The 138,333-nt window shown below is 38.5% G+C and overlaps 15 protein-coding genes across 44 annotated transcripts in view; 6 read left to right on the top strand and 9 right to left on the bottom strand.

Moving 5' to 3' along the window:
• rpap1 (RNA polymerase II associated protein 1) overlaps positions 1 to 2,004 on the bottom strand; it is a 15,332-nt gene extending 13,328 nt beyond the window's left edge. For 4 of the 5 annotated variants that reach the window (XM_081721955.1, XM_027008865.3, XM_081721957.1 and 1 more), the window contains exons 1-6: positions 1,889 to 2,004; positions 1,407 to 1,639; positions 890 to 1,038; positions 701 to 793; positions 384 to 522; positions 6 to 161 (exon numbers count right to left, since the gene is read on the bottom strand). In XM_081721955.1, the coding sequence (XP_081578081.1) occupies positions 6 to 161; positions 384 to 522; positions 701 to 793; positions 890 to 1,038; positions 1,407 to 1,593 (724 nt within the window). In that variant the 5' untranslated portion in view covers positions 1,594 to 1,639; positions 1,889 to 2,004. The remainder of the gene's footprint in view (positions 1 to 5; positions 162 to 383; positions 523 to 700; positions 794 to 889; positions 1,039 to 1,406; positions 1,640 to 1,888) is intronic. The other variant, XM_081721956.1, reaches the window with a different exon arrangement.
• A 1,244-nt stretch (positions 2,005 to 3,248) lies between these two features.
• On the top strand, positions 3,249 to 7,388 carry LOC113576662 (transmembrane protein 151B). The gene is made up of 3 exons (XM_081721029.1): positions 3,249 to 3,367; positions 3,452 to 3,557; positions 5,838 to 7,388. The coding sequence occupies exons 1-3, from the start codon at positions 3,249 to 3,251 to the stop codon at positions 7,386 to 7,388; spliced, it is 1,776 nt and encodes a 591-aa protein (XP_081577155.1).
• Position 7,389: 1 nt separating this feature from the next.
• heatr4 (HEAT repeat containing 4) lies at positions 7,390 to 19,533 on the top strand. Of its 8 annotated transcripts, XM_081722110.1 has the most exons (17): positions 7,390 to 9,716; positions 11,907 to 11,966; positions 12,107 to 12,877; positions 13,103 to 13,290; positions 13,823 to 14,029; positions 14,213 to 14,356; positions 14,595 to 14,771; positions 14,957 to 15,126; positions 15,954 to 16,058; positions 16,176 to 16,294; positions 16,520 to 16,700; positions 16,850 to 16,919; positions 17,022 to 17,211; positions 17,434 to 17,512; positions 17,636 to 17,789; positions 17,870 to 17,926; positions 19,425 to 19,533. In XM_081722110.1, the coding sequence occupies exons 3-16, from the start codon at positions 12,141 to 12,143 to the stop codon at positions 17,920 to 17,922; spliced, it is 2,574 nt and encodes an 857-aa protein (XP_081578236.1). In that variant the 5' UTR covers positions 7,390 to 9,716; positions 11,907 to 11,966; positions 12,107 to 12,140; the 3' UTR covers positions 17,923 to 17,926; positions 19,425 to 19,533. The 8 variants fall into 8 exon arrangements, 7 of the variants coding, with proteins under 7 accessions (XP_081578236.1, XP_081578233.1, XP_081578235.1 ...); XR_014125656.1 differs by having other exon boundaries at positions 17,636 to 17,926; positions 19,425 to 19,515; XM_081722107.1 differs by lacking the exon at positions 19,425 to 19,533 and having other exon boundaries at positions 7,390 to 9,712; positions 17,636 to 18,065.
• Positions 19,532 to 21,695, bottom strand: haus2 (HAUS augmin like complex subunit 2). 2 transcript variants are annotated; one of them, XM_027008843.3, is made up of 6 exons: positions 21,178 to 21,695; positions 21,006 to 21,098; positions 20,816 to 20,885; positions 20,589 to 20,721; positions 20,235 to 20,343; positions 19,532 to 19,689 (listed from the first exon to the last, which is right to left on the bottom strand). In XM_027008843.3, the coding sequence occupies exons 1-6, from the start codon at positions 21,262 to 21,264 to the stop codon at positions 19,576 to 19,578; spliced, it is 606 nt and encodes a 201-aa protein (XP_026864644.2). In that variant the 5' UTR covers positions 21,265 to 21,695; the 3' UTR covers positions 19,532 to 19,575. The 2 variants fall into 2 exon arrangements, with proteins under 2 accessions (XP_026864644.2, XP_026864645.1); XM_027008844.3 differs by having other exon boundaries at positions 21,006 to 21,094.
• A 303-nt stretch (positions 21,696 to 21,998) lies between these two features.
• adprs (ADP-ribosylserine hydrolase) lies at positions 21,999 to 25,565 on the top strand. Of its 2 annotated transcripts, XM_027008856.3 has the most exons (7): positions 21,999 to 22,315; positions 22,407 to 22,445; positions 22,539 to 22,635; positions 22,737 to 22,944; positions 23,332 to 23,519; positions 24,704 to 24,804; positions 24,999 to 25,565. In XM_027008856.3, the coding sequence occupies exons 1-7, from the start codon at positions 22,129 to 22,131 to the stop codon at positions 25,367 to 25,369; spliced, it is 1,191 nt and encodes a 396-aa protein (XP_026864657.2). In that variant the 5' UTR covers positions 21,999 to 22,128; the 3' UTR covers positions 25,370 to 25,565. The 2 variants fall into 2 exon arrangements, with proteins under 2 accessions (XP_026864657.2, XP_026864658.2); XM_027008857.3 differs by lacking the exon at positions 22,407 to 22,445.
• Positions 25,566 to 25,742: 177 nt separating this feature from the next.
• On the top strand, positions 25,743 to 28,362 carry cinp (cyclin dependent kinase 2 interacting protein). Of its 2 annotated transcripts, none has more exons than XM_027008859.3 (5): positions 25,743 to 26,235; positions 26,626 to 26,797; positions 26,908 to 27,034; positions 27,146 to 27,275; positions 27,416 to 28,362. In XM_027008859.3, exons 1-5 carry the CDS (start codon positions 26,229 to 26,231, stop codon positions 27,616 to 27,618), a joined length of 639 nt encoding a protein of 212 aa, XP_026864660.1. In that variant the 5' UTR covers positions 25,743 to 26,228; the 3' UTR covers positions 27,619 to 28,362. The 2 variants fall into 2 exon arrangements, with proteins under 2 accessions (XP_026864660.1, XP_035388591.1); XM_035532698.2 differs by having other exon boundaries at positions 26,869 to 27,034.
• Position 28,363: 1 nt separating this feature from the next.
• znf839 (zinc finger protein 839) lies at positions 28,364 to 34,166 on the bottom strand. 2 transcript variants are annotated; one of them, XM_027008855.3, is made up of 7 exons: positions 33,017 to 34,166; positions 31,789 to 32,706; positions 31,386 to 31,583; positions 30,881 to 30,973; positions 30,393 to 30,539; positions 30,081 to 30,200; positions 28,364 to 29,844 (listed from the first exon to the last, which is right to left on the bottom strand). In XM_027008855.3, the coding sequence occupies exons 1-7, from the start codon at positions 33,905 to 33,907 to the stop codon at positions 29,128 to 29,130; spliced, it is 3,084 nt and encodes a 1,027-aa protein (XP_026864656.2). In that variant the 5' UTR covers positions 33,908 to 34,166; the 3' UTR covers positions 28,364 to 29,127. The 2 variants fall into 2 exon arrangements, with proteins under 2 accessions (XP_026864656.2, XP_081577987.1); XM_081721861.1 differs by having other exon boundaries at positions 30,081 to 30,137.
• Positions 34,167 to 40,994: 6,828 nt separating this feature from the next.
• Positions 40,995 to 48,113, bottom strand: vsx2 (visual system homeobox 2). Of its 2 annotated transcripts, none has more exons than XM_081721833.1 (5): positions 47,654 to 48,113; positions 46,980 to 47,064; positions 45,409 to 45,532; positions 42,514 to 42,694; positions 40,995 to 42,019 (listed from the first exon to the last, which is right to left on the bottom strand). In XM_081721833.1, the coding sequence occupies exons 1-5, from the start codon at positions 48,066 to 48,068 to the stop codon at positions 41,688 to 41,690; spliced, it is 1,137 nt and encodes a 378-aa protein (XP_081577959.1). In that variant the 5' UTR covers positions 48,069 to 48,113; the 3' UTR covers positions 40,995 to 41,687. The 2 variants fall into 2 exon arrangements, with proteins under 2 accessions (XP_081577959.1, XP_035388922.1); XM_035533029.2 differs by having other exon boundaries at positions 40,995 to 41,998.
• Positions 48,114 to 53,556: 5,443 nt separating this feature from the next.
• lin52 (lin-52 DREAM MuvB core complex component) lies at positions 53,557 to 66,124 on the bottom strand. Its single transcript, XM_027008878.3, has 6 exons — positions 66,088 to 66,124; positions 64,460 to 64,534; positions 64,075 to 64,112; positions 63,909 to 63,975; positions 63,724 to 63,807; positions 53,557 to 54,029 (listed from the first exon to the last, which is right to left on the bottom strand). The coding sequence occupies exons 1-6, from the start codon at positions 66,104 to 66,106 to the stop codon at positions 53,974 to 53,976; spliced, it is 339 nt and encodes a 112-aa protein (XP_026864679.1). The 5' UTR covers positions 66,107 to 66,124; the 3' UTR covers positions 53,557 to 53,973.
• Positions 66,125 to 66,426: 302 nt separating this feature from the next.
• pomt2 (protein-O-mannosyltransferase 2) lies at positions 66,427 to 76,861 on the bottom strand. 4 transcript variants are annotated; one of them, XM_027008913.3, is made up of 21 exons: positions 76,159 to 76,861; positions 75,983 to 76,067; positions 75,291 to 75,395; positions 74,881 to 74,989; positions 74,660 to 74,768; positions 74,179 to 74,338; positions 73,981 to 74,087; positions 73,795 to 73,877; positions 72,714 to 72,823; positions 72,327 to 72,390; positions 72,135 to 72,195; positions 71,895 to 71,973; positions 71,474 to 71,625; positions 70,917 to 71,008; positions 70,724 to 70,800; positions 70,570 to 70,641; positions 70,406 to 70,465; positions 69,813 to 69,918; positions 69,278 to 69,418; positions 67,789 to 67,900; positions 66,427 to 67,160 (listed from the first exon to the last, which is right to left on the bottom strand). In XM_027008913.3, the coding sequence occupies exons 1-21, from the start codon at positions 76,473 to 76,475 to the stop codon at positions 67,055 to 67,057; spliced, it is 2,307 nt and encodes a 768-aa protein (XP_026864714.2). In that variant the 5' UTR covers positions 76,476 to 76,861; the 3' UTR covers positions 66,427 to 67,054. The 4 variants fall into 4 exon arrangements, with proteins under 4 accessions (XP_026864714.2, XP_081578361.1, XP_081578360.1 ...); XM_081722235.1 differs by lacking the exon at positions 67,789 to 67,900; XM_081722234.1 differs by lacking the exon at positions 75,291 to 75,395.
• A 156-nt stretch (positions 76,862 to 77,017) lies between these two features.
• On the bottom strand, positions 77,018 to 83,422 carry LOC113576635 (D-aminoacyl-tRNA deacylase 2). Of its 7 annotated transcripts, XM_081721892.1 has the most exons (13): positions 82,867 to 83,422; positions 82,433 to 82,551; positions 82,035 to 82,335; positions 81,765 to 81,954; positions 81,348 to 81,636; positions 80,822 to 81,125; positions 80,219 to 80,405; positions 79,930 to 80,134; positions 78,879 to 79,191; positions 78,455 to 78,649; positions 78,162 to 78,333; positions 77,931 to 78,000; positions 77,018 to 77,508 (listed from the first exon to the last, which is right to left on the bottom strand). In XM_081721892.1, the coding sequence occupies exons 2-13, from the start codon at positions 82,548 to 82,550 to the stop codon at positions 77,183 to 77,185; spliced, it is 2,670 nt and encodes an 889-aa protein (XP_081578018.1). In that variant the 5' UTR covers position 82,551; positions 82,867 to 83,422; the 3' UTR covers positions 77,018 to 77,182. The 7 variants fall into 7 exon arrangements, 6 of the variants coding, with proteins under 6 accessions (XP_081578018.1, XP_081578017.1, XP_035388996.1 ...); XM_081721891.1 differs by having other exon boundaries at positions 82,433 to 83,422; XM_035533103.2 differs by having other exon boundaries at positions 78,162 to 78,303; positions 82,433 to 83,422.
• An 85-nt stretch (positions 83,423 to 83,507) lies between these two features.
• On the bottom strand, positions 83,508 to 84,354 carry LOC113576677 (D-aminoacyl-tRNA deacylase 2-like). The gene is made up of 3 exons (XM_027008905.3): positions 84,219 to 84,354; positions 84,000 to 84,069; positions 83,508 to 83,906 (listed from the first exon to the last, which is right to left on the bottom strand). Exons 1-3 carry the CDS (start codon positions 84,324 to 84,326, stop codon positions 83,581 to 83,583), a joined length of 504 nt encoding a protein of 167 aa, XP_026864706.1. The 5' UTR covers positions 84,327 to 84,354; the 3' UTR covers positions 83,508 to 83,580.
• Positions 84,355 to 84,424: 70 nt separating this feature from the next.
• Positions 84,425 to 91,526, top strand: nubpl (nucleotide binding protein-like). 3 transcript variants are annotated; one of them, XM_027008904.3, is made up of 11 exons: positions 84,425 to 84,860; positions 85,187 to 85,334; positions 86,081 to 86,115; positions 86,205 to 86,295; positions 86,431 to 86,470; positions 86,561 to 86,651; positions 86,779 to 86,872; positions 89,069 to 89,154; positions 89,605 to 89,689; positions 90,053 to 90,135; positions 90,517 to 91,526. In XM_027008904.3, the coding sequence occupies exons 1-11, from the start codon at positions 84,732 to 84,734 to the stop codon at positions 90,577 to 90,579; spliced, it is 945 nt and encodes a 314-aa protein (XP_026864705.1). In that variant the 5' UTR covers positions 84,425 to 84,731; the 3' UTR covers positions 90,580 to 91,526. The 3 variants fall into 3 exon arrangements, with proteins under 3 accessions (XP_026864705.1, XP_026864704.1, XP_081578019.1); XM_027008903.3 differs by having other exon boundaries at positions 89,569 to 89,689; XM_081721893.1 differs by lacking the exons at positions 84,425 to 84,860; positions 85,187 to 85,334; positions 86,081 to 86,115; positions 86,205 to 86,295; positions 86,431 to 86,470 and having other exon boundaries at positions 86,560 to 86,651; positions 86,783 to 86,872; positions 89,569 to 89,689.
• A 4,687-nt stretch (positions 91,527 to 96,213) lies between these two features.
• On the top strand, positions 96,214 to 119,608 carry arhgap5 (Rho GTPase activating protein 5). The gene is given in 8 exon segments (XM_027008860.3): positions 96,214 to 96,469; positions 98,887 to 102,778; positions 102,886 to 103,036; positions 113,735 to 113,812; positions 114,790 to 114,921; positions 116,701 to 116,806; positions 117,580 to 117,847; positions 117,849 to 119,608. Coding segments are annotated over 7 exon segments (4,584 nt in total). The 5' UTR covers positions 96,214 to 96,469; positions 98,887 to 99,055; the 3' UTR covers positions 117,975 to 119,608.
• Positions 119,609 to 123,028: 3,420 nt separating this feature from the next.
• On the bottom strand, positions 123,029 to 132,027 carry abraxas2 (abraxas 2, BRISC complex subunit). Of its 3 annotated transcripts, XR_014125509.1 has the most exons (10): positions 131,921 to 132,027; positions 129,381 to 129,471; positions 129,048 to 129,084; positions 128,368 to 128,434; positions 127,692 to 127,885; positions 126,584 to 126,706; positions 126,312 to 126,396; positions 125,733 to 125,850; positions 124,898 to 125,573; positions 123,029 to 124,783 (listed from the first exon to the last, which is right to left on the bottom strand). XR_014125509.1 is itself a non-coding variant. In XM_027008894.3 (9 exons), exons 1-9 carry the CDS (start codon positions 131,990 to 131,992, stop codon positions 125,110 to 125,112), a joined length of 1,251 nt encoding a protein of 416 aa, XP_026864695.1. In that variant the 5' UTR covers positions 131,993 to 132,027; the 3' UTR covers positions 123,029 to 125,109. The 3 variants fall into 3 exon arrangements, 2 of the variants coding, with proteins under 2 accessions (XP_026864695.1, XP_026864696.1); XM_027008894.3 differs by having other exon boundaries at positions 123,029 to 125,573; XM_027008895.3 differs by having other exon boundaries at positions 123,029 to 125,573; positions 127,692 to 127,882.
• Between the last annotated feature and the right edge of the window lie 6,306 nt (positions 132,028 to 138,333).

Genomic DNA, 138,333 nt, shown 5'->3' with positions numbered 1-138,333 from the left:
GTCACCTAATTGGGCCAACAGCAACTTCTGTTCCTCCAGGATCTCAGAGTGAGACATTCCCTGCAGCCTGGTCTGGTTCTCCTGGTGGATCTTTAGAGTTTCCTCAGCCTTATCTGGAGCTAGACCCTCACCTGAGAGCAGCAATGGACCATCAACAGTACCTATGACAGAAGAGAAAAATTTAAATAGACACACACGTACACAACTATAGATAATGTAAATTAGTAATAGTTAGGAATACTTGGTTTGATGACCCTTTTAGAATGTACAGCAAAATGCCAGTTCCAACACATTTTCTCTTTCATTCAGAATTGCAATATGCTTCACTGCTTAAATCTGTCAATACAGTAATCACATTAAGAGAGGAAGACTTAAACACCTACCCAGGACAATATGGCTGGATCCAGAGGCCTGAGGTGTGCTGACCAGTGGATCCTTCTGTGATTCTGCACCTCTTACTTTAGCATTCTGCGCAGCAATTTGACTAGCAAAAATACTTTTTTTGCCTCTGGGTGCCATTACCTTTCCATGGACACAAAGACAATTCATACACATTCCTGGAACATAGACTCAAAATGCTCCAATATGCTAAAATACTTCTAGACACTTTTTCATAGGAACTGTAAAGAGAGATGCACCTGACCCCATCTAAATTTCCAGTACATTTATAAAGGCTATTCTCTGTGTGCCAAAATCTCACCTGTGTCTGGATTGTAGATCGATGCAGGACTTTGGGAAAAGCTGTGCCTGTGAAGGCTGGGAATGATACTGGTACAGCACTAGTGTCTCTTTCCTACAGAGAGACAGTAGTGTTTAATGGAGCCAAACAATGCTGGAAAGATTTAGAAACAACAAATAGCCAGACTATCTAATAATTCATATAGCTCACAATAATTCTGGAGAGGACAGCACTGATATGGGTGTCATGTCTGTCCAGTAGCTCCTCTGGATCCTCATCCTCAAAACACACTCGCTCCTTCTTGAAACGTGACTTTTTGGGAGGGGCAGGTGTCAGTGTGGGAAGCTGATCAGGGAAATCTATACAGCAGTGAAATTTCTATCAGCCAACCAATGAACTGGCCAATGGACAATTCTGGCACAAAATTAGGTTGACCATACATCCTATTTTTCTTGGACATCGGACATTTCTGGGCACTTAGAATGTGAATTTTTTTTAAACAAAATTGGGACTTTTTACATAGCCGAAAATGTTCAGAATGTAGTTTTAATTGCAAGTTGATATTTGCTTTCTTTGCACAGCGCCACCCTCATGTCCACTGTCCTTTTTCTTTTTTCTGAAACAACATATGGCCACCCTAACAAAATAAAGGTTTGGATTATATATCTGTAGAAACATAATTCCGGACCATAAACAGGTTTTGACAAGTGTAACACCCGGGACGTACCTGGTATTGTCACTACATCTCTTTGATTTCCCAGAGACTTCTCACTGTCATCAGAAGCGATGTCCCCTCGGCGCTTATCTGGTCGCCTCACTATGTTTACAGCCGACTGAGTCCCTGAGGATAAAAACTGCTCCTGTTCTCGGAGCAGGTCCGATTCGGAATCTGTGGGTTTTGGACGTCGTAACATCCTCAAATCTGCCAGAGGTCAAACAATTCGAGAATCGATTTAGGAACTGTAACATAAGACATATAAGGAATGGATGAGATACGTTTATGGCAACTCATAATGGACTCAATTTATACGGTAGCTCAATTAAAGTCAAGCAAACATGAGCTAGCTAGCTAGCAATCTAGCTACATTGTCAACTTTAGCTGGCTAGCAAAACTAGCTTGTTACTAACTACAGTTGCATAGATAGCTAACAAGTAATAAAATAAGGGCGCTATGGTACAAAGCAGAATAATAATCATTTAAACACATACCTATCCTCTTAGCGAAAAAAACCTTTATTTCCTACTATTTTATGTAGCTTACAAAATAAATATGCAGAATTAAGTCTGTGTAAACTGTACACACATAACGATTCACAGGTGAGCAACTTCCGGTTTGTGTATGCTCTTAAATTTCAAAACAAAAGTCATTGCTGCTGATACAAACGTTAATCGTAGTTACTATGCGTGACAGCTATCATACACTGCATGGGCAGAATCCATTTGACTTCTTGTCTTGTTTTCCTTCTCTCTGGCCTCAGGAGAGCTTATGTAAGACCAATTTTCTTTCTGTTATTCATACCATAAAGTACATTTTTGGAGTCATATGTGTTATCCTATGAGTGGAAAATTAAAATGCATTGAAATCACCTTTTTCACTAACAACAGTGGGAATAGTAGTGTAGTATGGTATTTTGTGCTTGGTTTGGACTATTTTTCTTAATGTGTTGACCTTTAATATGAATGCCTTTATAGGGATGGTTGTCACATATCACTTCGCCATGTAATGTTAATGTGTCTTTGTGTTCCTTGAATTTATGGTGCAAATATGAATCTAACAATTTGACAGAACTACACTGTAAATATTCTACTGTTTGTTTAAGAGTTAGATTAAGTGATTGAACTGACTAATTATATTCATTTTTGGATTTAGTTCTATTAATGATTTTCCACTGAAATGTTGTTAATTTTTTTTTCATTCATTGCTCGTTAGTAAATTTGGGTCAAAGCTGTTATTCTATTTTGTAAAAATAATTGATTTTGTTAAAATCATTGTGACAACATCCCCAACATGGAATTACATAACTACATAAGGTTCCACTCCTTTTGTGCAGGTCACTCAGGTTTTCAGACAATTATTTGGTTTAGGACTTAAAAGAGCCAAAATAAAACTTTAAAAAGAAAAAAGAAAAAGAAATGTGACAACCAACTCTGGTCTCCTCGACCTTCACGTTTCAAGAAAGGCTGGGCAGTCTGAACAATGCAGATACCCAGAAATCAAACTGAACTGTAGAGGAGTCTCATTATAATGATGAAGAAGAAGAAGAAGATGATGATGATGATGATGCATTTAGTATAGGCTATTTATAATCATAATCAACTGTACATTAGCAAATCGCCTATGCAGAAAATAAATGCTGACTTTAGCCACTTCGCAAATCATAGGCTACTTTATCAGCACAACATAGCCTAATTGTCGTTTTGTTAATTTATTCGTTATTCGTTCCCTCTCGCTTACATTTATGCTAGTCCTGCATAGTTCAATTTATCTCTCCAGCCCAAATATTTCCAAATTGCAAACGTGTCTATATTAGTTAAGTATTTCGTGGTTTTCTCTTTTTACCGTCCCACAATGTATCAGGAAGCCTCCGCAGTCTCCCGCGGTGCCCGCCCCCACTACAATGGGAACACCCATAGCGGGATCCCCGACATCCTTGGCTGCTATCCTACTAGTGGACCCGGACAGAAGACGTCTCGAACCCATTTTGATTGAGAAACTTGGGGTCCCAGGGATCAAGCAGGCGAGTTGACTGATATATGTCAATCCTGCCGCAGGATGTTGTCTCCAGGTGTGGAAACTGATACGACTGCGGAGGAGACAGCGCTGAGCACCCCAAACGAAGGTGCGGATATACCGGCCAGCCTCGACATACTAGAGGAGGTAAGACATCGCCAGCACATTTTGTTCATAGAGAGGAGATGAAGTGGTGGTGTGGTTTTCTGTTGTGGATGTTGATTGCCGTTTTTCCTAAGCAGTTTTGAACAGCATTCAGTTTAGCACATGTAGTTTAAAATGTAAGCTATTTTTGTAAATTCTGCGATATTTTTGTGACATGTCCCTAACATTAGCTCCAGCTCCAAGCTTCTCCGTTCATGGTGATGATAAACTTTAAAGCAAGTTATTGATCGTCATCGATGCTGAAGGCTATTTTAGTCCTTTGCAGCATTCCGTCACACAAGATTAGCCTGCAGACTTTAAACAATATACCATTAAAATAATAATATAAATAAATTAAGGCCCTGGATTTACATTAGCACTAATTATGGGCCATTGTTAGAACCATCCCAAGTTACCTGTAAGAAGCACATTGCTTTCCCTGGGGAGACACAGACTACTAAGAAACATAATGCTTTAGAGTTGCAAAATCTTAAAATCAGCATTATGTGAACTTAACATTACATAAAATATTTAAAACATGAAATACCTGACAGCTTATGCAGACGACTTGGTCTCAGTGATTGAAAAAAAAAACAACCATTGCATGCTTCCATTCATTACTAAAGAGTGCCCTTCTCACATTACATGCACCATATTACTCTCATTCAATTCTAGTTTGCATTCATTAATGAGTCCATGAGTTAGCTGGACAGTTGTGTGCCTGCTCAAATCCATGTTTTCTGACTTTCACACTGAAAAATAGTTAACTGAATGTCAGTACTGATGTTGAGCAATTGTTATATCTTGTATGAGGCTTTCAATACGGTCATGCACTTTAGTGTTGACCTTCATCTCCATCACCAACTGACACATGGAACTCTTTGTGGTTCCAGTTAGTCATGACTTCCTTCTCTGTGACCATTTTTAGATATCACTCTGCTTTATGATAACATGTCATCAAGTCTCAAAAGGGTTCCATATGTATTATTTGTCTCACCCATTTTAATTAAATAAAGTTTTTATTTAAAAGAACAACAAGGCAACCAATCATATTCTCTGGTGAGTTTGGAAACTTCTTTTAGTCTCTTGATCTTGGATAAATAATTGGAGCTTTCATACATTTAGCTATATCACAAGCCAAGTCAAAGGAGCGTTTGAAGTGATTCTGTTTTGGAGCACGGGCAGATAAATATTCTTACTTGTATTTAAACTTTAAAACATTGGATTTAGATGGATAGCTCAAAGTCTTGGCAGTAATCTTTTGATTTACAACCAGATTTACAACATTTTAAATCCACACAATGTACACTCAGCTCAGGGTGACAGAAGAGAGCTGATATGGCGCTGCAATGAACATGTGACTTATTTTGCCACACGTTAAAGCATTCTGTTTCATGTGGCATCTTCATTATTGATGGCACACAGCCTTTTCTATTCCCTTAAAAGCCCATTTACCCTTATAAATATCAAAAGCCAACTAAAAGCCAGCCGATATTAGATGGCTGATCTCACAGTGTACAGCACTGTGCCCTACTGCAGAAACATTTTGTAAATATTCATTTTATTTATTTTGAACAGATTTCTGAATATCTGTTGCACATCTAAAGATGAATTTTTATCTCCTTATCTTTATGCCAAACCTAAATTTGTCTCCAGTATATTTTTATGGTCAGATTATATTATATTCAGGAAGGCCTATATCTTGTCAGTCTTTTTTGAACATAGCGTATCTACTTTCAGCATCTTCTTTCCAATGACTTTGAAAACTAGACAATGACCATTACCAGTACTGTTTGCTTTGAGTTAATTAGACATACTATAATATAGAAAGCTTGAGCTAGAATTTAAGTAATTAAGCCTGATATTAGATATATGGCAGCAATACAAATCCTCTGCCTTGGCAAGTCCTCCTTGTTCATTAAGCCATTTTCCATGAGGCAAGTGGAGGTTTTGTAATCAGTGCACTTTACTACATTTAGAATTGAACTGCATCTCTCATGCTCACACATCAAAATACTGATGATTAACTGGTTAAGAATATAAAAGAATCTTTAAGACGAGCACAAAAGGTTGTCTCATTTGTACTGCTCCTTAAAGATCAATGGACTCTGATCCCTGATGGGTTTCTGTGATAATCTATGGTTGCCCTGCACTGTGAGTTTATCTAAGAGATTGATTCTGTCCTTTTATTGTGGTTGTTTCAGTTTACAACACTTGAGTCTGAATAAGTACTTTAAGCATCTTCTCTTTAAGCATCGTCTCTCTTTCTTTTGGTCTCTGCAGCAGAGGCCGGTGAAGCAGTCCCTGGGTGCATCCATGTGCCGTGAGATGCACTGGCGCTGCCTTCTTCTCTCTCTGCTCATGTACAGCTGCATGGGTACTGTGGCTTGGTGTCAGCTGGCTCGTGTCACCAAGCTGAGCTTTGACTCCTCTGGCTCCTCCCTGACTGCCTCCATTAGCTCAAGGCATGGCGTGGGAGGGCGCTCCATGATCTACCATGACAGTCCTTGCTCAGACGGGTACATCTACATCCCCGTGGCCTTCCTGCTCATGCTGTACATGGTCTACCTGATGGAATGCTGGCAGTGCCGTGCCCGCAGCGAGCTCCAGTACAAGGCCAACGTGGACAACGTCTACGAGAGGGTGCTACGCATGCGGCAAGCCCGGCCGTGCGTCTGGTGGAAGGCCGTCAGCTACCACTTTGTACGGAGGACAAGGCAGGTGACGCATTACCGCAACGGAGATGCCCACACCACCACACAGGTCTATCACGAGCGTGTCAACACTCACGTGGCAGAAGGAGAGTTTGACTACAGCCGCTGCGGAATGAAGGACGTCTCACGGGACCTTCGGGGGCTGGAGGGCCATCCAGCAACAAGGTTTCGCTTTAGCAAGTGCTTTAGCTTTGCAGGGGCAGGGCCAGAGAATGCCTACCTCAACCAACGGGCCAGGTTCTTCTCGGAACTCGAGGGCCTGGATGACTATATGGAAGCCAGAGAAGGCATGCAGCTGAAGAACGTTGACTTCAAAGAGCACCTCATAGCCTATGTGGATCCTGACCAGTTACCCTGGTATACCTCTCAGGTTGCTTTCTGGCTGGCTGCTTTCCTTATGCTGTCCTGGCCCCTGCGGGTTTTGATAGAGTATCGCACAGCTTATGTACACTACCAGGTTGAGAAGCTCTTTGGATTGGAGTACAGCCCATCTCCAGAAGAGATTGCTCCTGCTCCTCCCAGGAACAGCTGGTGCAGCAACCCCGGAGGAGAAACTGTGGACAGCACTGAGCTAGAATGGCACATTCGCTCCAACCGTCAGCTTATCCCCAGCTACTCAGAGGCCATGCTGATGAACTTGGGGAACTCAAGGTGTGCCCAGGGTGACAGCAGGTCCTCCAATGACTTCCTGCTGGATGACCCCCAAGCCCAGGGCTATGGTGCCTTGGCGCGAGACTGTGAGCACTGCCATCAGCTTGGAGGAGGGCGGCGGGCCACTGTTAGCTCCAGCTGCTCCTCCATCTTCTCTCGCCACACATTGCACTCGCATGTGTCTCTGGATACCTCCCACTTCTCGCTGTGCCGCATGTATGGTTCTGGGCGCACTGTGGAGCTGTGGCGGAGTCGTAGCAGCACACTGACTGAGCGTTGCTGCCCAGATGAGAGGTGTAGCCGCTCATCCTCCAGCCAACTGGCCCTCAATGACAGCCCGCCCAACTACCAGGATGCCCGCTTCTTCCCTGTGCTCATTGTGCACAGGCCAGAGGGCTGTGGGGACCTGTCAGAAGCAAGGAGGTACTACGTCCGCAGGGGCTCATGCTGCTTGGAGACTTCCCTTTGAAATGGCACATGTAATAACTTTAATAGAAGAGAGACGTATATGAAAGTGAGCAGTATGACTTCATCTCATTGATATATACCAAAGCTGAACTACGAGGAAACTGGGCCAATGCTATGTGAGGATTCAGAAATCGATGAAGGCTGAAATTGAGGCAATGCACTTTGGTAAACTTTGTGTTGCTTTAATGCCCAATACAGGAGAAAACTGAATGTGGGAACAATAACAGCCTTTAAGATCTGTAAAAGCCTCTATGAGCTTTAACTTCTTTGTAAAGTCTTGTCCTGTGCATTCAAGTAACATTTGCCCTTTCAAGTCTTGAATACAAACCCAAGGGCTTAATTTAAATGAACAGATATGAAACACATGAAGATCTTAAAATTCCTTTAAATTATGTGTGTGTACCAAGAAAATTGTATATTTGTACCACAAAATATCTGAGGTTTTCTTCAAAGGGTATATAGTAAAGAAATATGTTTATGCCTTATATTGGCCCACCTGGTAAAAGTATTGTGTTGGGGAACCTAATTCAAATCACAAGCATGGACAAGCTTTAAAAACATGAAAGATAACATGGCTGAAAAAAGGTTTGTCTTAAGCAATGTAGGGAACTGCCATTTACCTTCTTTAAAAAAAGACTTATGATATATGATTTAACCTTTTTGACAACTAGAATAATATTTAACTTTGTAGAATTCACAGTTTTTATGATAGGGATCACTTTTAAATAAAAGACATAGGTCAACATCATTCATTTATCCACTTGTGTAGTCAGTGTTGCTGTGTAGAACAATTATGGCCATGGGTTATATTTATTTTGTGAAAATAAAAAAAAAAAAAGTAAAAAAAAAAAAAAAAAAGTAGCACTATTATGCAGCATGTGGAGCAGTAAAATGTGATACATTTTAGTTTCAACACTACAAAAATGATATGTGAGTAGACCCTAAATAGCTATAAAGGATGAATGTTGCATGGCAGTTAATTATGTTTGTTCATAGACTTACACATTCACAGGATATGCCTGTCATCACTATTGTTGTTATGAGTTTTTAGACTGCTAGATTATCTACATACCTAGAGGTTGTTTAAATATCAGTTTTAAAGCCACAAACACGCATTTGTATTGCTGTTTATATTCATTTAATATGACCCATTTTCAAGTAATGTAACCAACTAAGATGGTTGCGTCCTGTTTCTGAGACCAAAACCAACATTACATTGCCTTATGATGAATCCAAGAATTTTTAGCTGCCCAACAATGTTATGAGTGTGAAAGGTTAAAAAAGAAAAGATGACGCAGTGACTGGCTTTGCATTACAGGGGAAGCCTGTGTTATCTCAATCACCCTCCCAATGTGATATGGTGTAGAAACAGAGGTCTGCATTGAAAATTAAGTTTTAAAGAAAATTTGAAAACATGAATATTCAACATATATATTCCATAGTTAAGACATTGTGGAACTTTCTGTAAGACTGTGGACATTAATCTGGACAGCTGAACAATTCTTATGTGAAGAAATCATTGAATATTGTCCCAGTGCTTCATAGCATTGTGTAGACTCACTGCACTCACTGCTGCAGGTTCAAGTGTCTGATCTTGGCATCTTAATTTTAAAGGAGATGTAGTCTACAAGATGCAATAAAAAATAAATAACTATTTACGCACAGGCCCTCACTTTTATGTTGTATCATGTTTGTCTTTTGTAATATTGCCTGTCATCATCTAGGCCATGTATGATTAGGTAAAAAAAACATCACTAAGAGAAATGGCATACGTTTTCATTTGGTATTATTTTTTTAATTATATTTTGAAGCAGATTGCTTGGCTACAACACAATTTCTCAACACAGTTTCTCGGCTATGGTTATGAGCAAATAAAGGTAAATTAAGACCTGTCAAATGGTGCAGCTAAAATGGCCGTGACTGTTAAAAAGAATGCCCAAAATAAATTTGTAAAGACAAACAAATGTTCCACGACTTCTTTATTTCTGGCCAAATCTAATATTCTACTACAAACAAACGCACACTTTTTGACACGTTTCCCTCACTCTGTTGCGTTACTCACTCAGGTGTATTTTGTCTCCATAGTAACGTGTCATCAAGCGCACAAACTCTATCAACTAACTGGCATTAACAAGTGAAAAATATTTATTATAGAATAAAGGTTGTGATATTAAACTTAATCTATGAAAACAGTCGGTGGAAAAGATTTCCTTTGTCTCATTCAGTTCGTCAGCATGAAGGTTGTGCAAACATTTCAAGCACTAACCATCTGAAATTCATGAATACGGCTTTGAGATGAAGCTAACGCCAGTCTACTTATAAGCAGTAGGTGAGTTGTTTATGTTGTAGTCGAAAACACAGAGTAACATACTTGGTTATGGTGTGCTTACAGGCCGTGTACAGCAAAAATAACAAACATTAATGAGGGTACAAACTAGCAACAGAAACAATTTACTTTTGGTCACAAAGGAAAAGAGGAAAAAAGATTCCAAGTACAATTCAGTGCGCAATCGTCTTAAGTAAAATGGTCCACGAATTTGGGGCTTATTTGTTTAAATGTCATTGCTTTGCATTCCTGCATCTATCGACACATTTCAGTTTTGCCTTTCTTTGTCTTTAAAAATGTTCCTAGTTGGGTTTTCGTGGTTGTTGTTACCCGTATCTTGAATATTTAAAATGGCTAAACTAAAAGCACACAGTGAAATAAGCTCTCGAGACCCGCAGCTGCCTATTTCTACTCCATCAGAAGCTCTCACCAGACGTCCGGAATATGAGATGAATGCAAATTTTGGTACTTAATTTATTCCATTTCATTTTGTTTCTGTAAAACACTATATAAACCGTAGTTTAAATGCTATAGGCCTACAAACAAAGCAATCATTTGTTTGTTATATTAACTGTCAAATTCGGCAAATTCTTGAACAACGTCGCATCTGTACTGGAAGATATTCGTGCACAGATCAAATAAAACAATCGTGAACACTACCATGGTGTTCAACGTAGCCGAAATAGACTCTAAAATGCCTATTCAGGCTCTTAAAAAATGTTGACGCCATCTTCAAGGAAAATAAAGCACTCACAGAGAAGGCGCGTGACCTTCAAAGAGCTAAACGCCGCTGGAAATATTTGCCGAGTAGACTTAAACACCTAGAGGGCGATAACACTCGAGAAATAGCCTACTTGTACAAATTCTGAGCAAGATCGTACCATAATGGGCAACGAGTAGGCTATGAAAGTTTTGACGGTATGAATGGACGGGGTTGGGGAGAGAGAAGGAAAACGACCAGTCATTATGCAAGTTACAATAAGACTTTACCTTGATGCAGCCTGGAAGCTTTTTTTTTAAAGTTTGTAAAGAAGATAATCAGCTTTCTGAGGATCTCTGCCAGGTTGATGAAGTAATTGAAGGCACAGATCAAAGCATCTTGAGAAAAAGGACACCGAACATCGGCTGCTCCATAGTCCATGTCTAATTAGTAACAGGAAGAAGATAACCTTGTTGTTGACATTTACCATCACTGTCACCTATTCTCTTTGTCTTTGGGACCATATTCAACATCTGGCTGGTATCCATATAAGGGATGTATGTTTCTCTCACAGAATGGTCTTTGTAAACATCATTAGGGGATTTGGTCTGCTCATACTTGGTTAAACCCTTTTCTTTCTTGTATAAACACACATTTTAGCTAAACTGTCATGTTTGTTATGTTTTAGTTAAAGCTGTATTCCTCTTAATCTTATGGGTCTGATGCTGGAAAGAGAAAGGCTGATTTTTATTTGATAATGTAATGGTAAGCTACAATGTATTATGTTACAATACAGTCTAACCAATGAGGAGAGAACATTTTATTCAGACATGGTAGTGATGGGGCCATTGACTATGAAAGGAAATATCTGTAGCTATCCAAATCAAATTTTTAACTCTAGATATACGGTATTGAGGATTTTGAAAATCTAAAAATTTTGTGTGATCATTCCGGGAGAAGATTCTAGCTAATATTGTTAGTGATTAATGTAGCCATAACTACAACTCAGTACTCATAAATGTTTGTGGAAACCTTGAATTAAGATACCCCTGATGGTACTTACACATTGCCACTAAGGAACAGTCATAGTTAAATTGTATTATTCTTAAAAGTTTAGTACTGACTTCTGACTAATCTTAGATTCTTTGTAAGGTATAGTTTCTGATGGTTTTATACTGAATGCCCCTTTTACAGATTATTGTGTAATTGGCCTAAATATGTCACCCTTAAATTACTGTTTCTAAACATTGAAATTTTACTTCCAAACAAGGAGGCTTATCAAGGCATTGAAAATCTTTAATCTGATGTTCTACAAGATATTTTAAGGATAAAGACTGCAAGTCAAGTACTCGTTAGAAGGATGCCAAGTAAAGCCAGCTAAATTATTGAAGAAACACAGTTAATAAAGGAAATGCAAATTGACATTGCATTTCAGAAGGTAAGGTAATGTACAGATATGTTTACAAACATAATACTTATATGTCTGTCCTCAGGTGTGACCTTATGTTTTCGAACACTGCTCCACATAGTCTCACGTGCTACCATCAAATGTGGTGAGTTTGGATGTTGCTGGCTAGATTAGGTGTAGCTATGCAACAGATGGTGCTAACTATTTCCATGAGAAGCAATTTTTCTGATTGAGTTGATATATTTGTTTCAAGTTACTAATTCTCAGTTTGTGTCTGGTGTATAGACAGATCACTCTCAGTGAGCCTAGACTAAGCCCAATGGATTTAAAGCAGCAGCCAAAAGGAAGCATGGAATATTATCATATTGTCAGTAATCTCTCTGAAAGTCTGTCTTTCTCTCAAGATGTCATGTACGAGATGGGAGCAAATGGCGTTCCATATAGCAAAGCTGACTTCAGCCATCTTTACCGTACATCAGGCCTTTTGGCACGAGTTAGTAGATCTAAAAACATTAAAAAAGCAGAAACAAAAGTATCGCCATGCCACACTCGTCACAAAGCTCAGGAGAATGTGAGAGACTTGATAGCTCCTTTTCCAGTAAACCTGCCACCACTGCATACCACATATTCCAGATCATCAGCTGCCAAGGAGTGTGTGACAGTTCCTGGTCACCAAGGCAAAGTGTTGGACTCATGTAAAATAACAGGGTTGGGAGGCCACTCAAATGCGTATAGTTGCCTCAAACTGGTAACTGCTAGTGACCAGGATGGACAGAGCAGGAATGACAAGTGGCAGGATTGTGTATTGAAGAAGCTCACCAAGACCACTGCCCAGTGGATTGTCAGCCAGCAGGTTCCTAGACAAAGCCAGTACAAGGCAGGTCTACAGTCACTGCTAAAGGGTCAGTATGGTTCGGCCAGTGCCACAGACTTGGTAACTGATGAGCACATGTTTGAGGAGGACTTCTGTGGGCTCTACGAAGTACCCAAATGCAGTCCAGATCCCAGAGTGCTGCAGAGCAGTAAGGTTGAGACACCACTACCAGTTTATTACAGGTCAGTCAAATATAGGATTTATTCAGTCTTTTCGTTACACGTTCAGTCTTTCCATGTTTATGCCCTCTAGAAGCAATTACTGGTTCATTGTGTACTTTATTCTCCTAATTAATAATTGAGAATTAATAAGAATTAATCTAATGTTATAAGATCTTAACATTTCAATATGCACAGTGATTCTATATGTGAATTATTAAAGTGTCTGCAGTTACATTTTCCTCACAGGGTGCAAGGTTACCTTGTCTCACCTGCCTGCACAGATGAGAAAGGTGGGTTCAGTCAGACAGCAAATGATGTGACCGTCACACATATGGAGACCCCAAGGCCCCCATGCCTACAGGAGAGTCTGAAACCACGCATGGGAAAATATGTTTTTCACACTGAAAACAACTTTGAACAGGAGCTCTACTCAGGTAAACTAAATGTAGTTCAAACTGTAAATGTAAATGGATTGTAAATACAGTTTTGAGAATTTCAGGACTAGACCTGGAGGACGAAGATGTATAAAAATGCTGGTACTTTTCACACAACTTTAAATCTGCAATTTTGCTAAAGTCAAGGTACCATAAGTACATCCAGGATTTGTTTCCATGTGGTCCAGAGAAGTGGACGGGTTCCCTAGCAGTTGGTATAACTGGTATGACTGGTTTGTGTTTCTGGCACCTTCTCAAAGTTAAAGTGCTGTATAAATGTGTGTAAAGTTCTTCTGAACATTCCAGTTGAGAATGCATTTTTGTGTAACCATTAGTCAAAAAACATGGAAATCTGCACAGACACATTTTTGGCAGCCACATCATTTGTTGATATGAGCATGTTTTTAGCAAGCATTTGTTTATCTCTTCTATTTCAATATGATTAATTTCTTTTAGATTACAATATTTGTTTGTTGTTGTTTTTCTTCTTCTTCATCACATTATTATTATTATTATTATTATTATTATTCAGAAGAAATGGACAGGATGGGAAAAGGTGCACAACAATGGGTAGATCTGCCCACCAAAGCTGACTATGCCACAGAGCTGGGGCCTAGGCTTCCTGACTACAGTGGACAAGACACGGAGGTGCCCAAGCAGCAGGCCCACTACAGACCCATGCTGAAACATTCCTTGCTCCGCTATGCGGTGGAGAAGTGGAGGGATGCCTGGAAGATTAGTGAGTTCCTGTACTTGCTGATTTTTGTCTCCCCAGTAAATCTACACTTTTCAATCAGACCTGACTAGAAGCTCAGCTTGAAGTTCACCATTGATTAATACGTGTAGTATTAAGTAACTGAAATGCTGACATATGTGTTGGTTATGCTTTTAGAGATAAATTAACATGGTACCCATCTTCTAGAAACAAAGTGGCAGAGTATGACTGTTGAGGGCTTGAAGAAGGCTCTCACTCACCTGCACTACCACGTTCGGCTGGTGGCCATTGCTACTTGTGCATCAGCTGCAGTTAACAGACCACAAGAGGAGCTGGATCTCACTAAAGCAGGTTAGTCTGTGGATGTGTATTTGAGTCCATAACCTGCTAAATTTGACAGAGAATATTGAATTATCTCAGTTCTGTGCCTGTTGTGCCTATTTTGCACTTATGATTATAGGACAAGTAACAATAGACAAGATCTATTTTTTTTAAATCCACCTTCAAATGTGGAAATATTAGAGCTTTAGTTTGTTTTTAGGTCAAGTGGTAAGAAAAACCCAAAAGTGTCATCACACTATTTGTTTAGCTCAGCGTAGTCAGGACTGGGAGGTAGAGGCAGTACCTCCGGAACTGCAGCCTCTACTTCTCGCTGCTCTTCATGATCCAGAGAGGACAATTCAGATGGCAGCTGCTCTGTGCCAGTATGCCATCGGTAGACCCAGTGCCCATGCACGAGACATACTCCGAGACATCCTTTGGCAAGGTGAGTGTAGAGACTGCTGAGCAGACTAAAAACAGGACAGCGTGAAAACTACAGTAGACGGCCAATGCCATGTCCCCTACATGAGCCCCTGTAATATAGTAGGAAATATTATGCCTGAATGTCTGTTTTTCTGTAGACATCAATCACCCTGATAAATGATTACATTTGTTTGTGTGGTACCACAGATTATTCAAGAATAGGAGCAAACAGCTGGGCTGCAGCACAGTGTCTGGCAATAGAGGGTGAAGCCAGTCAAGCTGTCATAGAAAGGCTTCTTTCTCAGCACTTTGCCAGCAGTACCATGTTAGACAAACAGCAGGCTGCCAATCTGCTAGTCAGCATTAGTAGGAAGACAGTAAGTACCTTACCAAATATTTTTGAATAACATCCACCCTCTTTCAAGGAATATAGATGTACTTTAGCTTCCAACTTCATTAAGTATAGCTTTTGAATTACTGAGCCTTGCAGAAATGTAACTTTATTTTTTGTAAAAATCACTTAAACCTGGTAGGATATTTTTTGATGTCCTCAATTTAAAATAAATCGGTCACTAAAGCATTTCTTCCTTTTATTAAGTGATAATTAATAATTTATTTTTAAAATGTAATAAAAATGTATGCTTTACACAGAAAAAAAAGTTTGTCTTCACTGCCATGTATTTATTTTGGTACTGAAGACTAAATGAATTCTACAAAATAAAAACAACAATTTAAAACATTTATTGTAACAATTTTGAAATGCCTACATGAATAAGTTAAGTATAAATAAAGCATATTATAGCATTTTAATGTAAAAGGTTGTACAAAAAAGAAACTAAATTAATATTTCAATGGAAGGACCCAACACTCCTTAAAATACATATTCATCAGTTCTAAGGTTCAAGTTAATCTCTGGGTAAGTATTAAATAATAAATATAGTTTTCTACATTAAAGCAGAGACACTGGAATTATAGCAGACAGGGTGCTCCCACTGTCGATGTGGAGAGGGGAGCAGTGCAGGGGGTGTGACTTTACAATGCTGGCTCATCAGCCATCCACATTGGACAATGGCATCAATTTCACCCTACTGTTTATAACTATTAAGCAACTTCTTGTTCATTTATTGAGGATGTATTTTGCTTTCATTCTCTCTCAGTTCTCTGATATGATCTTACTCACAATTGAGATTAACTGCCTTCTTAGACCCTAGTGCGCTCTCTACTGGCAGAAGAGTTGAACAGTGCAAATAGTTCAACCCGAGTCCTGGCTTGTAACATCATTTCACAACTCAAATGCCCAGTCAACAAGGTACTTTCAACCTACACTAACAATTGTTCTACTGATTAATAAGCAAAAAATATTGTGCATTAAGCTTATTTTCTTCAAAATTAGAGCTCTAAAAAAACCTAGATACTCCCTATCTAGGATATCACCAGCAAGCTGATCTACTTGATGTGGAATGACTGGAGTGGTGCGGTGCGTCAGGCAGCAATACAAGCTCTGGGCAAACTGGCCATGGGAAGTGTTATACATGATGAGTTACGGTATCTGAATTCATAGGTCCAAATAAAAGCATTTCTGGCTGTAGACTACAGAAAATACTAGTTTTTCTTTCCATACCATATGTTGCGACCATTATGTGCTATAAAACTGAGTTATTTTAAGAATAGGTATGCTAACAGGGATTTTTATTTTCACTTTACATAGAATAAAAGAAGTGCTTGACCTAGATGTAGTTTGTTTTAATATTGTATCTATTCTTTTGTCAGAGTCAGACTGGATAAAGGTCCTTTCTCCTGGCGTGTGGAGGCACTAGTCCTTATGGGACAACTAAAGATAATGACAGCCAAACTGTTGCCCACTTTCTTGCGCTGCCTGAAAGACGACTTTGTAGTCGTACGCAAGCAAGCCTGCTTGACTGCAGCTTCTCTCCAGATAAAAGATGAGACCGTGAGAACTTAACTGAACTTAACTTTGAACTAAAAAAAGCAAACTATAGGAAGCTGAAGAAGTAATTAAATTCATATTACCATATGGTGTGAACAAGGGTATACATGTAATTGAATTTGATAGTTGTAACTGAAAGTTTATTCTTTTAGATCCTGAATCAACTCATTGAGTTAACGCAGAATGATCCATCATGTGAGGTGAAGGAAGTAGCAATCAACAGTGAGCTTGACCTGTCTCAATATATAAATTAAAATTAAATCAAATCATGCATATATTGTTCTTTGTGTGAGCTTGTCCTTTAAGTACTAGTTTTTGTGTCAGCTTTGAGGAGAATTGGCTGCCTGACACCTTCACTCCAGGAGAACTTGTTGTGGGTACTACACCATGAGGAGGAGCCCAGAGTGCGTATTGCTGTCTGTCAGGCCTTGAAGAGCTTAGATGTAAAAGGCCCTGAGCTACAAAATGTCCTGCAGGAGTGCTATGTCTTGGAAACCAACCCACAGGTTCATAGGTCTGAGCCAAATTTTGATGGGATTCTAAAAATCTGAATTGACAGTTTATACCAAATACACTAAAAAAGGATGAAAATAAACATACTATACCTCCCTACACTATGCTATATCCTGATATACTTTGGAGGACAAGCTTCTGAATTTACAGATGATCTGTATAAAACTGATGTACATTTATAAGTTTTTGGACAAAGGCTTACATTTCTTTTCCTACTACCAAGGCACATTGAGGAACTGATGAAAAGCAATGGATACAGTCTGGAAGGGGACAAGAGCATGGTCCACAGGATAACAGACCAGGTTAGGGTGCTGTACCTCAGTATGTTAGATGTGATGGTTGATGCCAATTTTACTGTACGGGCAGCCTCTCATACACAAAGTTTTGAGGTTAATCTGGGTGCCTTTGGCCCTACTAATCTGTAGATCCAGAAACTCTGCGGGAAGAGCATAATCACAGAATGTATACTGCTGTTAGAAGAGCTGGAACTTCAGCAACAGTATCATAAGTCGTCGCTAGGACAAGAGGGGCAGCCAACAACCTCAGCCATGGCCACACTACAGCAGGAAAGATGCAAAGGTTTAGAAACCCAAGCAAGTCTTCTGTTTCCCTATACCCATTTAATTACATTACATTAATTGTATATTTTCATATTACAGATAAAAAAAAAATCAGCAAGGAGTTTATCAGCATCAACAGACAGCACTCATAGTCAGGTATTACTTACTATTCAATAGCATTGCACTACTTTGCTATATGCAAGATGGATGTGGTAAATTTATGGTTGTAAGTTCACCTATTTAGCCTGCATATTCATAATTTATTAAATTATTCATAATACAGTGCCTGGCCAAAATAGTCACCACCTGGATTTAACTAAGCAAATAGTTGAAGAGCCTCCCATTGGATAATTACTGCATGGGTGATTGTTTCAGCTGCCAACAAGTTATTTAATCCTAACTGATGCAGTGAGTAGCTTCTCATTTGTTAAACAACCATGTCGAAAGACGCATCCTGTGGTTGTGGAAAAGATGTTAATCTGTTTCAGAAGGGTCAAATTATTGGCATGCATCAAGCAGAGAAAACATCTAAGGAGATTGCTGAAACTACTAAAATAGGGTTAAGAACTGTCAAACACATTATTAAAAAGTGGAAGGACAGTGGAGAAACATCATCTTCGAGGAAGGAATGTGGTTGGAAAAAAATCTTGAATGATTAGGATTGGCGATCACTTAAACGTCTGGTGAAATCAAATCGTAGAAAGACAACAGTAGAACTCAGGGATATGTTTAATAGTGAAAGTAAGACCATTTCCACACACACAACGCAAAGGGAACTCAAGGGGTTGGGACTAAACAGCTGTGTAGCCTTAAGAAAACGACTTGTCAGTGAGGCTAACCGGCAAAAATGGCTTCGATTTGCTAGGGAGCATAAAGATTGGACTCTGGAGCAATGGAAGAAGGTCATGTGGTCTGATGAGTCCAGATTTACTGTTCTAGAGAGATGGTAAGAAGAGGCGTCTGAAGTGATGCACCCATCATACCTAGTGCCTGATGGGTGCCACAAGCCTGTGGGGGAAGTGCTATGATCTAGGGTTGCTGCAGTTGGGCAGGTCTAGGTTCAGCAAGGTTATCTGCCCAAAGAATGAGGCAAGCTGATTACCGAAATATACTGAATGACCAGGTTATTCCACCAATGGATTTTTTTCTTCCATGATGGTGCAGGCATATTCCAAGATGACAATGCCAGGATTCATCAGGCTCAAATTACGAGAGAGTGGTTCAGGGAGCATGAGACGACATTTTCACATAGGGATTGGCCACCACAGAGTCCAGACCTGAACCCCATTGAGAATCTTTGGGATGGGCTGGAGAAGACTTTGCGCAGTGGTCCAAATCTCCCATCAATACAAGATCCTTGGGGGAGGGGAGGGAATTAATGCAACTCGACAGAAATAAATGTTGACATTGTAGAAGCTTGTGGAAACGATGCCACAGCAAATGCATTCCGTAATCAAAGCTAAAGGCAGTCCAATAAAAGTGTGTGACCTTTTTTTTGGCCAGGCAGTGTAGTAACAAATGTACAAAATGTATGCATTAAGCCAGCAGAGTCTACACAGATATATAAACTTGAACCTAGATATTTAGACTATATAAAATGCAGTGGTTTGATTTTTTTTTTTTTTTTTTTATTCCTCCCAATTCATCTCTTTAGATTTCTTAAGTATCAAAGCTGCCACCCCGATGCTCAACAGAAATCAGATGCTACAAATTCACTTCAAAAGTGTAAAACGTGGTGAATAAAGTAATGGTTACAAAACGAATGTTCAGTGGTTGTGTTTATTTACTCTGAAGTTCACGTTCTCTTAACTAGACATGTCTTTGACATTGTCCTTTGCCTGGCCCCGTCGCTGAAGGACTTGCCTGGACAGACTCTCCACCTCAGTGATTAGAGCCAGTAGCTGATTGATGGCATTGTTCTGATAGGAGAAGAAAAGATATTTGTTTGCATGAAAAAAAAGAAGATAATCTTAACAAGCAGTTAAAAGTTAAAAGCAGAAGTCTGCTGAAGATTACACCCACACCCACCCACCCCCAACCAAATGTGAGGCACCTGCTCCTTGTGGAAAAACAAGGGTTCAGGGCCTATTTGTTTAGATAAAAGATGCATTTCTAACAAACATGTTAAATTGCATTAAAAAGCAAATTAGACAATTATAAAATGCATTATAAAATAAGCAATATGATCTGCTGTGAAATTTGAGGCACAACAAATTGTGATATTGATGCTGACATCTTAAGTACTGGCTAATACCAGTGCCAATCATTTTCTCTCCTATAAAATCTAAGATTAAAGTCTATTTATTTGAAACACTTAATTTATGATGTTTATCTAAGAACACCATGCACAAATGATCAAACATTACAACAAATACATAGCCAATTAAACTCACACACAATAACAATTATACATAAATAACTCCAGTTTAGTTGCGCTACATATTCAATCAATAGCAGTCCTTACCAGATTATTTAAAAATTCATCAGTGGCTGGAATCAAACATATCATCTTAATTTTCATTTCCAAATTTTCAATGAACTCCACAATCATTCCTATGAGTTCAACCACATATCTACAATAAAACAAATTATGGAAATTAATCAAGCATTAAAAGATCAGTTATGGATTTTTTTTTTCCAAGAGTCTTATAAGCCAGGTACATAACATGTGACTTTGCCCAGTCTTTGCTTTCTCATAGGCCCAGGACTTAAAAACTATCCTTTGAAACTGTTGTTACACAGGTAAGCAGAGAAGAACAATTAGTGTGGATCACTTTATAACACTACTGAAATGGCATGTTGAGCCAAGCTCTCTGACCTATGAAGATCAGCTGGTATAGGCATGTTCTGCTGACAAAGAGGTTTCATAAGCCTTTGTCGTAAACTTGGCTGTTCTCTTAGCACCTCCTGAAGATGGGAGGTGAACTGTTGTAAGGAGACAAACCGTGGAGCTGAAATAAATAGAAAATACAAGGGTCCTGAATGTTTCAACACACATTTTCTAGAGTTTTAGGGTACCAAAAGGAACAATGAGCAATCACTTACTGAGGTAATAATTGTGAGCAACATCTGCAAAGCTCTTCTCAAGTCTTAAGAACTCCATATCCAAATTCACCTTTAAAAAAAAACAAAACAGTACCCTGTAAACTTTGCACAGGAAATCTCAACAGTATGACACTGTAATGAATACCCAAGTGAGACACAGCAGTAGTAGATACTGCCTATATTTTCCAACCTGGTCAAGATCACGCTTGATTCTACTCAGCTGCTCAACTTCAAGAAGACGAGAGGAAAACACCTCCTGCCTGGGAACAGTGTCAAGATCTTTCTGAAAGCAGAAAATAAAATGTTAACCTATATCCTTAACTTGCAAAAAACTGGAGATGGGCGCTGTGCCATTAACTCACCTGGGACATTGTACCCGTGGTAACACATCTCGACAAAACCTTTGTTGCTGGCGTCACCGTGTAAGGATTAAGGTCCCAGGTATTCATGATAGCTAGAAACTTTTAAACCTGATGATTAAGATAGCTATCTAACGTGTTGGAGTTTGGTATAAATAATGTAATTACGTTGTAAAGTTACTTAAAATAGTCTTCATAGAAGGATTATGACTGAATTCGTGTGAACTAACCTAGGTGTCACTGTTCATAAACTAGGTTAACAAAAAACTGCTAAGCAAACCAGCTAGCTAGATAGCTAACACAAACAAAACTAATCGTACTTGCTGGCAAGTAACACGATATATTACGTTCATTTAAAACATTACTCCACATCTTCCAAACATATAAGCATTTGCAGAATCTGTAGCTAACCTAACAAGAGCTAGTCACAGTGAAAAACCGTCAAATATGTTAGCTAGCTAAATTCCTATGACGAATTTTGAATGAGCCCGCCTCGTAGACTTACGTTCACAACATTCATTTGTACGCAGCACGTTGAAGACGCTGACGTCCTTCGCTTGTAGCCTTCTTGATTTATTCGTTACGGTACCATAAACCACATTGTAAATGCGCAAAACAAGCTGTTATAGCTACACTACGAAAGTTACATTCCAAAACGGGAGATTATTAATTAGCTGTAGTTATATTTTCATTGATCTATGAACAATTTCTTACATAAAATATTCTGTAGTATGAATTATTATGAACAAGATCGGAATTTTATCATATGGTGCTTATATTTGGTGTTTTCCAGTAAATAAATAGGTCAAACAATGACACACAGGAAGGGGATCACAGATGTCACGGCGCACTTCACAGCGGTTCATTTGCAAATGTAGGCTGCAGCATATATCTGTTAAAAATTACTACGTAAGCCTCGAAGAGCAGTGTTTCGCTTAATTGATTAGCGGGAGAATGACGAGTGCAGTAAAACTAGCTGCTTTAGGGGGACAGGTATCAACGCTGTCTCGATTTCGTGGTGCTCTAGTTGGTGCCGTTCTGGGAGATTGTATAGGCGGCGAATTTGAAGGAGCTGAAGATGTCCCTTTTGATCGGGTTCTTCAGCATCTTAGTGGACTTGAGGATGACACACGAGGTGATGGTAAGCACTCCCAAACTGTTTTCTATTAGACGCATACTTGTGAATATGCGACAGCTTGCTTCAATTGTCTGATTAAGCTGTCGTCATACAGGTCATCTAAATTTTGTTTATACCATTGGAGTGTCCGAATGTGAGTTCTTACTTTTTTGCTGTTAAGAAATTGGTCTCAATGCATTATTGCAAACAGTTACCTCATATGTGAACTCTACATTATACTCCTCAGGTATACTGCAGTATAGTGATGACACAGCCATGATGCGCTGTGTTTCCCATTCACTTCTGACCAGGACAGGATTTGACGAGCAAGACATGGCTCGCAGGTAGTTTTAGAAATTGTGTTAGTATCGTTGAAACTTAGGTTTGTACACAGCTCGCTGTTTCTTCATGAATTTACATATTCTTTGTTCTAATTTAATTGTAGATTTGCAAAGGAGTATAGCCTTGCTCCAGGTCGTGGCTATGGATCAGGAGTCGTCCAGGTTCTGCGGAAACTTGCCTCGCCTCAACTTAGTGATGTGTTTCAGCCAGCACAAGCTCAGTTTGGTGGGCGCGGGTCATTCGGGAATGGTGGGGCAATGAGAGCTGCACCCTTTGCCCTTGCCTTTAAAAATGCTGCTGACGTACGGAGGGTGTGTATCTAAATGTTGGAGTGAGAATGGAAATGACATTCTAGAATTTCTGGTTACTTTAACAGCTTTAACATGGTGAAAGTTGTGGTTTGTAAACCATAACTGACCGATGATCTCTGTCTCCCTATATTAAAGTGTGCCTTTGTCCAGGGGCTTAGAGAGAATGCCCTGTAGGAAGATAACTTTCCAACTGTAAAATTAAAAATAAATAAACTGTCATTGTAAGTTGTAATTATTCTTTCCTTCAACACCTGTAGAATGCAGAACATCCAGTGATGAGCTTAAAGGATTCACTGTCCCCTCCCACCCCCCCTTCAATATAAAATTTTGCAGCTGATTCTGTTTTCAATCCATACTTTGTTCTCTTTCTCACTTGGTCTCCTGCAGTACTCAAGGCTAGGTGCTATGCTCACCCACTCTTGCTCTCTGGGCTACAACGGTGCTGTGCTGCAGGCCCTTGCTGTCCACCTGTCTCTGCAGGGCACTCTGGCCTTACCACAGGAATTCATCAACAAACTCATCTCCGAGATGGAGGCAGTAGAAAAAGATGAGACAGCCCAGCGTGACTCTAAAGCGTGAGTGATTAGCTCATCTTTGTGGCCTTTTCTCATATCTTTAATAACATTACAAATTTCACAGAGTGACTAATGCCTAATTTAGACCAAAATGATTTCTGAGTGACAGTTCAGAGGGGTTTGTCACTAAGCTGGACTCCAGGGTTAATGCACTAACTTTGGATTTAGCCAAAGTTATCATAACATGTTTAATATGTAACCACTTAAATTTCAATCATAGGTTATTTCCCACAGCTGATTGGCTGTGGCAGGTTGTTATAGAAGAGTCTGATCTAAGTGTTAGTCAATTCGAGCAGAAAATGTGAGGTGATTTTGCTCAAGTATATATGAAACTATTTATCTGATATTTTTCTTTTTGCAGTACAATATGGTCACCTTCTGTTGGTTCTGATTAATTAACATTATCCTGTTTGAATTTTTTATGAGTAGCAATTACAGTTGGAACAATTCAGACAAGTCATGGAAGCATGTGTTTCTATGCAAGGAGTCAGACTAAAATGAATTAAAATGTAGCCTATTTAAAGTATGTGGCTTTTACCCTTTCTGCAGCCTTATGTAGCCAACATTTTTATTTAAATGTACTCGATATTTTATTTGCATTTTCTTTTTTTTTTCTCTACATTTTCAACAAATTAATAAAACAGCAAATATAAACACAGCATGACAGCATGTGAAGACACTGTATGATCTTGGGGAAGCTATAGAGTGCACTGCATTGCTCATCTTTATTGCTACACAGTAAGACCAAGGAATGAAGGAGTAAGACCAAGGAATGCAGTAAGCCCATTTTATACGCCACTGAAAGAGGAGAGCTATGATCTAAATCTTCAGTGGACTCAGCTGATGAGGATCTGGCTTATCGATTAAGCCCAACTATGAAAATATGGTTTAAAGACACTAACTTTAATGAGGAACAAATTATGTTGAGCTTATATTTATGCTATATCTCTCAGGACTGAGAGGGCAGTGGTAGCTCAGTGGTTAGGGTCCTTGACTTGTAATCGGATGGTTGCTAGTTCTAGCTCCACCGCTGACCAGTTGCCACTGTTGGGCCCCTGAGCAAGGCCCTTAATTGCTCAAGTTGTACTCAGTCATAATTGTAAGTCGTTTTGGATAAAAGCATCAGCTAAATACCATAAATGTAAATGACTGGGCATAAAATACTAAATAACTGCTTTTCACAGGCTTAATTTAGCAGAGTTTCCATATTGTGCTCGCTTACACAAAGTCAAGGAGCTTATGGAGCGGAACGGTGCAAGCATTGAGGAGGTCATATCAGAACTGGGTTAGTACTTTGCTTTTTGTTTATCTAGTTTAGCGCCTTGTTATTTGCATGGTGCCCCATGAAATAAGTAATACAAGTAATAACTGATACCAGTTTACAAGCTGTGCTCATGAATGAGATGAAACTTAGCTATAACCAAGAGGCCTCAGCTTGTAATTCTGCTGCATATTAACATTTTTTTTGTGTGTTTATAGGGAATGGCATTGCTGCCCTGGAGTCTGTCCCCACAGCCATCTTCTGCGTGTTGCATTGCTTGGAGGCACGGGAAGGCCTGCCAGAGCACTATGGTGGCCTGGAGAGGACAATAGCCTACAGCTTGGCCCTGGGAGGGGACACAGACACCATTGCATGTATGGCAGGTGCCATTGCAGGGGCCCACTATGGCATTCTTGCCATTCCCCAAAGCTGGCAGAGGAGCTGTGAGGGAGCAGAGGAAGCCGACCAGCTGGCTGAGCGCCTGTACAAACTGTACCACCTCGAACGGCCAGAGGATGGCATGACCATGAGCGACAGCAATCAGCCACACTCACATGGCAGTAGTCAGCATCCACCAAATTCTGACTGACCCACCATATTAGTACACATACACAAAGAAACGCACCCTTTCATGCTCAAGCACACTGCAGTAGTTTGGCGCCTAGTGTCATACACACACAGCTGACATAGAGCAGACCTTTCTCAAAAGGCTAAAACATTGTGTCATATGTCTTATATTGTGGAAAACTGTTTACAATAAAATAACAAAAGCACTTCCATCTTAACATGTTAACAAAACAGGTGAAATGATTTGTGATGGTAGCCTTCTTTCAAACACACAGCAGACAAAATTACACTCTTTAAAATTGCAACTGGAAAGAAATTAGTAAATGAAAATATTCCTCTGCTCTAACAATTTTTTATTTCTTAATAGTCAAAGTCAGCTGTTCATGTATAAGGTTAACTTGCATCTAAAATGAGACTTCAGAACTATGTTTACTGACAAATCTTAATTGAACTGTCATTTGCATTTGTATCCAAATTGGCTCATAATTTTTTGGCACTGGAAGAAAGTGGTATACAAGCAAGAACCCAATGTTATGACAGTGGGCTAGTTATAACATTGTCTGCATCAACATTTTAAGCATGGTGGCATGATTTCGTGATAGACACGATTAAACATATATTCGTTTAAAAATCGTGTTGCAAGAGCTAATTTTCCTAATCTGATCGGATGACAAAAGAAGAAACGGTGCAGAGTATTCATATGTATTGCGTGTACAAACATGATTCTTCCTGTAGATGGCAGTAATAAGAGTTTCATGGTTCGATCCGCCAGCGACTAAATGCAATGAAAAAATATTGATTGCAAGTCGCGGAATCAAAGTCAATAGATCTTACATTTTTATGTGTTTTTGGTTTTCGTATATTAAAAAGCCACATGTGAAATGAACGGTAAGCATTTTGGGAGAAATGCATTTAATTGTGTGCCATTTAAAATTAGAAGTACAGTTATGTGTGGTCATTTTCCCCTATTTCGCGCACAGTGGCATGGTTGCACATGTATGTTATGCTAGCTAGCTTTATATTTCCTTTACCTGATAAGATCAGCTTTGTTCTGCAAGCAATCTCTAATCTTCACAGTAATTAAGGACTCTGGTTTCAGATATAAAAATATTGATAATAAGAGAAAACATATTTGCAAAATGAAAACGAAAAACGATGTTTATCTAACTGATCAAAAACCTTTGTGATGACCTAAAAATGTTTTTTGAAATATTTCGCACATTCCTCTTGTCCTAAAATTACACCCTAGATTCATGAATTTGTATAATGTGTAATCAGATAAATATTCTGAGACCACAACCCCAGCAAGAAAAGGTAACTTGACCGGAAGCGCCAGAAAATTGAAGGACAATGCCGCAGACTGGCATAACCTTATCCTGAAGTGGGACCGCCTGAATGAGGAGGGATCTTCTGTCGCAGCCAAAATTGTTAACTCCAAAATAAGCAAAGAGTAAGATTTCCTTCTCATATTGATGATTCTGCCTTTGTGTATTATCTTTCTGATAACCATGTTTTTTTCAGCTTTCTCAGTTTCATCCTCTCGTATGGTATTTGGAACAGGTCTTTAAAGGAGCATGATGTGTTGATGGAGGGGGATCATTTATCTGTAGCTCCTTCATTAGTGCATCAGAACAGCCAAGAGCTACAGGCTGAATGCACCAATCTACAGAATATTGTCAACAAAATGGTATGATTTGATTGTAAAAATCTAAGTTGCAACAGTAATGCCATTTCAACATAAATGTATATAACATGTTAATTTTACTTAAATGTAATTGTTTGGTTTCTTTCACCCAAGGCCCACATTCTGTCAAAAATGGAAAAAATGGTCTCTGCTGGAAGGGGGATGTGTGAACTGGAGAAATTTCAGTATGGAGCAAAAGGCAGACCAGCACCACTCTTTCAAACGTGGTCTATGCAACAGTTTGGTCAGAAATATTCATTAGGAATAAAAACATAGTTCAGATTAATCATGTTAATTAAACCTTTTGCAGTATTGCACAACACACAGTACAATTGCATTATAAAAACCTGCATTAACCTCTGATTCCCACTTTGTCCAATGCAGCTGAAGTGTCTTCCAGACTATATGATGTTTACAAGCAGGAGTTGGCCCTCAAGCAAACCATACTACAGGAACTGGCTCACACAACTAACATGGATCTCTCTATGGTCTACCTCTCTTCTTGGCTGTATCAGCCTTATATTGAGGACTCCTCTAAACTGCTGTTGGAGAGCTTACTGATAGAGACAGGCCACAGAGCACTGTGACTGTCATTTTGCAGAAGTGTTTCATGTCTGGGTTTTTTTCTTTTTTGTAATAAACAGGTAGAAAGTGAGAATGGGTTTAATATGGAATTGGGATAGGTTAGAAGTTTTCCAGAATGCTAAAAGTGCTTAAAGTCCCAATGGAACATACTTAAATGGTATTTTGGGCACTAGCACATGCTTCTGTTGTTGCAGTAGTTTAACAAAATCCTAACCCAGTTCCAAGAATTTCAGATTATGGTAAAGCATTTACTAAATGTGTTATAAATTAATATATTAATGTAAGATGTGATATTAATTTAATGTGGGTCTGTAAATGGAATAAAAGAACATGGTCAGTTTGTATCTAAAAGGGCTTGAGTAGCATGTAAGTATTTTTTCAACTAATTTTGAATAGCATTTCCTACTACAGATATTGCTGTGAATTATTTAGTGTCCATTAAGAATCACATTTCCATTCAGTTATTGAATTTTAGACTTAGTAATATGTCCATCTACAACTAACCTAGATTATTCTTTTCAGCCTGTTAGGCATATAATGTCAATGACAATGTAAGCACTAATTACACATTTTTACAATTGCAAAATATTGGGAATTTATTTAAAAATACTTGCTTATGAAAGATTTATGTTTAACTTCACTAACTGGTATGAGCCTTAAAAAACATTTTGTCAATTTCTATCAATTTGTCTAACCCTATATATATAATGACATCTTGTAGGAAGTAAAGCTTCAATTACAAAAGGGCACTCGCAAAGATTGTTTTAATGTTATCTGTTCATGTATTCCCTTGGTATTACAAATGTTGAGATGCCTGAAAAAAACAGTATGCCCAAAGATTATATAAAAAGTAATAAAATAGTGCTTTTTAAACGACCATTCAACTGGACAAACTACTATTGAACATGTAACAAACAGACAATTATATAGAGGTAACCTGGGATTTTAGACACTTATGACATGCTTATTCATTTGCCTTCAAATTTCTGGTCTGATTCTGTGTAGTTTCATCCAACTTAGTTTAATGTCAGCCTGCTTATTCTTCCTCCTGAGGAACAGTATAAATTGTAAATGAAGTTTATCAAATTACTTTCCATAAATCATTCTTTTGCAATTGCTGACTGCTTAATTAATTTTTCTGTTCAAATTCGTCATGCTACACTGGAATTTTGTTTCTCCCTGTGGAAATATACATAGTTCCGGATTACATCATGGACAGTAGGTACATGTACCAAGACAACATCATAGCTAGGGCAGGAAAAAGAAGGTAAGAGTTTTGGCAGCTAAAAGAACGAAATGTAAAGGTAACAGGTCTATGTGTCAAATCTCCTAAATCTTACATACTTTAACAAAGACTAAACCAAAACAATGCACTAAGCTATAATAATGATGATAATACTTTGTTTTTACAAATTTACAAAGAATTACAATAAAAAGTCCATTGAAAAAAAACAATGCGGATTGTTTGGAGTGGCCAACAAATTATAGAAGGGTCTCATGTTGGCAGTCCCTCAAGTATTTCTCTCAGTTTCAATGCCAAGTAGAGCATGGACAGTCTCCAAAGGCACCCCTTCTGGTGCCTCAATATGCATGGTGGTGCCATCTGGCTCGTTCACAATGACAATTCCCTTGGAGGCCAGTTCCTCAGCACTCTGCCTGACAAGGCCCTCTGCTGTCTGGATGAGCACTGGAGCGTCTTCCTCAGCCTGGGCAGGCGGTGTTGACTGATTGGCTGCAGGTTTTTCCGTTGTTCCTGCCTCACCCACACAGCAAGCCTGCAGAGGATCACAGCTGACGTCCTGTGCCACAATTTCCTGAGGGGCACTTTTATATTCTGTGTCTGAGCTCAGCACCTGTTCTAGATGTTTCACCTGATCCGCGATGTCTACAGTCCCATCACTGGCGAGAACGTCAGAAAACTCTCTTTCAGGGTCTTCTTGAGGTTTGGAAACCACAGTATTGAGATGAGCATCTCCTGTGTCCATGGGTTCTTCTTCTAGCTGTCCTTCATGGGCTGTGTCAGGGCTTGGTGAGGCTTCACCATCAACTAACGTTCCAGAGGCCAAGTTCTCCAGACGGGTCAAGACCACCTGGGGTTCCCGAAGCAATGTGGAGCCCTCGCTAGCTTCATCCTTCTGAATACCATTCTGATTAACTGGAGAACCATTTTTCTCTCCACCACAGTTCTCCATTTTGAATCTCTTTGCTGGGGGCAGCATTTTGGTATTCTAAAAGTTATAACCAAAAAGTCTCTGTGAGATTTTACAAAAGGACTATCAAGTAATAATTTCATAAGCATGACAAAATGACAAGCTGAACTCACACACAAACAAGATGAGATATTTGTTAGAAGCAGTTCCAGTGCTAAACCTCTGGTGCCCTGAAAAGGCTCTTATTACACTGTAGTTGCATCTTCAATGTCAATGTCATATGTATGTATGAGGAATACACAGTATAGGTTCACCTCGATATTCCGTAGGTTCTTTGTGGCTTGATTTGGCCTCATCAGACCCTGTTGTCCCTGAGGGGAGGTCAGGAGTGTCAGTGCACTAGATGGATCAGTAATACCCAGCGATTTGAAGGCCTTTAATAGACATGGGTGTATATGGATTAGCATCAAAGAAATATGAAAGCAGCTCCATTACCCAAGTTACATTACTGTAACTGTATACAGTATTTTTCTTATATTTTGTGTTATATTTTAACTCTATTAATATAAACTATAGTGACAAGCAGGGATTTGATTTTTCTATTGTTTTAACAGCTGGGTTCTTACTTCCATGTTGTTGACCTCTATAGCTGTTCGGGAAGCTGGTGCAATACTAAAGTGCTCTTGTGCCATCTTCTTCACCTGGCTGTATAGTTGCTCAAATTCTCGATATACACTAGGAAACTGCTGCTTTGATGGGTGGCCCTTTTCCACCTACAAGGAAGGAAAACAAATATACATATTTGCATTGCTCATATTTCATTTTTTTTCCCCTTTTTGTATTAACTTTAATTTACCATATGAAAATCTTCAGATTGAGCATTGGAGTTTGAATTAAAAACATTTATCCTAAGGATATAAGGATTTAAAAAGCAACTCTAAAATAACCAGTGACTACATAAATTAAGAAAATTATACATGCAGGAACAGTTGGGTTAGGTACAACATACACAAGAGAAACAATTTCTTGAAAGTAGAGTAGGTAGCTTGAAATGTGTACAATGTACTCAAACTGATGACGTATCCTTGGCCTACAATAAATATGTTTGTGTTACCTTCATCAGGACAAATTCCCATACAGTCATGACCTTAGCCAGGCGAGGAAGAACAATCTCAATCAGGTCCTCATCATCATACTGTTGTATAAACTGAAGAGAGAAGGGAAATTCTTAATGTGACTCTTCAGTATACCAATATCTTATTTTGCCTGTTTTTCAGATTTCTGCCAAATACTAATTTTACAGGTAAAAACAGACAAAGAACACACACACACACACACACACACACACACACACACACACACCTTGCCTTAATTGTTTTTATTAAGTACAACAGCAGCTGTGAGCTCAGTCTTTAATGACTGCCTTCCTTTCAACTCAAGACAACCTGATTACAGCTGCAAAGTTTGTTTTATATAATGTACATCATGTAAGCATGCCACTTAATTGAACAGAATAATATTAGTGGGATGCACAGAGATCCTGAAAAGTGGGGTAGGACCACACCTGGATTTAAAAAAAAAAAAATCTACTAAAGTGCATTGAAATGGCTGAGCCTTACTTGTGTGAGTCGGGCTCTCTGTCTCTGTGCCTGCTGTTCCACGGTAACTTCTAACGCTGCTGCGTGGTGTTTAGGGGGCCGGCCACGACGCCCTCGTTTGGGTTTCCTTCCGAGCCTTTTGGGAAGACTGGGTCTGCCAGACCCCCTGGGCCGTCCAGGTCTGCGTGGTTCTATCTGTCTAGTAGAATCTGCTTGCACCTGTAGAGATAAGCGTCATCCCATTTAGTTATTTACCACTTACATCGCAATGATGTACTGAGCAGTGCTAAACATCATTTGGGGAATGTTCACTGCACTATAAGAATAGCCTTGCATGACAAAGAGCTAAACAGCTATTTAGGTCTGATGAAACAAAAATGTAATTTTCCTAAGTGTATGTGATGTAAAGAAGAAATATCTTAACTTTTTGAGTGGTGGATGTTTTCACAAGGCTTGTTTTGGTGGCATCGGTCACAGCCACTGGCTGTTCGTCTGTAGGCTTGGAGTCATTTTCTGCTGGAGATGACTGGTTTCTGTCATGAGTGGGATTTAATCTGTAGTGTCTGTTCAAACCAGCTAGGCCTATGTAGGATTTCTCACAGGCATCACATTTAAAGGCTTTACTGCGGAGGTTTAAACGGTCATCTGCCTTCTTCTTGCTTTCATCACCCTCCTCATCCTCCACACTAATCTCAGAGTAGTCATCAGAATCTGACTGGTGGCTCTCAGCCAGGTCTTCATTCTTGATAAACTTGTAGTCTTTCACCTTGTGCTTAGGGGGCCGGGACACACGGCCAGAGCGGGTCTGAATTTTCTGAGGTTTCTTCTGACGATTCTTGACCCTAGGCTTTTCCTTTTCAATAGCTGGAGTTGACACCTTGGTGACAACTGTAGTGACCTTGGCAGGCGGAGCCAATACCTTTGTGGTTGGTGACGAAACACTGGTAGGGGGAGTCGGAGCCAAGATCAGTGTGGAAGGCGTGGCGACTGCAGCTGGCTTGATTGCAGGGCTCTTGGTAGTACTGGGGATAGGCGCAGTGGCAGGTGCTTGAACTTTACGCACAATCGGGACAGAAATGCTGCTCATGACTGGAGCTGGCTTCTGAAGGAGAAGCTGAATGGGAGGCTCTCCTGGATTCTGTAGGAAATACTGCTGCTGTCCAGGCACTGGGGTGATGTGGATAATTTGAGGAGTACTAACTGTGCCCACAGTTGAGACTTTCACCACAGACTGGCTAACTGGCAGGCTTTGTGGCTGTAAGATTGTAATGGGAGCAGCCTGACGTTGCTTGATTTCCTGTTTTGGAGGTGCCTGTACTTGAATGTGGATAGGTTCTGCAGGCTGGAAATTTAAATGATATTTTGAATATTAAAACACTAAGCTAAGAATATGAACAGTTCAGCTTCGTTTCAAAAATAAAACAGGCCTAAATGACTGAACAATTAACAGCAATTAGCACTTATTTTATAGTCACAGAATACCAAACCAAAGTTCTATCAGCATGTTTGTCTCGATTTCCATGATTTAATGTAAAACTAAAAATGAATTGGGCAAACAAAGGTAACGGGTATATGATTGATGACCGTGATGACTACATATTCAATCGTAGCAAGCGGTGTAAGGTTGGGGGTATGTACTCAATTGATCTTACCTTTTGGTGAATCAGATGGGCACCATTTTGCGACTGTTGCAATGCTACCTGTTTGGCAACACTCTGTAACTGCTGGGATGCATTCTGAACGATAGTAAATGGCTGGGGCTGTATAGTTGTGGTCAGCGGTCCTCCCGATGAAATCAAGTTTCCCGGCTCAAGCGTTATATATGAAGTCGGTTGTGCCGTGACAGTCCTTTGCAGTATTTTAGGGGCTGCTGTGTGAGAACGGGCTGGTTCTGTCTGAGCGATCACTTGGGATTTATTCACATGATCTATAACCTGTTGCATGTCAATGGATGATATTGTCCCAGGTTTAACGTTCTGAGTGGCAGATGGTTTGGCGGTCTGGGTCTGCTCGAAGATGCGAGCTGCTTCACTCCCTGTGACCTGTACTAACTGCTGTTTGGATAATTGTTCAATGAGCTGCTGCTGCTCTTCGGCTGACAACCCTGAACTCTCAACAAAACTACCGTCGGGTTGAACATAAATAATAGTAGTTGCAGGCGCAAGAGCGTTTAAAAACTCACTGCTTACAGTTGTACACTCAGCGGTTATGGCTCCCTCTACATTATCGGATGTCTGAACATAAGATGTTAAAACTTCACTGCCCAAAATCTGACCGATCACCTCCTGGCAGCCATCCACATTTTTGGCATCAGGTTCTGAACCGCTATGTACCAACTCTAAAGGGCCTTGCTCACCGCCCCCTTCACCAGTTGCAGTTACAGTACACACCTTAACGCTACATGTTTCCTCGCGATTTTCACCCTCAGTGGGCAACGTAGTTGTGGTCGATACGTGCACTTGCGACTCACTTCCACTGAGAGGATCAACCTCTGCTACAGCAGTGATAGTCGCATTATTGCTCTCATCTTCGTTGTCCGCCATTTTGATTATGGAAGCAAACTTGCTAGCCAGCTAGCCAGATAGCCTGCAAACAGTCGTTAAAACGTTCACCTAAGTGCTCTCGTGGGGTTAACACTAAATATTAGAGAATCGTTGTTAAATGCACAGATAATGCACCCAACTCAAATATTTGGCCAAAACATGTGAAATTTGTTCGGCTGCAAATGCAATAATCCTAAAATGTATCGGGTTGCGATGGTAGCTAGGCGATAGATATTCCCATCCATGCTACGATGGCGAGGTGGGGGCGGGGGGTGTGAATAACAACAAATGCCGTCATTTCCGTTTCCTAAAGCGCTAAACGTTGTATTACGCGCCATTTGCCACCTGTTTTTACCACCTGATTTCGAGTATTACAAAGACGCCTCAACGGGCGCAGGTGGGTGTAATTCTCTGTCGTGTCTCTGTGAAAGATGGTAGGAAGAAATTACATCAAGACGCAATTGAAACAAGTATTTGTGTCTTAGGCTAATCGGCCTGCTCCTGTAGTTTTGAAAACTCACAAACATTATGCAGTTATGTAGACTGTGTATTTATGGTAGTATATCAAATTGAAAAGTTTTACCGCAACTCATTCCCGATCAAGGTTTTGCTCTGTAGCCTAGGTATTGTGTTTATGCTTTCATTCTCCAGTCAACGCAAACAGCCCAACCAGATATGTCTTTACTTTCAAGACATCATACTTTTCACATCACAGCATAGTTATTTTGAGACTACAGTGTAGTCCATACACATTTAGACACTTTTGTTTATTTGGTTTTTTGAAACATGGCTGCTTCTAAGTTAAAGTGTAAACTGAGGGTACAGATTGTATAAACATTGGAGATAACATTTTTTTTCTATGATTTACTGCAGCTATTTCATGGCTACCTGTGTCAATGTATGCTTAGTTCACGCAAACGAGTGTAGCTGATTTTAGATGTGATATGCATTAGTTGCTGTTTCTTAATACAGAATAACTGTCAATGCCACGTTTCTTAAAACAGAATAAATGTAACTAAAACATTACTGTGTCCATGTCGTTTAGTGCAAGAAGGCACTAGTGAGGTTAGTAATAGCAACCAACCAACAAGATGGAATGACAGACCATGGAATGTGATGATAATTGTTTTTTGTAGTACTTTGCCCATTTCCACAACAGGCTTAAAAAGTGCTTTAAATGCCCATTATAATCAATTAAAATAAAAACAAGGAAAGGGCAAGTAAATTGAGATAAAAAAGACAATAATGTGACCAAAGAATAGTTGCAATGAAAAACTGTTGAACAAATGAACAACTTTATACAGGGTGTAGGGAAAGAAGTATCAAAGTCTATAAAGAGAAGACTATACCAACATAAACTCATAGTATTATCTACAAGTTGCAAATCACTGGTATGACCCAAGAATAGAAAGGCCAGGTTACAGTTGACTTTTTTTAAAGTCTGTAAAATGCCTGTATAGTTCGGGGATGAACGTTTCAGTGAGAGAAGAGTTATTTTTTGGTATTTATCTGACACGTTTATCAAAGCAACTTACAATTACAATTTGAGCAATTGAGGGTTAAAGGTCTTGCTCAGGGGCCCAACAGGGGCAACTTGGCAGTAGTGGGGTATAAACCTCTGATTACTAGTCAAGTACCTTAACCACTGAGCTACCACTGCCCTGAGTCAGAGATGAACCTGCACCAAAGTAAAGAAAGAAGAGACGTGAAAAAAGGAACTGCTCATGATGCAAAGCACTATGAAATATTCTGAGAGTGACATGTAGGACTGTCAGTGGTATTGGTTAAGTTGTCTTTATTAAGGTTGTTATTTATGACAAGAATTAGGGGAAATCACTAGGGATGATAATCCATGTGATGTGATAAGATACAAATATTTTGCGAACAATTACTAAATATTATTTTTTAGCATTGTGTTCATTGTCTGATGACTATTTGTGCCTTAACTGGGGAAGTGGTGTACTGTATGGCAAGTTCTATGATTCCTGTGTGGTTGACTCAGTAAAGATGTATTGTTTAATTTTAAATCCATATTTTACAAATGTTTACAGGACTGTGTGTAATACTTACAGTCTTAAATGGTGTATTAAAGGAGGAATGAAAAGAAAAAAATACTACCATATGCTGACACCCAGGGCATTTTTCTACTCTTTTTAATCTGGACCTGCTTTTGATCAATGTAATGCTCTACTAAATCTTTAACCAGTAAAAGAGCATTTTGGTGAACTTTGCATCATTTACATGTGCCAGACTTAATAGATGGAGAAATGTGATAACTTTTTAGCTGTAGTAATAAATATTGGTGAGTTATACCTGCACATTGCGCGCATTTTATTTAACTGAGAATACAGTTTATGGAAATGCTGAGCATGGCATAACATATGACATCGTCATAACAAACAGTGTCCAGCAGAGGGCAGAATACTACCAAACTTTATTATGGGCCGGGGCTTCCATCTGTTGTGAAGATTCAGCGCCTGTCTACATCGTTACAGCTACTTCATTATGTATTAGGAACACCGTGTTGTTGTAGTTTAAATTGCATGTAGCTGTACAATTTCAGGTTATATTCCATATCTTGCCATTCACAATTTATGTAGGTATCCTTTAGCCACTTTCTGATAATAGGATACCTCCTGGCAAACTACTCTCAACCCTGCTGTAACACTGTCACATATATAAAACTCCAGAAAAATTACTGTGTCTGATACACTCTTACCAAGGCAACACCCACCACCATGTTAGCATTATTGCTGTGATGAAAATAGTCCCCCACCCAAATAATATCAAGGGCACCTTGGCAGCACACTGTAACTGTACACCCATAAAATGGACCTATAAAATTAGGTGTGCAAAATAAACTGGCTAGTGTGGTGAAAATAGGCATTTCTAATTAAGTGGTTGGTGATTGTATACTCCACAGGAGGAGTATCTGATTCTAATCAAATGCCACATCAGGGGTCAATAGAGAGTTCAACAGTGTCATTCGTTTTGATTTTAAAGTGAATTCTACTGTTTCTCATGATGAGAAAGTTAAAAGGACTTAGTGGAAGGTTTGGGGGTTTTTATTGGATCAGAATTAAAATTCCTCTTCAAAGTTAGAAAATAATAATTAGCCTATCTCAAGATTATACATAGTTTGTATTATAAGTTTATGCTTTTTTTTAGACATCTGTGTAATTATTTTGTAATTGTTTATATTCCAAGCAGTTTGACTGCAAATAAACCAGAATATCAGATAAATATATTCCTTGCTCAAAAGATAACAAGATTTTGATAATAAGATAAAATAATAAGATTTTGGTCTTAGATTAATGCACTCTTAGATGAATGGTCTCCATCTCAGTCCAGATCAGTGATAGACAACAGCTAGTGCCTGTGCAAGCCAGCATTAATGATTTTACAGGATTGGTCTCGAGTCACTTTCCACTAATGCTGAACTCATCTTAGTGCAGATGGCTGAAAGCTGAGGAAACCTGTGATCCCAAACAGTATTGCAAATCACTACAAACAGTTTAACTAAGTTCTTCCAATACAGACCACAGCAGATGCCATATATATTGCAGGTATAGATGTCACAGGTATCACATGAATTCACCCATCTTTTGGTGAGGTGCTTGCATATTTGTATTCAAACCATAGCTTTTTATTTTAAAAAATACAATTGCTTACAAAACCTAATGTCTGCTGGGCAAATTTCTAAAATTGTACCACAATGAGCACAAATCTTTTGGAAAATGAGATAGAGACATAGCATCTTTTGTTATCTTATAAGCCAGGCTTAATCACTCCAGATGTCAACAAATTAATTACACTGACACTAAGTAAATTAAATTAAATTAGGACTGAATTAACAGTGTGTATCAATAATCTGTTGACAGGCCTCGATAATAAGGGCAGGACAGGATCAACAAACCAGATGTGTGTGTATGTATGTGTGTGTGTATGTAAGAGAGAGAGAGAGAGAGAGAGAGAGATCACCTCAGAATTCATAATTAACAGCTCTAATCAGCATATCTATTACAACTTGTACAAGTTTTTAATTGAAAAGGACCATTTACAATGTTTAAAGTTAAGCGTTAATATCCTTACAGAGAAATCAGCTAATATTAGCAAGAATACTAATTATAATATCCCGAGGCCTTCAAGATAGATCACACACATAGATTATAGATTATACTTTTAACTATGAAGAGAACTGCTGTAGACAAGAAACATAGTCTACAGTTATAATAATTTCAGACTCTGGTTTATGAAGTTTCCATGGCCGAGCAGCTGCACACAAGCCTATGATACCATGTGCAATGCCCAGCACTGGCTGGAATTGTGCAAAGCATACTGCCACTAGACTGTTGAGCAGTATGTGTTCTCTGGAGTGATGACTCATGCTTCACTTTCTGGCAATCTGTGGACAAATCTGGGTTTAATGGACGCCAGGAGAACATTATCTACCAGAATGCATAGTGCTAGCAGTAAAGTTTGGTGAAGGGGGGTGAACTCTGCAGGTATGTTTGTGTCTTAATTAGTGTTTTGTTTGTTTGTTTTTTTACAGGCAACCCCTGCAACTCCTCCCACCAGGAGGTCTCTTCTCAGCCCTCAGCTCTTCTCAGTTTGTGTGCTCTGCCAAGTGCTAACCATCACACATTATGTCGTTACCTGCTACATACCTTATACATAGTTGTAACATAGCTTGAACAGAACCCCACAGAAAGAGTAGAGACTGTTAGAAAAGAGGCTGTTAGAGCTGCAAAGTGCAGGGCCAATTCCATATTAATGCCCATGGCTTTGGAATTGGATTTGGAATGTATGTATGCAAAATTCTCCACTTACTCTCTTCCAGGTTGTCTCTTTTTTCCTTAATAAGGGAAAAAAAATAATTATTAATAACTGCATTCTGAAATCTCTTTAAGAAAGAAAGACACATACACAGACTGTATCTGAAAGCCCCACAGGATCTTAGCTCGGACATTATCCACCACCTTGGGTGGTGTATCCCACTTTGACCTTGGAACGTCAAGCCCGTACTTGGCAGAGATGTTTCTGTATACTATGCCAGACACTTGGCGTTCCATGTACGTTCAACCTGCTAGCATCTTTCATCCCATTGTTATGTTGCATTGATTGTCTCAGGGGCATCTTTGCACAGTCTGCATCTGGGGACCTGTCTGACTGTGCTAGAGCTAGAGCTTAGCCTCTATTGCTCTTGTATTCAGTGGTTGTTCATGTGTTGCCATGATTAGTGCCTCCATGCTGTCTTTCAATCCAGCCTTTTCCAGCCATTGATAGGACTTCTCCATATCAGCCACTTCCATTATTTTTTTGGTGGTATATAGTGTGCAGGGGTTTATCCTCTCATGATGTTTCCTGTTCCTCCTCATTCCCTTCCACCACAGGTTTCTGCCAAGGGCAGTGGTTAAGGTACTTGAGTTGTAATCATAAGGTTTCCAGTTCAAATCCCACCACCCAGTTACCACTGTTTGGGCCTCTGAGCAAGACCCTTAACCCTCAAATTGTATGTTGTCATAATTGTAAGTTGCTTTGGATAAAAATGTCAGCTAAATGCTGTAAATGTAAGGTACTCACTAAGCATGTCATCACTTGGGGCCATCTTAGTGGCATACTCCTGAATCTGGGATGCTTCATCCTGGATAGTGGCTCTGATGCTCACTTATCCTTGGCACTTCTGTTTACTATACAGTCTCAGAGTGCTGGAATTGGGATGAAACCCTCCATGCATTTTGAAGAGTTTCCTTCTTGATGTCAGTAGCTTTAATGTCCTCAATTGGCCAGCTTATTATGCCATGTTGTTATCACCTACGAGTGGGGTATCTGATAACATCTACTACTTATCAGATACCCCACTCGTAGGTGTCCATAGCCTGGATTTTGTTCCCATTCAGCTAACATCTCAGGACTTGCCACACTCTTTGTAGGTATCTGGCTGTAGCTGCTTTCCTTGTGGCCTCTTCATGATTTGCCTTCAACATCTGCTACCTTCTGGTAGTATGTTTCCTTCTGGTAGTGTACTTCACTACAATTTTAAATATCTCTATATCTCATACTACAGTAGTGACTGGCAGAGTCTCATACTACAGTAGTGACTGGCTGAGTACAAGCTGGAAGTTTCAAGGTCTTAATGGGATATACCCTCAAAGGTGGTGGAAAATGACTGTGCTAAGATCCTGTGGGACTTCCAGACAGGCAAGATGGTAATGGCTAACCAACCGGACATAGTAGTGGTGGACAAACAGCAGAAAAGGACCGTAGTGATAAATGTGGTAATCCTGAGTGATAGCAACTTCAGGAAAAAGGAACACAAGAAGCTCAAGAAATACCAAAAATACCAAGGGCTGAATGAAGAGATAGAATAGATGTGGGGGGTGAAGTTGCCTGTGGGTCCTGTGGTAATCGGAGCACTAGGCTCTCTCTCTCTCTCTCTCTCTCTCTCTCTCTCTCTCTCTCTCTCTCACTCTCTCTCTCTATCTATCTCTCTCTCTCTCTCTCTCTCTCTCTATATATATATATATATATATATATATATATAATGTGTGTGTATCTTTATTTCGAGTATTACATTTATATGTGAGAGAATATGCAACATATAAAGCATAAAACAACACATCACCATAAGATCTTTGGTGAGCATGGCCACCGGTTTTTGTTATTTAGGCTGAGAACACCTTATCTGGAACTGCATTCATACTTTCTCCCATATGTCTGTCATACATAGGCCCTGCAGTTTAATCTGGCTATTTTGAGGCCTCTCATCCATGGTGGATTACAGTCACTGACACATATCTTGCCAGGAAAGCCCATGAAAAATGCACTTCAAGCCTAATGGAATGAGACACTAAAAATGGCACAAAACCAGGGTTTCATGAACATTTACAGATTGTTATTTATTTCAGATATACAACTGAATTAGAAAAAGATCCAAGATTCAAATTCAAATTCCAGTTAATTCAAAACCCATTCAGTATGGTTTGGAAAATGTTTGATGTTTTTCCTCTCCTAGAGGATTACCTAAAAGTGCTTTGACTTCCATCTTTCATTTGTTTACAGTTAAAAAAATGTGAAACCACAGATCAACCTTTCAGATTTTTAATAATATGAACATCTGACATTGTACACAACAAAAAACTCACATAAGACTACAGTACATTAAAGTATTGTTTAAACAATACTGTAGCAAGCTATGTTTATTTACAATATATACAGCATTACATTCTAATACAATTTATGAACCAACCACTGAGGGCTTTTAAAAAGGATACTGTACAAACATAAGAAGAAATGCACCAAACCCCTTATATTCTTAGACTGCTTACAATAGTCCTTTAAAAGTAGCTATTCTGTCAGTATTGTTTTAAAATATGTCCTTAATGTCAACACAGTTCACTCTGTGGTTCGAGTCCTTATGAACCCACTGTTGAAACTGTCAAATCTATCTTGTCGTTGGCTTATAGTTTTCCCATACTAGCACACAGCACTATAGGACACTTGATAGAAAGTACATCTTAATGAAAGTAAACAGTGGGGTATCATACCTTGTCTATGTAGGAGACATAAGCCATTATTAGTCAAAATAGCTGCAACTTCTGCAATACCGCCGATATAAGTGTCGAATGAAATATATGACTGGTGAGGTGCTATGAAGACCAAAACACCTGCTTGTGTACAGAGTATGTGAAAGTAGGGAAGGTGAAAGTAAACTGGGTTAGTTCCATGGAAAGGTAAAGCAGTGCACCATGTTGTGTGAATGAAGGCCTTAAATACATATCTAAGAGCTCTTGTCCTCTTCACGGTAGTCTGGCTGTTCACTGGACTTCTCCTCTGTCTCTGTGGCCTCCAGCGTGCGTTCAAGTCTCTCACACGGCACTGTCCCCAGTACTTTCGCGCTGTAATCCTGTGCTTTGGCCCTGAGGGCAGCAATACTATTTTCCCTCAGTTCCTCTTTGGACATGGGTGACTCGCTCCGCCTCTCCTCAGCCTCGCCCTCTTCGGCCTTGAGGTTGGTCAGCTGCTGCTGAGCAACGTCTGGCTTCCCGCTTGACCCACCCGACACTGCTTCCAGGGATTTTTTGTGCATCCCTGCAAAGACCGGTGGTGTTTCTGATTTAGAAATGCAGTGAGAATTGTAAAGATACTTTGAAATGGAAAAACTGCAAGAGACCTTTCAGGTTAAAATACAGAATAGCAGAATAGCTTTATGATTATAGTACAATCACTACAAATGACACAAGTGTGGATCATTAAATCAGTGTGGATTCCCAACTTTGAGCCAGTAAATAAGTACACAACACGATAACAAAAGAGATGAAAATATTACAATTGGCAAGATAAGAAACATAACCTTAAAGTAATGCTAAAACAATCCTCAGTGTCATACATTTAGAAAACCTAGTGTAGTAACATACAAATTCTGCCTGCAGTACTTTCATTAGTAAGATGCAAACAGGAATTAATCTCTGTATTTTTTATTGTATTTTATGGTAAAGAAGTATCTATGCATCTCAAAATACAGCAGAAATATTCAAATCTTCTTAGAATTGTGTGGTAAATCATTCTTAATTTGAATCTTCATGAAAGAGATTATTTGTACGTACCCAGAAGCCATGGGGCACAGGAGTCCATGATGCCATCCTTGGCTGACTTCAGGATAGATTCAGGAAGGGGAATGGAGTGGCGTACCATGGCCCCGTATAGACCATACTCAGCCATCACACTGCTGCGGCCCCAGCACTTCTCCCGCTTTCTCCATTTGGCTCTGCGATTCTGGAACCACACCTGCAGAGGGGTCAAATCATGAATACCCAATCATTAAATAAATACATCTGAGACCTCATAACTTATACCTAGTCCAAAAGAACTGTTCTCTAACCTGTTCTGTAATTTACTGTGTAATTTACTGTAATTACTGTTCTGTAATTTCAGGTCTAATAGGGTACTGTAAATCTATAAGATGTATTGCTGACTGTGACAAAAATCACTCATCTGATTTCACTTTGTGATTTCCTTTTTGAGCAAACAAATCGTGAATAATATCCTGATCAAAATGAATGATACATCAGGATACACATGATTGCACACACAGACAGCTGGATACAAATACACACAAACACAAACGCGTGCACACATACACACACACACACACACACACACACACACACACAAACAAAGCATTGCCAAGTTTGCAAAGTCTTACACTAACTCTAGAATTTATTCTAGCAAGATCTGTAAAAAACACTCCATGGAACACTATTTTTATAAATAGCTATATAGTAAAAAGCAGCCCCTGTCTTTTATTTATTTTTTCACATGTTTTGCTAGACTTGTAAAGACATTTGGTCTTCTGTGATATCTAAAATAATACCTGGAATAAAGAACGGTCAGTGCCATGTCAAGATGGGGTTTTTTTTCTGGGCAACTGCCAAGATTGTGACGCTACTTCCTATGGCCGAAGGCTTGAGTTTATATGTCAACACGCTGAGTGGGTTCAAATTGATTTCGCAGCGCAAGTGTTTAACCACCACTTGCCCTTTCCTAACCGTAGCCACTAGCGCAGACAACGGCATAGCAGGGGGTGGGGCAAACTCTACGGTGCCCATGTATTGGATAAGAAATTATCAAAACCATTTTCAAATTTTTTTCCGGGTACTACTGATGATGGCCTTCATTTCATGCAAGATTTTTTTTTCCAAAAGAAATTGGTAATCGGTCTCTCTAAAGAAAAGCGCGAGGAGACAGTGAGGAGAAGCGACCCCAAGGGCGCGCTGAGGCTGATTGAAAAATAAGTTAATTTCAGGCCCAATCGATGGTGGACAGGCGGGCAAATATCACGGGAAATTAAACGAGCAGGGCCCAGGGGAGCACTGCCATTGACCCGTGCTAATAAATTCAATGTAGTTATTTCATTTGAACTCACCGCACCTCGAGCCATGCTTCCCCTTGGAACTCAGCAGGCTCGTATGATTTAACTAATTACACTAGATGAGAAAATTAGATGTTAATTTTACTTAGGACTGGAATAGGCTTATTTATTTATTTATCTATCTATCTATTTATTTATTTATTTATTTGTTATGCATCGAGAGGACCCGTAATGAGAACGAAATTAAAAGGCACGGCAGCAGATGGATGGTTCGGGTCACAACGCAATCTTCTTCCGCCTTGATTGCTTGATTAGGTCGTTAGCGCCTCGCTCCAAGAGCAAATTGTTTCACATTCAACTGAGGCTGATGAGAAATTATCTGTCCAAATGGCATGCTGGGCTGGGGAGCTTGCTTTAAAGAGACCAGGACATTATCTGTTGCTCGATACAGCTCTAGATGATAGGCCAAAACCAGAGTATAGAGATGCGACTCTGAGTCTAATGCGATTCTGACTATGTTGCGCACTTTGGCTACGTATCACTTATCACCTAGTTGTACATAGGGTTGGACTTCAGAAACATGAGGTAGTAAACACCATGGCATTATATAGAATGGAGATGCCGACGAGAGAAAACCGTGTCCAGCTGACACCAGTTTAGCGGAACTGTTGAGAGGAAGACCAATATTACATTACATAAGTAAAAAGGCCTACGTTTACAACTATACACGATTTAATTGCATATCTTACTGTAGAATAGACGATCAGTTGTTTGTAGTTTAATTTAGCCAGATTTAAATTTGAGCATTTATCTACATACAACCAATGACGAGGATCATCTTAAATAACTAGGCCTAGTGTTCTTGTGAAAAGATGTCGGGCTGTAACAAATAATAAACAGATTAATTAAAAAAATATTTCATGCACCGTAAAAACCGTTTTCAATGAAAGCCTGAATCTGTAATTCCAGATAGAACCAAAATAAACACTTGCTGTGTGCGGCAGTTTATCTTAACCAGAGAGAAAACAAGCATGCTGGAATAAACCTACATCAATTGTAAATGTCGCGGAAAGAGATGAGAAATATTTCATTTCTATATAACACTGGAATGTGTTTGATCCACTGTTGGGAAGATTTCATAATTGTACATTTATATTCTCACTAGTGCTATTGTGTCTATTAATTGCGCCTAAACTGTCTTTATGACATTACATTGTATTTTATCTCTCAGTCTAGTTTTCAGCATTAAACGCTTGTTTCTGGCATAATTTCTGTTAATATTTGAACTGTAACCTATTTGTAGATACTTTTCTGAGTAGACAAGTACTTATGTAATTCGCTCTGTATAAGACCGTCCGCTAAGTTCCATATATGTAAATTGGATATAGGCCTATGCAGTTAACATACTGTGCCAAAGCAGTTAACTGTAATTTTTTAAAATTGTAAGGTATTGTTCATCTGAACTCAAAAGCAAAAAAATGTTTTAAAACGAAACAAATGTACAAAAGTATGTAAATAATTCTCAAAAACCTTTTCCTCCCAAGTCGAATTTCTTTCATGCAAATTTAAGTGCCTTAAAATAGAATAATTTAATAACTTTCACTCTAAAATGTTCACACAAAATAATTACCTGTATTCTGTCCTCAGGAAGTTCAGTCTTCATGGCCAGCATTTCTCTTGCATATACATCAGGATAGTGAGCTTCGTTGAAAGCTTTCTCCAATTCCTCGAGCTGATAAGATGTAAATATAGTTCTGGGAGAGAGAGAGAGAGAGAGAGAGAGAGAGAGAGAGTGAGAGAGAGAGAGAGAGAGAGAGAGAGAGAGAGAGAGAGAGAGAGAATATACTGTTAACATAACAAATAGTTTAAACATCTAGATGTTATGTTATTTACCTTGTTTATCCCGAGACCAGTTGTTTAGGAACTAGTTTAGGAACTAAACAACTGCACTTGCACGCAATTTAAAATGTATGATGGTGAATGTATATATATATAAACGAAATCGATTAGCTCATCTCTCATTACTGTATCTCTCAACACGTATGTTGACATAAGCCTAAAGAAATTTTCCTGTAAATAGATGAAAAATATTTAATTTCTAAACAGCACTTAATGAGCTTTGTCACAATGCCATACGCTGTAGGTTTCTGTCCCTGGGTATTAAAATCGGTATCTATGTACTGGGTTCAAAATGGGGGAAAAAAAGACTATGGACTAATAAACATTTTATCCTGCGTTGGCGATCACCTTTAGCTTATTTTGAACATCTTCGGTTGATTTTTGGTACCGGAGAAATCATGTTTTTACAGTATTTGGTAGGCTTATCTAGAGCGACATACAGAAGTATTTTACTGTTCACCTGAAGCTTGATCAAAGCAGTTGAAGTCTCCTTCGATAATCCTTTGCAAAATGGAGTTTCTTAAGATCACTGAAACCCTGACAGCATCGTAGTTTTACAGTCTGGTGCGTTATACTGATAAAGAGGATACTGATATAGGGCACTCCTCCATCTTTTTGCCACTTACAGCACATCCCGGGTAGTCTGCAAGGCTATATGTGGACTCTCTCTGCATTGTTCGAAAATTAATTTCTGTATTTCTCTTTTCCACCTAAAATGTTGGTAAATTATTGAAAAGGCCCACATTCAGAAAAATAAAATTTCCCACAAGGCTATGTGCAGAAAAAAGATTTATAGTCTATTTAAATGTAAGCAATATTTAGAAATTAGAAAAATTGCAGAAAACTGAAAACATTATTATTGTTGTTGTTGTTACTACTACTACAAATAACTATTACTTAAGCAACAATAGTATTGTTTGTGTATTTACACAATTGTAATTATATAAACAACGATATCATTACATAATAATAATAATAATAATAATAATAATAATAATAATAATAATAATAATAATAATAATAATAATAATACATCAATAAACCTTCAGGCCTACTATTTCTTTTTGTCCAACGAGCAAAATTTATTGACTAAGGAAAACTGATCAGTCTGCATTTTAGTTGTTATTTGGTGTGTTAACATACACCTATTTATCTAGATCCAAACCGCAATTGCGAAAGTTTAAACAAAGCGCTTATAAAGGAAATGTTTTTTGTGAACATTAGATCTGGCCGTGATGTATATGCTGTATGTAATTAGATATTATTCCCCTACTACAAAATATTAAAGCACTACAAAATCACCTGTGTCGCCTCTTCTTACGCTTTTTGCTTTGTCCTAGTGAAGACTTCGATGTTTTCCGTTCACTTGAAGAAACGTCATCTGAATCTGTTAATACAAGAACAAAATGTTTGCCGTCCAGACTAATAAAACTACCCGCTTCAGAACCATTGTTTCCGTGAAGCAGTCTTTTTTAAAATTGAATGCGTTACCATTGATTCAATTTTTTATGGCTCCATGTTTAATATATGAAAATTATTTTCGTGTTGCCCAAAATAATTTCATTTTCTCAATTAGTAGATTATCATGGGCTACATATCATAATGTTATTAATGTTTTCGTTATGGCTATGGCTAAAACAATTACTGTTATTGTGATAACGCTGATGCAGATTAATACTTCTACGACTAATACTACTAATAATGACAATATAAAAACAAACATTTTATCAAGCGCGCTTACTTTTATAATTACCATTATTACCTACATGTATTATAGATCTTATGTAAACACAGTTTAAAAGGTAGGAAGCTGTGGCATTCGACCTACCTTTAAAAAAAAAAAAAAAAAAAAAAAAAAAAAAAAAAAATATATATATATATATATATATATATATATATATATATATATATATATATATATATATATATATATATATATATATATTATAAGGCGGCCTAGAATATGAACCTTGTACCTGAACTGGTGGATTGGCTAGTCTCCAGCGGCCTCACTGTCTTGCTGAGGGGTTGCAAGTGGACGTTCTGCGCTTCTGACAGGACCTCCAGAAATGCTGGTTGGCTGTAGAACGAGGGAATACCTCCTGGCCCAATTAATCCCATCCCGACCCCAACACCAGCGGGACCGAGCATCGACCTAGCTGCTAGCAGGTGCGTTCCCGGAGGGATCGGTTCCAGTGTGTTCCGTGGGGCCGAAGATGGTTCTTTATTTAGACCCAAAATCTCCTGGATGCCGAAACCCGTGCATCGGGGTGGATGTGATGTAATACTCTTTGATAAGTGTTGATTGTTATTCCCTCCATTTTCACCTCCACAAACTGATTTTGATTTGTTCAAACCTTCCGACAATACGGCCCCTTCCTTTCCCGTCATGGTGCCTTTGAGAATATCCTCACTTCGGCTAGTCGGTCCCTTGTGCACAGGAATCCACAGTGCAATACGCATGATCCCCCTAGAAATTCTCCTTTTATCCAACAGGTCCATCCCAACAAGGGCCAAAACTCAGTAGCCAATCAGCTGCGAGCAAGATATTCAGAATTCCATAGGATCTAGGCTTCCATGCATAACAAGCATTTTATGTACTATGTTCCGATGCATTCAAACGCTAACAAAAATGAGCAATATCGTGCAAACCGGAATAATATAATTCAGTCATATTTATATGAGAACATAAATACATTAGCTTATAATAATAATAATAATAATAATAATAATAATAATAATAATAATAATAATAATAAAACAGCTGTCTTACTAAACAGTTTCACATCTGGAAATATCAAATATTGCGAATATATTTCTTTAGGCTAACTAAAAACCGTAGCTAATCTGTCACTACCTAACCCTATTTCCCGAACCTATTTTGATCATTGGAGGACCCTTCACTTATAACGACAGTTGGACATTCAAAACCATTCGCTTACCGTACTTCAGCTTGGTGTCAGCAATCAACAATAGTCTAGTTAGCCAATACGCAGAAGATTACGCTCTTTTAAAAAAGATAACAACAGTGGTCAAATTAATGAAGCCTGCTGAACAAGAAAACCCTGTTGCTTATATGAAAACAATAGCTGGCATGAGATATGGCGTTACAGAATAACCGAAAACGAACCCGACATTATTTTACTAAAATATACGGAGACAGCCACTATATCGTTTATCACGCGGCAAATGACACCAAGCCTTGGTTTATGCAGCAAAACGATAATGTCCAAGTGACTTAACCTAGTAACAAGAAGCAACACATTCCTAAATCATATCTTAATACGGGGTTATACTTTGCTGTTTTATTTTAGGTCAGTTTTACAAATAAATTCATTCGAATTTGTTAAAGCTATTAAGACTAGGAATCGTTTCCCTGTTTCATTAGGATCAACCCAACCTATTGGATTAGTTTTATACAAACGAGATGAGTTTCAGCTCCTTTTTTCTTATTTTCTAAATCTCACTAGCAATTGTTCAAACTAATTAAATGACTAGCTTCCTACTAAAATGACAGGGCGAACTAAAATCAATACAGACAGATGTTATTTTACCATACTCAAACGCTGCACGTGTGTCACCTTGTTTTGATTTAGTGAACACGTCAACAGTTGGCTAATATTTTTTCCGGTTAAACCCATTTTGAACACAAATGACCTGGATTTGAATATCAAACTGACTTTAAATAACCACAAAGCATTTGTTTTATTGCATTCACCCTAACCATCAAACAATCAGGCAAGCAAGAAAGGAAGGTGTATTCCATGAAAGGACGATTGCATATCCTAAAATGTTCACAGTTAACCGAATCGAATTGTTCAACAGCAGAGGTCCCATAACACACAAATCACCGAGAGGCCAGAAGTACAATATAACCCTATGATTCAGAACCTAATGTGCATTTTGAAATAAAGTTTTCTGGAATGCTATAGCCATATTAACAAAATATCCACCTTCAGTGATATTATCGATATTGTTAGGCATGAGCTATTGGGTAAGTCACAGACCTTAGCACACTTGTTTGAATAAACGAAAAACAAGCCTATATCCTAATTATTTTTCTTTTTAAAAATATGCGTTCTAATCAGCTATTACTAGCCTAAATTACGGTGGGATTTTATTCGTTTGGAGATAATTCGTGTCACAATTTGGACATCTGGACAGATAATTACTGTGAGATAATTTATGGAAATGAGCAGTGAGCCGTTGATGGAGACAGAGATAACACCAATCTTTTGAAAGTGCCATGTGCTAATGCATAAATAAATGTCATGATTCATATGACACCAGCAGAATGTCAGGCGCGTGGCTACGCTCGCGTAAGAGGACAAAGCCAAGCGAATTGGAAGCATCCAAACCGAGCACTCCCATGAGAGTGGGACTGAAACGCTTTTCCGGCTAATTTTAGCTACGTGTGTGAATCCACCTAATACTGAACAACCTTCTATGCTAACATTTTTATCTGCAGACAGTTGTAATGAGGAACAAAGGCAGCATATTGGGTTGATATATCAGTGTGCATGTCGGCGAGCTTATTAGTAAAGTAAGATGCATTGTAATCCTATTTGAACTGCAGGAGTTTATCAGCTTAAAGAAAGAAAAAATATCGAAAAGCCGTGTGATTTGTGACCGTATGGGCATTATTCAATTACTACACCAGGCTAATTCTTTATTGGCATGACTCCACAGCAATTAGTAGCGATGGTCCTCAAATTCTGCAGTTATACTTAAATAAATCATTGCCTAATTGTAAACAGACTCATCAATTCAGTATAAAAACACAACGTACACGGCCTTTTTTGGGTAAAAAAATATTGCATAAAATAAAGAAAGCCAATTAACTATGCTGGGAAATAAGACAACGCTGACGACTGCAAAGAGAAAATAAAAGGCTTAGTCGTATCTTCAGTTTCAGTAAAGTAACCTTGAAGATATTAGGCCAACATGAAATACATGTCATCACGGCGTAGAAAAACGTCGCCTATGTATTCTCGAGCATCATAGATTTTACATTATGCATTTACACTTCGCGCCGCTGATTAAGAAGGTACAAAATAATACTCATTCCATTACACGTGCAGTAGTTGAAACTAATTAGAAGCCATTAAGTGGACATTTCATTACGTTTAATGAAGAAATCAATGTTATCATGATATGCTAATGACGCATCAACCAATCGAGATAAACTCATCTATTCAACCTACTGTCTCTGTCAGCGCGGACCGTCAATTATGGTGGCTTCCTGCACTCCCTTAGCTACCTGCATCTGTCGTAATACGCGCCAGTCTTTGTTTATTTTAAACGTGGCGGGCGGGGGGCGGGGGGGGGGGTTCCTCCATATACAGCTTTTAATACACCACTTACGTAAGAAAATGACTGCCTCCTAATTTACATGCACAACAGGACAGACTAATAAAGCTGCAGATTAAGGAAAGATTTAGTTCAGCCATTCGTGTATCGGATGGCCTATCAAAGGCTAAATTTGATGGTTCGCAGATTAAAAAATCAAACAGCTGTTGCAAAATTTGTTTATTTTGCTCTGAACATTCTACGTCGCTTGTCAGAACTCACAGTACTGCATTAGAACATTTTATTTTTAGGCCATCTGCCATTTCAGCACATGTCAAGTTAACTATAACTCTGGAAATATTGAAATTAATTATAAGGCTCTTTTCATAAATACACCAGCCTTTTCTGTGGAGACAGATGTATCTGTTTAGTCATATCAAAATGGCTACTTTCCACAAGACACCGCAAATTTTGATTGCTGCAAAATTGTGCAAAAATAACAGAATAATGCAATGCATACCAATCACAGCCTGACTTATTTTGCAGCACTTGACAGCTATTTTTCTTTCTGAGTAGTAGAACTTTGAGGAAGGTCACTACAAGGTAATGAGCTTGAGATGGGCTATAGTAGGGACACTGTGCTGCATTAGCCCAACCCCTACGCAGATTGCTGGAGTGTGATCGTCTCACGTCTGGCAATCTAAATGAAAGATCACTTCGGAACCCCCCCCCCCCTCCCCCCGCCCCACCAAGACATTTTTCTGCATTTGCCATATCGGCATATTGCAAATGATGAATTGTTTTTAATGCTGTATTTAGTACAGCACACTGTAGCTGTCAAATGACGCTGTGGATAGATTCAACTTTGGGAAAGCCATATTTATTTGAGAAGTCATCTCTCAAATTGAACCATTTAAAAAATATGAATGAATGTAGGCCTAGGTAGCCAGCCAGCCTTAAAATTCTGGGAGGCAAGAGGCAAGTGGTCCTTTCAACTAATTAGGCCTAAAACCTGGCATGTGTAGTGCTGTGGACAGTACTCTTGTCCAAGAACAGCACTGAACTGCAAACATCTTTGCTGAGTCAGTGGAAAAAAATTCAAATGCTCAGCGGAGTATCCCCCCCCCCCTTTTTTTTTGTGTGCTGCCAAGGGTGAGATGACCCCCTGATGCAGAGTGAGTTTGCTAGCTCCAGTTTTCTCATGCCGCTCCCATAACAGTGTGCTTGGAAGCTGCCTGACGGCATTGCTTAATTAGGCGAGGACTTGATTATTTTGCACTAATTGACAGCTAATTAAAGGACTGTGGGCACATTGGATTGACGTTTGCCAGGGTACTGAGGCCTGTCGAGGTCAGGGCAGTGGCTTGTTTGCTGCTACACTGAGATTTCTGGGTCATCCACCACTTCAAGAAACAGTCCCCACCCCCTACAGGGAATTATGCGCCCTTTTAAAGAGGATGTCTGCACAAGACCTTGCTGATAGACAGCTACCAGTGCCTGGAGCCATTATGTGAATATTGGGACACTTGGCATTGTGTCAGACTGCTAACTGGTCAATTCACACTGCTCACGATTTCTGCAATAAGTGAGATAATCAAAATCAACAGGCGAGTCCGTCATAATCCACAAGTGCAAATATCTAGTGCAAACAGGTCTTACCATATAATTTACTGACAAGTCAGCTATTAACAACACACACTATAAGCTAGTAGCCATTCCAGTAGCCATTCCAACAAAGTGTTAAACACTATTGGAAGAGAAAAAAGCATAGATCAACTATAACTGATGCATAAGCTACTGTAAGACAAGTAGGATTAAGAGTGGTGTCGGAGGTTTGGTAGCAGAAGCCTTCAAGGTCTGTGTGAATTGTAAAGACAATTAGAGGCTTATTAGAGGAGGGGAGAGATGTACCTCTTCAAGTTGTAAACAGCAGGAGTGCACAAACCCCAACCATGGCCTAACCATGGCCAAGCCTCTTCGACATCTCCAACAGAGAACAGTCTAGGCTATTGTCTCACCTAATTACACTCGCCAAAGCATTCTTTGTTTTCCATTCGACATGCTTGTCTGATTCCCTCTTCCCCTGGACCACTTGCTCGAACATCCCTGGAAGTGTGCTAATTTAAGAAGAAATGGTTCTAGTAATTATGTCAACTCTCATTAAAAGGGATGACAATGAGTAATATTTTTACACAATGTTTTGTGTAGGAGGGCCTTGGAACTTCCAATTCCCATTAACTACAAGAAATGGCCTTGCACTTGTGTGGAAGCACACTCATGTCAAAGCTTCTTGCATGTCCAGACATAAAGAAGAATGCTAATGTGGCCAGTCTATAGAATGGCAGTTATTAAATGGAAGTTATTGCCATAATTAAAAACATTTTGACAGTGGCACTTAAACTCCCCTTGTTGTTTTATGCAAACTACATTTAGGATGCTTCACTAAACTGGCCTCTCTGGACACTACATTCTTACTTGTTGCTGTGTAAAAGTAGCTGATTACAATACCAATTAGCTTTATTAAAACAAGCTAAGTTAGTTACTTTAAAATATGCATCTAAAACAACAGAACACAAACAATTCTATTTAATCATTTAAAAAGCAAAAATGTGATTTTATTAAACAATGAGTGTTGTGTTCAAAATAATGCTGAAGGGAACCATAAAATTTGAGTAAATAAATATACAATAGACCTTAAAGAAAACTTACTCTGGAAAAAAAAATATATAGTTTACACATTATATATATATATATATATATATATATATATATATATATATATATATATATATATATATATATATATATATATAAATATAATATATACATATATACATACATACACACACACAAAACTTGCATTTTTAACAGTATATTTATCAATTCCTTATGTCTAATTTTAAGCAATCAACAGATGTTAATGGACTCTGTCACTGCTATAGAATCATGTTATACATGTTCTGCCCGGAGCAGAATACCAGACACCAACAATTTCCTCACACATTCTTCATTTTTTGGGTCTCTCCAAGATGTTGAGGAATTTCCCTCTTGTCATTTCTCTGGCTGAGGGGGAAAAAGAGAAACAATGTGAACATGCTTCTTTGTAAAAGTGGAAAGGTTACAGGTCAAGGTACTACAATGCTAGATACAATTTCAGGGTCAGGCACTTAAGATGAGAAATAAATGCAAAGAGTATATTCAAACGCTTCCTTGTAGATAGGCTGGTGTAATTCATCAGCTCCTTGCAACAAGGGTGCATATCCATCAAGGGTGCTGAACCAGCTGTTCTTGATAGAGATATCAATGAAGTGTGAGAAAGGGCATGGACCCTAGAGATGCCTCATCCAGGTGCTTTGTTTCATGTAATAACAGATTCAAAGGCTCAGTCTCCCTGTGCAGATCCACTGTGCTGGAGAAGTCTCTGATTTTAGAACCTAGGATATCAAAGGCATCAACAACATCCTCATCTTAGCTATTGTGTAGAGTGCAACATAGGTGTTTCGTGTCAGTGAGTATTAGTGGTATAGGAAGATACAGCTAAATAAATATCATATTCTTGAATCTCTAGATTAACTTGTCTGAGTTAATGACTTGAGGTCGTACTTGATCTAATAGCATCGATCCAACAGCACCAATCTCACGAGGCTCACAGGAATATCCAAATTCTTGGATGTTGTTTTTTAACTTTTTCCTATCTTTGATGTTTGCAAGAGTACATGTTGATATGCTACCTACCAAAAACCGATTCCTTTTAAAAGTAATCAGATTCATCTTAATTACACATTACACTTGCAACTTTAACATTCTCACTTTTTTCCTTAGAATGTGTTTTGATATTAATTTTCAAAATTTCTTTTAGATTCACAGGCCAACAAATTGTACTTGAATTAAGGCACTTTTTATTTCTAAATTTTTTAAAGGTTCACAACAAAGGTAAATTTTAAGTCAGTCATATGTATTATTGTTAGGCCATAATCTGTATAAACATGGAGCTTCCACAGTATAGGTGTTGAATTCTTATATAAATAACATTTTTCAGTTAGGTTACTTGTCACAGAATATTTTCTTAAAACCAATATCACTGAATTAAATAATTTTGAAGCACAGTCTTAAAATATGATGCAGTACAAAGCATCAATATGTCATTTATAATTCAGACAAATCCAATGACATTTAAGGGAGCTGAATGCTTTTGCAAGGCATAGCATAATTGAGACTAATTTTCAAACTAAAATAATGAAAATAGGTAAGATTTTGGGCAGCAAGAGGAAGACCAACAGGACTAGAGTAGAGGGTTAGCCAGCGTGTCAGACTGTGGCTAATGGAATAGTGCACTGGGTTGTAATTTAGATAAACCTCTCTGCATGGAATAATAATCCCAATAGTTAGCACCAGTTGCTTAAACTTGTTTTCATCATTGGGTTAACATGATGGATTCACCCTGATTGGTGCTTTTAATTGATTCAACTTTGCTTGGTGCTGTCTATTCAAATAACACAAAATAAAATAATATGAGAAGCAAAGCTGGTCATGCAGGGTTCCATATGTGAATTAAACCATCAAAAGACACTTGGATTTAATTAAGTGAAACAGCGTTGAAAGATGAAGCTCCACCATAAATATGTGAGAATTTCTAAGACCAGTGTGGCTGAAATGCTGCTTTGGAATACCAACGATGGTTGCATAATAAATAACATACCAAGTACAATGTTATTGTGATACAAAAGGACATTTACACATTATGCAAGGAACTTTAAAAACAAAACAATGCAGGATTATGGAGACATTACTTTTTAGCCCTGTTCTTTCTGTTTTTATTGGATAAAGGACCACAATGTTTTCAATATTTTTGGAAAGGTAGAACAAATGCATTGAAAATGAAGTGTCTTTCTATATGAAAAACAAACTAACTAACACAATGATTACTTACAGGTTTCACGCAAGTATTGTCCAATACAGATTATAGTCTTCTGACTCATCTTTCCAAACTACTGCAGGACCTTTGAAGACCACCTCATAACTAACTAGGATAATGTTAACTCTTTCCCATGACCAAGAAGACATTCCATTTGGTTTGGCTCAGCAAGAAAGATAAAGCATTATACTCCACTGAGAACATGAAACAGCACAACTGAGGTCCCCAGTCCTTAGATGGCACATGACAACTTATATTCTTGTGACTTGTGTGTTTAAATTTAAATCTTACTCATTCTGAAAATTCAAGTTTTAGGACACCATCACCACAATCTTTAAAAAATCATGCTGCAAATCATTCAGGCAATGTATTGTACATTTAATTCTAACATGTCTAATTGAAATGTGTCATCACAAGGACCTGTGTATAGATAAATAAAGTATACCCAAAAGGTCTATGAGGCTATTATGATATTAACAATACAATCTCCACTGTTAATCAGTGTTAGAGAGCAAAAAGACTAACAGAGCAATTTCCAACATAGAGCAATTCTGTAATCAGCGGAGATTAGAGACTTTCCATTTGTCACCATGCATCTTAATCTCCATTCTGAGTCCATGATAGTTCCACTAACAGCTCGTTAAATGGGCCAGTGGTTTCTGGAGAGGTCTGTAAATAGGGCCCAGCACCATAGCTGAACTCTTCCCTAGCTTTTTAGTATCCATCCAAACTCTTGCTCATTTTCTGTCCAAAACAATATGGGAGCCTGTCTGGCTCAGTTCACTCCCCCGGAGACCTCGCCACTAGAAAGCACCCCTCTGATCCACTCATTAATTAGATTTCCATTTATCCTCCAGTCCCGTCAGCGCAGAAGGGAAATGATTTGCATTGAGAGGGTTAGATTAAAAGGGGGATGAAGAGGGTCCAGTGAGCTAGCTACCCTCTTCCTTTGGCACGCACCCATACACGTGCGTACACATACGAACAGGAAAGGTAGATCAATACTGATTAGCAGGAGTTAGAGATTTGTTTAGTTGATTAGAAAGGTCAATTACTAATTCTGTACTTAGTTAATCAGCAACTTGTCCCCTTTGACGTCCATGCTGAATGACATATTGTGGATCCAAGAGAGTGTTTTCTCCTTGATGTTATATGAGAAACACTCAGAGTCAACCATGCTTTCTGCCATCTTCCAAGCACACCAAGTACATCTACATTCAAAGCAACAAATCTTAAGTGTTTAACCAAATATTAACAATTTAGGTTACATTACGGAGTGGTAACATTAAGGGGATAGTTCAATAAAGCAACACTGATCAGACTAACAGTAAGTCTCACTGGAAATCATGGCAACAAGCTTCCTCTCACTATCAAAGGGATTACAACTGTATGAAATATTAAAAATATCCTAATTTTTGAGTATATGACTCAACTGCATAGAGAAAAATTAACAAAAATGTCAGTTTAAACAGGATCTAAATAAGCAACATTTCATACCATCAGAGAATGTCTGTGCAGTGTTTTTTCCATCTTATGGGATGTAAGAGATCTGTGAAGGCTACCCACTGTAGCAAGATAGATCCTTTTTAACCCTGAGAAGAAAATTAGTCCGCAGACCGAGCTGAAAACCACCACTTGGACCTGACTGCCCCAATAGTTTTCATTAAGAGTCAAACACACTAGTCGTACCCCTGTTGTGCATCTGAAACTGCCACTTGGCTATTACAGGGCATAATCTTTATTTAATGGATTTAACATCCATATTCACTGCCTGAATCTCATGAGACCAGGGAGGAACACTGAGGACACACGCAGACATACACGCATACACATTAACCCACACCCACTTGTCCCCCGCCTCAGAACACATACACCTGACGCTCATGTTTGTGTTCAAAATTCAATTACCCACTTATTGATACTTCACAGGGATATTTAAGATGCAGACATGGAGAGTGATTTCCCAAGGGAGCCACTGCTTCCTCTTAATGTCCCAGCCGAGAGCTTTCTGCTCCTTACCCCTCCCATTTCTGCTCCACACCAAAAATCATTACAGACACACACACACACACAGGCACGTGAGCGCACCCACATACTTACCCCCACCCCTGCCAGAGCCTATCCCTGTTCAAGAGGTGTCCTTATTAATAGGCAATCAGTCAAAATTCATTCATTAAAAAACTTAAAAGGTTTCACACAGACACTATGATTAGCTGGGAAAGAAAATCCAATGAATTCCTAATGTATTTATGGAAATGAGATGTCATTTTGGATCTGTTGACAGAGGCAGCACAGAGGACAGAGGAGTGAGAGCGAGGTAGATGTGTTTCCTTTACCTCACTACTGAGCCAGCTCAGCTGTGCAGACTGTGTGTGTGTGTGTGTGTGTGTGTATACACACACACACACACACACACACACATATATATATATGAATGAGTGTGTGTGTATACACACACACACACACACACATATATATATGAATGAGTGTGTGTGTGTGTATGGGTGTTGTATAGTTCCTGTACAATTTAAGATTATAAAACAAATATGATATGACTGCATAAGTGCACTCGAAAAATATTCCTATGCTATTAAGGACCCTTTGCTTTGCTTTTAAAACAGATAAGTAATAAGAATCACACATTGCCCTTTTCTTGTCATGTAAGGGTTGGCTTGTATAAACTGGACAAATCCATACATCATACATACAGCTGCAGAAGACAGAGTCAGATCCTGCTGTGCTCTTGCTAAAGCTACTGGCACATGAAATTCTGTTCACAGTCCCTTTGCCATCATGCCAATACTACTCGGTGGCAGCAAATGGTCAGAGTAGGCAGAGGGGGAGGAATGAGAGACGAGGAGAGCTTTCACCTGGCCCAGCTTGTCATCTGACAACACTTCATAAGCACTGGCCCCTGCGGTCGGTGTGTCTCTGATGGATTGATGGAAGCCCATTACTACCATGGGGGGGTGTCCGCACAATCATATTCAGCGTCGCAGTGCACTTAATAGAGCCGAGATTGATCTGGGGGCGGGAGCAGCGGGCACTTGGGCCATTAGCAGCGGACAGGTGTGACCTTCAGGCTCACTCCAGGTAGGAGCACATCCAAGGAAAGGTGGGGCTTGTGTCACTGCAGTTCCTCTTCCTGATTTCCAGGGTTTTTCTGCTGTATCAAATCTTGACATTCACTAAAACCAGGTTCAGGGACTTAGAATTTCTTTTTTTTTGTCTCATTCTCCATTTACATAAACCCTAAGACAACCCTATTTATTGAATCATTTCAGAATCAACCATTTACTAATGAATGAAGGCGCTACTCCTCACTTGTTTTAATTTTTCAGTTTTAATTTCTCATCGTTTTTGTTTTAATTTTTCAACATGTTTTAATTTCACCACAATTGGAGGAATTGTGATAAAAAAAAAGAAAGTTAGGGTTAGAAGCATAACAATCCAAAGGAATTCTGTTTTAACCTGAGACCTATGTTCAAATGTCTTTAATGCAATATTTACAAAAGCAATTATACATATATTTAAAAAAAAAAATCAAATCAAGACCCACCTCATGTAAACCACCTCCCTGCTCCCATTTTGTCATGGGGAAACAAATGTATTACGTCACCCACTCGCCATCTCCTCCTTTTGCAACAGCAAGGATTAGTAGTATCATCAGCTTTGCCTGAGGCCTGCCTGTCCCGGAGGGCCACTCTCCATTCAATTACCTTCAATAACAGCACTTATCAGTGTACTGACTGGCCCTGAGGGAGGAGAGGGTCCTGATGACCACGCTCAGCAGCCCCCGGACAGCAGCATTCATCACGGCCTGGAGCAGATGGGGACTGGTGGGGGGACAGAAGCCCAGGCACGCGTCAGCTCCTCCGAGAGCGCATCTGTTTGGCATCATACGGCTCAGAGCGGATGGGGGCGTTCCCCTTGGGAGAGGGGTTTGGAAGATACCTAGCTACCATGACCACAAATGAATGTGGCCACATGGTTCTATGCACAGCTAGGAGAGGGTACAGATAGTTACTTTTTCTGTTGCTGATTATCACTATACAAAATATCTGCGGTAGTCTGAACGTACCCAAAAAAAAAAGATAATAAATGTCTATTTATGGAGTAGCAAAATTAAAGCAATTTGGTTATTACTGCACTGAATTTCACTTCATTAGATCTTGCTGAGATATATTTATGAAAATTCCAGACATAAGTCAAAAACTCTAAAGAAAGTCCAACTACACACACACACAAAACAAAAAGTGCACTTGTGAATAATTTTAAACTTAAAACAAATATAACTCCAAAAGTTTCATTCACTTGTGTGTCCTCAAGCCTCCAGGGGTGAGTTTTCACTACTTGATTACGTTATCCCCATTAACAAGCTCAAGACTTTATTGGCCACCATGCCTAGGGCACAGTAAATCGTCCACACCCTCTCCCCAGCACTGTTCATCCTCCTCCAACCCTCTGCCAGCTCATTTTCAAGGCACTGAAGAGTGAAAGAACCATGATGAAAAAGTAGGTGAGATTTACAAGGCTTCCCCTGACAGCCAGGAAAAGGAGGAAAATTAAACCCCACTACTTTAAAGGGCACTCGTGTTAGGCACTGCTCAGAAACTAATAATAATCATCATAATTTTGAATTTCCACACTGAGAAATAATACCATGGCAACTACGATTACTTTCTTCACCACATGAACATGGCCTCACAGATTCCATACTAATTTATGGAATTACTAATCAAGAACTGGAGGACTATGTATATGAAAGGAGAGACACCAATAATCCATGATGCAACAAAAATAGACAACTAATACGGTTCACTAAACTCAAATTATTTTTGGCATCAATACCAGATTTCACAATATTTTTCTATGCATTTTAAGAACCAGCACAACCATTGGAAAATAGTCTTTAAGAAAGTAGGGAATTCCAGTCCATTTACAGTACAATGCATCACATAGAAAAGCAGAACATTCCAGAACACCTAAGGCAATCAAACTACTTAGCAAATTCACCTTATTTTACAGTGACTAATAGAAATGTTAATCTCCGTTAACTTCATATCAATTACTGATAAAGGGGAAAACCCTCAAACTACATGGTCTACATGAGGGATCAGGAAGATAGGACTCAATGCCATCAAAAAAACAAACAAACAAACAAAAAACAACCCCCCCCCCCACACACACACACACACCTGTTTGCCAGATTTTATCTGGACAAGTGAGAAAGCTAATTCTGAAATATTTCTCATCACAATGCAACCTATAGAAATTTTACTGGTTTAAGCTTCGTCATGATTGAATACAGCTAATATAGAGTAACACAAATAAACAAGCAGCAACATGAGCTATAAGTCACTTCTTGAGAACAGCTAAACTGACTACATTTCTAGTGAAGCTAGAAGAGTTGGCAATAAGGCAAAAACATCATAACATTTTTCAGGATGCATGACAGATATCATTCCATGTAGTTTTTCTGAGGTTTGCTAATAAGCTGGATACAACGCACAAGCAAATCAGTAGTGCAGGAGTGCCACAATGAAAAAAGGCTCCGTTTTTAAATCACTGCTTCTAAAAATAAAACATGCATCAGGCAATAGGAGGGGAAACCATCAAAAGCAAACAAAAACTGTGACAACAAGCTAATATATAGTGTATGCCTTTTACAAGCTCTCTATAAATGCTGTAATTTAACATGTAGCTGGTCTGTGTTTTTTATTTGATACACTATACCCACTATATACTAAGAAATTGTCGCAATATGCTTTTATCACATTGCCCACACTGATTATATGAAAAAAGATCAAGCTAAATTGCCCTGTTCATACAATAGTAAATCGCAATGAAACAAATCAAATGATTTGGCAGACTATGCACCTACTTTAGACTAAAGCACAAATAAACAGAATTTTCCTGGGTGCAAAAAGTCCATGTAAAAAGCCATTAGCAGAATTAGTCAATATACAGTTTCTGTACTAGTATTTTCCAAATTTGACATTGTCTTAATATTATTCTCCTATATAAATGCCAAAAATACTCCAAGAGTTTAGTTTTAATCACACGCGTAACACAGGTCATTCTTCTGTTGAGATATAGAGTTCACACATAGATAACACATTTATGATATTCAGTTTTTTCTGGGGTTTTTTAAAGATTGTTTTAAGCCTGTGTTATGACAAACTGAGCTATGATCATACTACCATTAAGCATCCTAAATTGCCTAAGACATGAAAAATTGTTTGGCATAATCCCTTGCTAAATAAGCCTATTTAACTATGGCCTCATCGAGGAATTTTACAAATCAGCACTGAACTTACATGATGACCTACCTCTCTGTGCTGTCTCAACACATCAATGAATTCCGAGCACTACTGTGTCTGGGATGAAGCCCACATGTATGCAAAGTTTATAATGACAAATTAGTTTAAATTATATCAAAGTAAATGTGCATCATTCACTTTAAAGTCTACGGTCTCACTATTCAATCCATTATTGCAGTCTTGGTGATATGTTGGTTTTAGGGAATTGCAGAGTTGCGTGGCTAGGTAATAATTAGACTGTAGACATTGCCTGAAGAATATCTACACCATGGACATAGAAAGCTTTGAACAGGCATAAAACTATTTGCCTCTTCCTACTAACTAAAAGCCAAATCAACAATTTTACTGAAGCACTCTTCCTCTCAGAAGATATTAGTTCTGGATCTAAACGTAGTTAAGCTTCGTTACTTTAGAAGGAGGTTAAATGCCCAGCTTTACCCTTATGAAAAACTGGAGTACTGAATATTGTCTCTAATCTGTATAGATTAGAGTGAGACTGAATTCAGCAAAATGGTCACACTGCATTTCAAAGCTGCAGATCAGTTGGTCATTACAATTATAATACAGAAGCTACTCAATATGAAGATTCGGTTGATTTTTAAACATTTTAATAGAAAGATGGGGAAAAAGTAAGCATAAAAGACATGAAAAATCTGTGACAAGACCCAGCAAAAAACAAACCCGACACTCTTAGAATTAGTTTTAAATGAACTACAAAAAAACCCTGGAGCTCTCATTCACAGAATAACAGGAATTGGCATCTGCAAGCCAGACAAGGATAATGCATCTCAACATTGCAAAGTAGCTACATGCACACAAGGTTGCCTAAACCATCTTTCCTCCAATTGTTTTGAGATAGAAAACTCCCAACAGGGAGGCCAAGGAAATTAACGCAGTTTCCCTGAGATACATCACCTAGTTCATTACCATGGAGTAGATAGATATGACATTTACATAAATTAGTGAGATACTTTCACTAGTTTTTCTATTGTTGGTAAAGTCGCAGACCTGTCATGTATCAATATCTTTAGCATGAGCAAAACCTGATAGTTATACAACAGTCATTCTAAAGAACTACTTTATTCTTTTTAGCTTTTTCCATTACTTGAATCCATTTCAGTCTACTGCTTAATTTCCACATTTGTTTGAGGGAGCAGGCCATTATAGTGATTCAAAGGGACCAAAAAGTAATGCTTTTGCTACATCCCATCTGCTATTCCTTAACGTGTTCTGTTTTTTCTTTCTAAAATTCAGTCAGATCAATCAGACTACAGCTAACCATAACAGCCCTATGTTGAAAGTAGCAGTGTTGACTATACATCAGTATAGATGCCATAAGGAAGCCATGAACATCCTTCATTGCATGTAATTCAATTGCTTCTTTTTGATTAAGAGCACCATCTAGAGGAGGAAATAGACACTGGCCTGCAAGCTCAAACGTTGCTACACAATGGACGACAAATTCCAGTGTTGTTGCTGTGTTTGTTTGTTTTTTTTTAAGTCGATATAGTCTACTTACACTCTTCCAAACCCAGCTGATATGCCAGGTTCTGTAGCCCTTTAACTTTTTCCATCAGGTTAGCTGTGGTCAAACTTCCAAGCTCTGAGACAGAAAAGTAGTTTGCAGCAATTGAATAAAAACACAAAAATTGTGTATTACATAAACATTTAGTATACATTATGGACTTTGTAAAAACATATTACCTTTCAACATTTCAATATCTTCTGACTCCAATTCTGCCATCCATTTGGGTGGAGAATTTGTAATTGGCTAGAAAACAATAAAAATAAAGATAAAGGACTTATCTTCCTCTAATTGCACTACACAAGTTAACATCATTAGCATCCAATATATGGGTATTATACTCACATTTTTAAAAGAGGCAGCAAATTCAGAAACCCCTGGCACTGTTGTGTAATATCAATATGACAGAAAAAGCCAACCAAATCAATTAAAGAATACAATTTGTGCAAAAAAGAAACATGTTTAATCCCATAATTCTGATAATATATACCACAATACAGGTCATATATTGGGGCTCCATATACCTATGTATAGTCTATATCCTCCCACAACCCAGGCAGTGCCAGTGTGCATTTTTATTTTCTCCTGCTACATGTAATTAGTAGCATCTGGGAAAGCTAATCAATGTCTTCAAACAGGTAGCAATGTGTAAAAAGTTCCAGTACCATTTTTTGAGGACATGGGGTCTCAAAAGGCGAAAAAAAATTAAACCTTTAACATATAAACTTACACTGCTCTGGCCACAAGTCAGGTGAAGCTCGATCAAGTTTTTCATAGCTCAGCAAAGAGGACTCAAAGTCCTCACCTACAGACAGAAATGGTTTAACGCATCCTAATTATTAAGGTCAGTGAATGCTGCATAATCTTTTAGAGGTTTTCTACTCAGTTTATCTTTAAGGATTCAGAGTCAAATCAATTTAGTTAATGGCAATTCTGCAGTGAAAATTATCTTCAGGTTTTCTTCAGAGTTAATCTTTGTCCTGCAAACCATCCAAAAGTTAAGAAATTTTATTTTCTTTATGATATTAAAAGCTGACAATCTACAACCAGAAAATAAGCCTCAAGCAAGTGTAAAAAGTAATTACAACCCTGTCAAGGAAAATCTCATTATTATAACAACAAATGTTAATCATAACAGCTGTAATTAATGGTAGGTTAAATATTAAATATTGTTAATGAAGACAAGTGGATGGTAATTTGGTAGTTATAGCCCACTAGTTGTGTTCATAAAGCTTTTGGATTTAAAAGATCTCCAAAAAATGAACATACACAGTTATCAGTTAGATTACAGAGTGTAAACTCAGAAGTAGAAATATAAATATACAGCTGCAGTGATGGGATTTTTTTTTTGTCATTTATGAAACACAAGCATTGAGGAGGTTGCTACTAATCAAACACCACCTTCTAGTCAGGTGAAACTGGTGCTAATCATACATGTAGGCTGGTTTATGTGACGTTATGTCTATAATAAGTTAACTAGCTACATAAATTAGTGAGATACTTTCACTAGTTTTTCTATTGTTGGTGAAGTCACAGACCTGTCATGTTTCAAGACCTTTAGCATGAGCGAAACCTGATGGTTATACAAGTCATTTTAAAGAACTACTTTATTCTTTTTAGCCTTTTCCATTACTTTAATCTATTTCAGTCTACTGCTTAATTTCCACATTTGTTTGAGGGAGCAGGCCATTATAGTGATTCAAAGGGACCAAAAAGTAATACCTTTTCTACATCCAATTTGCTATTCTTTAACACGTTCCTTTTTTCACCCCTGTTCCTAGTTAGACATGTAGTCTTATCTGTGTGGCGTTAAATCTAAAACTAGTTAAGATACCTAACCTAACTAGCTAGTACATATCCATCTCTTTAATAGTTCTTCACTAGCTGGCTAGCTAAACATCTACCTAATAAAAAAAGACAAAGTTCTCAGCATCTACAATACATGTTAACCAACATTAACACAATTCAGATTTGGAGGTTTTGTAGGCTTCACTCATTAGATACACGTTATTTTCATGTTAATTAGCGTTATCTAAATTAAGCCTACTTGCTAGCTAAGCTAGCTGTCTCGCTAAACTAGGTAAGTAGCTAGCTAAGCAGAAATGGTCTGTAAATACATTTTGCTAACGACAGGTTAGCTAGCTCTTAGCTGGCTAGCACTACTAGAGACTGAAAATAGGTGCTAGCTGGCTATATGTAAAGTAAAGGCAGCTTTAATTTGGAACTACTAACTTTACTACTGAACACGGTGAATTGCACCATGCACATACACGTATCACTTCAAGCAGTTAACTCCTCGTGTAACATTTACATATAAACACCAGGGAAACTTGTTACTAGAGAGGAATTAAATTTTACCTCCATTCGGAGACGCCATCTTGACAGCAACACACGTGACGTTTTAAAGCCAATGGACGGCAAAAGCTTAATTGACTGACATGGTACGTTCCGCCTCCTCTACTCGTTTACTGACTGCTGTGGAATGCAGTTTTCCAAGTAATCACATTCATAGGTAATAACATTCATCAGCGTTATGTCAAACAGCCACAACACAACCGAATTCACACATTAGTAGCGCAAATGGGCCAAGGTTTAAATCACCGATTTATAGCAAAGTTTATTATAATAGATCAGTGGCTTAGACGTATGTTGAACTGTAACATGCATAATGAACCAATAAGGAACAATAAATTATTGTAAAAATATTTATTGTTTACAATGATGTAAAATGGTCTGCGTAATACCAATCCTAAGACATTAAACAAGCAGGACATATAACCTCTATTGCTATTTGTGGCTAGAACTCTAGAATCCATAACTAAGCAAGTCACCAACATGGGGATTAGAACTTTTAATAAGAAGGTACAAGTTCCAAAAGGCAGTGACATTTAAAACACTATTTTCAAAACCAAGACTATCAGCTTCCCACAGTTTATTGGGCTAATTGCTCATCACACGTTATTCATAATGCTCTTTAAAATTATTACCTAAAAGGCACTTTGTGTCTTCTGGTTGTGTTTCTAAGTCAAACTAATAATGTTAAAGTACATCCAAGTATCTTTGTAAATAATGATGTCAGTCATGTTTTACAATACTGATCACATTTTAATTGAAATTTCCTCTACTGCAAGAGAAAGAAAATATAATCTACCTGTAACTAATAAAACCAAATGATGTGGACAGTTCTACCATTTTACAAAATATGTTGCAAAGCAAAATCTTGTGTAGTGTAGCACTCAAAAGGTCTTCAAAATACGCTGAAATGTAACTTGACACCTAATTTTAGAATCTTAACAGTCAAAGAAGCTCCCCCCTTCAAAATGCTCTAAAATTCCCAGGAGTCCAACCATCTGAGTCCAGACATGGAAGAGGTGGGGTCATGAGCCAGTGGGCCGCTCATGCCATAGGACAGCGGATGAAAGAGGTAGAAACTGTACAAGAGAAAGAGACATTGAAACACTTCAGTTAAGATTATAGGTCAGTTTCCCAGTCCAAGGTTAGTCATAAACCTAGATTAAGCAGCTTTCAATGGTGAATTACTAGTGACATTACAGTTAATGATTATTAATTAATTGTATTTATCTTATCGGCTTCAAGAAACTGGCCCTAAAAAGCATACATTGCAATTTGAAAAAAAAATATGTGCAACATATTTATATGAGCAACTTTATTACTTAAAAATGTTTGTTGACACGGGCAATGGAAACAGAAATTGTCAAATTCTAATTTAAAATGTTGCAAGCAAACACACACACACTCTCTCTCTCTCTCTCTCTCTCTCTCTATATATATATATATATATATATATATATACACACACACACATTTTATATATATATATATATTATATATATATATATTACATATTACACACACACACAAACAGTTTAGGTGCTAAAGCAATGTTCATTAAAACAAGATTATTTGAATGGAACCATGAAGATACACCATTACAGGAAATAATAAAGATCAGTTCCTTGAGTTCGAGAAAGGCGCTATATAAATATAAATAACAACAACAACAACAACAACAACAACAACAAATCAGACTGTTGTCACCTGTAGAGGACTCCAAATAGGAGAAGTGTCAGAGATCCTCTCAATATACACTTTGCAACAGCTGGACTAAACAGGAGGTCAGTATTGTGTAGAAATGTGTCCAGTGTTATTCCTTTAAAAAGAGTAAAAAGTCAATTGGTTGCAAGAAAGACTTCTCAATTTTTATTTGTGCCAGATTTTCTATGGTTTAATTAAAAAAAGGTAATCAGTTGTTGGAACCTGTGGAAGCTAAGATGGACCAAACAGCTGGTTTACAGATGAGTGATTACTGGACAAACACCATTCTCCAAACTGGCTAATCAACTAAACAACTTTACCACCCCACTGAAAGTGTGCCACACCTTGCACTTTACTTTTGAGGAGATACATTTACAGGTTATTCAAATGACAGAACATCTTAAAACCCCAGGCTCCTATGCCAGAGTCATGTTAGTAGGCTTCAGTTCTGCTTTCATCAGTTATGCCATAATGGCTCCATTACAAACTGCTACAACTTAGAGTGCACCTCTCCATCTGCCAGCTGGATTGTTAACTTCCTGTTAGATAGAAAGCATCTTGTGCACCTGAGACCTTACCTGTCAGGGCCCCTGTCCTTCAGCACTGGGGTTCGTTAAGTCTTTTTATTTCCAGTGATCCTACCATCAAGCTGATAAAATTTACTGATGACACAACCTTAACAGTGCATTCGCAACAATGGCAAGATAGTGAAGTGGTTCATTTGGCTACATGATGTGCTGAACTTGGAGCTCAATACAAAAACAGTAGATTGTGACAGATGTCTGTAAATAAGTCATCCATCTGTCCCCTTCTGGAAATCAACAAACTTGTAGTGACTAAAGTGGTCATTCAAATTCCTAAACACCACCAACTCCAGGGATCTCAAATGGGAGAAGAACGCAACAACTGATAATTAATCCTAATCATCAGGAAAGCTCATGAGTGAATGCTCTTTCTGAGGAAGTTGTGGAAACTCAGCATCTCTAACCAGTCTGAACTCAGTTTTACAGATCCGCCATCAAAAGCATCTTAACTGCATCTCAATACTGCCGAAAGCATCTTAACCTCATCCATATCTGTGTGCTTCAACTCAGCCTCCTCCTGCTTAAGAAAGGCTGTCTGATCAGTGGCAGCACTTGGTCCGAGACTGCATGACATCATTTGTTCGTTGCACAGATATTTTTGCACTGCTTTGCCAAGCTAAATTCATTGCATTGTTCTGTAGTACAATGCTAATCCTAATGCACACAAAATGCTAACAGGTCAACTAAGTCGAAAAGTCATTAATATACAAATGTATAAGCACTGAAACTACCTTTAGGGCTGTTTTATACATGGTTTGCAGCTGGCTTGTGGATCAATAAATACCATGTATCAGTTTCACCCAATAATATGCTGTTTCTGAGCCATGCTCTATCAATGCACTGCTGCCTTTTTGGAGGAAACACAGCTTGGAGGATGATGGTGTCAGCCATCTTCAGTTTCCCAATACCTGTAAGCATACTGCTAAACAGCATTGCAGGGAAGTAGTGGTGATAGTAGAGGATGCGGCCCATGGTGTAGAAGGGCAGGTAGTGTATCAGCCAGCCCAAGAAAAGCAACCCTCCGCCCTCCATAAGAATCTGACTGTGTGCTGCAGGCAGGGAACAGGCATAATTGATGGTGAAAACCACAGTCGACCACAATGACATATATAATTTAAATTTTAATTTGCATAAATACAATTGATCAAATAATACTTTTTTGTATATGGACAGGAGTGTCAGGATCAGTGGAAGGCTTCTGGGGTTTAATTCATGAACACAGTACACCCTCAAACTAAGGCCTGAGTAAACCACCCAAAGCCAGAACTATTTATCAGTGCCGAATATGCTAACATGGACATTTTATGGCAGGCTGTGTTTAATAACCTAATTAATAAATAACCTAATTTTTAAATTCAGTATAAGCACTAATTTTCCCTTCTGGCAAACCACTCTTTGATCCCAAACCAACATGGAGGCCTAGAAAGGAAACCACCTGCTTACCTTTCCTATCTCCCTCTAACTTAATGCCTCTCTGTAAGGTCAAAGAGCACCCCATCGCCATTACAACAAACAGACCCAGCGCGAACAGGTTCAGCCACCAAATCACCTAAAGGAGAAAGGATATTATTGAGTGGCAAATTCATGCACATCAGTGTAGCTTTGCTGATTTTCAAATGACTATTTTCTAGAAATGTTTTTTGCATATATGGTAGTTGAAAGTTTGTGAACCCTTTAAGTTTCTGCAAATTCTGACAAAAGGATGACAATCAGGTTTGAGCAAGCACTTCTGCCACTCACATATGTAAGATTACATTTTCAATAATAAATAAATAAAGTCTAATTTTTTTGTCTTGTTTGTTTGATTTGGTTCTCTTTATCTACTTTTAGGACTTGAGCAACTGATTAAGTTTTAGGTCAAAGTTATGAATAAATATAGAAATACTTAAAGGGTTTATAAACTTTCAAGCACCACTATTATGTGTAAATTACATGATCAGCCAATGTTTGTGCTAACTCACGCACACAGTTCCTTAGGTTTTGATACTTGTTGTGGCAATAATAGTAAGGAAACAAAGAGAAGGATAAACACTCACAGGGTTCCCCAATAGATACACGCGGTATTCTGTCTCATTCACCCCAGAAAATCTCAAACCCTAAGAATTACATCAACAAGGATTAGATGTAAAGAGGTGTATTTAATTGCTGACCAATTCCAGTTTTGCGCTCTCATCAGTGTGACAATTTCAATGTAAAATACCTGATAGTTGATAGGCCAATGCCAAGGTTTAGAGCTGACCTCATTGTCCTTAGGTTTCAGGCCACTGTTGCCCTGTTAAACAGAATAAAACAATAAAAACTGCATTAGAACATTGCTGGACACCCCACTACAAACTCATTTCCTTTATTCTTACCCTGATCATGACAATATGAGATTCCAGCAAGATCTCCAAAAAGGATGGCTTGAGGACACACAAACTAATGTTGGGCACTGCAGAGATACAGAACAACCATACAAGCAAATTCACAGTCAAAAGCATTGGTAGGAAATAATCAGATATAGTATGATGAGCAAATCTAAAAAAGGGATAAGCCACCAGGACCTACACTTGGGATTGATGTGATCCTCAATGTTCCACTGGGAGCTGGGAGTTTCCTTTAAATATGGACTACATGAGACCTCCACTTGTTCCCAGCCCCTTTAAAACAATGATGCATGTGCCTTAACAAAAATGCACCCCTTCTATTTTATTAGTTTTGCACTGCATTTATTAAATTTGCACTGCATTTATTAAATTTAAACTTATCATTGTTTAAGATAGACCTTATGTATTTTGCACTTCTACGTATCAGCATTCATCCCTGTATTCTACAGTATTCTAGTTCATTGGTATATTTAATTCTAACCTACTATACTGTACTTAGATATATTCTATTAGTAAATGACAAAGCACTTTTGTAAGTCGCTCTGGAAAAGAGTGTCTGATAAATGCTGTAAATGTAAATGTAAATTAACAATGTGCTCGTAACTTCTTTACAGCCCATTATTGAATTATATCAGAGCAGGAGGGCTGGGTCTGGCATGGGTTTGGCATTTTGGTGAAAACCCAACACACACTACTCCCACAGGTGGGAGACTGATCCCATATTGGAGAAAATCTCACCACTTTGGCAGGGTCTTCCCCGAGGAGTATAACACACAGCCGGTGGCATGATGCAGGAAGCGTACTTTGCTACGCAGTACCTTAACTGGGTCTCCCTGCTTCCCACCGCACACTTCCACCTGCCACAAGTCATTAGGATCTCCGGTGCCATTCTGAAGAAGTGAGGGGAGGCCTGAGTTCGAGATCTGCAATGCTCTTACCCTTATGCAAACATCTGTTTTAAGGAATCAGGTGTTGCCAAGTTGACTAACAGCGAAAAGCCTGCTGCCTCCAGTTAGTATATTACATACATAATCCTAATAGGTAAATATTGCATTAATTATACATAAGCACAATTTGCATTGTTCACTGATCTATTCCTTTAAGCATGAAGCTAACAGGCACATCAGCTTACTGCCTAGGCTGTAACAGCAATACGTACAATACCATAGCCTGTGACCTGCAGGTGCTTCTTGGTCAATGGCGCCTCATGGAAGTGACTGTGTAGGTTTCGCATGCTCCTAGAAGGTGTTTAGACAACAAGTGTTAGATCACAAGAGATGGGGTCAAACCCTTCCACAACAGCCTGTCCAATTCATGCATACTTGTAGGCTGGATTTAAAAGGTAATAAATGAAAATATAAAATCACAATTAGTTAAACATGATCATTGAAATCCTCACTCTTTGTGCTCCAGCCGAATGATGTCACCATGTCGGAGAAGCTCAGGAGTATCAGAGTAGTCTAGAAATAACCACAGGAAAACATCAACACTAGCACAAGGGACCTTTTCAAGAATAAACCAGTGTTCACATGAGTGCATTCACATACGCATGTACAGGTATACACACACTTGTGTACAAATTTCCTCTCACCATCATTGTCAGGCCTTTTAACCAGCCACAAGTTGTTGTAGTCTTTGTGCAGGTAGGCAGTAACCTGTTTGGGGTAAGCAGAATTGGAAGACAGTTTAAGATTAATTCAAGACTGTTCCTATTAAGCATTTATTAAATAAAAAATCATCAGTATGTAAATAACAATATTTCTTCTTCTTTTTCAAGAAGAACTGCCTGGTTAAAAATTCACATTTCAAGCATATGTAATTGGAACAATTCTTTATGACTGATATGTAGCCCATGAAGGGGTTACCATTACTACTTACTACTGCTGTATGAGTGAGTACAATAATTCCATCTGAGGGACCAAAGAGAAGGGATGGGGTCATCACATGTCTATCAGTGTAAAAATGTGGAGGTACCAACCTGCTGCTGGTGTGCACCAACCCCCTCTGGATAAAGGTGCCAGTGAGAATGTAAGTATCCTCCAGCTATACGCAGGTTCTTCACCGTTATTATGGAGCCATAAGCCAAGTCTGCTTATGTGTTTAGAAATAAAGCAAAAACAGAAATAGATGTAATTTGTTATGCCTGTTATATATTATATCCTTTGGGAAACCATCCTCCACTACATTTGATACAATTGGAGGCCTTGATATGTTGTATGTGCATATTCAAGATCTAGTCAAAATAATGAAATCTCCACATAAGAAAAGTCTACTTGGAGGCTACTAAATCAAAATTGCAAAGGCAGCCACATAGGTTAGTTGTTTTAGATTAAATGCCAGTTAGCACACAATGAAGGATACATGGCTAAACACCACAAAACTACAGCCTCAAAATTTGGTCTTTGACCCAATCTCATAAAAGTACTATATCATAACCTTTTGAAAACAACTTGCCTGACCGGTCATCTTTCACCCTTATCCCTATATTTGGAATATATTAAACTGGCCAAGAGGTGCCATTTGTAGTGTCTGTTGTAAGATATTCCATAATGGTATATGTGTTGCTATCTTGTGAAAGTTTTTATGTCTGCTCTATATGGTCGTCAAATTAGCAAAGAATATCATGGAATTTTACGGAGCAATCAATTTTCCTTTCTTAAGTTGTCAAGTTCAAAGATGACAAAATCAACTAATTCCAAAGTGTTTTAATGAACCCTAAAATGAAATCAAACATCATCCACACCCTTCCCACTAGATCTAACCATTACTAGATCTAACCATCATTGCACCTTGAAAGGGAACACAGAAAGTAGATTTCCAATTCCTCCATACCTAGATAAAACAGGAGCCCAGTATCCCACTATATCTCATCTTGTCCAGGAAGGAATAACCTACTTCTTATTAGATAATTTTATGGCTCCCTTTTGGAAATCGTAAATGAGTTAAGATTAACTTGGAACAAAACTTTGCAGCAGATATCTATACAAAAAAAAAAAACATTAGAAGCTTCTAGACAAAAGAAATATACACCTATACTTATTAAAAAAAGATATACTTGCATTCTGGCATGGTGGCACTGTGCAGGTTGTTTCCAATCAGGCGGGACTGGAAAGCTGAGCTGAAGAAACCATCGCCTGGACCACTGGGAAAGAAGACACCGGGGGCTTCTGGTTGAAATTCTAACTAAATGGTACTGGAATTAGCATCTTTGACAACAGAAATGGCGATAGCAAAGTTTGGTATACCTTCTGTTTAAAATGACAAAATGGATGGCAAATACTGTAGTATAGAGGAACAAGGGGAGCATTATCAATCCAAAGATCCGGGCAGACAAGTGCTTGACAAAATCCACCTGACAAGAAATTAAAACTGCAATTAAATATTGAACAGATCCAAACCATGTGCATCTGAGACTTTCAAAAAGAGCTCCATCTTGTCCATACCATAGAGAGATGGAGGTCCCCCAGTAGTTTCCAGAGGTCCCATGCAGTTTTGATGCCCACTAATAAGATGACAAACAGCCCCACAAACTTCACCCCCAGAGAGCCAGAGAGGTTAACCCCCGTCAGAATTAGCCAGAGCCACCAAGACCAGCTGAAGGGCCTGACATATAATTGTTAGAATAGCAAAATGAAACCCTCATTGTGCAGAAGTAGAAACAATTTAAATTGTGCCCAAAAATACAAAAACAAATCCTATGGAACAGATAAAAAATGTACTTGAGTACCATTTTAATGAATAAGATGATTACTGACTAGCCTGTGTGTTAGTTCTTCCTACTAATCACAATAAAAACTATTCTGCCATTTCTCTGTAAATAAAGGACTAAAACCTGCTATCAGTCAATATAGCTTAAAAATTCAATCATAAAAAGGTTTGAACTAACATGACAGGTCTTGCTGAACACAAATAGTGTTGCCCTACCTGAGCCTCTGTTGGTTGAATTTGACCATGCTAAGTACAGCTCCCATGATAAAAAACAGGAGGATGGGGTCCAGCAAGATGTACTGGGAGAGAGTAATGCACCCAGTGTCTGCCAAGCAGAATGGTTCATTTAAATGATGCAGCACTTTTAGTAGCACATTTTGTACTATCCTTGGATAGTACAAATACATAACTCAAATGCATAACTAACTCATACTGACCAAAAATGATCATGGAGGCTGCAATGAGTGCAGCCAGAGTAGAATGTGATAGCTCCAGCACCACCAGGAATGCAAAGGCAGGCAGGAAAGAACCAAGGGCTGCACAGAACTGAAAAGGTGAGCCACAGTCAGCAGTATTAATAATGCCAATGGGGACTCGTTTTAAAACTATTAAAAGACTAAGAAGGAAATATAAAATTGGTATTATACATCACACCAGCAGATACCCATGTTCTGCATACAAAGGCACGTTTGGGTGTCCTCAGAAGATACTTTATCAGCAGCTAACTGCAGCTACAATATCTTCATCAGAAATACATAATGGCCCCTTTTTTCATAGTGATGCAGTCAAATCTTATCAAGCATACTGTGAATGATCTGAACCATGAAAATTGTCATAAAACATTTACCCCTCTCATTCCCCAGTAGTTATGATGCTCATATTTATCCCCTGGTTTGATGAAAGGAAAGGTACCATCATAGCCTGTCAGGTATCCAGCCAGTCCAATCAGCATCTGAGCCCAGAAGGCAAAAAAGCCTTTATTTAAACCCTAAAATTCCAAATCCTGATTCATCCTACAATGCTACAAGATTTTCCAAGGGAAACACAACACCTAACACAAGAATACTAGCACCATATTACAGTGGTAGACTTCTTAAATAATTGCATTATTGTTGGATTGATAATAGGATTTGATTACTGATTTGTCAAAAATCATTCAGAGATACATGCACAGGCTACTTTTATGAGGTAAACATCTGTAGATCATATGTCATGCACAGTTTGTCAGGAATTTTCATCTTGCTGACCCTTACCCTGATATTATTTAGGTTGCAGGCTGTTCTTAATGCAGCAGACACAGATTTGGAAGTAGGTACTGGTATGAGAGGCACACCATTTCTGCTGGAGTTCTATTAGTGTTACTGATGGGTTCAGAGTGGTCTGCAACTCAAAAATACTGAGCCAATAGCTGACCGATGGTCCGAAACTGACCAAATTGTGCATGGCTGGGAATGTTTCAAAAATGTATAACTATATCTTTAAGGCGCTGTCCATTAATTCGCGTTGGCCGTGATATATCTGTTTGGATGAATTCCTCACCTTTCCGAGCGGTGGGTGGACGTCAAAGAAAAACGTGCGATTAATATAATAGCTTCCCATTTTCCCAAAATGAGTCTCATCCCAGCTGCAAACAAATGACAATTCGATTAGGCTAAGTGGTCCATAAATTCCGGCGAGCAATTTTAATACAAGCCGTTTTTCAATGAAGCGCTCACCATATATGTGCAGGCTCTGTGATCTTGTAAAATCGTGTGCACAGCGAAAGAACTACCACCAAAAGCAGATGATATTTCGGTACATCGTCACTATGACAATAACGCTTCCACCGTCTGCACATCTTTTGAGAGGTTCCGTTAAAGGCCGCTCTACTAGTGTTACACATTCTGTGCGCTTTGCGGGCTTCAGGTAGCACAGGCTCGATGTGGGGACAGTCCCTCTTCGCCACCGTTGCCATACATTGTTTCCGATTTCGTAAAGCAGGTGAGCTTTGTCTCTGTTTGCAATGATCCACGTGTAAACTATCTTCCATCATTATTGCTATAAAAGTGTTGGAATTTAATTAAATGTGCAAAAGTGTCCCGTGAACGAGAAACACCACCGATATAGCTGAGAAATTATCTATTAATAGACCTAGCTACCTGTCTAGCTAGTGACTAGTTATCACAGCTAGCCAGAATATCGCAGCGAGAGATTCGTGTAGGAAATTTACTCTCATCTCATTTGTTATAAACGCAGTAACATTAGCTGAAAGATGACTGAATAAAAAATAAATGTTAGACAATGCAGATGTTGGAATGCAAACTGAATCTTTGGTGGACTGATTACAAAACTGCAAAGTTTCCAGCATGTCCTAGTAGCAGTCCCAGCTAGATAGCTAGCTGTTTACTCTCCGGTTACTTTATCCTCAACTTATTCTTGCCCGTTCTTCGTTTACTGTTCCAAAGCTATAAGGATGATGACCCTTTACTGCCACCTAGCGAGTGTGCTGTATACCCAGGATAGGCGAGCCGAGCTTTTGTCTGACTGACAGATAATTTGGTCAATAAAATAAAAAAAATGGAATGGAAAACTATATTAAACAAATACCACTTTATTTTCACAAACCAGTTACACAACCTCAGACAATAGGAGTTCCAATGGAAGGAATGAGAATTCAAATACTGATTCAAACAAAGAATCTGGCAGAAAACTTTCACAGCATGGTAAATGTTACCAAAAGAAATTCCCGTAAGTGCAAGTTCAAAACTCAATTACATGAGTGAGCGGTCCATTGCTGGTAAGGTATATTGTCTGCATGTTTCCGTAGACTCCATGTCGGACAACTGCCCCTGCCTCGGAGCACTTTTTGGATGCTCCCAGTTCCTTTTCACACAGGGAGACAAAATGTTTGTACAGGTGCAGGCCTTTCCACCGCTCAATGGAGCCATGGTTCAACACCTTGAATCCTTTAACCACCCCCGTCATGGTGTCCTGTGGAACGATTAGCACACTCCCTGGAAGCTCCAAGATGGAGACATGCCTGCCACTACTGGCTGGGAAGAACTGCACATTGAGCAAGGAATTCACTGTGGAATTGAGAACATGTTTTGGCTGTCAGCTTCAAGACCATCATCACTGTGTAAATTCTAGGTGATGCAAAGTATGAGGATGCAGCAATAAAAAAAATCTGAAATGCCACAAATGTTATAAAAAGTGTATTCTGTGATTACATAAAAGCTCATTGAGAAATATGCTGCCCCTTTGTTTAACACAATGAAAAGATATTTTATAATGCTAAACTTTGAACTAGGAAATAAAAATACTCTATTTACTGGATAACCAATCATAAAAGGGGATATGCATGTGTGTAAGGAACACTCAATATGCTAAAATTCACAGAATGTAGGTCTAAGGTCTGTTAGATTAGACAAATTTGTCAGTGAATCAAGGCTAATATATATTTTAAATATTGTTAGCCATTATTCATTTGACCTTTCTTCATACATACCCATTTTGGGAACAATTTTCTCAGTAGCACATTTATAAAAGCACACATAGATCACCATTCCCTCACGAATCTGTAAACCAAGTAAAATGGGACCAACATTTGTTAATTGCCATTAAGAGTATGAGGCACATCTAATCAGGGGTGTCATTTGAGACGTGCTAAATGACATCCTCATACAACTTAGCATGAGGACAGTAGATTAAAGTTTGTCATGCACAGCGCATGGGATACCTCTACCCATTCGGAGTCGGACTCTGGCACCTGGGGCTTGACCTGCAGCAAGGCATGTGTACACTGCTGGACCACAGCCCTCGCACTCATAATGCAGTTTCTCCTCTCCAGTACCAAATCTTCAGGCAGATGTCCGTAACTGCTGCAAGTGGAGTAAACTGAAAACAGGCTTCTGTTGGCCCAAGATTGTCTTTTTACTGTACTCTTATTAGGAATGACTGCATTTATGAACAATATCACACTGGCATTGAGGGTCTGAAGGAATAGTTAGGGTTGCTAACACAGGTTCATACCTTGTTACTGGGTCGAGTCTTGTGGTAGCAGCTCCAGTCATTCTATTGGCAGTATTACCGTCAGGTTGACATGGAGGAAGTCCTTTTTTGGGTCTGGCACCAATCAGACACGGCTGCACAGCCAGCTGTGTGATTGACAGACTCAGCTCACCATCAGCTACCACTCTCCTGTTCATCTGACTCTGGGGGTTCAGACTACAGTAGGCAAAGGGATGACAAAGACAGGACTGGAATTTATAAAAGCACAATCTGCAAATATAACATATACATAAGACCAAATCTATAATCAAATATTCATTAATAAAATTGTACTAAATTGCAATAGCAACATGTACTAATAATAACGTTTTGATGTCAAGTATCACCATTGCACACGAGTGCTGAAGTGTACATTAGATCAGCAGTAAATGTGACTGAGCCCTACATGTCTTGTTCTTCAATGTGATCCAGAGACTCAGGCACTTCAAGGCTTCCTGGGCTAGCACAAAGCTCCATGGCACAGGGCTCTTCTGAGCCTGAACACCGAGGGCACTGTTGAATCCACAGATCTACATCAGCCCGCATGGAGCCCCAGAAGAAGTGTCTGGACACAAGCTTTAAGCACTTCTCGAACTTGATGTGGTTCATCTCATTGTGGTACACAGTGAGCGTCGACTGCACCTCCTTTCTGCTCCTCACCACCCTGCGCCTTCCATGCTCCTGTATGCCTCTGCCTGACGTATAGAACAGGAAGCCATCTGAAATGGAGAGGATGGATTAGTGCATTTAGCAGTGACAGGAATAGGACGTCTATAGCCCAAAACACCTTTGACTTTTAGAAAACATGTTTAATATATTTATCATTTTAAATATATTTATATGTATATTTATATGTACGGGCTTGACTAGCAATTGCAAGGTTGCCAGTTCAAGCTCCACCACCGCCAAGTTGCCACTCTTGGGTCCCTGAGTAAGGCCCTTAACCCTCAATTTCTCAAGTTGTATTCAGCCATAATTGTCATAATTGTCATTGAGGCATAAAAGTCGCTTTGGATAAAGGTGTCAGCTAAATGTCATAAATGTAAATGTATCAGTTTTCACAATTTTCACATTAGCTATGTTTTGCTGCATGTAACACTCCTGAATAATTCTTGTTTATTGAATAATTATTTGAATAATCAGGTCATATAGTTCACATTTTTAGTAACAATGATTCATCTAATGTTGCCTCTACATGCAAAGTCAAGTCTAACTGAAACTGTTCATGTTAAACAATTCTTACATTATATGTAATCTGTATATTTACAGATGCACATCATTGTTTTACACATTTTTATTATATTTGTAGGAACACAATGATTTAATTACATACTACCTTTTCTCTAAAAATTTATTCTGCAGTTTTTAAAAGTAAAAGTGCTTTCTGCTCATAAGCAATTTGTCTATTAAGTGCTGCTAATTCCACAAATACAAAAACACTAAGGCAAGTAACTTACCATGCATAGCAAATCTGGAGCAGAGTCTCCTGAAAGTGTTTTTCTCCACAGAGGTGAGGCCTGGTGGATAGCCCTTTCCACTCAAATATTTCTCAATTGCATCATATTTGGAGAAAAATGCATGCTGGTTGTTTGAATTATCCTGTGGTTCACAAGAGCTCCTCCTCTCAGCCGAACTGCGAGGAGCATCTTCCCCTTCCTTACCCTGTGAGGAAATGTCAGCACAGAAGTGTAACCCCACATAGCTCTGAAGATATGGGGTGAAAAGCACATACTCACAGCAGTGTACCTGTGAGGTGCAGAGGAGCAGGGTGGGGACTGCATGAGACTTGAGGCAAACAGAGTCCCCAGAGCGGCTGAAGCAGTCATCCGTGAAGTGAGTGGAGCATACGACGGAGCGTGGCCGGGGTTGCCAATTTACTCTGCGCAGGTTTCTGATCCACTCATTGAGTCGCTGTGGCTCATCAAATGGAAACCTGAGGAAGTAAAGTATAGGATTAAATGTTGATTGCTTATATCATAATTAAGAGACACCCACCTTAAAGCTAAATTATCTCACACCAGTAAACAGTCAATAATACTAACACAACAGGGTTATCTCAACAATCCCCACTACCTCTTTGTCACATTAGTATAAGGAAAGACTATTCCTTTAACAACCCAACCCAGTTCTTTAAACCTACCAGATGGCTGTAACATAGGTCCCAGTGTAACTGCACCATGCATTCAGTGTTTTTAATGGCTTGGTTCAGGCTTATTGGGAGGTGGTTCCCGAGGGCTTAGTTGAGAAATGCTACTTTAATACATCCTATCAGTTCAGCAAACATCTTTAAAATTAATGTTAGTGTGACAATAATTTTAAATCCCTAAGGCTACAGTGCTCTCGCCTCACCTGTGAAAGGTCAGGCCCAGTGCTCTCTCCAGAGGTCCGTTGTAGTTGTTGCAGCTGTAAACAGCACAACGGTATTTTTGTGTCGCCTCATCCATCTCCATGCAGAACTGGCAGTTGCCAATCCATTCCTCTATGTCCCTAGTAATGGTGCCCCAGTAGTAAAGCTTAGATATTGAGCTCAAACATCTGCTCATTCCAAAGTGGCCTCTTTTGTCATGGTGTTCCTTTAGCACCTGAACGACTTCCTCCTGGCTTCGGAGAACTCTGCGATGCTTAGAGCCATGGCGGTAATACAGGACTCCATCTTATCACAACATTATTACAATGTTACAAAAACATTTTTCAAACTAGCTAATTTTTAAGTATCTCCATAAAAGAATGGATCCACTGACATGGTACATTATGAGCACTAAACAGTTCAGACAGTAACATGTAAATACTAAGATCAAATCAAATATGGTCAGAATGAGATCAGTCTACAAGATTCTTCTTTGTTCCCAGAAAAAAAAAAAGTCCTTGGACTTACCTTGGTAACAGAAGCGCTTGGCACACCTCCTGACTGTGTACTTCTTGCAATAGGGGGTGCTCCTATATACGCCTGTGCGCAAGTACTTCTCCAAAGCATCATACCTTCTGAAATGCGGCTCAGACTTGGAGCTCAGAAGGTGTCTGTTCACACCACTTCCCTTTGTCCTGGTCTGCACAGTGAGAGCTTTGGAATAAGGGTGCTCCACATGGACTATGTCCTCATCTGCAGAGGGAAGCTCCTCCCCCCCAGATTCCATGGATACACCATCACAGCATTCATTATTAACCTATTTTAATAATTAAAATTTGAAAATGCCATAAGCACAATTTCCCTTGATACTTCTGAACATAGTGTACTCATATTTCAATGAAAAGTGGTCATAGAACTAAATCAGACATGTCATTTGCAAGTCACCTCCTGTTGTGAGGATGGTTCAACTGTGGGCACAGCATCAGATTTAAGGCAAATACTGTTTGCGCTTCGATCAAAGCTGTCTGCTGTGAAATGTTTGGAACATATAGCTGATCTGCTATGGAGAGACCAGCGGTCTCTGTGAGCAAAGCTGATCCAACAGTTGAGTCTGCTTGGATCACCAAATGGAAACCTGTTGGCAAATTAAGATATACTTATCATGAATATGTATACAAAATGAATTCAATCTTAGTAAACCTGTATAATTCATACCTGTGTAAACTGACACCATCTTCACCATCAGCCAGTCCAGCATTTTCACACCCAGGGACAATGCACTGTAATCGTACCATGGGACTGGGAGGATGGGCACAACCATTACAGTTGTCTATCCAATCTGTGATGTCCTTGGTCATTGAGCGCCAGTAGTACAGAACTGACACAGCTTTCAGGCACCTAGAGCGGCCCGCATGTTTGCGGTTGTTATGATGTTCGGTCAGCACTGCTTTTACATCTTCTTCAGTGCGAAGCACTTTACGCTGGCGTTTTCCATCCACATACCAAAGAGCACCATCTAAAGGAAAGGAAAACATTGCTTAGGTTCAGTTAGCAAATGAAAATCTAGAAAAGCAATGAAGACAATGTAATCTGTAATGCTGAAAATGACTCACCAGTCCAAAAAAATTTCTTACTGCACCTTCTTATTATACGTTTTGAAGTTTTATCATGTTTTGTGTATATCCCAAATCGAAGGTACTTCTCTACTTCATCAAAGTTGTTAAAGTTCATCCTACAGACATTTAAATTTGATAAAGCAACATAAATCTGCTTTTGTATTAAGTTGCAATTAATTAAAATATGATACATTGATAAACCTAGTGATAACGTGTCATTATCCCTGAATAATCTTAACCTTTTGTGGAAGTCTCAAGAAATTGACATACAAACGTTTAGTCTCCAATTCTGTAACCTACATCACATATATGCTCGAAATGAAGCTACTGGATAGCTCTTCCCATCCTAGCATCCAACTCCTATCCACTAACATGTTAGAGGGCTAGCTAGCTAACTAAAACTTTCCACTATATAAACTTTCACCACTCACAGTGCGAAATGCTTTAGCAACAGGTATAAAGCTGAAGTAATTTTGTTTTAACAACTTTCCTTCATAGACGACTCTTCAGTAGGAACGGTGACCTGATTTTTATGTGTATTTAAGTTTGTTCGTGTAGATTCAAAGAAGCGGACTAGCGTTAACTATCATAGACCAACAAGAGAGATTTCTAAGGGCAATTTTTACAGGGCATCAGGCTTGCCCGGACATCTTCACCGATCCAACGTCTTTTCCGCTTTGAATTTGCTTTAAAAGAAGTCCAACCTACTAAAATTAACAAACGTATCTATTTTTGTGGCATTTGAATATACTGAATAAAAAGCAAAAAATCTGTCTAAAATGTGCAATCATTAAAAATCGACTACACTTTACGGGTCTTCACGACACTTCCTGTTTCTGTACGTCAAAATAAAAGTTGACCAATCGACGTGAAAACCTCTATGTAGATAAGTGATCGTATTATGTAGATTTGTTGTGAGGTTACGGGAAATTTCAGACACGTTTTGATGCTGCAGACTACAGTCGGTTTATCGGTTCTCTCTTAAATCTCTCAAATGATTTGTAAATGAGAATGGTGATGCTTCACATACACCTTCACAGTAGAATACAGAACCACACGAATAGCCAACTCTGAAAGAATAACAGCTCATTTATCACAAACACTTTAATGAAGTTGTTACTTGTCCATGTCGAGACATTAAATTCTTAAAATTCCATTAAATGGGTGTAGGGTCCATTTGTATCCAGCTTCAGGATTTGTCTGTTACCATACGTTCCATGTTTGACTTCTGTTCCAGCTTCGCTGCATTTGCAAGACAAACTAAGCTCATTCTCACAATGGGCGACAAAGCTAGCATAAAGCCTCTGTCCATCCTCTTTGCCAATGTTGCCATGGTACTGCATGCCTTTACCCTTAGGTTTTCCTCCCAGTGTTGCTTGAGGTACAATAAGAACACTGCCAGGTAATTCGAGGACTGAAGTATACTTCCCAGAATCTGTTTCACAAATCTTCATGTTTAGTAGACCGTTCACTGCCAGGGACAAAAACGGATCAAATAAATTAGTTTCTGAGTGGTATCTATTTACATCAGCGTTTAGATTAATCTTGAGAAATAGACCAATACCCATTTTGGGGATTATATCTTCGGTTGCACCCTTGAAGAAACAGACATAGATAACCATTCCCCGGCTAATCTGTGAGGAAATGTTAACACAATCAGTATAGTTAATCAGCGAACTAAAACCAGAAATAGTTTAGTTAGAAAAATAGAAATCAGTATAGTTAATCACCACTAAACCAGAACTTAAATTGCCAGGTAATTGCGATAGGATTGTTAACCTACCTCAACCCATTCGGCCCCACTCTTGGCTTCCGAAAGTTTCACCTGAAGTTTTGCATGTAGACACTGCTGAACAACTACTCGAGCTCTTATTGAAGATTCGTTGGCCATCGTCGTGACATAAAAAACGTCAGTGTGGAGAGCTGACAATCACCGGACAAAGAAATGCTAAAACAATCAACTTAAGATGACTATGTTGTTTAGAAGCGCATTTAATGCTCACATGAATTGGATGCCTTTAAAGATAACGTTTTAGTTCCGCACAACGTCATCAAAAATCGCCTTGGATATGTATCTTTACAATGTTTTCTTTCGTGGAGACTTTAATTTGAACTCACAGCTTTAAATCTTTATGTGTGTAGGTCTTCTTTGTCTCTACCCTTCTGGAAATTACTGTGCAATTTTGCATGAATTTCGAGAAGGTCAGAGAAATGTATTAATTGAGTTGCACGACTAGCCAGTGAAATGGGAAAGTTAGGATACCCTTTATTTAGCCACTGATCGAATCACTCAGCAATGTTTTATCATAGCTACAAAACGTTGTCACATGTATATAAGTTTGCCTTTGCTAATTCTGCATTATGGTCAGGTAGTAGAATTTTCCCACCACCTCCAATGATGTGTAAGCACGAAGTTCGTTTTAAGGTAAGTACCTTGTCAGCTATAGCCAGTTCTTAAATGGTAGCTGCAGCCACCTATTACGACAGCCGTGCAAGCTACTAATGTAAGCAGATAACCGACGTCTCAAAACTGGAATTTAGAAACTACTCTGGCTGATATCTTAATGCGTTTCATTCTGATATTTACAAACGTTCTGGATGTCATACTATTATCAGTTACCAATTTTAATATGTTGCAAGCTGCAGTTGCAGAATTGTAATGCATTGCCAATAGCTGCCACAGTTTTCTGGAACTAAATGCTCAAATGTGCACCTGGTCTATGACGAGTTATGAATCGTTTCGCTGGGTAGATTTCAGGTGTTCATGAAAGATCATCACAAGAAAAACAGAAGGCACACATGGCACGAGGCCTTCCCAAACAAAAACCAATAACTGGTGTTAAAGAGGTCATTGTTGTTGCATCAGGAAAAGGTGGTGTAGGAAAATCTACAACAGCAGGTAACTTGTCCTTTTGGTTGTCTTTGAATTTACAATCAATTTGAGATGGCTGCAGATATTTACATGAGCAGATGAGGTCTATAAGATATTCCAATTGAATTTTAACCAACTTTGACATGGTATAATAAAATGTGCCACTAAAAACAACTCTCTCTTTCAAGTGTATCACAAAACAGCAAGATCCATAGAGTTGATATGAGACAGTAATAATGCAATTAACAAGTGACTGATCAGAGAGTAACTTTATTTTAAATGGAATGAACACACTAATGTCAGTGAAGTAAAACAAATGAGAGCAGGATTATAATACAACAAAAGAATGTTTGCCATGTATTATGTTCAGTTAAATGTTATTTGTAGGAGGCCAAGGCTGAGAGCTTTGGCGATGTTTTGGACTGACATTTTCTCAGGTGACGGTATCATTTGAAGAAACAGGAGATGTTTAGGAATCAGCTCTCACTCTGGAAAGGAAAATATGATTCATAAAAAATGTCAAATAAGCAAGAATACAAAGCTAGATTTACATCCATTTTTTTTCCATGTTATATCTCTCTTCCATTCCAGGTCAAAATTGAACCAAATCCAGAACTCACTGTCATGATGTCTGATACTTGAGACTACTTTCTGCCTAATTTTCTAAAATAGCTCAAAGATTTCTTTTGGCTAATGTCAAAACCAATTTCAGCAGTTAATTTTTCATTGAGGCACCTGATTTACATTACTAATTTTTATACTTTTTATTACAGTGAATCTTGCTCTTGGTCTTCTGGCTAATGATCGGGTAATTCTATCACCTTCAGTATCATCCATTTTAATGCTGCAGCCCATCTTCCAGTGCCTTGCATCTTTTCTCTCATATCTTTTCTGCAGAGTAAGTCAGTGGGACTTTTAGATGCTGATGTTTATGGTCCCTCAGTTCCAAAGCTGATGAATCTAAAAGGAAACCCAGAGTTAACAGAGAGTAGGTGATATTAAATGGTAATATGTGTATTTTCTTTGGAATAAAAACACCACTAGAGTATGGTAACAGAGTCATAACATAGGGTTAGAGGACCACAACATTTTGTCCAATAGTTTTTTTTTCTTTAAATTTCAGATAACCTAATGAGACCCCTTATGAATTTTGGGATCCCTTGGTAAGTATAAGACATATTATAGGATGTGCAGCACATTTTTGCTTGATCATGAATACCAGTTTAACTGCCTGTTTGCCCTTCTCACCTCAGTATGTCAATGGGTTTTCTCATTGAAGATACTGTGCCCATTGTGTGGAGAGGTCTAATGGTAATGTCAGCCATTGAGAAGCTCCTAAGGCAGGTGTGTGCTTTTAAATTTGTCTGAGGTCTTGACTCTATATGGTTGTTAATTTCTTAGTTCAACTAAATAATTTTGTGCTAGGCTTGAAATGTTTTCAATATTATATGGGTGTTATGTGTTTGTTTAGGTAGACTGGGGTTTTTTGGATTACTTAGTAATAGACATGCCACCTGGAACGGGGGACATCCAACTCTCTATAATACAGAATGTCCCAATAGCAGGTAAGAAAGGAAAAGGTTTTTGCATATTAATATTCAGTATTAAATAGGTCTATAAACTATATGTACACTCATGGGCCACTTTATTAGGCACACCTGTTGGACTGCTCTTTAACACAAATGTCTAATCAGCCAATCACATGGCAGCATCTCAGTGCATTTAGGCATGCAATATTGGCCTCACTGAATTCAGTGCTATCTAGCTAAACACCTTCATATAATGTCTCTGACGACTGCAATGTGATGTTCAGAGTGTTTTATCCAATGAATGGTATAAAACCGAAAATGCAAACTTGTACAAATAAGTAATGCTTACATAGAATCATGAATAAATACATTTATCAATTTGCTGCACTATAGTCAGCAACCAGAACACCATGCTTAGCGCTTGACAATTTGTGAAGATTCAATAAAACAATGATATACATCATCACCCAAGCTTCATTATCCAATAGCCCACTTAAACCACAAATTAGCAATAGTAAAACATTAGTATTCACAGAGAGTGCCTTTTAAGTAATAAACACAGATTATGATGGATTCTCCCTGAATTATTCCTGTTCCACTGCTTCCTACAGTTCTTCCTATTTAGCCAGCAGGTGTCAATAAACTGCCAACAAATTTAACTGGCCTGGCCAGAACACATGTACACATGGTCAAGACAACCTGATGAAGCATCAGGATGAGCATCAGAATGAGGAAGAAAGGTGATATAAGTGACTTTGAACGTGGCATGGTTATTGGTGCAAAATGGGCTAGTTTGAGTATTTCAGAAATTGCTAATTTAATCTGGAATTTTCACACATGACCATCTTTAGGGTTTATAGAGAATGGTCTAAAAAATAAAAAATGGCAAAAATGCCTTGTTGATGCCAGATGCCAGAGGAGAATGGCCAGCTTTGTTTAAAATCCAAGAAAGGCAATAGTAACTCAAAAACCTCGATACAACCAAGGTATGTAGAAGAGCATCTCTGAACGCACATGTTGAACCTTGAGTCAGATGGGCTACAGCTGCAGTTGACCACACTTGGTGCCACTCCTGTCAGCTAAGAACAGGCTACAATTCACATGAGCTCACCAAAATAGGAAAATAGAAGATCGGAACATTGCCGGGTCTAATATTTCTCGATTTGTGCTGCAACGTTCAGATGGTAGGGTCAGAATTTGGTGTAAACAACAATAAAGCATGGCTCCATCCTGCCTTGTATCAGGCTGCTGGTGGTGTAAATATGTGGTGGATATTTTCTTGGCACACTTTGGGCCCTTTAGTGCCAACTGAGCATCATTTAAATTACTTGAGTATTGTTACTGACCATGTCCATCTGTTTATGACCACAGTGTACCCATCTTCTGATGGCTACTTCCAGCAGGATAACACGCCATTTCATAAAGCTCAAATAATCTCAAACTGGTTTCTTGAACATGACAATAGGTTTACTGTACTCAAATGGCCTCCACACCAGATCTCAAGCCAATAGAGCACCTTTGGGATGTGGTGGAACAGGAGCTTGGCATTATGGATGTGCAGCCAATGAACCTACAGAAACTGTATGATGCTATTGTATCAATATGGACCAAAGTCTCTGAGGAATTTTTCCAGCAACTTGTTGAATACATGCCATGAAGGCATTTGACATTTCTGAAGCCAAAAGGTGGTCCAACCCAGTACCAGCAAGGTGTACCTTATAAAGTGGCAAGTGCGTGTAAACATAGTATAATGTATTGTAAAGTGTTTGAGTAAAAAAAAGGTTATACATCATAAATTTATTGTACACTTCAATCCATATATTTGGTCTTTGGAACATCCCTCTTCAGTGTCTAGCAATAGCTTGCCACCATAGAGGGTAATAGGTTTGGGATTTTTTGCAGAAAGCAAAATCATCACTGAACAGTAGTTACAGTGGCAATGTTTTGTTTTGACTCTGCACTTTGCCAATTTGGAACTGAAATGAAACAATGAGCAAAGATTAACTTAAAGTGCACAATTTAAGATTTAGTTAGTGGTGTTTACACATACATTTCACGATATATTAAAGTGTAATACATTTTTTGCAAAAGTATTGTGCTCTTGTGGAACCAGACACCTTCCAATGTTTGGCATCTTTTTCTCTGTTCTATAAAGTAGCCCATCCAGTCTGTACGATAATTGTGTCACTTTATTACCACAGAGTAATGGTATATGTCTGCTTTGCCTTGCAGGTGCTGTGATAGTGTCCACTCCACAGGACATTGCCTTGGTAGATGCACGCAGAGGTGCTGAGATGTTCCGCAAGGTTAAAGTGCCGGTGAGACTAAAAGCATCTCTGAGGGGTTTGTAATGGAAGAATAAAACTAGATATTTTGTGCCCTTCAGGACAAAGCTGCGTATGTTACCAAAAGAATGGAGAATGGTTTTAGCCATCTAGGTAGTCTTTACTATTTGAAATTAATGTAGGACTATACAGAGCTAGTATCTAAAGCCTAACCATAATATTTATAAGAAAAGCTGGACTTGCTTGCAAACGTCTTGCAAAAAGAAGCTTTATAAAAACATTTAATCCAATAAATTCATGCACAATAGTAAAATTACATTGAATGTTTTAAGATTTTACTTATACTGATCTGACATGAGACTTCAGGGAGAAACATGTCATTGTCTGCCCTATCTCTCAATACTTGCTAAAGTGCCAGCAGAGGTGAGAGGTCTTTTTTCTTTGTAGGTTCTGGGCTTGGTTCAAAACATGAGTGTTTTCCAGTGTCCCCAGTGCCACCACCAGACGCACATCTTTGGGTCAGATGGGGCTAAAGAATTGGCTCATACTCTTGGAGTAGAGGTTCTTGGTAAGGCTTGGTTTTTCAGAAGAAGTCTTAAATGGAAAAGGTTCCCCAGAAACAAAAACACTCTCTATTCTTAGCATTGTGAAAGCATCCATGGTGCGTATTACTGTTGTTCAGTTTTACTGGTGCACAAGATCTTGACTTACTGGTGAAACTGTAAAGGAAATTTTTTAACTATAAATTAGCTTGTGAGGGGGAGTAAACCAAGTAAACTATGATATACATTTGATATACATTTTTCCTTTAATGTTTTTACCATTTAAATAATCTCATTTGCTATTAAAACTGATCAGCAGTTCACATTCAGTGAATGCATTATGGGCCAGCCTGTACCTCTGTCTGTTTTTTCGTTTCTTTGTTTTACAGGTGACATTCCGCTTCATCTCAACATCAGAGAGACCTCAGACACAGGTCAGCCTGTGGTTGTGTCGTCTCCTAACAGTCCTGAGGTGAGTAAATTATGTTTCTGAGTCTCCTTCCCTGTAGAAATGGTAAAGCTTGGCTACATTACATGTATAGCATTTAGTAGATGCTCTTATCTGGAGTAAATTACATATTTGTTGGTTAAATTCTGACTAAACAATCAGCTAGGCTTATATCACATTGAACACTCAAAACAGGCTGCATATATTTAAGCATCTTTATTGGGTGTTAATAAGGAAACCTTTTGTGCAAATGATATATTGTAGGTGCCACATGAATGTAAATCTATAAAGCCCTGTAACACATTATTAACCTAAATATAAAATCTTTAGTAATATGATATTTTTTTGGTTGTTTCATAGACTTATATTTTTGATAATTTTGTGTTGCTCTTCAATCAACTGCAGGCTAAAGCATACAGGAGAGTAGCCTCAGCAGTGGTGCGTCGACTTGCAGACAAGGCCCTTTGAAGCACTTCAACACTTATCCAGAGCCCTGGGGCCTGAAGGACTCTCCTAGAGCATTCAATGAGCACATGTCCAGAACAAATTTACTGTTATCACATTTGTTACATTTAATGAGAGCAAAAAATCTAACTTTTTAAAGATAGTCCCTGGGGCTGCGAGTGCTTCACTATATCATGACTGTGGATGAAGAGTATTCCAGCATGTGAGGCTCATCCATGGAGAAAACCAGTTTGCTGAAACTTCAGCCTGCAACAGCTTGCCAGTCCAGTTTCTAGTGGGGTTGATAGTTGGCACTCTGGAAGACAGATGGGTAACCACAAAAGAGAATTCTTGGGTTATTAAGATCAGTTTAGGTTAAATCCTGGCTTAACAGTGATTTGATATATAACTAGTTGAATTATTATTGCAGAGCTAGACTTCATCATGGCAGTTTGGTCTCCAGTAAACCCTGGCTATGTTGCAGTTGCTTCAAGATATGCCCATCAGGTGTTTTATTGCAGACGAGAGTCTCTGAGCCAAACTGAATGGGGCAGAAGATGTAATCCCAAATCGGACCAGTGTACCACAGACACTTTTTTCACAAAAGACCCATGGCATTAAACAATATTGTTTGAAGTATTGAAGAAGCTAAAAAAAATTTAAATGCCTGATCCACTGTTACTCATGGACAGTGATTAAATGGTTTAAAGATGGAAATTTCGGCAGATTTTTAAAAAATTTGTTCTGAATATAATTATTCATTTTATTGCTTTAGGAATGTAACAATACTGTTTCTGCACTGAGTTCTCATATAATGCGCTGCCATTTGTTGTGAACCTGTAGTTTTTCAGTCACTGTATTATTAATGCACTTCTCTGTTATCACGTAATCAAGTTTTTATATTGCATCTTTAGTTTTTTTTTTTTTGTTTTTTTTTTAAAAAGCACAATTAAACTTGCTATGCAATGAGACCTATTTTTTACATTCTCTTAATTTCCAGCTGCACGGACACATTAATCACTAGATGTCTCTGTAACTGACAATTATTTTTTCCCACATTGAGCAGAGTAAGGAGTTCGATGCAGTGTTTCACTGAGTAATCAGTTTATTATTATATTGACTAACATCAAATTTGACAGGGGGAAAGACACAGACAAAGCTTACAGAGGAAAATAAAGTTTGCCTGGGCTAAATGAGGCCACTTCTTGAAGAGTTGCTTGGCTGCCTGGACTCAACTGCAGCAGCTGTAATACCTCCAACTGCTAGATAGAGCAGCATGTGACTCACCAGGTCTACAAAGTTGCTTTTGCATCCTTGTTTCGCATACTTTACTGTTTCTGGAAGACAAGCCCCAATGTTACAACTGTATCATGACATCCCTAGAAACGACCCCAGTGAGATTTATTTTTTCCTGTCCCTGCCTCTTTTGTTTTCTCTTAAGATGACACTATGATACTTATAGCATGCCTTGTCTGTTTGGTGGAGTTTATCTGAGTACATTTTAAAACAATAAAAAACAGTTTGATGATGTTGTGAGGGTAAGCTATCTATGTTATATGTGTTTACATGGGGTAATATTTGTCACTTTGGGAAAGACAAAGGGGAGCATATCTAATCTAACAAACAGATGGATTTAAATGTTCTGCATTATTTAACACACATACAGATATACATGACTGCCAGAATTGGCAGAGGAAGAACAACTAAATTCAACAGTGCTGTGGCCCTACTATACACACCAGACACTTTATTAGTAACACCTCCACCTTGCACCTATACTCACTGCCCACAAGCTTCATGAGAGGTCCTATGGTCAGAGACTGACCACTGATGGAAAGGTAGGGGATGGCTAACACAAATTATTCATAGGAGCAAACAGAAACCACACTTGGGTAAAAGGATCATAACAGGGTGTGTTTACATAGCAGACACATGAATGTATATCATGAAACAGTTTTTGTTTTTGTTTGCTAAATATAATAATGACAAGCAGTTGAGGATTAAGATGTGAATAAACTTGTGCTACTCTGTAGTCTGAAGAGCAGTACTATTTTCTAAGATGTATGGCAGAAAAGGCAATTTAGGAATTAGTCACACACACAACATTCTGCTCTTTGAAGTTTTGATGGCCATTTACTTTAAACTGTTTGTGTTATGTTAAAAACTAAGAAATTGTTGTGTTTGAATAAGGGTACATTTTGATCTGCAGGGTCTCTTCATATCTTAACTGAAATAGCTTTCACATGCTTAAAATAGCAGACATTATTGAGATTATTGAAGTATCATTGCTGAAGCCTTAGTTTTTCAAACTGCTAAGCTATGCTGTTAGCATGCTTAAAATAAATTCCCATGATTGCTTGATGCTGATGGCTGATTTTAAGAAGCACTGGGTCACGCAGACAGCAAAAATGTTTAAATCACCCAGGCAGCATTTGTCTTTCAAAGTAAATCTTTCCATGAATTGGTATTTGGTTAAGTTCGTCTGGTCTATGTGCTTGTCTAAAGGACCCCACAGGAGAAAAGCCTGTTCCATTGTTATAAAGGCCATATCCTGAGTTCCAAAATTAAAGGAAACATATTAAACCTTTAAAGAGCTGTACTTTTCTGTAAGATTTTTTAGAACTTTTCATTGTTTTGAAACAACTGGAAATCTACCACATTTCACAGAGTTACTCTGAAACTGTCTAAAAGAACTTTGAACTTTGACTTGATAACAAGTTTTGATACCGATCACTGGCATTCTCAAAAGTCAATTTGTTTCTGCTGGATATATGGCAAAGTATAGCAAAAGGTAATGAGTGATTTGCCTATTTCCCCATCCATGGCCCCATTCCTGGTGACCTCAAAAACCTAGCCCCAACCAGTGAGACCAAGCGTGGATCTGTAACCATGGCGATGCAGCTGCGGTGCTGCCCAGGGTAAATAGCAGCAGCTGGTTCCAATTGCACTGCATGATCAGGGGCCGGGGAGAGATATACATGTTTGGGGGTTGGTGGGTTAGTAGCCTCATCCCCCAGCTCTAAGCATGAACTCAGATTATGGTTTCTGTTAGCTTGGCTAAAGCAGCCATTAGTAAAAGGTTCAGTGAACATTACTCTGAAAAGATAACATAATTTCCAACAGTGAACAATGTTAAATGACAAACATTTATCAAAATGGCCCAACAAAGGCTTTTTTGGCTCTTAGAAATAATTACATTTGTCTAGCATAATATGGCTGTAGAGAGCCATGTGGAGGGCTCAGAGGGACCCTCCAGTGCAGCTGCCCATAAATTGTCAGATCTAACAGAAGTGGGTCCCAGAGATTGGGGGGGGGGGGGGGGGGGAGTGAATAATTCATAGGGAGATTGGAAAAATGGGCAGATAGCTGTGCTGATGCTGCTGTGCTTTTGATATCAGGACAAACCTGCATGGGTTAGTTAAAGTTAGTCCCAGAGCCACCTCTCTGGGATTGATTTCCTCTTAACATTGTGTGTTGCAGTCTGCCCGATGAGCTACAAAGTAGGGAAAAGTGGACAGATATGTGCTAAAGTGCATGTCTTTTTTATATAAGCAACATTTTATATATATATATATATTGCAATACAATCCACAATCAAATCTCACACACTGGAGTGTATTTGTACTCTCTGTGTGGTACGCTTCAGTCTGGTAGATTTTTAGTTTCAGGTAGAATACGTTAGCTCTACAGTCTAAAATGTTAAATGAAGAAGAAGAAGAAGAAGAAGAAGAAGAAGAAGAAGAAGAAGAATAAGGTGGTGTTATAGGGTGATGTTAAATTGTTTTGAATTGTTCTCAGAGGAAGCCAGTGAAGCACAATGGTGGATGAGACAACATTTGTCTGATGCAAATATATAACGTGATGCAATTTATTCTGCCAGATCTAAGGCCTTTGAGAATAGTCAAACACTTGACCTCTAGACTAGAGACTAAAGGACATAGGTCAGAGGTCAGAAGTTACACAGTCACTGATTTATTATTGCTCTGAGAAAAGTAAAAAAAAAAAAATGAAGAAAAAACAAAACAAAAAACACTTAGAGCTTTAAAGTAACAGTAATCTTTTAATGCAAGGAAGATTATCTCCATATTTGAGACTGGGACAAATGTTTTCAGAATTTTCTAAATCATAATCAACATTACTGAACTGTAATAAGTAAGAACAATAATGACTGTTTTGGAGTGCTGGTCTAATGACAGTTAATATATTCGTAATAACTTAATCAACAGAAAAAGAATAATGTCAAATTAAACCAGATGTTTAAAAGAGTTAGAGTTGCTAGTAGATAGTGTTTAGTCATGTGATACAGAAAATAATAAGTAGCTCTGAGAACACAGAAATCATTACCCAGCATATTACTCATATTAATTTGTACATAAACTCACAGACATCATAAACCTATTTATTTTATTGCAAAAGCAATTTTGTTTTGTTAATTAGTTAATCTATTAGTCAATAAGTTTATTTAAAACTATCATGACTAATGGATTCTAGTATTGACAACATGGAGGTCTTCCATAGTGCAATGTGCTTGAATCGCCTTAGTATATTAAAAGCTTTGGATTTTAATTCCAGTTGCTTGATCCTGTGCATATCAACTATTGGCAAAAAGCCAAACTACAACACAAAACCTTGAATATGAATTCTCACATGTACTTCAGATAACTGTCATAAATGATTGTTAAACTGTCATTACTATAAAAATATTATATTTTAATTAAATATAATTTAGTGAAACTAAAGCAACCTAAAATAAAATGGGTGTTTCTTGAGTTGGAAACATATAACAAAATTGAAAGTTTTGTATAGATAGGGGCAGTTTAAACACAGGGCAGCTTGTTCTACTAGTGTTTTGTATTGCATTTTAATTGCTGAGACACCTGAGCCCATGCCCAAACAAGCTTCTGGGGCAAAGAGACTTACAGTGATAAATTTAACAGCACATCACACAATAACTGATCACAAAATGAATAAAATAGATTAGTATTATTCTTTCACAAACATGATATTTATTACAAGATGGATATAATTAGCCCACCATTTAAAGAAAAATATATTTGTAGATATTAATTGTGCAGGTTTATGTGAAAAATGTAATTAAATTATTCAGTAATTATGTGAAAAGTTCAATTTACTATGCTCTTTGTATTGATTATTTAACTAATGCCCAGTAGCCTAATTCTTCACGTGTGACTATTTTCAGTTTAAACTTTAAATTGGCTAAGAAACATTTAATACTATTTTAATGATTCAGCTAAATTTCACCTGCAGAGGATCTGGACAACCTTCAGACTAGCTATAAACCTACATCAACAGGAGGCTATCTTGAATACCTAATTAAACAGAATATTTGGGTGTTTAATGAATATAACTTTCTTCTTAAACCAGTAAGGAAAATAGATAGTATTATCTAAACAAATTATACACTCATTTATACACACATTAGTGATGAGAAACATCCGAAGATTTTCACCAACCGCATTATGTTATATATGGGACCGTCTTATCTGGTTTCTCAACAATGCATTCATATTAAGGGAAATTTTTTTACAACAGATTAAAGTGGGCACCGATGTATTATTCAGTTATAGCGAAAGGGAGTAGTGAGCGCGCAACGCGCTCCCGTATTGAACGGAATGGAAAAGTTACTGGGGAGAGTGAGAGAGCCGGATCTATCCGTCGCCATTACCGACTGGAATGAGAGGGGAGGGAGTTGCGCTCGGATTACACGCATACTACAAATATTGTTAAAATTGGTTAAAACAAATTGTGTCGAGAATTACACGTATTAGTCTCGTCGCTTAAATGTTAATAATATTTGGAAATTTATTCTGTGTTTAAATTGTGGGAATAAGGGAAAATATTTGGAATGCCACCTCCTCTCTGTGGTGTCGGGAGCTGGGAGCGACCATGTTAGGTAGGGGAATGCTTTTGGAAAAGAGTGTCGTGACTTTCCATACTGTTTTGTGTGCATTATTTGCTTTAATATGGGTGGTTAGTTTATGTGAAGAATTAAGATTTTGGGTCTCTGCTGGCTATTTACAGATTTTCTGCGAGTCGGTTACATACAATGTAACACTGCCTAACACTTAGCTAGCTAGCTAATCTAGCTAGTTAGTTATTACTAAGGAAGCGTTGTCCGGGGCAAGGCCTGTATCGAAGATATACCACGTTACCCGGCCAGCCTAAACTAAACACGTTTATTTACGCTTATTTTAAGTGGCGTGGAATACAACAAGAGAACACGTTAACGTTGCAGTTGTAATAAAAATGACCTCTCGTGAATTTATTATCTATTCTTATCGGCTATGTTAGCTAACTAGCTAACGCTAGCTATCATAATGTTACGAGACAAGCCCACCTCTTTGGTCAAAGGGGTGGTATTTCGTCAAGTAGTTATCCTTTTGCGATTAGGAAGATGTAAATGGCTCATGTCGTCGGAATTTAACTTGATGCACCCACTATTGTGAAAACGCATTGTTCTTAAAGTGTTGCTAAAGAATATGCGAGGCAGTAATTATTCCGTTGAATAAAAGTCATCACGTCGAAGTTAGTTAGCTGACCTATCTAGCTAGCAGGCGTGGAGCTTGCCAGCCCTGTAACAATAGCTCCGCATACTTCTCCTTAGACTTCCAAGATCTCAGATACACACTTTCATTACCTTTCTCAGTGTCTGTAACACTGTTTGCTGTAATTGTACATAAAGAGAATGTGTAGCCCAGAATGCGACCAAGCTATGTAAATAGATAGATTAGTGGTAGACCTAAAATGCTAGTCATGTCGGAAGCATTTGGCAAACTGCGTTTAACGAGCCGTTTCTACAGGGACACAGTTGTTGACAATAGGGTCCTAAATAGTTAATTGTACGAATGCCAGATTTTCACACCCTGTCTTATTTTTTGTGACTAGTTGAATGTCACAACGCGCTCTTTCTTAATTGGCTCACTAGTTTTCCCAACTCCCATTGAAACAATAATTTACCTAATTCACAACTTGGTATGAATTGGGTAATATTTAGGAAAGTTTTAGTTTTGTTATGAATAAATGTTTATCGACCGATCTAAGAGGTGATGTGTTAACCGCTCCCATTAATCCCATGCCGTTTTCGTCACTGGAGGTCACGTCTTAATGTTGTCTCCACTTTAACACACCCAGTTCACACAATCGGCAAATTATCAAGTAATTTGAGTTGAAGCAGATTCGATGAAGAGGGTAAAACGCCAAACGGTATCTCAGAATTGATTATGCAGCTCAAGCAGTGATATTTATTTTTAGCAAGCGTCGTTGCGTGTTTTTATAAAATATTGAGTTTTCAGGTTATCATTCATTGGTTGTTTGAATGGTTGATTCCTAGGCAGGACTTTTCTTGAACGGAATGTCTTCAATATATAGATACAGTACTATACAGTACTAAGGCACTTTATTTAGGTCCATCTTCTTAATGGACTGCTAAAGATTCAATTCTACAACAGATAATTTTAAGTGATAATCCACATTTTATTGAAGTCATCTTCGGTTGCCACATTTGTCTCATGTTTTCAGAAGTTTTTCATGAATGGCTTGTTCTGCTCTGAAAACAGCAAATACTCTTAGCCTATTTGTATATAAATGTCATTTTATAGCATTCAGTTGTCAATAGTGAAGTAGTGCGCTATATCTCTATCTATCTATCTATCTATCTATCTATCTATCTATCTATCTATCTATCTATCTATCTATCTATCTATCTATCTATCTATCTATCTATCTGTGTGTGTGTGTGTGTGTGTGTGTGTGTGTGTGTGTATGTGTATATATATATATATATATATATATATATATATATATATATATATATATATGCTAAGTCATGTAATACAGTTGGTTTGTCATACATCCCTTCCAATTGGTCATACAGCCAACTCTTATACACAAGCCAACCCACTGGCTTTGTCTTTGTATCAGTCAGTTGTGTGGCTTCAGAGTACAACAGCAGTGCCACTATGTGCGAATTGCGATTTACAGTTGCCTGTAATGGATATGACGGACAGTGTATGCTAAGCTATACAGCAGATGCATCTGATAATAAACTGTTAAATGTATATGTGAATGTTAATCATGATCTTGCAAGACATTGTGTCTCATATTAGTTTTTGCTTACCATTATTTGCTCTTCATTCTGCCTACTACTGGGTTGGTCTGTTGCTATTAAGACACATTGACAGCTTCAGTAGTGCTAGGTTTATAGTAAAACCTGCAGTTAGAAAATGTTCACTGTTTCTCCAGTCTTTGATTCCTAGCATCACTATATTGTTTTATCAACTAATTCGTGTTTTTTTTAAATACATTTTCCAGGTAGGTGATACCAGAGGGGAACTGCCCTGTAACAGGATCAAGAGGAAAAAGTCATCACCCCACTTCAGAGTGTGATATGGAAATGCATCACCAGTAGCAGATGGAACTTCATTCCTGAGTTGTTGGCAGACTTTGCTGAGATTGAGAAGGCAATGAGAGGGGCAATATAATGGCCAAGAATAAAGAGCCCCGTCCACCGACGTATGCTGTCAGTGTTGTTGGGCTCTCAGGTACTGAGAAAGAAAAGGGCAACTGTGGTGTGGGCAAGTCCTGCCTATGCAACCGATATGTTCGCCCAAGTGCGGATAGCTACTACTCTGAGCACACTTCTGTGTTGAGCACAATTGACTTTGGAGGGCGAGTGGTGAATAATGATCACTTCCTATACTGGGGGGAGGTTTTACACAGAGGGGATGATGGCCTTGAGTGTAGAATTCAAATCATCGAACAAACAGAGTTTATTGATGACCAGACCTTTTTGCCTCACCGGAGCACAAATCTGCAACCATATACTAAGCGGGCTGCGATGACAAAATTGCAGTCTGCTGAGAAATTGATGTATATTTGCACAGATCAGCTTGGCTTGGAGCAAGATTTTGATCAAAAGCAGATGCCTGATGGGAAGCTGAATATTGATGGCTTTGTCTTGTGCATAGATGTAAGCAAAGGATGCAATAGAAAATTTGATGACCAGATGAAATTTGTGAGTAGCCTTTACTCACAAATTGCCAAGTCAAAAAAACCCATCATCATTGCTGCAACAAAATGTGATGAGTGTGTAGAGCAATACCTAAGGGATGTCCAGATTTTTGCTGCAAGCAAAAAGAATCTCCTGGTGGTTGAGACATCAGCTCGATCATCTGTCAATGTGGATCTCTGTTTTAATGCTCTGACACAGCAAATAGACAAAACAAGAGGCAAACCCAAAATTATCCCTTATTTGGAGGCTTATAAAACACAAAGACAATTAGTAGCCACAGTCTCAGATAAGTTTGAAAAGCTTATTGTACAGAATGTGAGAGATTATCACACAAGCTGGAAAATTGTAAGCAATACATTGAAAAACCACCAAGACTATGAGGAGTACATCAACTTGGAAGGCACTAAAAAGGCTAGAAACACCTTTTCCAAGCATATTGAACAGCTGAGGCAAGAGCATATCAAGAAAAGGAGAGAGGATTATCTCTCCAATTTGCCAAAAATTTTTAACAAGTTGCTTAACAACCTAGAAGAGGTTGAGAACCTGAGCTGGTCAGAAGCTCAGAACCTTGTTAAGAGCAGGACTGAGTTTCAGTACTATTTTGTTGTGCTAGAACAAACCCCTTGGGATGAGACTGACCACGTTAACAAAACAGAAGACAGAAGAGTGCCCTTTGACATCCTTAAAACTGCTGAAGGAGAGCGGATATATCAAAATCATGTTCAGCATTTGATATCTGAGAAGAGGCGACTGGAAATGAAGGAAAAATTCAAGAAGACACTGGAACGAGTGCATTTCATAAGTCCTGGCCAGCCCTGGGAAGAGATCATGTGTTTTGTCATGGAGGACGAAGCATACAAATATATTACTGAAGCTGATCGTAGAGATGTTTATGGACGGCATCAGCAGGAAATAGTTGAAAGGGCCAAAGAGGAGTTTCAGGAAATGCTTTTTGAGCATGCTGAGCTGTTTTATGACCTCGATTTGAATGCCACCCCAAGCTGTGACAAAATGAGTGAAATCCACACTGTACTTAATGAGGAACCCAGATATAGAGCTCTTCAGAAACTTGCCCCAGATCGGGAGTCCCTTTTACTGAAACACATTGGGTTTGTTTATCATCCCACAAAAGAGACTTGCTTGAGTGGTGTGAGCTGTGTGGATCTGAAAGTTGAGCAGGTTCTTGCAAACAGACTTATTCAGCTGGACCATGGTCGAACCAATATTTACTATAACAGTTCCAATCTTGATAAAGTTAATTTGTGTCTTGTTGGTAGGGAAGGACTAGCTCAAGAACTTGCAAATGAAATAAGAGCTCAGTCCACTGATGATGAGTATACCCTAGATGGGAAGATTTATGAATTAGACCTTTTGCCTGTTGATGTAAATTCTCCCATGCTTTTGAGTCATTCTTGGGTATCAACTTTCAAACCTCATGGCTTCTTCTGTGTCTTCAGCTCAATAGAATCACTTAATTATATTGGTGACGGCATAAGTCGAATCCGAGCTGAGGTTACCCAGAGCAGAAGAGAGAGATTTTCCCAGCCATTGCCATTTATTCTCATTTTAGCAAGTCAGCGGGACAGTGTTTGCAAAAACATACCTATTCTAAGGCATCAGGGCCAGCAACTTGCCAATAAGTTACAGTGCACATTCATAGACATACCATCTGGGACATTTCCACGAAAGTTTAATGAGTCTCAAGTAAAACAGGCACTCCGAGCAGTCCTAGAAGGCTTAAAGCACAATTTTGATGTGATGAACCCAATGCCCTCTATCAAGGATCTGTCTGAAACAGATTTGCGGATAGTTATGTGTGCAATGTGTGGAGATCCATTTAGTGTGGATCTTATTCTCTCACCTTTTCTGGACTCACATTCTTGTAGTGCTGGTCAACCTGGCCAGAGCAACACACTGATCCTTGATAAAATCATTGGCGAAAGCCGCAGACGCATTCAAGTTACTGTCCTCTCGTACCATTCATCAATTGGAATTAGAAAGGATGAGTTAGTGCATGGATACATACTTGTTTACTCTGCAAAACGAAAGTCTTCCATGGCTATGCTGCGGGCATTCTTGGCAGAAGTCCAGGATGTCATTCCAGTCCAAATGGTGGCCATTACAGACAGCCAGGCTGATTTCTTTGAGAATGAAGCCATTAAAGAGCTAATGACTGAGGGGGAGCACATTGCCACAGAAATCACAGCAAAATTTACAGCACTCTACTCCTTGTCTCAGTACCACAGACAGACAGAAGTGTTCACACCATTTTTTAATGAAGTTCTTGAGAAGAAGAACAGTATAGAGAGCTCCTTTATGTTTGACAGCACACGCGATGGAACAGGCACCAGTGAAGACGTCTTCCCTCAGTCACCTCACAGTCATTCGCCAGCGTACACATATTACCCTGACTCTGAGGATGATGCAGAGGGACCACCACCTTATAGTCCTATAGGGGACGACGTGCAACTGTTGCCTACCCCTAGTGAACGGAAGTATAGAATTGACTTGGAAGGGAATGAGTACCCTGTCCATAGCACACCTGTAGGTGATCATGAACGCAACCACAAAGTGCCTCCCCCAGTGAGACCTAAACCTGTGTTGTCCAAGCCTAATGTTAAGAAGTTGGACCCCAATCTTTTGAAAACAATTGAGGCAGGAATGAGGAGCACAAGGAGAGGACCACGAGGCCCAATCATGGTGCACAGTGAGGACCTTGAAGCATCTGACAATTATGCAGAGCCAGCAGACACTCTCCTCAAATCTAAAGGCTTCAATGATGACATTTATGCTGTCCCAGAAGACACCCAAAGCAGAATAGTCAAGATGCGCAACTCGTTTGGTGGCCTGAATGTTCTTCATGGTGATGAAGAAAATGGCTTTGACCGTATATCAAAGTCTCAAGCAGGAAGACGGCCCTCCAAATACAAACATCGTTCGAAGATCCTTTTTAGCAAGACAAAAGCATATCATAGACGAGTTCACTCTGATGTTAGTGATGATGAATCAGGACCAGCAGTGCAGAAGAAGAAGAAAGGCAGAGGAAACCGGGGCAGTGAAGAGGACCCTTTACTCTCACCTGTGGATCCTTGGAAAGGAGGGATAGACAATCCAGCCATAACCTCAGATCCAGAACAAGATGACAAGAAGCTGAAGAAGAAGAAAGCACCAAAAAACAAAGAACCCAAAAAGGTTGGACAGCACATTTGTTTGTTATTATTGTCACTTATACGTCCAGGTTAAAAACAAAAGTTTTGATTGCACTACTATAGATATATAAATAATTTTTTTCGGTACAGGTAAAAGTAAAGTCTACAAAGCCATTGTATCCACCAACTCGAAGAAACTGGGAAAGCAACTACTTTGGTGTGCCTTTGCAGAACTTAGTCACTCTCGAGAAGCCTATTCCTTTGTTTATTGAGAAGTGTGTGGACTACATTGAACACACAGGTCAGTTTCTTGATCTTTATATTTGTAATATTTATAATAATATAATATTTAAGCAGTGATAACAGTGATAAATTTCATAACTTAAAATCTGTGCCACCAAATGTTGTTGTTTAGCAAATAATTGCCTTTTCCCATGTCCTCTTTGTTCTATGGATGTTACCTTTGTGTGCTAGGCCTTGATTTTTGTGTTAGCTATGCATTAGCAGACAAACCAATGGTTTATAATCCCTTTGCTCTTTTGTGCAGTTTAGAGATTTTACTGTGCCAGACATAACTTACTGTAGATGTATGTTTTTGAATGACCCATTCAAGTAAGCAATTGGGAGACTGTCGGCACATGATATCAATCAGGTTGGCCGATATTCCTTTTGTTTGTATGGTACTGTTAGTAAGGATGGCGTGTATGCCATAGCATTGTTTTACAGTCAGTTTAATATTGGTTTCAGAAACCTTTAATGTGACAAACTGATAAAATGTGGAGTCATCTATTTATTATAGTAGCTTTTGAAAAGTATTGGAAACACGTTATGTATCAATAATTAATTAGGTTATTCATGAGGTGAACTTATTTTTCACTTCATTGCTATAATAAATTGAACAAAAAAGTTTGAAAGGTAAGGAAGGAGAGTGCTGAAAATAGGCAATGAAAATGGATTTTAATGTTTCATGAAAACATACTGGGCAATTATTCCCAGAGCACTTAGTTTATGTTTACCTTGCAAGCAATGTAAAAATGATAAAAAAAGATCTGATCTAAAATTTGTTTTGACCTTCCACAATGCTAATGGGAAGAAATAAATTGATAGTTGTTTAATATGCCCCAGTACCTTTGCTCATTTTATCCCAGTCTGAATCTTTACACATTTTAAGTAGTACCTAACATTATCTTCAGGTTTACAGACTTTTTTTTCCAAGTTTAAAACCAGCTCTCTTAGTTCCTAGATGTTTTTTGACAAACTCAGAATCATGTTACACTTAATATAATAGTTTACTAGAATTTTCACAGCAGCAGTTTGGTTAGTCACAGAATTGTCGTAGTGGTTTATCCTGTAACTGACGTTGTAAATGAGGAACTTACCAGCATGCATATTAACACAATGCAACCAAGAGTCAACCAATGATATGTTTGACTTACATAAGTCACAATTTAATATTACAGCTGTAGCTGATAGCCACAGACTGTTAGGTTGGGAGGTTAATGCAAGTGTGATAATTGGTAACCAGCAATGTAAGTAGATGACTAGGTTGTTCTTGGATGGTTTATTTGGCTATGTGTATTGGGTGTTAAACATGGGTAGTATGTTAGTAAAAAAATAAATCCAGGTCTGCATAATCTGGTTGTGTGCTGAAGGCCCAATATCTTAACTGATCTCACGCCCTCTGTGTGCTTGCTAAAAGTACTAGATGGTTAATACACACTGACAGTGATTGATGGTGGAAATTGTTTGGTTTGGAAGCTGTTTATTTCTGCCTGTAACATGCTTTTTTCCCCCTAAAGACTCTGCTGTAGTGGATTTTGACTACTGGATTATGTATCTTGGAGCATTTGGGCTCGTCTGTAAATATGTAGTGAGCCATTTTGGCTATGAAACCATAAAATGCTTTTAGTATTTTACTAAATGTGGGCATTATACTAAATGTTTTGAAGAGCTGTCAGGTTATTGCAGTCATAAGAGTCCCGTTTATGTGGTGTATTCTTCTCTCCCTCATCAGAATCCTGGAAAGTAATTAAAAGTGGAACAGCTCATCTCCAAAACAACAGCTGTTACTAGTTGTTAATACAAAACATAAAAAGCACAAAGCTGATATACCACCATGTCCTAGTTTCCATCTTAGTGATCTCATAGTAAAATTAATATTATTTTTAGTTAGAACCTGAAGCTACTAGAATGATATAATTGGAATGCATCTTTTTTCACAGTAGTGTACTTAGTGGGGTGTTGACCAAGGTCTATATAGGACTGTGAGAGGTTTCATACCTCTCATCCCAGTCTCATTCTGATAATATAGCATTTGTAATGAAGACATGTCATGACCTAAACTGTATTTGGGCCTTGTGTTTACTGTTGACTTCCTGTGATTGAATAGATGGCTCAATATGCCCATGGCTGTCTGAGTGATGTGGGTCTCTGTTTAAAAGCCCTTTGAGCACTTTGAGTTTGAGTGATGAAAGGGGTCATCAGCTTGCCTTCCTGGAACACAAACATATTCAGTCACCATTTTTATATGCTATATTTTGAAAACCTAGAAAAAAAATGAACAATCATTTCCTATAACTTGGCTAGTACTTTACAAGTCTGAACTTGTATATACAATATGCTTTTGCATGCCTCTGTTTCTTCCATTTTGTGGTCTAGATTTTGTGGCATAACCTACTGTAGAGTGAAAAAGCATTTGTTTGGGTGTTTTTTAAATATCTTTGATAACTCATTGGCACCTTCATTATCATTATTCCCTAGCAGCAATATGTCTGTCTTGAAATAGCTTTGTACTTTGTAATTGTGCACTGCACACTTTGACATGTTCTTATAGAGACCGAAATGTGGTAGTTCTCATGAGATTGCTTAAGTTCTGAGTGTGAATTACTTGTGTTTGCATTTTAAGTCTATGTCCACCATGACAAAGTAAATGGGTTCTGAAAGGTCCCTTAATTGGATAATATGTGTGAGTGTACATATACTTTATCCCTTATGCAACATTTATCACCTATTATTCTATGTCTTATTTGGAGTATAGGGTGCTGAAAGAATTTTAAACCAATGGTTAACCAGGCAGAAAGTCAGTGTGAACAACGTATTAGGTTTGGTATATTGAGTGTGACTCAGTGTGACTTTTTAAATGCATCCTTCAGGGTTTCTACAGTTCCTTAGCTTGACTGCACTATGTTTCAGGATGGAACCTTCTTTTGTTTCCTGAAATGTTTCTATTGCTTAGATGAAATGGGTTCTTAATGTGGAAGGATGGTAATTTTAAGTTCTTAAGTGAAGAAAGTGCTAATGATGTTTACTTCCTAAATACTTTGCATTCATAGCTGCATTTGTATGGTAATGATAGTTTTTCAGTAGCTATGTGTAATAATAATATTAAGTTAAAAGAAATGTTTATAACTGGCATGTGCACCCATTAGAGCACAGTTTTCTGTCTGCTGATGTGAACAGGTGAAATCTGCTGGTTGCTTTAGGCCAGTCCATTACCAGTAGAGCCACATTTAAGTCATTATTTTATGAAGTGTAGATATACTTTGGATTGTTCGGCATCCTACTTTGCCACCTTGCCCCATTCAGCTGCTCTGCTGAGCAAATTTATTACTTTTCCTACTAAATGCTTCCCTCAAAATTATCCTTTTCAATTATTTTCTTTTACCTCTTAAAATGATTCCAAAGAACTTTTGCATTTTCTGTTGAAATAGTTTAGTTATGTGTGGGTCAACTGTTCTACTTCATAAGCTTTGAGAAAGGGCAGAACACTGGTATGTGCAGTATGATCTTTGCAAGAAAAAAAATATAATCAATCTGAGTCTTTTAAACATGTTATATGCCATCACAAAGTCATCACTATAGATGCCTTCTCAAGAGTAACAAGTGGTATGTACACTTGAACAAGGACTCCTTGATTTCTGTATAAGTACTTAAGTGTTTAAAATGGATACTAATAAAAAGAAAGACAGCCATATTAGCTCATTGCCATCTAGCGTTGGTAAAATGAACACATTTATAATGTCATGTAGATATGCAGTCCTTATAGCAGTGTACAATTTTAAAAGTAGGAGCCCCAACAGACTTTTATTTATTATTCAGAAACAGATTCTAGATAAGCAAACATTTGTTTGGGAAAGCTATCCAGTTTTTCGTGCTCTGTTAGCCAACAAACGTAGCTATGCTTTAGACAAATCATTCATTGTCGTTTGGCCTGATCAGGCACAGCTGTTTAAGGCATGGGCATTTCATAAGAATACATTATTCAGTGTAATGCTGGTGTTGACGAATTCCTCAGCTGATGTCCTCTCCTGATGTCTCTTGCCAACCACCTTGCTGCTAGGCATCAAAATTTTTCTTCTTTGACACACTAAGGTCTCTGGTGAGCACTTAACAATAAATGTTGAACGCTACAAAGTGCTGTTATTCCCACTGGCATTTTGCTGTCTTTTGTGCTCAAGAGGAAAGGTTTGTCAGAAGAAACTATCGTTGACAGGCTGTCACCACACATCAGGTTGAGTGCTTTGAACAGGGTGTAGATATCTAAGGAAAATGAAGTAGAGCACAGTACACCATAAACTTCGATACTTTGACATGACTAGGGTGGCTCAACATAAAGCCATAAAGTTACGTGTTGACGAGAAAGAATTGCTTTGCAATATGGAGTCCAAAAAAGACTGCATTATAGTATTTCTGTTTCTTTACTAGCAATGTAACTGGGCTACTCTAGCAAATCTCAGAGGTTTCTTGGGCGTTATGACAAACTACATGTATTCATATGGCATAACACAAGATTTAGTTGGAGGTTTTGCATCTCATGAAGCTGGAAATCAGAAAGTTTAACTTCATCCATTTTTAGTTGTTCATTGTGCTCTTTATTGCAATGTTGCTATCATCAGAAGCCTTCACTGAGAATGAGGATAAATAGTCTTGGTGAAGTGTAGAGTCTTTCTCCACCTAATGTCTAGTTTTAATGAAGGCCTAAATACAGTTAATAATAAATCATAATCAGTAGGCCTAGGACAATCCCAGGTCATCTGTTAGCAGCATGCAGTGGAGTTATAAGGTGGCTTTATGGTCCTGCTCCACTGCCTGTCTTGCAACAGTCTCATGCTTGAAAGTCCTGAGTAAAGTCAGTATCAGACAGAATAATCCAATGTCATCCTGGGACACATGCTTCTCTCTGAATCCTCAGTGTATTACATGCATGGACTGTTCCTGCTAGCCTGTGAATGCTTGTACCTTCAAACGGCAGAAAATAAATGTTTTTCTATTACAAAAATTCTGCTTTGGTGCCTACTGACATGATCTGTGTAAATTTTAAATAGTACTTTACAAGATCTGCAACCTGGGCCTCACTGCTGCTCTTAAAGGAAGATGGCATTTCAGAAAGACTCAGAACTGTTAGCTATCTCTCCCATAACAGTGGATGAGATGCTGCTGAATTCAGCATTATGATTTGTGCAGAACTTTGATATATTGGACATTTAGTAGGAGCCAATACAGTCAATTAGAATAGAATTAACATTTCATGGTGAATAAAAACAACAAAACAAAACTCTTAATCTATTTTAAGTGTCTGTTTTAACAAGATGAAGTGAAATTTGGACTTGGCCACTTTAACATTTGCAAAAACACTGCTATCATTTCCCCCTTTTCCACTAAAGCTGACTTTCCTTCCATTGCAGATTAGGTAATCTTTATTTTTAACCCATCTGCTCTTTTTGAATTGGAGATGAGAGTTTAACAGCATGGCCCTGTTGAATGCTGCTGCCACTGTCTGCTTATGGACAGATGTCCTGGGCCCACTGTTTGGCTCATTGAAGTGTTATCTGCAGGTCATCAGGATGCAGCTGGGCATACACATTGTGTCACATTGTGAGTTTTGCTGGAGCATGCTCCAATGAGCTCAGTGCAAACCCAGGGCCATGCTGTCAAAAGAGCATGCAATCTGCCGCACTTGCGTTCTGTAATAAAGCCTTTTTTAACATCTGATGAGCCCATCCCCCTGCTATTCTCTGTTTAAAATCATACAGTATTTGACCCCTTACCGCATCAGAATTCATCTGTGTCAATGTATTATGTGTCTGTGTTGCATGTGTGGAGCAGTTTCTATGTTAATAAGGTCTGTGTTTTGGTTTTGTAAGAGGGATGCTGTTTAGCTGCAGACAGCAGCTAATGTTCCTCACTTATAAAAAATCCTCTCAACTGCTATAGATTTCTTATGGGATTCTTTTTACACTCACTCACTCACTACTCACATGTTTTTGATAAAGCCTAGCTCGCTCAGTTGTTACCTGTAGACTTGAGTTTTATTTAAAAGCACTCAGACCAGTCTTACAACCGTCAGGTCATCATGACTAAACCTGTTGTCAGGATCTGAATGTTGACACAGTCAGCCATAGTTATTAGAACTGCTAGCAAAGCAGTTGGGTGATGTTACAAGAACTGTTATACTGTAGTGTAGCACTACATGTCCTGACTGCTTGCATTTCTGCAGACATAAATTCCTGGCTGGTCATTGTGCTGTCAATATGAGAAGGCATTTTACACGACTTGATCTTATACCATCCCTTTCATCTTTGTCAGCTGTTGTGATTTATAGCAACTACGGACTGCTAAATTGGACAGATATTAATGCCATGCAATGGCATGATGACTCTGGTTAATTCTACTCCTGATGTTCTCAGGAAAGCATTTGTGTGTACTTAATTAAAATGTAAGAGTAAGGGGGATCTTTTTGACCAATCACATGCAATCCAAGTTTATTCTGCTCAATCTGGTTAACTATATCAAAGCCAAGCAATGAACTGGTTTAATAAACTTGATTTTTAAACCAATTTCCAGTGGAATGTTCATGCAAATTGCTGTTGGCCCCTTCTGCTAATTTGTCTTGTGCAAAAGAAGGTGCCATCGTTAGGTGCTAAACATTACCTTTGCCTCCTACTAACACAATCAGCCAGCAGCTCCTGTTTCATTGTATGTTTCATCACCACATGTATGTACCAAGATTGTAATATCTAACTGCACTCAGATGCAGACTGTACTTAGTGTGGACCTAGGACAGTAGATAATCTTTAATGCCTTTGATCAGTGCATAAACCTACGATAATGTATCACTGTTAGATGCATCACTGGACTGCAGCACCTCAGGCTAATTGTTGGTAGATGGACACTGGTAGGTATTAGTGGTTATGTACTGCTGTTAAAGGAATTTGTGAAGCTGTTGATGTGGAGAATTATACATCTAGGTTAGCAATTCCATCAGTTCTAGTAGGTGTTTTAAATAATGATTATAGTAAAGTTAATTTACAATGTATGTGTGTTTTTATGTGCATGTACTAAGTTTGATTTATCACACTACTGTTAACTACTGAATTGTGTGCACTGCAGGTGTGATTGCAGCCTATTTCTCAAGGCTGAAAAAGCTTAAGTAGCATTTCTTGAGGTATGAACAGTATTTTTGGAGTAGGTAGGGTACATGCCCAGCCATATGGGGTCTGGCTCAGATCCCTGGCCTGATAGTACCATATGCCGCAGTGTTTAATACAGGCCACTGTTCTTATTTCGTCAATGCTCACCCTGCTCAGAGGAGCCCTGGTGACAGCAGCGGGAAGCAGGCTTAGTTAAAAGGTTGCACATTCAATGTGACATTTGTCCTAGCACAGTGCTGAGAACGCTGGTTCCTGCACAGATATGTGCAGTACTAAAATTATGGATGCTATTTTGAAAAAAAAAAATCTGTGTGGTTATGATGAAGAAACATTTATTTCACTTGAGTAAACATGGTGCAGCCTGTGAAAGCACTTATGTTGCCCCAAACAACCTATATCTGAAACGAACGTATCGTCCTATTTTTGAATCATCTAAACATCCCTGTGATTTGCCAGAAAGCCCCATTGATTAGTGTTGTTGACTGTAGGCTTAGAGGAATGAGTATACAGGTTTAATGGGTTTAATCAGATGGCCTTTTCCAGGCTGCGTTGTGGATCAGCCCAATGCATCTCCAGGAAATAAGCGCTTGTGAAGAAAGCTGATATGAACCTTTTGAGTTCCTTTTACAATAACAGAACAGCAGCGCTGTGTAGTGAGGGTGTGGTGCCCTGCTTTCTGCTATACATAAAGTTTCAGATCAGGCTTTAAATGCTCAGCTATTACAACCTTAATCTCAAAATCATGAGAGCGTTGTCAGAATTTCAAACCACAATAAAAGTTGATACTACAAAATGGGAAATGATGGACTGACTGAAAGATTAGTCAGCATACTGCCAAGTACAATGGGAGTCACAAGAGCAGTGTTTCTTTAAAGAGCAGTGATTCTTAGGGAGCTCAGGCTGTGCACATTTATGTTTTTCCTACATTAACTCACAACACAGACGCTTTATGATCTGTTCATCAGCAAGGTCAGGTGAGTCAGAGCAGGGCGAATACGACACTGTGGTTGAGAACCTGTGCGCCATAGCAGACTGTTGAAGGCTGGCAACAGTACCCAAGGAGGGGATGCGGAGAGGCCATTTAAAGCAGATTTTGCTGCACTTTTAAGCCATCTCATTCTGTGTCAGTGTGTTTAGATTTGAGTAATATCTTTAGCTTCCTCTGCACCAACAGGCCATTATTATCTGGGGGGCAGGGCGCGATGGTAATCTGCCAATGACGAGACACATACGAGGCAGGAGTGAGAGCTGCGAGAGGGACAGTGGGACATCCTGCTGAGCCACATCCAAATTAAGTTCGCGTCCATCACCGGCACTTCCTGACGCTGTTTTTCATGGCATCCTTGACCTCAACCTTCCTGTCAGCATTTGACTAAATAAAGTCCCATCGTCATGCGATATAAAAGATGTGGCAGGCTAATCATTAGGATTTCAGCGCACCCTCAAGTCCTGGCACAGCACAGACAGGAAGCATGTATGTGCCCTAACAGGTGCTGCAATGACTGTGCTTAACAAATTAAGTATAGACCAACTAAGACTCGTTTGTGGATGTCTTTAAAGAAAAGAAAAGGGAAAGTTGGTTATTTGTGAACACACTTGGCCTTTTAGAGCACATGTTATCATGGGGGTGACAAACTCTGATCCTGGAGATCTACCACCCTGCAGATCCACCCTGCAGATTTAGTTCCAATAATAATCTTGCTTGATTCTCCTTGGCTCACAGGTGGTAAATGCAGGGAGAAATAGAAATGGCATTGTGCATTTTGAATGTGCCCAGATATTAATCAGGTATCATGATTGGCTTTCTTCATTATTTTAAATGTTTTTAGATTTCATATTACTCAAATTGTTGGGTCATCTGATAAGTGGTGATTCTAAACCAAGTGCAAATGAAAGCACATATTCAGATGTGCCAAAAAAGCTGACCTAATGCTTTGAGTGGGATTTACTGAGTTAATATAGCTTTGGATGATTTTTATTTTAGGTCTTTCCTCCAATTTTGGTCACTACTGTACAGAACTAGCAGTCTCAGTAATGTCCTCTCTGTTCCACTGATGTTGCTTTCTGCTAAGTGTCAGGCTGGCCACATATGCACACACATGTAAAGTTGTGTGTCACAGTGGTCAGGGACTGGATCCAGACCCTCACCACAATATGGCAAGACCTACCCCAAACTAGCACTAAAACCAAGTCAGTAACTGATGGGTCACTGCTTATTCACTGCTAAAATTGGCCAGAGAGATATGCTGACACAACACGATTTACTGCATTCAAGGAAGACAAAGCCTCCCCCTCAGACAGGTTTGTGCAAGGACTCATATTATGTAGCTGATTGTCCTCGTTTGACACTTGATTAAGAAAAGTACCGTACTCGTCCTCAACTCAGTGCACCTGCACATAGAGTTAAAAGGCCTGTTTCTCCATACTCAACACTGCACCACACCCTGGACTCCTGCTGCTGTCTGAACAGTGGGTGGGACCAGCTCTGGCATGTGGGAACATCCCAAGAATGCATAGTGGTTTTAACTTGAAGCAGTTAGCAACTCGATGCATGACTAAGCACCTAAAGTTCTGGGTTTGAACCAGAGCTGTGGAGGCAGTGTAGAGCACCAGTTTTTTGCAAAGCTGAGTTTACCTAGATGGTGATAAGTAGATGGATTAGACAACTGACTAAGCATCTAAGCTTCTGTGTTTGAACCAGAGTCCCAGAGCACCACCACCAAATTTTTTAAAGCTAGGTTTATCTAGATGCTGATAGATTAGATAGTAAGAAGGCAGGAAATGCAAGGCAGTGTGTCAGCCAACAAGCAGAAACGTGTGAGAGTGAGAATAGCCTTCTCATGTGACATCATATAGAGCTGGAACTGGCATTTTCTTGTTTAGGGGCTTGAGTGAGCATATTTTTGCAAGTTGCTCTAATGGACTTCATTGCTACATAGGCAAGGTGGAATTCATTGCTGGCAGCCAGGGTTTTGCATGACCAATAAGATTAATGTCTCCTGGATACAGACAGAGAAAGGTTTTGGACTGTGCCTAAGATTGTGGTGTATTTCTTCTGTTTTATCATGAAACTTTGTGTGTCTTTGGCTAAGGACAGTGAGTAAGGAAGCCTGGGTTTTCCAAATCAGAAATAGGTCATCAATGTCATGGTAACTTATGCACAATCTGTCCTGTATACAAGTTATTTGATCTGTATACAAGGGATTTAAAACTATAATACTTACTATGTAGGCCATTTTCTCATTTCTCAATTTGACTGTGTCATTTTATAGCATTCATTTGTCACATAAGACTAACCTAACCTCATCTCATGTTACAGTTCAAGCATTTGAAATTTTCATCTTTTGCTCCAAAGTTGATTTGCTTCTCTCTCTTTCATAATATTTCATTGTTTACATAATTTGTAGTAGTAAGAACATTTGGATCTCATGAACATGACACTGTGACATATTTTCACTCCATATTTACCTTCCTGGTGGCTTTAGCTGTTATAAGCTATGTTCTGTAAAGATTTTGTTATGTAGCCTTTGTGAAAATGATTTAATTACATACTATTTCTAATTTCCTAGGTCTTACCACAGAGGGCCTGTATCGTGTGAGTGGGAACAAGACTGATCAAGACAACATTCAGAAGCAGTTTGATCAAGGTACTCAGTGATTTGTGTTTACAAAATTCATAATAATGCTCAAATGATTGCTGGGAAACCAAATATAAATTGGTCAGTGATTCAGTTGTCCTTTAAATAGGCCATTCAGATTTCATACCTTATGGTCAGTTGATTTATATCTAAATGGATCTCTTTTCTTTCTCTCTTTTCCAGAAGTTTATGTATTAACCAGAGATCACCAATGCTTTTTACTTTGGATATTGACATAATATATTTAGCACATTCATGTCTAACAGCATAACATTTGATTTGATTGTTGTCTATCCAAGTTAGAAAACAGATAGGTAGAAACAGTTGATAAAGTTGATAAAACTACTTGTAGCACTTGACAGACCTCTCTTCTGCAGGTCATAAGCAATCTAGTTTTGGACTGTCACAGCTTCTTGACAGTAGTTTACATTGTTGAGTGATTTTATCTCAACTTTCTCTGCAAGTATATTTCTCAAGTGTTTGCAGAAGATTTATATTTGTCTTTTGTGGCTGTAAAGCATGGTTTTTGCTCTTTAGTTTAGTTTCTCTCTCACACTGAATTCCAGCATAGTAGCCCGGTGAACCATATAGATTGAGTGGCCAGATCATTTACTCAGTAAGCAAGCATTTGCCCAAAAGGGCCAGTGTGGGCTTTAATCTGCCTACTGCATTACAGCCATTAGGCTTGGTGTCTTTGCCTCTTGGTCCTCATTACTTTGTGAATTAAGTGCCTTTTCCCCTCTTATCCTATGTCCATCCTGTACTGAGATCTACTGACAACTGTCAATTCATCTCTCTCTCTTGCTTTCTCTCCCTCTCACTTTTATTTCTCCCACTATGCCTTTCTCTCACTCAAGCATTCTTTTTCATTGTCCACTCTGCTATATTGGCACAACTAACACTGCAGAACATCCTTCAAAGATTAAGTTGATATAATTGCGTTTCTTTTGTCTTTTTTTGCCCACCACCCCTATTTGTCCATTTAGACCACAATGTGGATTTTATGGCAATGGATATTGCTGTAAATGCAGTGGCTGGGGCGCTGAAAGCTTTCTTTGCTGATCTGCCTGACCCTCTCATCCCTTACAATCTCCATCCTGAACTAGTGGAAGCAGCTAGTAAGTACTTCCCTTTATCAACTTCTCCCATTCCTACTTCCTCTATTAGATGTTTGGAGTTTTTCACAGTCTGCTTTTACTGTAATTTCCAATAAAAAGTAAAACACTTGAGGAACCAGTGTTAGCCTTGACTGCCTGGTTTGATGGCATGTTGCTAGACAGTATTAAGTGAGAAAAAAAGCCAAGCACAAAAATGTCACTTACTGTACCCTTAGCAAACGGTTTTGTCCACAACAAAATCTCTCAACAAGGAAAAATACAGCTTTTGTATTTTGTTTATGTAGATGTATTTTACTTTGAAACTATTACAACAAAATATTTAGTTCACAAATGTAATAAAATTTCTCTTTCAATCTGATTACATGGACTGAATAGAACAATAAAATAAACAAAGGGCAGTAATTTGGATATCAGAAGGAAAAGATCTGAAATACAGTGGTGCTGAGCAGTTATATGTGTCCTTGGCCTTTGCTTCACTGCTCTATGACTTTAGAACAGCTTGGCTGTGGTGAGCATCTGCTGCAGACCAGAGGACCAGCAGAGACGTGGAGTCCTGAGGCCTCAGTCCCTAGCATGCCTGCTGATATGGGCTGTTCTTCATTTATCATATTCTGTCGCTTTAAGAAAAAACATAATTACAAAGCATCAGTCTCCAACTCGGCTGGAAATTAATCCTGACACCACTCTGTCTAAGCCCAGCCCCAAGGAGGCTGGTGATGGCAATTTAAATGCATCTGTATGTTCTCATCCTCCTGATGCTTTAGCCTCTTTCGCCCTGAGCTGAGTGCTGGATATAATCCAGAACCTGGTGCGATGTGCTCCCAATCGCTTCTTAGCCACATGACAGTAGGCTGATTCTACCCCGCCTCTGAGCTGATGTCTCTGCAGTACCCTGCTCCTCTTTCTCTCTGCCTTGGAGCCTTGGACTCTGATTGCTCTTGGGGTTTGTTCAGAATGTACACATAGGCATGCTTTTCCCCCACCTCCACTTCCCTCCTCTCTCAGATTAGTGTTTGAGTCTCTGCCAGATTTCCAGCCTTGCACGGGCAGCCGTTGCACAGTGCTCTCTGAGCAAACGTTTTTACTTGATGTCGTCAGCAGCAGCTTCTTGAATGTGTTGCGACTAGTTTCACACCAGTGCAGTTGCCACCATTTGCAGAAGATACAGTAAGAAACCAGATGGATTTGTCATGAGTGTGTCCTTTGGAGATGTGATTGAAATATGATAAAGATTTGATCAAAATGTGCCAAAAAGGATTGGTGTTTTTGTTTGTTTTTTTCCACAAATGTCATTTCACAAGTACAATAAGATTGATAGCAGCTTCCTTACAAGAATGCAATGAAAAATAAGAAATAGAAATGCAATAAGAAATACCATTGAGTAAGTGTGCAGTATGGCAGTGAAGTAGAGTATTGTAAAGTATTATGCAATATAAAATATAGTGCAAGTATGGCAGTCAAATATAATATTTTAAAGTATTATGCTATATAATTATATAAAATATAAAGTGTCTGGCAGTATTAAATAGTGCAACAACTTAATGTGCAAAATATCAGCAAAAACAGCAGTACAGAATGTGATTAGTGTCATAATAAAACAATAACACAGTAGGATGAATGTTAGTCCCTAGAAATGAGTATGAGTGAGTTAAAGTGCAAAGTACATGGCAGAATCTGTAAATCATACAGAGTACACACAAAGAGTAATTGGAGCTCTTGAGGCCTTGATCCATTTTCCTTTATCTGATTTATCTGTTTAATGTGCTTCCATCATTGCAGAAATAGTGGACCACATCGAAAGGCTTCAGGTGCTCAAAGAAATTGTGAGGAAATTTCCTCCTGTGAACTATGAAGTTTTCAAATATGTCATCACTCATCTCAATCGGTAAAAAGCCTCTCTTGATTGTTGTTTGTTGCACACGCTCTCCCACCTTAGGATCAGTATTCACCCAAATACCACTGGTCAGGTGCATTTGATGCTCCTTGAATTTCATTGTGAATCTCTATGACATATAAACAGTAATATTTTAGCTTTTGGCATATTTATTCATTGCAGGTGTTTATGGGCAGTTCTGAAGCTTATTAGTTTAGTAACACTTGCAGTGTCATCTGTTTATTTCTCATTATTCATAGTCTTGAAGTTTGAACTTTCAAGTGTAGGTGCACTGCTTAGGCTCTTTAAATACATTATGATATGGATATATGGGAGACCTAGTGAACCTTTTTTAAATAAAGCTTCTTTGATGCTTCAGCCTTTCATCAAATACTTTGGTGCATGGATTCTTTTTTGTAAAATGCTGTTTTAGTAATATGCTATCAGAGCTTTGAAAAATTTTGTTGGTTCATATTAGATCCCTTTGATTTCCTTAAACCCTAATTTCAAATATGTGCCATATGTGCAGTAAGTTGACATAAAAAAGGTATCAATGCCAAATTTCCAACAAATCTATTCTTGCATTTAGTGAGTGCATAGGTGGGTGGGTGGGTGGATGGGTGGATGGATGGGTGGATGGGTGGGTGGATGGATGGGTGGGTGGGTGGGTGGGTGGGTGGATGGATGGATGGATGGATGGATGGATGGAATCACCTGTTAAAGATTTATGTGCTCGTTTGTACAATTGCTTGTGCTTAGACATGTATGTTTGTGTGTGCGTCAAGGGTGAGCCAGCAGAGTAAGACCACACTGATGACTGCGGACAACCTCTCCATCTGCTTCTGGCCCACGCTCATGCGGCCTGACTTTGAGAACAAGGACACGTTATCCACCACCAAGCTCAACCAGTCAGTCATTGAGAGCTTCATCCAGCAGTGCCAGTACTTTTTCTATGGCGGTGAGGTGACAGAGCCTTCGAGCGCTGAGGGCACGCCTCCTCCGCACGGTCACGGTATGGTGGAGTCGCTGCTGGCATTGCAGCTCCCACCGCCACTGCAGCCACAACCCATCCAGCATCCTCTGCCCTCCGAACCCCTTATCTGACGCTCTGCTGCTCCACTCGCCGCCTCTCAGCGTCTCCTCACAGTCACACAGTTGCACTTTCGTGGGAGCCTGTTAAATAAATAAAAATAAAAACAAACAAACAAAAAGGTGGATTGTGGGGGATGGGAGTGGGGAGGAGTAAGGCTGAAGCTTGGAAGTTCATTTGTGTACTGAGAGGAAGCACTGACATGACTGTTATGTCACAGATATGCATTTCTTTTGTTTCTTTATCCTTTTTCACCCAAATGGATTTATGTCACAGTGACCGAAAGGAAAAAAAAACGCTACAGTTTCAATGTTTATTAAAGAGATGTGGTTAACTGGTCTGTCATGGAAATTATTTAGATTGACTGCAGATATTAGGAAGATATATTTATACTACAGTTTATTGTTTCTTTGTAAAGACAATGGAACTGTCAATCATTTGCTGAAATACTACATGCACGATCTATTTTAATGGCTCTATTCTGTGCCATTTTTTCTGCCTGTTTTTCTCCCCATCATTACTTTGCAATGGACATTTTTTAAAGCAGAAATCTAAAAGAAAATGTAACTTGATGTGATCGTATCCCAAGGCCATGTGACATTTGGGATGAGACTTGTGAAGTTAAAACTCTCTCACACATACACACACACAAACAAAATGAAGAGGTGCACAGCAGCCTGGGAATGACACCAGCAGTGAGACTGAATTCATGGCCCTTCAAACTCTGAAAGCCACAGAAGGGAAACACCCCACTGGAGCCCTCTGGCACATGTCAGAATGTCAGGCCTTAGACTGTCTCCTGGCTACCTTATTCCCATTTCACTCCTTTTTTAGTTTCTGGTTTTTCGTTGTCTGTGTAGATGTCTTGCTTTTGCACACCAACAGCAGGCATTGAAATAGTTGTTTTATTTGTTTCTGGAACTAAATTTGCATGTCATTTGCAACCTGTAATAACAAAGAAAGGAAAAAAAGCATACAAGCTTAATTGTTTTTATGCAAGATGTTTTTTTTTTTTATCTAACTTGAGGGAACATTAAACTGGGTTATAATTGTATTCATTTTTAATATGTTTTTGTTTCCCTAAAAAGTATATAATTATATAGATTTTTATATATATATATATATATATATATATATATATATATATATATATATATATATATATATATATATATAAAATGTGTGTGTGTCAGCATAATTTGCTGAAAAAATGATGGGGTACTGTACTGGAGCTCTATAATCTTGTAAAACTTATAATCAGATTTCTTATGCTGTGGTATGCTGTACTAAAATTTGGGGTTAGATTAATTGTACTTAATTCCCTATATGAAAAAGATGTTGCTTTCTTTTTTTGTAGATGGTACTGAATTTTGTTCCGCTGTAACAGATGCTGCTTAGAAAGCTTACAGTCTTTATGTGGAAACTAGCTCGACACAGGGATGTGTAGGTTTGAGATTGACTGGGAGCTTGTATGTGAAAGAATGGTCACAAAGTATGGGGTTTCTCAAAAGCTTTGTAAGATAAAATTTATATCTCAGTGAAATATAACAGAAGAAAGGGCTGGTGTTGGGAAAGCACACAGCTGCTAGGATCCCACTTTTGGAGTTAGAAAGAGCAACATTTGTTCATATGACCTGCCTCATGCAAAACTGATGTACAAACTGAATAAAATTTTAACATCATCCACTATGTATTATAGTAAATAAATGATTTTGACAGATTAAGTTGGTCTCATCTCTTGGCTAATACATCATTTGTAACCAACATGCAACATCCTTACTTTCTTGAGTTGGAAATTATTACTCAAGAGCTAAACTGTGCTAGTAAAGGGTACAATTTTATTCTCTGCATGTCAAAATGCATGGTTTATTTAAACAAATTTAATCGGCAAATGCGCTGTGTCTGAATGCATCTGATATCCTAAAACTGACAGCTAGCCTTAAGGATCAGTTAGTGAAGTATGCCATCATCTGGACAGTATGCCAACTACATAGGCAGTTCAAGTTCAAATGTACCTACCTATGTTACAGTCCATTACTATTGTCATCATGTTATTTTGCAGATTGCACAAGTATTACATCCCCTCAAAATACTCTTTTTGTGCAAGCATCAAAGTAGCAGTATTTGTGAGACAAACACTGCCACTACCTTGGAATTAGCCCTTCCATATGAAGAAATGGGAAGTTTGTTCAAACAGCAGCAGGATGTTTTTTTCATATTCATTTTGTACTTTGAGTTCCCTAATTTCACATAAGTAAGTTGCACTGATGCATCATCGTATGTCACTGCAGTTCTGTGATAACCGGTATCAGGTTACTCAGTCACTATGGTATACGTTTGATAAGTCTGGTGCAGGGAATATTGTTAGTGCATTTTAGTCAGTTTTCATAACAACCTGACTTTGTGCTCACCTTTAGTCCCGACAAGACTGCTAGTCTCAACCAGGATTACATGTGCTATCTCCACAACTGTTTGTGCCAAACTGTTTTAACTGATATTTGTGACTTTATTTAGAGCAAGAATGTCTTTCAACTTTTGCTGCATACTTTTGATGGCTGCGGTAATTTCTTTTTGACTCATTCTGATATCTGGATTTTCGGGTTGGCATTGCACCTCCACTTTCAATTCTAATTTCAAACATACCCATGGAATGATTATACATTGTTATCCTATTCTATTATAGAATTCATATATCCTTTAACTATTGCGTTCTAGCCTTCACTGTCATTAATGTCCATGATCATTACTACCATGACTGAGACAACTGCAAAAATCTGCCTCGAATGCCTCCTTTGACCAAGTGAAACACACCTACAGCAAAATGTTTCACTGATCTGACCACCACCAAATATTCTTATAACCTCAGGCACTAACTCCTCTTCAGAGTGCTTCTGCAACAACATATCAGTTTGAACTGCATTCTGATAGCATCAAGCACACCCTTTCCTTTGCATAATGACTGACTCATTTTATTGACGAGGCTTCATCTAACCAAAGCAGAAACGAGGTAAGTGCCTCTAGAAATGAATAACAAAAGATCAGAAAGGTAGTACCCTCCAAATATACTGGGCAATGCCACTATACTGCAAGACTGACAAAATTTTGCATCAAACTACAAAACTCGTACCACCCATGAGCACCTAGAACTGTACTTTGATTAAATATATGGAACATCTTACAGGAATTCAGATTTTTAATTTATAACTAAGATTTCAAACTAAGATTAACTTAGTTAAGATTAATTTAGTTAATCTTAAAGATAAGATAAAGATTTAACAAAGATTTATTTTAACTGCTGAGTATTGTCAGACCCCCACTGAGTACCACTTTACAATAAGGCTAGCTCTTTAATTGGTTTAGGAATCGTTTAAATCAGTTTATCTCAATTACACAATAAAAGCCTCAAAACGATTAATAAGTTACAACATAAAGAGTATTACTGACCTATTGATCTGTAAAATGTGAATTTAGTAATTTCATATGTATTCCAAATTTTTGATGAACATGGCATTGTAGTGTGGTTTAATGCTGACTGATGGTAAAGACTGACCATTAAACTACAAGATCTATGTTTAAGAGTGTAGATACATGTGAAGTTACTATCTGGCAAGAAACAGGACACTGTTGCCTTTTATGTATGAGTTATAGCTCCTTGTTAATGATTTTAAAGGTGTTTATGATGTAATTAATAACTAGTAAACAGTTTTAAACCATACACATATAAGGGCATTGTTACAACCAATTCTCTTTGAAATCAACAGCCTTCTTATTTGACTCAAAAAGGAAATGGAAGCAGCTTTGGACAGGTGGACAAGGGGAGATTGCATAATGTCATTGATGGTCATTTATTACATCAACACAAGCTCACTAAAGAGAACTGCTACTTTATCCTTAGAAAGGTCTTTGTACCAATACGCTATATTACGCCTAATACGCCCCAAAGCCCTTTAACTCCTGTATTTATGTAATTAAAAGCCTACTGAAATGAAAATGTGTAATCTTCCCAAAACTGAACTTTTCAAAATTTTTAGATTTTGTGGTTCTGAAAATAATCACAGAGCAAAGTTAAACTAGCAAATGTATTCTCAAGTTTACAATCATCTACTTGTATCTGATCCAACACTGGCTTGTAGTAATACCCAAGCTCAGTTTTAAAACGTGCAACAAATGTTTTACTTTTTCAAACAAATTACCAAATATCAGGTGACCACCCATATCATTACCATCCATATCAGATGACCCATATTATGCCTCACCCGCTGATGCTCCATTGGCCACCGGCAAAAGTCTGGCTCCAGGCCCACGATCCAGGTCAAACTTGGCCTCAGAGTCACTGATGGAATGAGAGGTAGGCCAACATGGAACATCAGTTCAGTCCGAATTCAGTGTCGTCATGGACATAAAGATGGTACAAATGTTTGCAATAATTCAAATGATAGTGGCTTACATTGGACCATAAAAAGATAATCTAAATTAAGGTTTTCATTGTTGAGGTACTTGTTGCAAACTATATTACTTGCCATTTTGAAATGTATTTCATAGTCTTCAATATGTAATATGTAATGTAATCTATAAAGATGATGTAAAGGACTTTACAAGCATCCTAACATTTTCACATATGGCTATATAGTTCACAAAAATACAAATATGTATTTTATCATTACACCTGAAGGTTGCTTTAATCCTAGCCTTGGATGTAATGGTTCTGAAAATCATACTAAAATCACCCTATAACCGCCCCCCACCAAACAAATTAAAACAATAATGAGGCATGCAAAAGGAAAAGTGGAAGCTGAATTGGAAAGCAATTTAATTTTATGTAACTGATTATATTAAAATAAAAATATGTAATCGTAAATAATGTCGCACAAAATACTGCCTATATTTTCATGCATGTTGATGTTCAGATGTTACCCAGAATATGGCAATACTCTGAGTAAGGCAGGTCATGTAAACTTTCACCATCACATGGTGTTTACTTCTCCATGTCTGATAATTATAGGAAAGAGAATCCTAAAACAATGGGTTGTTTGAGTTTAAATGGACTACCTGCTTTCCAAAGTACATTAATTAGATTATGTTTTCTACAGTTCTGCTCTGAATGTGCTCCATGAAAAGTAGGTGATATCTAAAGCACTTTACCATCTGTTAACAGTTCTTTTATTTTTCTGGTACGTTCCTCACAGCTCTGACCATAAGACCTTGAATATTGTTTCTGGCCTTCATTTGCCAAGCAATTACAAACAATATTGCTAATAATAATAATAATAATAATAATAATAATAACAATAATAATAATAATAATAACAACAACAATAACAGTACAGTGTTGCAACTCTCTGTCACTGTTGTGATTTAAATAAAACTATCAACATCACAACGGCTTCTTGAGTAATTGTTACTGTTTTTTACCTTCTTAACTAAAGCGCGTACCACAACCAGGGCTGCATGTGTAAAGCTCACAGTCAATGCGAGAGTATACATGAGACCAATAAAAAGCACCTGTGTTCTTATGCTTTGAATAAGTACATACCACAGCAGCAAGCCAGTCATGTGCTTAGTTTTGCTTAAAACTGGAAGGACAAACTCAGGGATAGAAGGTGAGTCTTACTCCACTTCTACCTGACATTAAAATGTTACGTCCTAATTTCTTTAAGATTAAAAGAGAAGGGAATTTGGCATCTGGCCATTAACAACAGACGGTAAAGAACTAAACTGCTGCAATTACAAATGTTAAAAGGCACAATCCACATAAAATCCATTCTTTATATGTAGTCTTATATGAAGTTCCTAGATATGGAATTTATCTAACATTCCCCAGGTATTCAAGCACAGCTTGTTAGCTGCTTAACAAGGGCCTAGGGGATACTTGCTAAAATTCCTTCTAGATGACTTTAAAGTAAAGAAGCACACTGAATTAGTGATTTTTTGTGGAATGCTCCTTGAAAACATTGATTGCTCTTGTCAGAACTAGTAGGGCAAAGCAAATAAACATTTCAAAAAAAGTATAGCACTGAGGAATTTAACCAAAAAAGCAAGCAAAAAACAAAGCCAAAGAGACAAAACCATGATATTTGTCTTGGTTTTCACCTTCACAAATGAAGAAAAACAGCTTGATGTGGCATTTGTTCCATTTTCTATAAGTAAGGTGAGTTAAGGAAGTAAATCTGGGTCATTTTAGACATTAAAAAAAATGTTATGATGGCATATTACTAACCTTTCAATGTCACCTTTAAAGCTTCATTTCACAACAGAACAATGAACCATATAATTTCACTGCTTCTGCATTGTGTCTGCAAATACAGTTGCCTATTGCCATGAGGGCAAGGACTGGGAGATGGAATCAAGTGAGCCATTGTAAAAGAATCCTGAGATTGAAAGGTTTATGAAGCCTCAGTGGTTTCCCCTTCAATTTAAGACAACAAACTTGAGTAGAGGAGCCAGGAAGAGAGCCATTTACCCATCTGAAAAACTGAGAAGGTTCTTTGAAAGCACAAGGAAAAGTGCAGAAGATGAGCATACACATCACCTGTTCATTTATGAAGAGCAACTTTCATGTTCTTTTTAAATCAAGCTAAGTGACATTATTAATGATTTGCATTTGTAAAAATAACAAGCACCCCCTAATCAAAGAAGTAACACATGTAAATGACAAACAATCCTTTTGTTGGTTTCCATAAACAGGCAATCGTGTAACCAAATAAAAAACAATTGGTACTGAAAAGTAAAGTTCAGTTTGGGATTGCAGATAGGTGTGCAGACTAAAGCATTTAACAATACTGACATTTGTCAGTCAAATTTGTGTTAAATAGGCAAAAAAAAAAAACAAACAAAAAAAACACCACCTCATACAGAGATGAGCTTGAAGGCCGCAGAAGACGTCAATCCCTTTGCGTTTTCTATGTTAATGGAGATGAAAAGAAGGCAAAAATAGTGCAAGAGGTAAATGGTGTAATATTGGATGATCTAAGTTGGTAGCATTGTCAATAAGTAATCAGTAAGTGGGGGTGTACCTCTCTTCTTGGAGAGAAAAGGAGATGTGAGAGAGAAATGAAGAGGGAGAGAGCTCAGATCAGTCATTCAAAATGGCAGGTGTTAACCGTGTTGATCAGCAAGCTCCAGCAGTCCCCTGCCAATCTTTCCTCTCCATCCTCATCTCTCCTTTACCAGTGGACAATGCCTAGCTCTGTCTATGCAACACTTGCTCCCCTGCCGATCTGCCAGATCATGACGGGCCACTGGAGCTGTGAGCATCTCCATCTGGCCAGAGTGTGGCCGGCCGTCCTAAAGGAACGTTTTCATTTAGCAGAGGGGGCTGCAGCTGCTCGCTCACTAGATTCTCGTATTCGCTACTGTCCTCGTCATCATCCACCTGGGCCTCCTGCCCAGTGGCCTGCCTCATCAGGGAGTCCGAGCTGGAGCCATCACCATCGCCCAGGCCTAGGCCAGGGGAGGGGTGGCCGGGCGAGCCCACGGCCTGGGGCCGTGGCAGCAGGATGGCACTGGGTGGGTCCGGGGGCAGGGTAGCAGCATAGAGGGGCGTGGCTGCTGGGTTTGCAGGCCAGTCCAGACTGGGCTCCAGTGGGGGGCTTTGGAGGACCACACGACTTAGTGAAGGGGGGGAAGAATCCAAAAGTGCTGAGTCACCCTGTTGCAAGTGCACATCCGCATTCATCAGCTCCTGGTGTCCTAAAGGAGAATGCAAAGGAATAAACTTACAAAGAGTGATAGAGAGAGAGTATGAGAAGGGCAAACGGTCTCTCTAGCTGTGTAAGTAACAGTAAAACATTTTTGAAGCTAATCTACATATCAAAGGACAAAAAACATGAACTGAAAGACAACACGTACGCCTCTCATCTGTGGCAGTGCTGCGTTTCCTGAGAGCAATTTCCTCTTTGAGCATTTTTACTTCCTCCTGGATTTTCTCCTTCACTCTTTCACTTTGATCCACCTCAACACACACAGCCTGGGGAAAGAGAAAGAAGCATACCATATCAGGGTACTCACATAGTCCAACAGCCTATACCTAGCAGGGCAAAAAAAGACATATAAGAGTCAACAAAAATATCTTTGCTAGAAGTCATGGATATCGGTCATCATAAACGACAGTCCAATGAGTTACAGCTAAGGTGTCCAGGCATACTGTCTGCATCATTTCTAAATGTTACCCCAAGAAAAGGAGCACAAAGCTAAATCTGATGTGGAGCTGAAGGACAATGAAACCTTTGACATTTGGCCACTTTAAGACAAGTGCAAAGTTCATCACAGAATTGTTTTATAATAGAAATATACCAACACAATGAAAAACGCTATTTGAGCCACAGAAAGTTTTCACCAAAAGACTAGGATATTACTACAGTGCCATAATGGAGGGTTCTGCAGTAATGTTCAGTCCATCTGTGAATGTGTATAGAGCATGTGACTCACCTGCACCTTCTCCTGAAGGGCACTGTACACCTGGAAAATGGCTCGAATGTCTTTCATTACTCCATCCTTGTCAAAAAACTCTGCCCTACAAATTCAAATCATGTTCACCATCAAAGACAGGATTTCTCATCTTGAACTAAAGACCACTGTAAAACCTAGTAAGCATAGGCTACTAATGCTGAATTGACATTATGTTCATAGGAGAAAATGCCAAATTTAGTTACAGAAAATTTGGCATATTAACAGTATTGGGCATATAAAATAAAGCTCACCCATGTTCTTTAATAACACTGGCATAGTTCTTTGAGGTGTTGGGGACAGAGGAGACTTTATACTCCTGTTGACTGGTGTTGCCAAGGTTTGGGATACTTAGAGATATCCTTTGATTATACCTGCTACAATACAGAACACAAATGTAAAAAAAACAAACAAAAAACCCCCCAAAAAAACACAAGCACAAATGGTTTTCATTAAGACCCTGGTTACACATGATCATTTCATGTGTCTTGATCAGGATCATATTTCGATAGACATTACACACATCAAAATAAACAGTGTAAATTCACTCAAGATGCTTTCAGAACAGATTAGCTCCTACCACATCTGGGGTGGTATTAGATGCACTTTTCTCAGATGTTATAGCAGTGTAAATGCATCTGCCACTCCAAGCCAAATTTAACAACCAAAACCGTGCCTGATACTGTACATCAAAATGCACATGATCCATGACTGTGAGCCGATCCCAAGCACAATACGCTACCTCCAGTCTGACCACCATTCTCTTGCTCAAATCGATCTGCGGATTTACCTGCGACCAGGGTGACTACTGTATTAATTTGCCTAATCAGTTAGGTGCTTTCCAGTTTAAAGAATGCAAGAATCCATGCATAATTTCAATTTTCAAAGCAGCAACCATCTTTGCATCGCAGAAAAAACATTAAACAAGAAAAACACATACAGTTGGTTGTGAGCCAAATTGTATATTATGCACATTGTATTATGCATTGTATATTATGAAATCTGATCACAGAGAGATCAGATTTCACTAACTGGACATGCTTTGACTACCTAATGTGATTAAAATCTTGTCAGGATGCAATCCACATACTAGTGTCATGAAATGAGCAAGTATAAACAGATTCAGAGATGCATTCTTGTAGTGGTTGCCAATATCCAGTTGGTGTCTAGTAATTGTAATACATGACAACTGAAAGCTGCAGAACTTTAAAGTTTTTTGGCAGGTTACTCAAACATAGATTACAGACACTTGTATGCCCTAGGTATTGAACCCATGACCTTGGTGTTACTAGCACCATGCTCGACAAGGTGAGCTACATACGGATTTGGGTCTGAAAAACTGGCTGTATAAGTATGGCCTACCTCCTGTTGGGTCTGAAGAGAACGTACTCCAGTGCGTGTGTTGAGCTATTCGCTGTTGAGATGAAACTAAAGAGAAGGAAGACGAGATCTGGGATGCCCAGAATGTGGGTAAGCTGCTTATGTATCACCTGCTCCCTAAACGACATCTGCTGTTGTGTGTTCCTACGGAACCGATACCAGCCAATAACATTCTGCTGGGCAAAACAAACAATCACTCAGGAAGTAGACAGAATAACAAAAACAAACAAAAACAAAAGAGATGCCAAAAAAAACCCAACTCAAGATGTTACATCAGGCAATTACAATTACATTCTATAAAACAAGAAAAAGACTAATTAGAAGTAACTGGAAATAGGTTATTGAGACACAGAAGTTACTTTAGTTCAAAAACAAACAAAAACAAACTTAATCAACCTATAAACAAAAATAGAATATATAAAAAAAATCTGCTGGAAGACAGTCAAACAGCTGCAGTTTGCACTTATCGGCTAGTGACAGTCTAAAGGACCCGAGTACAACAGATTTACATTTGATAAATGGTCATTTATATTGTTATCAATGACAGAACTGATTAGCTTCAGATAGTCTGCGCCTGTTCACAATTTATTATTATGCTTTTTTTATTTCACCATACACTTTCATACACTTGAGTAACACTGGGTGCAGCACATCTTACTTTTCTTCGGTCTTTGAGAATTCTGCTGAGATTTTCTTCATTGACTTTACCTGCGTAGTCATAAAAGCTGAAACATACAAAAAGATAACTGCTGGCACCTAGTACAACTACAAAGATCTTGCAATGTACTCGGGGCTTTAGGAGCCACACAAAGATGAATCATACACATTGCTGTCTGTTGTCATGGATTCGGCTAAATGCGTCAAGAGCGTCAAAATCATATGTGATGTGCCTAATCCCCTAATCTCTAGTCCCCTTTAAACCTTGTTTAAACCTTAGTTAAACCTTAACATAAGATCATGGACCTCAGCAAGTGCAAAAGTGTGTAAGCATTTCAGTTAGGTTAGACCTGCTAACTGTACATAATGCTGACTATTATGGCAACAGGAATTAACACTGAAATTATAATAAACTAAGATGAATAAATATCAGAAGAAAAGCAAGGTGGAGGATGATGCAGTAATATCATAATCATCATGCTCAGAGTGGAATATAAAAATAAATAAATAATTAAACAGCAAAAATGTTTAACTATGACAAAATATGGCAAGGACTAAAATATATTATGTAATATAATATAAAAATAAAACTGCACATTAAAATTCTATTTTTCATATTGGTTTAATAGGAACATGGCCGCTAAGAAGGTCTTTAACAGTGGCCTGCTAATATTTTCTTACCTAAACAGTTGTGGACACGGTTCATGATTATGGACCTCTGCAAAAGGACACAGAACAAAAAAATAATTATTAAATCATATCTGCCAGGCTCATTTTTCTATATTTTTAAACCATGAGCTAATAAGTTACAGGTTTCAACTATGTAAATAGCAACAACTCCTTAAAAACCTTTAAATACAGGCCACACCTTTCATTAGTGTTACAGAAAATGCAGTGCTGAGGCTGCCACTCTGACACACTGTGGCTTTTCATAGTGATTACTTGCCATGCTGGATATCTGGATGTAGTTAAGTTTTTCCCAGTTAGTAAAAGGTAAGAGGGCTGTTGTCTTACCTACTACATGGAGGAATTCTGAGCTACTAATCTGAGAGTCACTTATACTTAAAGTCTCCTCTTGTCTCACTTCTCCCAACAGGAATCCCTCCTGTAAGAGTCAAATGCACAAAGATAGTCACAATTTGTATAGCAAAAGAAAAAAACGATTCCTGAATATTGAGAAGTTTCTATTAAGGTTTTTCTTTATAGATTAATTCTGGCACTTTGCTTACAGAGAGCCATTACTCTGGATATTTTTAAGACCAATCAGCATGTTTTGATGAGGTACGTGGTCCTTCAAGCAAACATATGAACAATAACGCAGTCAGTTATGCAGAGTATCAGTTAGGCCTACTTGTTGGCCAATTAATCAGGCTAGTTAAATTCCTTTTGCACATAATCAGCATCAGCTGTCTTTTTTTTTAAAATAAAAGACTTCTATACAAATTTAAAACAAATTGATTACTTGTAGAATTATATTTTAAATATGTAGTGTGCAAATCTACTTAAGCCAACAGATAATGCATTTTATTTGTATCCTGTATTCAAGTAAATAATACATTAAAGATGTATCTGAGTATTACTGTTGTGCACGAACATTTGCAAGTTTACAAACCTTCATTCTTAAAAACAAGGAGACATTGCTATCTTCTGATAATCAGGTTAAGTGCACCAAAACATTTTTTTCCATTCATAAACATTGAGGACATTTATTTAGTTGCTTTTGTAAAATCTGCACTGCAAAGTGCAGACCTACTTAAACAGAGGCAATGCTGACAATAATAGTAGCCTATTAAATAAATGTTAATTTAAGTTAATAATTTTGGGTCTAATTTGTTATTATTTTAATTTGTTATTATTGTTAATTTATTATTGAGTAAATGACAAAGCACTTTTGTAAGTTGCTCTGGATAAGAGCGTCTGCTAAATGCTGTAAACGTAAATAATTCTATTTTATCAGATTAAAACAACATGATGATCTTGGTATTGTGTAAATAGACACTATCGAAATATCGGCATCAGCTAATGAAAACCCCATACCAGTTGACCACTAGTACCAGTCTCCCAAGAAGTGTATGGTGTTTACAGAGCAATTTAGACTAAGTGTCTAAAAGACACTAAACAGCTGACTAAAATGTTTGCTCTTTTCTTTAAATAATGTGAAAGCAGCCAAACACTAGTCATAAATCTGCTTGTGAATGACTTTTGCCAGTGACCTTTTGTTCCAAAGCAAGTGAACCATGTCAATGTTTTGAGTGTGTCACGAGACCAAAAATAAATTGTTTATTCTTGGCTATGACAAGTGCTAGTCACTAATGACCCTGTTTTCCTATTAACAAAGTATCATGATAGTAAGAATGCATCATAAAGAAAGCAAAAGTCAAACTGCTATTTGGAATTATTTATAGAGTAAAAACCCACATTATATGGTGCAGTAACCCACATTATACGGTACAATAATTCTCCACTGAAACTAAACGTTACAGTTGTGTATAACTGGATTCCAGTATATAAAATCTTGCATGACTACATTTTTAATGAATATACCTTCCAGCCTTCCTGGAAGACAACTTGGCACTGTATTTGCAATATCCATGTTTCTGCGGAGCAACGTGAATACGTCTGAGTGAAGATCAAGTTGTTTTTAAGTGGTCTACTATTAGTGCAGCAGCGACATAGGCCTGTCTATCTTAACAGTTAGAGGTAGTTACAGAATATAAAACTAATCATCCTGTAGCCCAACTGTCGCTGAACAGAGGTAAAAATACATTTAGGAGGAAAAATTAATATAATTGAGAAAGCGAATCAGCTGAACGCAATGATAAGGTCACATTAGTCACCCTCTAAAGTTGGACGACCTGCACCGGATTTTACAATATATCTTAGCCAGCTAGTTAGTTAGCTCTCAAACGTATTTAACTAGCTTGCTAGTACAGAGCCTACTTCCTTGTGTATTTAAATAGCTAGTACTTGCTATGCTTGTCAATCGGTCATGACTTACCCGGGAGAACAGAAAAGGGCTGATAATAAATTTCATTATGGCTGGACAAAAGTACATTCAGAACATTTGATTTCGAAATGTCATTCTGGTATACTCGGCATTCAGGAGTTACCTAGCAAGCTAACTAGTTAGCAAGAAAACTATGTAGACTGCTAACGAGCTAACAGCTATTTGTGTTGAATAAACAAGTTAGCAAGCCAAACAGCTAAAGGGTTGCTTTAGCATGTTTATTAGAAAAGACATATGGATATCTACAAACAATTACAGAACGCCTACATATCATGCCAATAAATATGAAATGTGAAAAATTGTTCTAATAAGATCCAGTACTTTGCCTGCCAACAAGCTGGAATGACTGCTCACTGGTCGGCTAGCTTGCTGTCACCGCATATCATATACATGCAGTAGGCTAATTAGCTCGCAAGCTAACCTACCTGACACACCAGGAAGATGACATCAGAAAATCAACTCAAGACGATCATATCGTACAAACTGTACAGAATTTTAGCACACGAATATGCGTCCAAATATTAAAGCAAATGTACAGTGTACTTACATGGTCGGAATTGCTATTTGCACTGTGATAACACACAGAACTAAAAGTGTAACCCGAAATCGAAGCCGCCATGATGGAAACATACCCGCCAGTCCCACAATTCCTTGTGTCCGTGCGTTCTTCAGAGATGTTTCGGAATTGTCACGAGTCGGAATTATCCACATCATATCGTCTGTAGTAATAGCCCAATTTAAGCACATTTACATCTACTAAACATTTACTCTGAGGTTGTCCAGTAATAACGAATATTCAAGAATGTTGGCCTTCTTACAGGACTGACAACAATATAAAAAGGTCACAATAATAATAATAATAATAATAATAATAATAATAATAATAATAACAATAATAATAAACTAGGACACTAATGTCTTAAACTCAAGGTCACTTCACCAACAGCAAATGCAAGATGTTACTAAAATCCAACAAGATAAGCAAAACTAACAAAGGAAAAGACTAGAGAGAAATTGCACATATAGTATGTTAGAATACGAGGTAAAAGGCATCACTGTGAGAAAACAACGATATTCATTTGAATTTAAAAAAAATAAATGTAAGAACATATGTGCATACATTAATAAAGAGCTAGTTCTTTTTGGTAATCTTATATTTGATTCTAATGAAGCTGCATGCTTAACATTAAGTTAACATTAAATTCTTTCTGAGTTCCAGAGGTCATCAGAGGTCATGAGAGGTCATTCTCTGCAACAACAAAACAAGTCATACTGCTCTAGCAGACCCCACCTTGCAAGGAGAGAATGTAGGCCAATGAGAGGAAGAAGTCCACATACAGAGACCTGGTAGAACAGTGCTACAGAGGGGAGTTGCCTGCTAGAATTTTGCCTGTAGTACGATGCAGAGAATTTAGAGGCAACTCACTCTCCAAAGCTTTCTGGGCAACACATGACAGCACAAGAGTATTAGAGAAACAACAGAGGCTGCTGAGAAGCCTCAAGATGGTTCTGGAATAAGAGCAGCAATCTATGGCAGGCTGCTTGTGCCTATATATATATATATATATATATATATATATATATATATATATATATATATATATATATATATATATACACACACACACACAAAAGCAGAATATATATATATATAGTGTGTGTGTTTATATTTTCCATCTGAAATTAATATGAGATTTACTTATTTTAAATAATTTTTAAATAAGGAATATGTCTTTAATTCGTAAATCTTGTTTTAATTAGTTAAATCTACATAATAAAAGAGCAGTCATGACACTTTAACACCACTCAATTGGTGAAAATTGCTCACCAATGAACTTCCTCAGAAAGCTGAAAAAGGCCCCTAGACTTTCAAAGACTCCCAGTGAACTGCAGCACCACTGAGATCATCCTCTCCCATTACATATTTGTGTGGTATGCTAGCTGTACAATCATAGAGTGGAAGGATTTGCATTGGGTAGTGAGGGAAACTCAGCAGGTAATCATGTCTTACCTAACAAACCTACTCAGTGTCTAAGCAAGCTGACTAAAGAATGCATCCAATAGCATCAACAGAGACACCGCACAGTCTGTACACTGGCAGTTTGACCTGCTACCATCTGGTAACTGGAACAGGACAGTGCAGTCAGATACCACACCGACTGGCTAAAAAACAACCCTTCCTCTAGAGCATGCCCTTCATCAGCCATCCTGTTCCACCTGACACAGAACTACTGATCAGCCACCATGGAATGGCACAGATTTGAACCAATTTATAGGTACGATTCTGTAGCTGCATCAATAGCCTATTAATCTCATCAGTTCATTTGGTTGCACTAGTTAGTTGATGCATGGTAACTTTTGTTTTCAGCACTGCTGTGCAATGTTTCCTATTTTATGAATGACATGATTTGAGAATAGGGCAGGCAATGTCTGAATATTTTGTCCTTAAATATTTCGTCCTTAAAGTCAGTTCAGTTTGCATAAACAGTATTTACAGGTGCATTTACAGTATAAATGCATATTAAAATTATATAGCCAACACCTGCCAGTGGTCAAAACTAGGTCACTCATGAAAGAGGCTAACAAAAGCTGACATAATGTACACTGGATACAAGAATGTCAACTGATGTCGACATGAAATAGTGGTGCCAGAGAAGGGGGATTACAACTTATACTTTATTGTATGTAGGACATTAATGAATAAGGTATAAGGTAGCCTATTTATGAGTAGAAGTTATTAAATGAAGCTCTGCTTATCTGGTGTTGACTATATTACTGTGAACAACCATTAAAGAAAAAAATACATACACATATATTTTCAATAATAAACAAAGTGAGTGGTTATAGAACCCGAGAGCTGAACACAGCAACCTACCTGAACAGGATCCAGTAACCATCACACTAGCAGATCTCCAAGAGAACATGAAGAACTGGGCCCCTCCAGGCCTTAACATGGTACATTCTTACTGTCTGAAGAAGCAGACTACACTCCATGAACGCCTGGCAGCACATCAACAGCTGTTGATGGATGGATCCACCCTGAATGGTTAACTGAAGGCCAGAAAATCCTGGTCCCAAAGGACCTCTAGAAAGGGGCCGTTCTGTCAGAAATATTGCAACATTGATAATTAGGCACATGGCTCAATACATGAGTGGGGCCTAGAAAGGCATTCGCACAAACACCAGAGGAGTCCAGCATCAGCTTCTGGTGGATAAAAGTCACTCGAGACTGTAAGACCAGACATACCAACCTGTGCACTGCCTGGGTTGATTACAAGAAAGTCTATGATTCAATGCCACACATATGGATCCTGCAATGCTTGAGGCTGTTTAAGATCACCAGAACTGTAAGAGCCTTCATCAATGTAACTGTGGAAGGCATCGCTAGAGGCCAACTTCAAGCCAACAGCCAAGAGGTGGAAGGTGAAGGCAACTGTGGTAATCGGAGCACTAGGGGCTGTAACCCAAAAACTAGGAGAATGGCTCTAACAGATCCCAGGAACAACACCCAATATCTTGGTCCAGAAGAGAGCAGTCCTGGGAATAGCTGACATAATATGCAGGACTCTCTGGTAGAGGACCTGAGCTTGAAGGAAAAAGACCACCTGGAGGGCGAGTGGGGGAATTTGTTTTTAATATTTGGTGAGGAGGCCATTGGGATGGCACAGCCAAACCACTTCACGTGTAGCTCACCATTATGAAGTACTTTGACACCCCAGTCACAGCTTTAAGCAGGGTTGGAAGTGCTCTAATGAGAGAGGCACAGGATATTCATAGCATTAGTAGCCAGAAAGGTCTGTCCCACTGTAGCAGCCACAGCCCAGTAAAGAAAAGCTGTCTGTGATTGTGAAAAGGTATCTAATTTTCAATGATCTTACCCTTGTTAGTTAGTTAGAAGTCTGTTGTGCCGCTGCAGGTTTATTATTCAGATATTAATTGAATAATAACAGTTAAATAGATCTGATAATTGCACACTCCTTCCAAAGAATATTTCCCACAAAATTGGGTACTATTTATTCAAAAGATATGCTATTATTTTTCATTTTAGACTATACTTAAAAATGTTAACATGTAACATTTGTGAGTTTTGTTGTGCAAATCCTAAAACAAGGAATTATGCCAACATTTAGAGGCAAAATATAACTCAGAAATTCTCAGTGTAGTCTTAAGGAATAAGGAACAGGAAAAAAAATGAGAAGCACTTTGAGCAAAAGAAAAGCATACCTCTACTTTGGCCTATCTTAGAGTTACCTTTGACCCAAGGTTCCTGCTGAAGAGTCACTGCTACTGGTAGCTGTAAACATAGCATATGAACTCTTTGAAGCTGTTTCAGATTTCTTCTTCAGCTTTACTTTTGCATTGAACTGTATCTGTCACAAGTTCATCAATGAGAGTTGGTAGATGTTGCTTCATTGCAGATGTTGAGATAGAGACCACAATGGTAGAGCACAAAGCTGCAAACTCCATTTTGTTCATTGTCAGGAGTGGCTGCCATCCTGGCATCCCTGTTGTCATGGTTTCCCTGTCGTCTGTTTTCCTGCACTTCCTGTCACCGCTCCTTAGTTTCGTTTTCGCCAACCCTCGTCTGTTCCTTAATTCCAGTCCGTGTTTTGGTTCTCCCTGTTCCCATGTTCACCTGAGTCTGTTCTATACCTGATTGTCTTGGTTATTTAAGCCCTGTAGTTTGTCTTCTTTGTCGGTTATTTGGTAAGCTATGTTGTTTCTGTTGTGTTTCTGTTTGTATATTGTTTTGCCCTCAGTATTGTGTTTTTCCTCTGTTAATAAATTGCCCCCTGCACATGCATTCTGCCTCTTGCTTGTTCCGAGTGGAAACGTTACAGTCATAATATTCTCTACACCCTTTGTCAAAGACACCCATTCCATGGAAAACATGATTACCATGCTCAGCATATCATATTCTTATTTACCATTACATAATGAATAATATAGGACTGAATGTCAGATAATGAACATACTCATCACTTATATTCATGACAGTGTCCAGGACATCTCTGAAGCACAAAAGCTTCAGTATAGGAGCTGACTGCTTAGACTCCTGCAGGGTCAGCTTAGCAGTATCTACCCCAGTAGCTGGTGCTTCCAGATCACATCGCTCCATTTTACACTTTTTCATTTAACAGCTAGCTGTTAACTAGGTTTAGCTATTTTAGAAGAACCCTATCTATGGTTAATCAAAATCTGCCTATAGTAAACCGCTTCCCTGCGTCATTCATGGAACTCCAAATCTTTTCTTTTATAAATTAACAGTTCTATACAATAGGAAATGAAAAAAAAAAAAAAACTACCACTAGTTTAGGTTGTGAAATCATTTTCTTCTCTGTGTTAGAATTCTTCGATTAAATGATCATCTTCCAAAAAGTGGCGTCACTTGCCGGTGACCCGTACTTAATGATACAATCCTGTATATGGCTATGTAACAACCACATCTATGATGTCATCACATAAATATGTCACCCTGTCTCTGGTACACAGCAGACTGTGTGCCTTTGAGTCCATACATATAAGTAGATGTGTCTTTGACGCGATGCATCTAACCTTTAAATCCTGCTCATGTAATGCATGGGAGTATCTTTGAGTTCATAAATCGACATAGGCATGTCTTTTACTCTATACTCAAACACACACCCATCCTGTCCAACTCTTCTCATTTTACATGGAAAATTGTACAATTCTGGCAAATTACATATGTAATTTACTGGACTTTGGAACAATATTCATAAGAAACACTCATAGGAGTCATAGGACTCACTTGACACACTCAGAAGAGCAAGATTAACCTAATTAGGAAGAAAATACATATTTAGGTTTCTTGGGTCTTTAAGAATTCAAAAAAGTAAAAACATAACCTCTTTGTAGGCCAGCTACAAAGTACTGCACTTTTCAAGTAAAAAAAAACCTTTCTTGCTTGATGGACGCCTTGCCTGAAGTTTGAGGGAAGATATTTCAGTTAATAGTAATTTTATCTAATATCTGTTTGGTAGATTTGGTAGATTTATATGTTTTTCTAACTGTAAGGAGATGCTATTGAAGCCATTTTTACCATATACTGCAGCTTTATGTAAGTGTAAGATGGCACCTTTTAGGTCCTACATTTTAAACTCTTAAAGTATCCCTAAATATGTGTTTTCTTTCTAACTAGGTTAATCTTGTTAGAAAGTATGCTATGAATGCCATTCCAGTGCCATTTTACCAGAATCTCTACCTTTCTTCTTTAAAATACGAAGGGTGTGTCTACAGACTACAGATAGGATGGGTGTGTTTTTCAGTCCAAATATGGTCTGGTCCTAAACTAATCCTAATCCTAACTGTCTCTAGAATAAATGACAGACCTATTTCCATTTATGAACTCAAATCCATGCATTCCATATGCAGGACTTGAAGATCTGCCTGCATTTCCATGCATTGCTTCAAAGACAAACCCACTTATATTCTGTGTATGGACTCAGACACACCCACCAGTCTGCAGTCTGCAGAGAGAAATTATTGTAAAGATGAATCCTATGGCTATATTCAGATTACAAGCCTCATTGTTCAATTCAGATTTTTTTTGCTCGGTTCACATTCATAATTGCAAGTGATCTGTCTGTAATGTGATCACATATCTCCTCTGAAATGACATGCATGCACACATTGGTACATTTTACCACTAATCAGATCTGTGTCACATTAATTAGGTGAATATTGCTCCCCTGAGTGCACAGTGTACATATACAAAGTGTCCTATAAATATCATTACAAAGTTCTGGTATAATTATGCATTTATTTTACAGGATTTCTCTCTTTTGGATGAAAATGGGTGGGTCTGATGTTGGATAAAGTTTATGTATGCAGGAAAATTGGAAGGTGCTAGATGCTTGTGTCTTAACCTATAATTGAATTTTTATCCTGTTATAAAATTTTACAACCTACATTACAATTACAGTCAGCTCCTGTGATTGA

Source organism: Electrophorus electricus, chromosome 10 (assembly GCF_041902795.1).
Source record: "Electrophorus electricus isolate QZ-2024a chromosome 10, ASM4190279v1, whole genome shotgun sequence".
Lineage (NCBI taxonomy): Eukaryota > Metazoa > Chordata > Actinopteri > Gymnotiformes > Gymnotidae > Electrophorus > Electrophorus electricus.
Note: the sequence above shows the minus strand (reverse complement) of the source record. Positions and strands in the feature narration are given on the sequence as shown.

What these genes read in the sequence shown, in the direction of transcription:
- LOC113576662 (XM_081721029.1), top strand. Translation starts at nt 3,249, where the DNA reads ATGTATCAGGAAGCCTCCGCAGTCTCCCGCGGTGCCCGCCCCCACTAC. An exon ending in AGTGGACCCGGACAGAAGAC is followed by an intron (nt 3,368 to 3,451) that starts GTCTCGAACCCA and finishes ATCCTGCCGCAG; the next exon opens with GATGTTGTCTCCAGGTGTGG. An exon ending in GCCTCGACATACTAGAGGAG is followed by an intron (nt 3,558 to 5,837) that starts GTAAGACATCGC and finishes TGGTCTCTGCAG; the next exon opens with CAGAGGCCGGTGAAGCAGTC.
- heatr4 (XM_081722107.1), top strand. Translation starts at nt 12,141, where the DNA reads ATGGATTTAAAGCAGCAGCCAAAAGGAAGCATGGAATATTATCATATT. An exon ending in GCTGGATCTCACTAAAGCAG is followed by an intron (nt 14,357 to 14,594) that starts GTTAGTCTGTGG and finishes CTATTTGTTTAG; the next exon opens with CTCAGCGTAGTCAGGACTGG. An exon ending in GTTATACATGATGAGTTACG is followed by an intron (nt 16,295 to 16,519) that starts GTATCTGAATTC and finishes TTCTTTTGTCAG; the next exon opens with AGTCAGACTGGATAAAGGTC.
- haus2 (XM_027008843.3), bottom strand. Translation starts at nt 21,264, where the DNA reads ATGAATACCTGGGACCTTAATCCTTACACGGTGACGCCAGCAACAAAG. An exon ending in CCACGGGTACAATGTCCCAG is followed by an intron (nt 21,099 to 21,177) that starts GTGAGTTAATGG and finishes TTCTGCTTTCAG; the next exon opens with AAAGATCTTGACACTGTTCC. An exon ending in TGCTCACAATTATTACCTCA is followed by an intron (nt 20,722 to 20,815) that starts GTAAGTGATTGC and finishes TATTTATTTCAG; the next exon opens with CTCCACGGTTTGTCTCCTTA.
- adprs (XM_027008856.3), top strand. Translation starts at nt 22,129, where the DNA reads ATGACGAGTGCAGTAAAACTAGCTGCTTTAGGGGGACAGGTATCAACG. An exon ending in GCCCAGCGTGACTCTAAAGC is followed by an intron (nt 23,520 to 24,703) that starts GTGAGTGATTAG and finishes TGCTTTTCACAG; the next exon opens with GCTTAATTTAGCAGAGTTTC. An exon ending in GGAGGTCATATCAGAACTGG is followed by an intron (nt 24,805 to 24,998) that starts GTTAGTACTTTG and finishes GTGTGTTTATAG; the next exon opens with GGAATGGCATTGCTGCCCTG.
- cinp (XM_035532698.2), top strand. An exon ending in AGAATATTGTCAACAAAATG is followed by an intron (nt 27,035 to 27,145) that starts GTATGATTTGAT and finishes CTTTCACCCAAG; the next exon opens with GCCCACATTCTGTCAAAAAT. An exon ending in GTGGTCTATGCAACAGTTTG is followed by an intron (nt 27,276 to 27,415) that starts GTCAGAAATATT and finishes TGTCCAATGCAG; the next exon opens with CTGAAGTGTCTTCCAGACTA.
- znf839 (XM_027008855.3), bottom strand. Translation starts at nt 33,907, where the DNA reads ATGGCGGACAACGAAGATGAGAGCAATAATGCGACTATCACTGCTGTA. An exon ending in GGGAATTTGTCCTGATGAAG is followed by an intron (nt 30,540 to 30,880) that starts GTAACACAAACA and finishes CCTTCCTTGTAG; the next exon opens with GTGGAAAAGGGCCACCCATC. An exon ending in TAGAGGTCAACAACATGGAA is followed by an intron (nt 30,201 to 30,392) that starts GTAAGAACCCAG and finishes TGTCTATTAAAG; the next exon opens with GCCTTCAAATCGCTGGGTAT.
- vsx2 (XM_081721833.1), bottom strand. Translation starts at nt 48,068, where the DNA reads ATGACGGGAAAGGAAGGGGCCGTATTGTCGGAAGGTTTGAACAAATCA. An exon ending in CGTAAGAAGAGGCGACACAG is followed by an intron (nt 45,533 to 46,979) that starts GTGATTTTGTAG and finishes TCTCTCTCCCAG; the next exon opens with AACTATATTTACATCTTATC. An exon ending in TTCCTGAGGACAGAATACAG is followed by an intron (nt 42,695 to 45,408) that starts GTAATTATTTTG and finishes ACCCCTCTGCAG; the next exon opens with GTGTGGTTCCAGAATCGCAG.
- lin52 (XM_027008878.3), bottom strand. An exon ending in TGACTTGTGGCCAGAGCAGT is followed by an intron (nt 64,113 to 64,459) that starts GTAAGTTTATAT and finishes ATTACACAACAG; the next exon opens with TGCCAGGGGTTTCTGAATTT. An exon ending in TTGCTGCCTCTTTTAAAAAT is followed by an intron (nt 63,976 to 64,074) that starts GTGAGTATAATA and finishes ATTGTTTTCTAG; the next exon opens with CCAATTACAAATTCTCCACC.
- pomt2 (XM_027008913.3), bottom strand. Translation starts at nt 76,475, where the DNA reads ATGATGGAAGATAGTTTACACGTGGATCATTGCAAACAGAGACAAAGC. An exon ending in CAGTGCCACCATGCCAGAAT is followed by an intron (nt 72,824 to 73,794) that starts GCAAGTATATCT and finishes ACACATAAGCAG; the next exon opens with ACTTGGCTTATGGCTCCATA. An exon ending in AGGTCACAGGCTATGGTATT is followed by an intron (nt 71,626 to 71,894) that starts GTACGTATTGCT and finishes TCACTTCTTCAG; the next exon opens with AATGGCACCGGAGATCCTAA.
- LOC113576635 (XM_081721891.1), bottom strand. Translation starts at nt 82,628, where the DNA reads ATGTATCATATTTTAATTAATTGCAACTTAATACAAAAGCAGATTTAT. An exon ending in AACCATCCTCACAACAGGAG is followed by an intron (nt 81,637 to 81,764) that starts GTGACTTGCAAA and finishes TTATTAAAATAG; the next exon opens with GTTAATAATGAATGCTGTGA. An exon ending in CCGACTCCGAATGGGTAGAG is followed by an intron (nt 78,001 to 78,161) that starts GTATCCCATGCG and finishes CTTGGTTTACAG; the next exon opens with ATTCGTGAGGGAATGGTGAT.
- LOC113576677 (XM_027008905.3), bottom strand. Translation starts at nt 84,326, where the DNA reads ATGGCCAACGAATCTTCAATAAGAGCTCGAGTAGTTGTTCAGCAGTGT. An exon ending in GTGGGGCCGAATGGGTTGAG is followed by an intron (nt 84,070 to 84,218) that starts GTAGGTTAACAA and finishes ATTTCCTCACAG; the next exon opens with ATTAGCCGGGGAATGGTTAT. An exon ending in AGATATAATCCCCAAAATGG is followed by an intron (nt 83,907 to 83,999) that starts GTATTGGTCTAT and finishes TGTCCCTGGCAG; the next exon opens with TGAACGGTCTACTAAACATG.
- nubpl (XM_027008903.3), top strand. Translation starts at nt 84,732, where the DNA reads ATGTTTTATCATAGCTACAAAACGTTGTCACATGTATATAAGTTTGCC. An exon ending in AGCACGAAGTTCGTTTTAAG is followed by an intron (nt 84,861 to 85,186) that starts GTAAGTACCTTG and finishes TTCGCTGGGTAG; the next exon opens with ATTTCAGGTGTTCATGAAAG. An exon ending in GTCTTCTGGCTAATGATCGG is followed by an intron (nt 86,116 to 86,204) that starts GTAATTCTATCA and finishes TCTTTTCTGCAG; the next exon opens with AGTAAGTCAGTGGGACTTTT.
- abraxas2 (XM_027008894.3), bottom strand. Translation starts at nt 131,992, where the DNA reads ATGGCGGCTTCGATTTCGGGTTACACTTTTAGTTCTGTGTGTTATCAC. An exon ending in CCGTGTCCACAACTGTTTAG is followed by an intron (nt 128,435 to 129,047) that starts GTAAGAAAATAT and finishes TGTATGTTTCAG; the next exon opens with CTTTTATGACTACGCAGGTA. An exon ending in CACTGCCACAGATGAGAGGC is followed by an intron (nt 125,574 to 125,732) that starts GTACGTGTTGTC and finishes ATTCTCCTTTAG; the next exon opens with GACACCAGGAGCTGATGAAT.